Genomic DNA, 144,179 nt, shown 5'->3' with positions numbered 1-144,179 from the left:
TGTATGCCACAACTGTTTTACTGTACAACAATGAAAAACTACAACTACAGAGGAAATTCTCTCTACAATTACGCGCTAGCAATAAACAAAGGCTACAATAACTACGCAAACTACAAGAAAAAAATCAGAAGATTCCAGTGAAGTATCCTCGGCTAAGGGTCGACATATGAAACGTCCCCTTAGAAAAATTATACAAGACTGTGCTTAAACTGACACACAATATTTTTAGCGCAACGCAATCTGACTTTCAATAATCCCTACAAAAGAATGGTCCTGACTAACATTAACCTATACCTTTCACAAATCACTTACCTCACCAAAAATCTTCGTTACTCGAACTACTGCAATACAGCGAGCGCCACTATTGCCAGCTAAATAAAAGATTCAAACTACGGAAGTCACTAACTACTGATAGGCACAGTTAGCAAATGAAAGATTTCAATAGAGAACAAACAATGTATTTACCTTAATAGTCATAATATATATATCAGTTCATGACATCCATTCTTGAAACAAATTTCAAAACTCCGCCATCTCTCTCCCCACGTCCACCACTGCTGGCGGCTCACCTCCAACTGCGCAACGCTACGCGCTGTTAACACCCATCTGCCCAACACTAAAATGGCGAGTATTACAACAATGCCAACCAGCCACTGACGGCACACAGCACAGCCAGTGATTTTTCATACAGAGCGCTATGTGGCGTTACCAATAAAAAAACCTAAACAGCTTACTTACAAAATCACTGAAGTTGTCGAGGCTAGAAATCGAACGCCGTTGAAGTATGGGCGTTGTGTTTGTAAATACATAAAGGTCACAATATCCTGATGGATAGAAATCGTTACAAAAATTAACCATAATACAAAATCTTCGCATCTTGGCGTAGAATAGCTCGTTGGAAAATTAGGTTCGATCTGTTGACCCACCCTTAAAGTGCGAAGTGTCGGAGAAAGTCGCACTTGAAAATGAAGCCAATAGTTGGACACAATAGTTTTATTGATTAGCTTTTGAACCTTGACGAAAAATAAACAATATGCTCAAACGACGTACGGGAATGCAGTCTGGTGAGTTTCCGACAATTGCCGATATTTTGACAGGTGAACACCAAGACACTTTGAAGGCACAACAGCAACGAGGGTAAGTTATGCATCCAGTATGATGTTTTGTCTGAACTGTATGGTGACGCTTTTAGGATATAATGTAATGACACGTCGACACCACACACAAGTTCAAATACGGAAGCAGGGTAGTCCGTAAAGTACAATACTTACAACTGAACACACGTTTGTTACTGACACCAGCGTACAGCCAGAAGAGAACTGATCTCCTAGATGGAGAGAGCAGCGACTTATATAAACATCGAATATTCCGGAATGCTAATTTTATAGACACATCGAAAATTCCAAAATACACAACCGTTTCAGTCATAAGATATTTCAGCATCCTTCAGGAAATTACTAGAACCTAGTCATACATAATTCCTGTTGGTTGGGTTCTAATTGACAATCAGCAAGACGCCCACCGGAGACGATAAACACTAAGCCACACTACCGGCACCATTGCTCGTCACAATATTACGCATATCGCGCGATGTCTCTTCAGGTGCTGTGATTTTAAATTCCCTGCTCGGCATTATGTTATAACTTAAAGGAAATACATTTTAAATTCCTTGGCGCAAAAGCTTCTTTCTGGTAGCAGCTTAAATCAGCATCATTTCAAGTCAAAGAAGGAATAAATGGAGACTTCATCAACTCACAAATTCTCTTGATGCATTTCATTGGTTTCAGGTTCAGATGAAGGGAGTGGAACATTAGCAGTTTGAGAATTCTGAAACGCTTAATGTATGAGAGTCTAATATTCTTCGCTGTGATCTTATAGATTTGCTGAACAGGAACAATTTATTGTCCAAAGAAGCATGTATCTGAAATGATTTAACTGCCATCTGCCTACAGCACTCTACAATATAAGTGCTGAGAGGACGGAGTCACCGTCTTTGTTGATGATGAAGTGATAAATAAATTAATTAGGTCACTCGACGTTATAGCCTGCAGTGCTCACAATAAAACACACACAGTGGAACTCATTTTGAAACTGATAAGACGTAAAAGTTATCCACTGATAAATCTTTAAGTAGGATCTCTTTAAGCAAAGCAATAAAACTTGCACAGTTTCAATTGTTGAAGATTACATAAAAAAAGAACACAAGTAAATAGGGACATACAAGTGGCTGGCTGGTCGGTAATCAAAATAATTAGTAGACTGTCTATCACGAACCGCACAAACATCGCAGTCTCGAGCCCAGAGAAAATACACAAAATTTGTAAAATACGTGTCACGCTCCTCTCTTCGTAAGTTGAAACAGAGGACATGTACCCACTTAGCATTTCATATTGCCGTCTTGTCGGAATATAAAACACTTTCCGTTTCATGTGAAGTACAATATTACTTAAATTATCTCCTGATATTTCTGCTTGTAAGTTTACAACGACTGCAATGCTGAGATTGGAATGTAGTAGCCACGACGATTCGGGTGCCATATCAGGCATTGCGCGGTCCCTCCTGCCGGACGTTCGAATCCTCCCTCGGGCATGTGTGTGTGTGTGTGTGTGTGTGTGTGTGTGTGTGTGTGTGTGTGTGCGTGTGTGTTGTTCTTAGCATAAGTTAGTTTAAGTAGTGTGTAAGTCTAGGGACCGATGACCTCAGCAGTTTGGTCCCTTAGGAGTTCCCACACTTCTGAACATTTTGAAGAACTACATGTTTTGAAAAAGTCCCAGTTTACATTGCTTCAGCTTTCAATCTTGCATTGTATAAAACGAGACTGCTATTACTCTGTTGAGTGTGTCTTCATGGAACGTAAATATCGTAAGCAATATTTTTTGCGATTGGGGAGTGGGATTTAAAGGTTTTGCTGGTGACGAGACAAGTGACGCACCACAGAAGCCGAATAATGCAAATAAGTATATTCATTGCATGGAAAAACTAAGTTCGTAGAGAATAAATTATTTGCATTCTGTGGTTTTTTTGTTTCGCGTAAAGGAGGGAACTTAAGGAGATATGACCTGGATAAACTGAAAGAACCAGAGGTTGTACAGGGTTTCAGGGAGAGCGTAAGGGAATAATTGACAGGAATGGGGGAAACAAATACAGTAGAAGAAGAATGGGTAGCTTTGAGGGATGAAGTAGTGAAGGCAGCAGATAATCAAGTAGGTAAAAAGACGAGGGCTAGTAGAAATCCTTGGGAAACAGAAGAAATATTGAATTTAATTGATGAAAGGAGAAAATATAAAAATGCAGTAAATGAAGCAGGCAAAAAGGAATACAAACGTCTCAAAAAAGAGATCGACAGAAAGTGCAAAATGGCTAAGCAGGGATGGCTAGAGGACAAATGTAAAGATGTACAGGCTTATCTCACTAGGGGTAAGATAGATACTGCCTACAGGAAAATTAAAGAGACCTTTGGAGAAAAGAGAACCACTTGTATGAACATCAAGAGCTCAGATGGAAAACCAGTTCTAAGCAAAGAAGGGAAAGCAGAAAGGTGGAAGGAGTATATAGAGGGTCTATACAAGGGCGATGTACTTGAGGACAATATTATGGAAATGGAAGAGGATGTGGATGAATATGAAATGGGAGATACGATACTGCGTGAAGAGTTTGACAGAGCACTGAAAGACCTGAGCCGAAACAAGGCCCCCGGAGTAGACAACATTCCATTGGAACTACTGACGGCCTTGGGAGAGCCAGTCCTGACAAAACTCTACCATCTGGTGAACAAGATGTATGAAACAGGCGAAATACCCGCAAACTTCAAGAAGAATATAATAATTCCAATCCCAAAGAAAACAGGTGTTGACAGATGTGAAAATTACCGAACTATCAGTTTAATAAGCCACAGCTGCAAAATACTAACACGAATTCTTTACAGACGAATGGAAAAACTAGTAGAAGCCGACCTCGGGGAAGATCAGTTTAGATTCCGTAGAAATGTTGGAACACGTGAGGCAATACTGACCTTACGACTTATCTTAGAAGAAAGATTAAGGAAAGGCAAACCTACGTTTCTAGCACTCGTAGACTTAGAGAAAGCTTTTGACAATGTTGACTGGAATACTCTCTTCCAAATTCTAAAGGTAGCAGGGGTAAAATACAGGGAGCGAAAGGCTATTTACAATTTGTACAGAAACCAGATGGCATTTATAAGAGTCGAGGGACATGAAAGGGAAGCAGTTGTTGGGAAGGGAGTAAGACAGGGTTGTAGCCTCTCCCCGATGTTATTCGATCTGTATATAGAGCAAGCAGTAAAGGAAACAAAAGAAAAATTCGGGGTAGGTATTAAAATCCATGGAGAAGAAATAAAAACTTTGAGGCTCGCCGATGACATCGTAATTCTGTCAGAGACAGCAAAGGACTTGGAAGAGCAGTTGAATGGAATGGCTAGTGTCTTGAAAGGAGGATATAAGATGAACATCAACAAAAGCAAAACGAGGATAATGGAATGTAGTCGAATTAAGTCGGGTGATGCTGAGGGAATTAGATTAGGAAATGAGACACTTAAAGTAGTAAAGGAGTTTTGCTATTTGGGGAGCAAAATAACTGATGATGGTCGAAGTAGAGAGGATATAAAACGTAGACTGGCAATGGCAAGGAAAGCGTTTCTGAAGAAGAGAAATTTGTTAACATCGAGTATAGATTTAAGTGTCAGGAAGTCATTTCTGAAAGTATTTATATGTAGTGTAGCCATATATGGAAGTGAAACATGGACGATAAATAGTTTGGACAAGAAGAGAATAGAAGCTTTCGAAATGTGGCGCTACAGAAGAATGCTGAAGATTGGATGGTTAGATCACATAACTAATGAGGAAGTATTGAATAGGATTGAATAGGATTGGGGAGAAGAGAAGTTTGTGGCACAACTTGACCAGAAGAAGGGATTGGTTGGTAGGACATGTTCTGAGGCATCAAGGCATCACCAATTTAGTATTGGAGGGCAGTGTGGAGGGTACAAATCGTAGAGGGAGACCAAGAGATGAATACACTAAGCAGATTCAGAAGGATGTAGGTTGCACTAGGTACTGGGAGATGAAGAAGCTTGCACAGGATAGAGTAGCATGGAGAGCTGCATCAACCAGTCTCAGGACTGAAGACCACAACAACAACAATCGTTGGATTACATAACTGGGTGAAAATAAGTAACTTTTTTTGTAAAAGTTGGAACAATTCTCCTACAATATTTTGGTACTTACCTTGTTTCTAAATTTCCAAATTTCTCGCCTGCTAAAGTGCAAACGTTCAACTTTCTAAGCAAACATTAAGAAGGCTGATATATCCACAGTGTATTGCAGGACTTAAATTTCAGCTAACAGAGTTACATATCTCTTTACGCATTGTTTTGTCTTGAAAAATATGGATTCTGTTAAGCAAAAAAACATTTCTTGCTGTGTAACTAAAGCAAATTACATTATGTTAGAAAAATAAATTACGTATACGACACACAAAATTATTACAATCATGTGATGTGGACTGGAACTACACGGCCCACTCACATTAATGTCATCTTGCAATAGCCACTCACAGAAGGCATGTGGCAGCATTAGCTGTGGAGTGAATATAAAGCGTGTCATAGGGACGCGGAAAATTGTCCAGTCGCTGTCGTAATATGGAAACGGAGCGATTTAACTGACGTCCAAAAGGGTATATTCATCGGTTTTCCGATCAAGGGTGGAAGCATTTCTGAAACGGCAAAGTTCTTAAATTGCTCGGGTGCCGCTGTGGTTAAAGAACACTGTTGTTATTGTGGTCTTCAGTCCTGAGACTGGTTTGATGAAGCTCTCCATGCTACTCTATCTTGTGCAAGCTTCTTCATCTCCCAGTACCTACTACAACCTACATCCCTCTGAATCTGCTTAGTGTATTCATCTCTTGGCCTCCCTCTATGATTTTTACCCTCCACGCTGCCCTCCAGTACTGAATTGGTGATCCCTTGATGCCTCAGAACATGTCCTACCAACCGATCCCTTCTTCTGCTCAAGTTGTGCCACAAACTTCTCTTCTCCCCAATCCTACTCAATACTTCCTCATTAGTTATGTGATCTACCCATCTGATCTTCAGCATTCTTATGTAGCACCACATTTCGAAAGCTTCTATTGTCTTCTTGTCCAAACTATTTATCGTCCATGTTTCACTTCCATACGTGGCTACACTCCATACAAATCTACACTGTGCATGGCAAAATGGCCTTATCCAAAACCAGCGCCGAGGTAACTGTAGTGCACCACGGGCTATATAGGGGTGAATGATGGCTGCGGAGGTGTGTACGGCTGAATAGAAGTGTAAGTGCTGAGCAAGTGACCGCCCATATGAACCAGAGGGTTACCAAGAGCTTCTCCTCAACGACTGTTCAGTGAATGCTACCGCGTATTGACCTCCGCAACAGGCGCCTGCTTCAGGCACCATTGCTGACTGCTGTTCATCTACGATGAAGGCTGGAATTTGTACGCCAATAACGCAACTAGACGTCCACTGAGCGGCGATGCCGAGCGAGGTGGCGCAGTGGTTAGCACACTGGACTCGCATTCCGGAGGACGACGGTTGCAGGCCTGCGTCTGGCCATCCTGATTTAGGTTTTCCGTGATTGCCCTAAATAGCTTCAGACAAATGCAGGGATGGTTCCTCCGAAAGGGCACGGCCGATTTCCTTCCCCATCCTCCCCTAATCTGAGCTTGTGCTCCGTCTCTAATGACCTCGTTGTCGACGGGACGTTAAACTCTAATCTCCTCCTCTTGAGCGGCGACCGCGGGCCTTTTAAGCTAAATCACGTTTTATGCCCCATGAGACAGATGGCCGTTGGCGTGTGCGGTCCTGCATCAAACTTCAGAAGGGTCTAGGACGGAGGAGACAGCATTATGGTCTGGGGAATGTTTTCGTGGCATTTCCTGGGTGATATTGTCATTCCGAAATGCACAATAGGTCAGCGCAAGTATGCATGTATTCTTGGGGACTATGTCCACACTTACATAAAGTTTAATCTTCCTCGACACGATGTCATCTATCAACAGGACAATACTTCATGTCTACGGTTCGCAGAGTACTTGCCTCGTTCGAAGAGCACCAGAATGAGTTTACCACATTCTCCTCGCCACCAAATACCCCGCATTAAAACCCAATCGAGAATGTATGGGACCACCTCGATCGGGATGTTCACGCCATGGATTCTCAGCCGAGTAAGCTAGGGCAGCTGGCAACGAGACTGGAGTCAGCATCGGTCCACATCCCTGTCGGTACCTTCCACAACGTCACTGATCCTCTTCCTGCATGTCCGCGCTACAAAAGCTGGTTATTCAGACTTTTGACATGTGGTCACATTAATGTGAACGGAGCGTGTAAAATACTGACTGATGTGCAAAAAGGTGGTTGTTGGTAGCAAATTGTGAATACCTTTTCTTTTGTTGGTAGATTTCGTTTGCTTTCAAACAGGTGACTGATAACACCTGATTATTCATGTACATAAATCTGCGGAGCTACCACGATTTTCAGGCGTAGGATATCAAGTGATGTATCCGATCACCGAAAGTAAAATCTGGCGTAATCTGGGTTCAAATGGCTCTGAGCACTATGGGACTTAACTTCTGAGGTCATCAGTTCCCTAGAACTTAGAACTACTTAAACCTAAGGACATCACACACATCCATGCCCGAGGCAGGATTCGAACCTGCGACCGTAGCGGTCGCGCGGTTCCAGACTGTAGCGCCTAGAACCGCTCGGCCACACCGGCCGGCGTTGTCTGGGTATGTGATCTTATATGCCCTTAGATATTTGATTTATCCGTTTTCTTACATTTTTTAAGTTATCTGTTCTGGTTTTCGTGGTGTAAAAGTCGATGTTTTTGACATATTTTCTGAATTTGTTAACAATTTTTGTTACTAAAGAAATATCGTAACAGTTTGTACTTTTATAAGCGTATTTTCCGTATGAGGTCTCTCTTGGTTACGCTACAAGTATCACATAACGTTGGATCCTCTTGCCAGAGACGAAAGTAAAACATGAGTGGCCTTATACACTCAGGACCAATATCTGTGATCGATAGGAAGAAGAATTCGACAAAATCGTTACTTTACAATCTGCTGGTTGTTGTCTCACACCTTCGTCCATTATTCTTTTAATATTGGTGCCTCACCTAGTTAAACCACGTAATGAGCGACTTAGTCACCACTGAAGGCCCCTTTGGCTGCTGTATCGCCTTACCCGTTTTCTCTTATTACTATACACCACGGAACCATACATAGTACAACTTCTTTCGTTTTTAATAGGATAAGGAAATCCTTTATGTTTAGGACCATTCTACCAAGTGGGTATATTTGCTGGAAAGCCTGAGGAAGACTAGGGGAATCGGATCAAATGAGAAACTTTTTCCCTCATTGTCACCTCGTGTTGTCTAGTGTATACATGATCATGTACATTTTTATTGTTTACACTGTGAATGTGATTGGTCGGTGGATCCCGAAGACATGACAAGCGAAAATCACTGAGCATCACAGAAAATTTCCTCGTTTTGACCTACTATTATATATGTTAGCAAAATCGTTGTGCTCATCTAAAAGTTCAAAATACGGGTATGTAGTTACTTTATTTGGAGTGTATTCAGTGCTAAAATTTACAGCTACATAACAAATCAAGGCCCTATAAAAGGAGAAGGTGGGTGTTTTGTGCAAAATATTGATATTCGTCGCACCCATTTCTAGAATATAGCACTTTGTTCGAATCCCGAAGGACTACGTTCCTTTGATTATTGGAAACTCGCGCCAAATTTGAAAGAGAAACGGTATGATATTCAGTTGCCGTATGTACTGAATATTTTTTATGAGGAGTTGTGACCACAAGTGATATGGCGGCTCGTCAGCGTCAGTGTACAGAAACGAACTCTGTGTGTTTCCCATGCGCAAACTATATTAAATTATTGACCGCTGTAGGGATATTCCGGATGTGGCAACTACGTAAGTTTCTCATCAAAAATGAAGCGCAGATACCTCATCGAGTACTTACAACGTAAAAATATATTCTCCATTAATAGTTTGGGAAGAATAAAAACACGATGATGACGGTGGACAAGAACACACACGCATATTTCTGCCGAAAAACTGAAAACGGTTTTTCGCGTCCACAAATATACTATCTTAATCGTTGAGCCTAATCGACGAATGTTTACTGCACTTCTAGAAAACAAACTTAAAATTGATAGTTCGCCTACATGTAAAGAGATTTTAATAGATCTTAATAGTATATTTTATTCTGGAAGTGGTAATAACTATAGCAACAGTTAACACTGTCACACTTAACGCTCTATCTTTAGTGAAATCGTTATCTAGTCCTAAACGATTAGGCAGAGTATTACGGAATCGACATCTATAGTTAGGTTGCGAAAGAAGGGATCGTAGAATGACAGGAAGACCTACCAGGAAGCCAACGTGTGAATCTTACCGGTTACGCGCTGCGCCATCCTGAAGTTAACTTTGTCGTGACCAGTTTAAGTGTCACGTACCGCAGGATATACTGAATCCAACTTCCTCGTAGAACAGGGTAGCTGGAAACTTTATTATCGACTGCCCGTAATCCCAGTCACACCTCACGTAAAGCGCTCCGTAGTGCGTACGCCTGGATACTGGCTGACAGTTGCAGTGACTTGTTATGGTCTGGGAAATATCTTCTCAGATAATCATTTGACAGCCACTGCGCATTGCAGAATCTGAATGGTACCATAAAAGACTCCTGTAATCATTCTGATGGCCTGTGACTATTACGGTGATTTAGTGGAATAGTGTATGGTATTCAACAAGCATTTCCCTGATGACTTCTTACTATTCCTGGTATTTCTGCTACATTTTGCACTCGTCATTGCAAGGTTTACCGGGTTCTCTGCAGCTGATTGAGGTCTTAACCCGCGCAGAGTTGTGAACCAGTTCCTGATTATAGAGCGACACACTCATTAAACTAAAGCTTAGGCTCTGCTGTAGATAAAGGAGCGGTGAGGCGAATAATGCCTTTTACACGATCCTCACATTTGTGTGCTTGTCTCTAGATTCGAAATAATCACTCTACTGTACAGTATTTATTTCATTTTGGTTAGCACCCGTTCTGATGAATTACTTCCAGACATTCTACTAGGTGTATCAAGATACGATATTAGTCCAGAATGAAATTTTCACCCTGTAGCGAAGTGTGTGCGCTGGTATGAAGCTTCCTGGGAAATTGGAACAGTGTGCCGGACCGAGACTCGAACTCTGGACCTTTGCTTATCATTGGCAGGTGCTCTACCGACTGAACTGCCTAAGCACAACTTTAATTCTGCCATTATCTCGTCTCCTACCTTCCAAACTTCACAGAAACTCTATTGCGAACCTTGCAGAACTAGCACTCCTGGAAGAAAGGAGATTGTGGAGACACAGCTTAGCCACAGCCTGGGTCAGTTTTAAGCTGCCAGGAAGTTTCACGTTTCAGGATATTAGTCAATAAAGTGTAAATTATCTACCACTTCTAATTTAGTAGCAGCTTTGAAGTGAAATATAACAACTAATTAATGGTGTAGAAAGACACAGTAGCATTGCTTCAGTGCGTTGGATGCATTATCTTCAGAACAAGTTGATCATGTGAACATGAAGCTACCGACCGCCGACCTCGAAGCCTGATGGTAGCTGGATCCTACGTGGTATGGCGTACTCTTAACTTCTCCATAGACGAGTAATAGGAGGGGATGATATGTGAAAATATCATGGTGAGACTTATTACCTGGTGGTCCGTTGGTTGTTGGGTGGTGGGGCTGCGAAGTGGGGGGGGGGGGGGGGGGGATGGGCACCTCATTTGGCATTTTGCACATGGTGCATCAACTGCTTGAAAGTCCGTAGCCGAAGTGTGCCATGCATCCGATGGTCAAGTGGCACGCATCCGATGCTGAAGTAGTTTTCGATCTTCTTGTTTGTTGCTGGAAGTATAGTCTCGACGTTTCTTCTTTTGCAGCGATGTAGGTGCTGTCTGTGTGCCACTTTCTGTCCTTTTCGGTGATTTGGCTGGTGATGTTTTTGTGCTACCTGTGCTTTGTTGTAGGTCTTTGAGGAAATGCAACCAAGTAAGTGCATCTGTAAGTTCTTGCTGGCGTTACTTTCTCTGTTTCAATGGGAATTTTAACTTTTTAAATTGGCTTTTTTGCAGCTAATATGAAAGACGTAGGTAGAAACATCGCGGTGAAGTTGATCAGTACAAAATGTATGTGAGCATTACAGGCTCATGCATGCTTTGATACTGGAAGCTTTATAGTTTTTTTCTATTTTTTTCGAACGATAATATGCTACCCACTAATCTGGAAAATCCTAAACTGACTTGATGAGCCCGAGCATGAAATTATTGACTCCTAGGAAGATTTAAGTTTTTTGGATGTCAGATAAGTCCCACATCTTTATATGTTTGTTCAGATCATTCTATTCATTTCCTATAGCTACTCTGTTACCTCGGTAATAAAAAAGAAAAGTTATTACCGAAACTTCCTGACAGATTATAATTGTGATCTGGAGTGGAGCTAGAACCCGAATTGTGGCCTACGCGATCGAAACTCTAACCGACTGAGCTGTCCAGATATTATTCACAAACTTACTAATAGCCTCATTTCTGCTCTCTCACTTCAAAAAAAATCACAGAAGCTCTTCTGCACACCTTGCTCGACTAGCTCTAGTCAAAGATATGACACTGCGGCGAAACGATTTAGTCACGATCTAGTGGATGATTATAGAATATATCTTCTACTCTTCTGCAGGAAATACAGTGTTGTGAAATTTGCAAAACAAATTAAAACTGAGCTTCGTATTAGGCGTAAGAAAATAAAAGTCCGGATTGTAGTCCCAGTTTGAAACAGCTTGAATCTGCCAGGGATGTTCACAGTAGAAAACAGGCCGCTGCAGAATGAAAGATACTTTCTAGTCTATTAGAGCCTATTACTTGTCGGACGCCTTTTTACACTATTTTGTCTTTTTTACGGAACTCACATAACTGTAGGACATCAAATATTACGTCTCAGGCTATGTAGTGGAATTACACATTTACCATTAACGTCCCAGGAGCGGCCTCACAGACAGCTGGCGTTTGTTGTTACTCTATTGGTAATGCATAGGGGTCGGATAGGAGATTACAGTGATATTTAGTTGTTCTTTTCCGAAGCTGCAGTGATTTCCTTTGTCAGTAGCCACTTAAATGTGACGTGAACCTAGACCTATTAGTACTTCTTTCGTGCTAGCGGTCTGTTAGACTGCACTTGGGAATTTGCGTTATGGATTCAGTAGCCAAATCTTCGTCTGCTGTTCATGTTACAGACCCTGATATTAAGAGACTGCTTTAAAACGGTCTGAGCACAATTTAGGACATGTCCGAAATAACAGACACCGTATCCATATAAGTATATAGTTCTGGCGATACCGGCCATGACCATCTTCTGTGCGGATGCACACATATTCCCCGAACTCTTACGGGACTTGGAAGAATGTCTTCCACGAGTAATGAGTGTGTTGGGATGGAACACTACGAATGTAGTGTGTGGACATACAAGGCGAGAATGTGAGTCTCGCGGGAGGCGTGCGCGGGATAGTCCCTGCAGTCGCACTATCATCTGTGCCGTCAGTGGCACAGCCAGCACGGTAGCTCAGCGCGTTCGGTCAGAGAGCCGGTTGGCCTCTAATAAAAAACTGAGTGGAAGGATCAACAAACGAACTTGAAAGAATGTAATGTGACGTCCGCAACGACCAAACACAATGATCAACAACGAACAAAATACAAAAAAAAGGATAGAGCGTCTGCCAGGTAAGCAGGAGAAACCTGGGTTTGAGTCCCGGTCGGGGCACACATTTTCACCTTTCCCCGTTGATCTATATCAACGCCCGTGCGCAGCTGACGGTATTAACATAATTCTAGTTTCGTTCTAGACGGCTGCAGGTCATGTCCGAAAGAACAGGCACCATATCCATATATTTCTGTAAGTCTTTCTTGCACTCACAGCTCCAGATTTGAACCTGCTGGCCAAAACTGGAATTAAATTTTTCCAGCATAAATAGATTCCGCATTAATGCATTAGGATATCCACCAAGTTTCGGAGCCATACGATAATTACTGCTCAAACTGGACCTCTGTTAGTAGCTACACTTTCATTATAACCAACCGGTACTAACTGTGTGAATATTTTCATGCCTGCGCTTGGTCTATTTGCAGACATAGCGAATAAGGCTCCCACCATTCCTCTCCCGGCATAAGGGACATTACAGTGCCAACAGGGGCAACGACTACAAGTGAACAAGGACTAGCGCCAGCAAAAGAGAAGCAGAAAACTACCGTTTTGGTGCGGTCAGTTTTATACCCGAGGAATTGTTAGAATGAGGGTAATGAAGTGCCCTTTGTGTTAGTGGAAAACTGCAACAGAAACGCGAAAGGGCGCAGACAAAGGAGTTGGCCGGCACCGCAGCCGACTGAGCACCGCTGGCGCTGAATTGCGGCTCCTTTCAGGGGCGGCACCGGCCGCCGCAGCGCAGTTACGTCCGCCGGAAAGCGCGCCCAGGGAGGCAGCGGGGTAATTGCTATCTGCCGTTCTCCGGCCAAAACGCGCCGCCCGAGTGCATGTCTCAAGTGCAACCGCGTGCAATTAATCTGAGAACAGTACCTGTTCAAAAGGCATCTTTTTCCTTTCGAAACGCTGGAAGGACCTAAAGCGTCCTTCTCTAATGAACGACGGCTCCGTGGGAGTAAATGCTGCTAATTGCCATATAAAATGCTAATAGAACTGTGACTGTGGTTAAGTGAAAAACACATATGACAAATTTTTCCACTTATTTTTTATTCCATTTGCTTCAGTTTCTCATTACATTACTGCATTTTCCTCATTTCCCAACGATTTGTTGCACTCTACCTAATTTTTTTCCACTGAACTCTCTATGTCAGAATGTCAGAAATAGTCTTTGCACACTCACAAGTATAGTTTCTACATACAAATATCTACATCTACATCTACATGATTACTCTGCAATTCACATTTAAGTGCTTGGCAGAGGGTTCATCGAACCACTATCATACTATCTCTCTACTATTACACTTCCGAACAGCGCGCGGGAAAAACGAACATTTAAACCTTTCTGTTCGAGCTCTGATTTTATTTTGATGATCATTCCTACCTATGTAGGTTGGGCTCAACAAAATATTTTCGCATTCGGAAGAGAAAGTTGGTGACTGAAATTTCGTAAATAGGTATCGCCGCGACGAAAAACGCTATTATTGTGAGTATTATTCAAAAATTATCAGTAGAAGCATTAGAAGTAGTAATGCTAGTATTAACTTCATTAGTTCTTACGCATTGCTATTTATTCACATTCTCTCTATATACAATCAAACCATTTTTAATAATATTGATTCTATGTTGTTACAATGTGCTCTATTAATATCATCGATATCTCTTAGGTAACTATGATGTAGAAAAAGAGCAGTGTACGTGTGAAACCATGACTTGATGTAGGAGGGAGTCTGAAGACCTTAATCTGATCAGGTTCAATAACTAAATAAATGAATAAAAATTTAACTTCAGACTCTCACTCTTAGGCTGTGTGTGGCATCAGATACACTTGAAGTTGCTTTTACAGATTCGAGTGACTTGCTGAGAGTTATACGCGGTGCCGAAGATGGATAATGTAGACGCAGAAGTTTTCTTTACTGTCATACTCACGGTTATTAGAGAACAAAGTCAACCAATCGGGATGGTGCTGTCTTAAATACATTGGAAAAGAATCTAGGCAAAAAAAAAAATTTAATGAGATTTCTCTTGTGTAGTGCGAGTAGACAGACGCCTGTTTGGCAGACAGTATAACATCCTGACACATAATTCATGACGGATCCATTATTGTTTACGTCATGAGGTGTATCAGTGACTTAGTGGGTAGTATAATTTCCAATCTCAGACTTCCCAAAGAATTAGCGGTTACCTTTGAGAGTGTAATCCAACAAAAATTGAATTAGACTCATGTTCCGTCAGACCTGAACAAATGACGATCTAGTGATTAGACTGGCAACTAGCTCTTAATAAAGGGAAACGTTCTAATGTACACCTCCCAAAATGTAAGACTATAGTAGCTTTTCCCCTATACATTAAATTAATTACAACTTCGCAGAATTATGTCATACTTTGGAGTAACAGGCATTTTGACTGATGGTAGAGTCTAAAAAAATACTAGAATATCTGCTTTCAAATAGTTGACGAAATCTGTCTGACGCATCGCGAAAATGTGGCTTCAGTAAATCAAGAAAAGTTCTGAAAATAAATTCAGGCTCTCAGCGGCTGGTACTACGCTATTCTTACACTGCTTTGTCAAGGTATGCATTGGTTAGAAATTTTAACATACTGTATAGTTAAGCGTTGTCTCTACCAGGCGCTTTGTAGTGATATGTAAAATTTAAGTGAAGGTATGGGATGTAGATGGAGGTGTAGATGAAGACATTAAAGGGAAAACTATTTAAAACGGAAAAAAAATCGGATTCATTGATGACAGTTGAGTAGAGTTCCGATACCATAGGAATAGTATCTCTACCAGCTACTTCTATAAGGCATTAGTCTCGTACAACTTCAAAAGTAGGTAGGGCACCTCTTGAGACACTGAGTAACAGTAAATGTCCTCACAAATATTTTAAGTTACTGAAATGTGAACATGAAATACATTGAACCTCAATAGTTCCTGTAGCTTCTCTTAGTTCGGAATCGGTTTGGACATCCGTACTTGTGTCTGGCGCGCCGCATTAATTTTAATGTCGCAGTTGGTTTCTGTGAAGAAACTGCCGGGAACAGAACTTCGCAAAAGTGTAATGCCACAAATATTCCTTGGTGCCTCTGGATATTTACGGCAGAGCCGTGTCTTAAACTTGCAGAGCTCCTACCCAGCGGTACTGTACTACATCTTTTATGAATAGGAATAAGGTGCGAATAGACGAGAAACATACAGCTGGTAGTACTTCAAGTGACGCAGAGAGCGAAATATGGCGTAGATACTCTCTCGTTTTTAGCGTACTGGAATTAAGACGTCAAACTTCCTGCGTCTACCGTTCGGATTTAATTCATCTTTACGTTTAAATACCTTCTCAGTCACAGTCTCCAACAACTAAATGTGTTTATTAGCCTCAAAAAAATGGTTCAAATGGCTCTGAGCACTATGGGACTCAACTGCTGTGGTCATCAGTCCCCTAGAACTTAGAACTACTTAAAGCTAACTAATCTAAGGACATCACACACATCCATGCCCGAGGCAGGATTCGAACCTGCGACCGTAGCGGTCACGCACTTACAGACTGTAGCGCCGAGAACCTCTCGGCCCGACCGTAGCGGTCGCGCAGTTCCAGACTGTAGCGCCGAGAACCTCTCGGCCACCCCAGCCAGCTGTTAGCCTCAGCTGATGATTGTTAAGGGTAAAGAAAGTGACGGGAAGGATTCGAACCTGCGAGCGTAGCGGTCGCGCAGTTCCAGACTGTAACGCCGAGAACCTCTCGGCCCGACCGTAGCGGTCGCGCAGTTCCAGACTGTAGCGCCGAGAACCTCTCGGCCACCCCAGCCGGCTGTTAGCCTCAGCTGATGATTGTTAAGGGTAAAGAAAATGACGGGAAATTAGTTTCGACGACGACGTTGGCTGTAGAATGCACATACGTTAAACATGCATAATAATTAGATAGTTACAGACCGGTTACGCTACAAAAACTTCCGAAAGTGCATTCAAATGAACAATCTAGCTCTTATCCACAATTAATTAATGATATATCACATTTTTTCATATTAGGTGCAAACCCATTAGGTTTAATTGTTTCCTTCACCTCAGTTTGCAAGTTTCATCATTAAAACTACTTTTTCCGTAACTGTGAAAGCATTTTCAAACCTTTTTTAACGGGGCCGAACTTAACGGTTTTATTCACCGACGTCACATCTCGTGATACATTTACGTAACATATTTTTCCAAGAACAGTAAGTTATGCAGAGATTTAATGCGGCGCTTGAATTAAACTACATATTACCGTGATACTCAAACGCAAACTCCATCCACAAGCCTTGATGGACACACTGGTACAGACCGACCGCCATGTCATGGTCCGCCAAAGGAGTCATTTTGGATGCATTATGAAGGGCTGGGTAGGCGGGGCCGGGGGGGGGGGGGGGGGGGGAGTCATGGGGGTCAGCACACCTCGTTTTCGGCCGATGTCAATCTTCATTACCTGAAGCCACTACTCCGGCAAGCAGGTCCTCTATTGGCGGCACGAGGCCGGGTGCACCCCATTCCAGACGTCCCACAACGAAAATTTCTTGGCAGTACCGGGAGTCGAACCTGGGTCCTCAGCATGACAATCATCCGTGCTGACCACTCACGTAAGTATGAATACGACAATCAGTAGTTAGGGGACTTTATCTGCTCAAACACTCAAATCTGTACGACGCCTGCTTTGGTTGCTTCTGGCAGCCAGTCACAGCACAGGAGACAAGGTATTTCTGGCAGTACTACTGATCAGTTACAATCTTTATTTGAATAATTACTTATTATTGTTTGGGCTATTTTGTGAAATGAAGTCTGTGGTGACAGCCTGATGAGTAGCGTATCTCTAGCGGCTGACAGAAGCAAACCGAGCAGGAGCGACTGATTTAGGTGTTTGTAGAGCTAAGGTATGCTATTTGATTGTTTTCGTGCTTATACTTGCGTACTGCGAAAATATGTAGTTTATTTATTGCACTTCATTAAAAAAGTTACCAAATCATGTAGTTTTCCAAAAAATTTCCGTGCAAAAGAGAATAGAAATACGATTTCAGCAGATAAAAATGTCACGGGCTTAGGTCACATCAAGGTATTATTCTTTACCCGACAACTGAATGGTTATGTAGATGTAGATGTATTTTAAGATCTTACGTACTCCTCTACCCTGAGTAAAACGTCAAAATCCTATTTCGACGATAAATAATTATTAGTTAACAATGTTAGTATCTACTGCCTTCAGATTTACCAAGTTTTCAAATGGAAATGGGAAAAATGTCAAATTTAAAATATACATATTGTAAAAATAGCCATTTTTGCGTTATTTGTCGCGTTACCATTTACGAGAATTTGTCCCTGTCCTTAATTATTAACAAAAATATTTCTTTTTCTTTCGAAATAAAGAGTCATGCCATCTACTTAACTATATGTATTATTAACATAAACATCATTAGCAAGCCGGCCGCTGTGAACGAGCGGTTCTAGGCGCTTCAGTCTGGGACTCCGCGACCGCTACGTTCGCAGGTTGGAATCCTGCCTCGTGCATGGATGTGTGTGATGTTCTTAGGTTGGTTACGTTTAAGTAGTTCTAAGTAATAGGGGACTGATGACCTCAGATGTTAAGTTCCATAGTGCTCAGAGCCATTTGAACAATTTTTTAAACATTATTAACAGTTGGTACACAGCTATTTTTGAGAATGAATTGATTGTACATGTTTCAAGCTCAGTGTACAAAGCGCAATGAATGCATAAATATTGAAAATTATTTATTCATACCTCGCCCCCTGCTAGAGACGTCCGAAAATAACACAGCGCACCAAGTTAAACTGTTCAATTCCCACAGATCGTGGCAGAATATAATGTAAGGAAAGAAGAGGATTTGAGCACGGCAAAAAATAATATCATAACGGAAACAGCATTTTTTCTTCTACATTTTTATAAATACGTCATATACAAGGAAAGAAATTGTATACCGATTCAATTATATGGTCCCGCACTATAGCATACATTAAAGCGATGATTACATGCAATATAAAGTTGTAGCAGGATGGAGGTTTCGAAACTGATGCAATGCTCCTACGAAAGATGGTTGGGTGTACTTACAGACCACCTCCTTCAAACTTAATGATATTTATAAAGTCATCTACTTCAGCAGAGGAGTACAACACAGAATGTAACAAGCTATATGTACGAGGTTGAATGAAAAGTAATGCCTTCATCTTCGTTAATTGTTTAGGATGGGAATATTTTAGTAAATCAAACGCAGAAATAATCCTTAGAATGTGAACTTTAATTACCAATAATCACTTTTCCACACGAACACCAGCCAATTGGATACATTTCTGCCAACGATGAACAAGTTTTCTGAAGCCGTCACGGAAAAAGTCGACACTGTTTCCTCAACAACAGTCTCACAGTTATCTCAACGTCTTTATCAGAAGCATAATGATGTCCCATGATTGAATGGAGAAAGGTGTCACCCTTATTCACGTAACGCGAAAGGAGTTCCTGGCAAATTTCAAGTCTGTGCGTCAGCATCCGGAGTACCCATCGTGCACAGATTTTCCGATAGCCAAGCAAAGCAATAATGTGACCCACACGTTCTCGTAAAATGCCGATTGTTCTTGCAGTTTATCTCTGAGTGATACGACGACCGTCCTCAAGCAGTCTGGCAACATTTATCTTGTGAAACTCGGTGGTTGCTATCACAGGACGTCCAACCCTTTGTTTGTCACGCAGGTCAGATGTTCCCGCCTCAAAAATCTTTAAACTCACTCGCCCAACGACGCACAGTACTCACATCAATACAATCATCATAAACTGCTTTCATTCTCTGATAAATCTCCTTTGGGGTGACACCTTCTGCTGTCAAGAATTCAATGACTGCACGTTGCTTAAATCGCAATGACCGACTGTCTGCGCAGGGTTCCATACTTCACACTGTAACCACACAACAGTTCAATGCTAAGGCTTTCCGCCAATTGGATCTGTAGAAAAGAGGCAACGGAACAAGTCAGTACTTGCCCCATACCAATGCTGCCAACTGTTGAAGAGTTATGAAGGTGGAGGCAGTACTTGTCAGTCAACCCTCATATAATGTGAGTTTAATTGTTTGCGAGCACTTTACTTCTTCGATTTTACATCAATGTCTCAGAGGATAAGGATACGCTTCTTGTCTGTTGCAAGCCGGCCGCTGTGGCCGAGTGGTTCTAGTTCCTCGGGCATGGATGTGCGTGATGTCCTTAGGTTAGTTAAGTTTAAGTAGTTGTAAGTTTTATGGGACTGATGACCTCATATGTTAAGTCCCATAGTGCTCAGAGCCATTTGAATTATTTGCACTTGCTTCACAGAAGGCATCCTTTATTCCTTAGATTCTCTTCAAAGCAAGACATTTTACTAACTACACAAATAATCTGCTGCAAATTTGATTTTCCATGGGTCTCTCTGCAGAGTAATGAATACTTTGCTTTTTAATTGAAGCTACACGTACACAGTGTTCTTTTCCATCATATTAGCCGACAAGCTATATTCTAATAACCAAGTCGATTAAGGTGAATTTTGAGGAAGTTTCCTTGAAAAGTATACGGCCGATTTCCTTCCCTCCTCTTGTTTTATCAGAGCTAGTGATCCGCCTCTAACAAATCCGTGAACTATGGTACGTTCAACACAACCACACCCACACACCCATCCATACACACACACACACACACACACACACACACACACACACACACACACACACACACACACACACACACACTCAGATTGAAGGAGGTCGACTGATGAAGAATGTTCGGAACGAAACGGGGATGTAGTACTGCTCTATGAGCTCTCCGTGTTTAGATATTTACGGAAACAATAAAATTGATTACATGATGTCACTGATATGGATCTAACATAGTCCTTATGCATCTTACATGTGTTCGTAATCTACAGTTTCCGACAACGTAAAAACAAATTTCTTGATAATTCCAGTCTCTCGAGAAAGCAGGACCGCGGGCAATGAAACATATTAAAGTGCCCCAGTTTCTCACTCAGACGATACTTGAATGAGAAGTTAAATTTAATCGCAAGAAAGTGTTTCATTTATGTTAGAAACTGTGAGCTTCTCCTCGTTATGAGAAAATTAAGTAAACACCATGTCATGCAGGTCCAGATAAAATCTAAAATATCACAGGCGCCATTCTGGGAATTTTGCCAACTTGCCTCTTGCTACCAGTTTCACAGCAGCAGTCCATGACCACTACAATACTTCATCTATTACAGTCTTCTGCGGACGACTCTGCAGAGAGAAAAGAGAAATATGAAAGAGTTCTTCATCTATTGTGTGTGCAAACATGGATCGTAATGGAAAATTATTGTACGATACTATGGACGTTGAAAAGCTTTAGCAATACTTTTAGTAATTCTCGCTGAGGCTAATCATAGAACGGAGCTCAGTTGAATTTTCGTCCGGTGATTGCTAACACAAATCCTGCAGTAGATATATATACATACGAGTATAAAGTGTGAGTGTGTGTGTGTGTGTGTGTGCGTGTGCGTGTGCGTGTGCGTGTGCGTGTGCGTGTGTGTGTGTGTGTGTGTGTGTGCGTGCGTGAGCGCTTGCGCCCTGGTTTGCAAGTGTGTGTGTGTGTGTGTGTGTTCTCGAGTCCTGACACCTGTGTTTAATTTAGAACTAATAGCTGCCGTGTTGTGTGGGGTTTTACTGGCACCAGCTGCTGCTGATGGCGTCCTTCCACGGTGCCTGCCTGCAGCAAGTCTGTCCGCTTTACTATCCTCTTACTCACGGGAATCGCCAGTTCGTTTCGGTGTATTATACGAGGAAGTACTCATTACAAAATCCGAAACAAGTACTGTCTCAATCAGCCCGAAATAAACCTAAACAGCAGTAAAGCACGGAAACGTTGTCCTTCCCCCCTTCTTTATGGCAATAATTGGAATATGTCTCGTTTGACGAGGGAGACATTTATGATTTATAAACCGTAACCTGAAAAGTAGAGACGAATTACTGAAACAGAATAATTTATTTATCATATATATTTAGCACAAAACTGTGGTATAAGTCTGTAAGTATTGACAAACACCAGAATGGGTCTGTATTTCAGATAATTCTACAAAATTGTCGATGAGATGGAAATGCGTGTAACGCTAAACATAATGTGAGTTGAAACGTCCTGGCAGATTAAAACTGTGTGCCGGACCGAGACTCGAGCTCGGGACCTTTGCCTTTCCCGGGCAAGTGCTCTACCGTCTGAAGTACCCAAGCACTACTCACGCCCCCTCCTCACAGCTTTACATCCGCCAGTACTTCGTCTCCTACTTTCCAAACTTCACAGAAGCTCTCCTGCGAACCTTGCAGAACTAGCACTCCTGGAAGAAAGGATATTGCGGAGACATGGCTTAGCCATAGCCTGGGGGATCTTTCTGGAATGAGATTTTCACTCTACATCGGAGTGTGCGTTAATATAGAACTTCCTGGCATATTAAAACTGTGTGCGGGACCGAGACTCGAACTCGGGACCTTTTGAGTGAAAATGTCATTCTGGAAACATCCTACAAGCTCTGGCTAAGCCATGTCTCCGCAATATCCTTTCTTCCAGGAGTGGTAGTTCTGCAAGGTTCGCAGAAGAGCTTCTGTGAAGTTTGGAAAGTAGGAGAGAAGGTACTGGCGGATGTAAAGCTGTGAGGATGGGGCGTGAGTCGTGCTTGGGTAGCTCAGACGGTAGAGCACTTGCCCGCGAAAGGCAAAAATCCCGAGTTCGAGTCTCGGTCCGGCACACAGTTTTAATATGCCAGGAAGTTTCATATCAGCTCACACTCCGATGCAGAGTGAAAATCTCATACTGTGAGTTGCATACCATCGCAAGGCAGACTTCTGTTCGAGAGTACGGTGACGAATAGAAACAAGACTGAAGCACGAATTCGTGCAGCTCATAACATTTCCACGACAGTAATGAATACCAGAGTAAACAGAGAAAAAATGAAGTATTTTAAAAGCTGGATTATTTAAGAATATACTAATGTGCAGAACATAAGGACGAAAGTAACTTTCGTATGATGTGTCACTGCTAAGTGCCACAGCTTTATGAAACTTGGACCATACGCAAAACGAAATGTTACAGTGAAGTAGAGAAGGTAGCTGAAAAATACGCAATGAGACGAACAGAAATGATAACTCTATTGTTCTTAACAGCGTATGTGATCACCGCGGACAGCAATGCATGCAATGCCACAAGGGTGGTAAGGAGTTCTTGTGGTAGAGCGATCCATTCCACCAAATATGCAGTCTGTATTATGTCTCCTCAGCGCATATCGTACACGCTCGTTGGGATTTAAGTCGGGGGAACGGTCAAGCCACTCCCGTCGCTGAATATCCTCTCGTTCCAACAGATTTCGCACCTGCGCTGTTCAATACACTCGTGCATTGTCATCCATAAAAATGAAGTAACGTCGGAATGCACCCCTGAAAAGACGCACGAGGTGGAGGAGTACAGTGTCAGAATAACATAACCGATGAGTGTACCGTGCTCAAACATTTGGAGGTCATTACGCCCAAGAAACTTTATGCCTCCCCACACCACAACACCTGGACAACGAAAGCGATTGTGTTCGATAAGATTCCTAATTGCATTACGCGTTCCTCCCTCTCGTCAAATGAGGGTACGTCCAGAATCAATACACTAAATCTTCTCTCAGCTGAGAAGAACATGCGACCCTACTCCTTGCTGGTCCAGTCCCTACGTTCTTGGCACCATCAAAAACGGTGCCGCCGATGTGCGAACGAGAACAGATCGGGAGGTACTCTTCGTAGGACAAAGGGACCTCCTCCATACAGTCGCCGTGCCAATCCGCAGCGTGAGGTTGCAGTCTTGTTAAACTTGGTTGCAATTGTACCCTCTGCTTGATTACTGTAACTGATCGAGGTCAACCACCTCCTCTACTTCGGGCAGCAGTGTCTATAGTTCGGAATGCTCCCCATGCACGTGAAAGAACACTGAGACCAATACCAAACTCCCTGGCTACACACGTCACATTTTGCCCTTTTTCCAGTTCCGCATGTGCGCGGTGACTGGTTTCTGATTTACACATACTGTCTTTTCCGGTTCCTTCAACCGTTACGTGTTGCGGGTCTAGTCCTATTTGCTGCTATAGTAGCGCTGATCTCACATCCTGTGACGTCCAAGGGAGACCTCTGGCAACATGCCTCCACACTTTCATTCCTTTCCACCGAGTAGTTAATATGCTATGATACTTTATCTAACTCGCCCTTAAGTTTAACAGAGCAGTATAGATGAAAACGTGAAAAAAGTAAGTAGAGTCCAACTCCACAGCTAAGTAATAAGGATCCTGGTTCCCTTTCCGTCACTACCAGTGATTTTTCTATTGTGGGAACGCTGGAACGCTTCGTGAGGCCAATAATGAGCTGCGTTAAGAGAAATAGCGACTCCAGATCTTGTAAACCTGAAAACGGCTACGAGAGCGTTGTGTTGAAAACACGATCCTCCACACTGCATCCATATTACGATATTAGAAGAGTATGAAACAACTGCTTATCGGGAACACATGGTCTTCAGGGCAAGATCAATAGTTTCTTTTGCTGCAAGTAGAGGAATGCAGTTTCCACAAAGATACACAGGAAGATAGATCTCTTATAATACTGGATCAAAAATCGCCTGAACTGTTACACGCTTTACAACCTATACGTATAGCTTAATGTGAAGCACGTGAGCTTTTATGAGACAGGAAGGTGAGCCAAACCCGAAGAGAATCCGCATGGCGAATTAATGAGCGTTGGCCTTGTACACAGGCTAGACAGAATGCGGTTTTTAGGCGAGTTTGCACGCTCGTTTTAGGCTAATGCTGCACTGGTCTCCAATCTCCATCTCACAAAGTACGAAACACAAACTCTTGAATTACAACAGAACACAGAAGAAATTTTAGCAGATCCACAGACAAATAGCACGACACGAAGGGAATGTGGCCAGAAAGTTAAAATAACAGATTTGCCAAATAATGAAAACAGCGGACCCTGTAACATAGGTTAAAGCCCGGATAAAAGAGAGTTGTACCTTTTAGCAACAGGAACCTCTAAGGTAAGAATGACGTCCGTCATTAATCACTAGAGTTAATGGTACAATTGGACAATAACGTGGTCTTGCTGTTAAACGTTCCACAATCAGATATGCTTTTCATTTAATTTATGTACAAATTCAGATTAATGTTAATCGCATTTTGCCTCAATATAACCCACTCACTGAATTGAGGGCACTCTTTTAGTAACGTACAGGATCCGTCAAAAAAGTTCCGACATGGACCTTATTCCTGGGGTATAAGTGACGCCAGTGGGGTCACTACGGTGGCAGCTTGAACTAACAACTACAAATAACTGGTGTGCATTCGCTCATTCAATTTTGAGCAGGCAGTGTTAAGTAGTGGACGTGTGGCCCTCGGGTGTTAACGGTGTTGTATCAAAAATTACAGTATGGCAACATCTCTAAATCAAGTGTTCAAGACATTGTGCAGAATGTTTTGAGGAAGAAGAAATCTACAAAGTGCAGAAATTCACATGAAGGGTCATTGTTTTCACAACGCAACCGACATGCAAGCCAATGTGACGCGCGAGTTTAACAACATCCCAAAGAAGAACTCTGCTAACAGTTTTCCATGGCAGTATGAACGTTGTGAGCGCTGTACTCAAGTAGAGGAAAATATGTAGAGCACATGAAGCATTAAAAGTACCGTATTTACTTTTCTTTATTTTTTATTGATACAGTCTGGAAAATTTTTCGACCGATGGGGTTGTTGTAAAAATATATTTCTTTAATAAGCACATCGCTTTAGTGGCAACCATCTTTGAATGATTCATGTTTCATTTTGCATCCTACTTTTGGATCATATTGTGTTCTCGGAGCGCAGCCGATTGAGTTAGCGAAGTTGCGAAAACACGGCACGCGCGGTTGGGTGGTGCTGAATGCAAATACTGTCCCGCAACGTAGATTAAGGTTTTGTGTTACTTACGGAAAATGCAGGGGAGGTTCTATTGAATAAACGACGGTGGGTTTGTTTCCCCGTAATTTCCGGCTCAACTGTTGGTTTCTCTCTGGTGACAGAGACTAAACATTAACAAATTTGACCTTACTTGTTGTTGTCTTTCTTTGACACCGAAAACTCATTATGCATTGTTCTTTGGTATCTTCTGAAAGATTACGATAAAATTTCCTGAGATCTTCATTAGCAGCGGGATTAGCCGAGCGGTCTGGGGCGCTGCAGTCATGGAATGTGCGGCTGGTCCGGGTGGAGGTTCGAGTCCTCCATCGCGAATGGATGTGTGTGTTTGTCCTTCAGGCTAAGTGGTGTGTAAGCTTAGGGACTGATGACCTTAGCAGTCAAGCCCCATATGATTTCACACACATTGGAACATCATTAGCTGCTCGAGGAATTATGAGGAAACATAAATCATTCGCCTGTAAATATATGTTTGTGGAATACGAGAAGAGCTGCTGTACATTCAGCAAACGACGAGCACAAACGGGACTACAGGCAGCCCAGGACGGCAGGCAAAACCTTTATTATTTTTGGGTTTCTATTTTGCTATAAGATTTTCAGTTATTGAGAGGCGCCCGTTTCCTGTAGGTTAGTTAGTCCACCACACTGAATTCTTATTCAAGAAAAGCAATTTGTATTTAATTTGACACTTGACACCTCTCTGAATTAAAGTATTCAATCGATTTAAAGAGTACAGATTCAATATCTCTAATCACCTCCATCATTAACAAAGTGGACCACGGGGTTGGATTATTTGTTACACTCTGAAAGCAGAAATGAATACTCACGGCAGGCTGTATGATATAAGAGAAGCATCAGTGTTCACGATATATGATATTTTGTACTCGACAACAATGCAGACAAGAGTCGAGTAAAGAAACAAGACCACACAGCCATTCTTCTTAGAGGAGAATGGCTACTGACAACAAAGACTGAAATAAAACTGCAGAGATACCGAGAGGTAATACCCACTACACAAAAGAGAGAACGACGTTCTGAAAGTAGATGGCATCTGTACGGATGAAAGGAAATAGCGTCATAAAATAACAGAGAAATCTAAATGGACAATAACGAACTCAGACGAAATTAAAGTGCTCTGTAACATAAAAAAGCTATTGACTCAAGCCAAGGAAATGAAGCCAAAAGAATTTCCCGGAAACGAGAATGAAATGAAGCAGCCTATGATGACATTGTGTAAAGAACTGAACCATTTAATTTTCACCGAAATGACAGCAAACTGTCTGTAAAGCCTTAGCTGCCAAATGGTGACAATGAAATGTTATGTACAACCGAAATAACTTACATAAATCTTTACGGTTTGACAGAAGCCACTGAACTGAAAACTCTATTACAGACGTTTATATTGTACAATAGACTGTTCATTATGACAGAATGTTTCTTCTAAAGTTGATTTTTTCTTTATGAAACGACACGATTACCTCTGCAAACTCGCTATCTATATGTGGTCACGCATAGGTGGTTTCTAGTCTACCGGTGAAAGCAGGTGAAAAATGAAGCTGACGACTGCACATCGAAGACCAACGATAGGATCGCACTGGATAACTGTCACCAATGCTACTAGACGAACACAGTAAACAGTAGGAAGACAGATTTCTGGAGAGTAATATTATTGTAATTGATTTGGTTTATTCTGTCATGAACTGGTATATGACAGTTCTAAAGGGGGTAAATGGAAGCTCCATTCTCATCTCATTAGTTTTCAATTACTAATAAACATCTGTTTTTATTTCTACTGGGATAGTTTGGTGGAAATATGTACTAATGTTGGTAGTAATGTACATTACCTCATGCAATGCCATTTAATTCATACAGACATACGTCATGTGATCAAAAGTATTCGGACACCCCCAAAAACATACGTTTTTCATATTAGGTGCATTGTGCTGCCACCTACTGCCAAGTACTACATATCAGTTACCTCAGTAGTCATTAGACATCGTGAGAGAGCAGAATGAGGCGCTCTTCGGAACTCAGGGACTTCGGACGTGGTCAGGTGATTGGGTGTCACTTGTGTCACATGTTTGTACGCGAGATTTCCACACTCCTAAACATCCCTAGGTCCACTGTTTCTGATGTGATAGTGAAGTGGAAACGAGAAGGGACACGTACAGCACAAAAGCGTACAGGCCGGCCTCGTCTGTAGACTGACAGAGACCGCCGCCAGTTTGAGAGCGTCGTAATGTGTAATACGCAGACATCTATACAGACCATCAAACAGGAATTCCGTACTGCATCAGGATCCACTGCAAGTACTATGACAGATAGGCGGGAGGTGAGAAAACTTGGATTTCATGGTCGAGTGGGTGCTCATAAGCAACTCATCACGCCGGTAAATGCCAAACGACACCTCGCTTGGTGTAAGGAGCGTAAACATTGTACGATCGAACAGTGGAAAAACGTTGTGTGGAGTGACGAATCACGGTACACAATGTGGCGATCCGGTGGTAGGGTGTGGGTATGGGGAATGCTCGGTGAACGTGATCTTCCAGAATGTGTAAAGCCAACAGTAAAATTCGGAGGCGGTGGTGTTATGGTGTGTTCGTGTTTTCATGGAGGGGGCTTGACCTCGTTGCTTTGCGTGACAGCATCACAGCACAGGCCTACATTGGTGTTTAAAGCACATTCAAAAATGGCTCTGAGTACTATGGGACTTAAATTGTGAGGTCATCAGTCCCCTAGAACTTAGAACTACTCAAACCTAACTAACCTAGGGATATCACACACATCCATGCCCGAGGCAGGTTTCGAACCTGCGACCGTAGAGGTCGCGCGGTTCCAGACAGTAGCGCCTAGAACCACTCGGCCACACCGGCTCATACATTATCTGATCAGAAGTATCCGGACACCTATTTGTGGAGCTTGATAATGAATGAGTCAACCCTTCGCCTTTACAATAGTCTTCAATGTGCTGGGGACACTCTCAGAGCTGTGTCTGATTGTTTGCGGATGAATGAGAGCCCATTTTTCCTCAAGATCCGAAAGCAGAGAAGTTAAATCGTGCTTGACCTGGGGATAGGTGGGAATCCGATGTTCTAACTTACCCCTAAGGTGTTCCATTGGGTTCAGGTTGGGTCTCTCAGCAGTTCCCCTACTGCACATAGTACACAATACTCTAAAATGCATTCATTTCCTATGGCATTTAGCATTTTTCTTAAGAACGGGAAAGGGACCACACCACAACCACGAAAAATGCTCCCCAAACCGTAGCAGCACCTCCTCCGTACTGCGTTGGCACTAACTTGATGGTAGGTAAAGTTCTCCGGCCATTCGCCAAACCTAAATCCTTCCATCAGATTGCCACAGGCATATCATCATTTATTCTCTAGTTCTTTCTTTCTTTGTTTTATTTTTCTTTACCAGATGCTCCGTTTCTCTAGTACGGTGGCCTTAACTTCGTCCGCCATCTAGTTTTCCATTGCGCCTTCTTCCCTACCCTTATAGCCCTACCAATCACTCGCCTGTAATTGCCTTCTTGGCCTGCCTTCTGTGCCGTTTATCTTGTTTGTTAAAACATAATAAATATTCTGGAAAACGGAAGAATTTAACAAACGTATATATTTCGATTGATGTGGCATATACCCAATTTTTGTTATTTACTTAAATTAAATTTCTTCTTAAATGTGAATTAAATGGTTCAAATGGCTCTGAGCACTATGGGACTTTACATCTATGGTCATCAGTCCCCTAGAACTTCGAACTACTTAAACCTAACTAACCTAAGGAGAACACACAACACCCAGTCACCACGAGGCAGAGAAAGTGAATTAAACAGTAAGAAAAATGTTTCATTTCGAGGAACTGAAAAAGGAAAGTAATAATTCAGTAAAATTCCTTTTGATATTTGTATACTCCTTCATATCCAGTTGACAGTCGGACACTTTACCGTTCTGTAGGTTAGAACTCAATTAAACATCGCTTCCTTACAGTCCCAATGACAGCTAAGGCAGAGAATTCGGAACATAAATAGAGAAGTAAGCTGCAGTTTCCCTTGGAACGAGCTTCCCAGACTCAAAACCAAAAATTTACTACCTCTATGTCGTCCCTTAAGTGAGAGTAATTTAGAATATTTAATGTAAATGACAAGAATATATCGAGTGAATGTACCACTATACTTCTCAACCAAACCAGGAAGTAAATCGACGGACACATATTTGCCAAATGTATTCAACAATGTCGATACACTTTTCTGTAAGTATGATTTGGTTATGCACCAACTGGACAAAATTTGACACGATATCACTCAGGAGGACGTGTAACAGCTGTATCACTCAAAGTCTAGCCGAATAACTGCTTACCTTAGAGCCAGAGATAGATTAACCCATTACTGACATGCTCAGTTTGTGAAGCTCTTTCTCTTGAGTAAATCATCCATTTTTTTATGAAATCGTCATCTTAATCTTGTATTGTATTGTATGTTAACCGAGGACCTAGAAACGACGGACAGGCTCCGTCCCCGCCGCAGCCGCAGTAGTCCACATCTCCACGAAGACTACCGCAGTCCACTTCACCCCTCCACCTCCCCACATCGAACCCAGGGTTATTTTGCGGTTCGGCCCCCGGTGGTCCCCCCAGGGAACGTGTCATACCAGACGAGTGTAACCCCTATGTTTGCGTGGTAGAGTAATGGTGTACACGTACGTGGAGAACTTGTATGCACAGCAATCACCGACATAGTGTAACTGAGGCGGAATAAGGGGAAGCAGCCCGCATTCGCCGTGGCAGATGGGAAACCGCCTAAAAACCATCCACAGACTGGCCGTTTCACCGGACCTCGACACAAATCCGTCGGGCGAATTCGTGCCGGGGACCAGGCGCTCCTTCCCGCCCGGAAAGCCGTGCGTTAGACCGCACGGCCAACCGGGCGGGCAGATGTTAATCTTACTTTAACACTACTAATTACATCATCGTTGTCAGGAAAGGTGCAGGATGTGGTGATTAATTTAGACAGTATATTATTTTCGCATGAACTTGGACCCATAGGGGTATGCTGATATATGTTAATGGTGCCGAATTACTGCATGAATGGTTCAAATGGCTCTGAGCACTATGGGACTCAACTGCTGTGGTCATTAGTCCCCTAGAACTTAGAACTACTTAAACCTAACTAACCTAAGGACATCACACACATCCATGCCCGAGGCAGGATTCGAACCTGCGACCGTAGCAGTCGCACGGTTCCGGACTGCGCGCCTAGAACCGCGAGACCACCACGGCCGGCAATTACTGCATGAAACATTGTTCCATGCGCAAGCGTAGAGTTACATCAGCAATTACCTGAAACTTTATTGTACAAGGAGAGCCGCAATAGTTCACTCCCTGACACGGTGGAAACTTCGTTTGGTAAAAGAAGGGCGAAAATAAATGAGCACTTATTTTGTCCTAGGTGCCAATACCAGATAGTTCCCGAGAAAATGGCAAAGTTTTTATGTTACTCTGTCAGAGTGTACACATGGCCTTATACCAAGCGAGATGGTAGTTTAGTGGCTAGCACCACAAGTTCGAATTTTTGTGATCCGTCTTTTTTCCTTTTGCCATCGTGGATGCATGTGACATCAGTGTCATTAATATGTTTGTGACCTCAAGAAGTATAATGGAATTATTTACAAACACTATTTCTAATATCTTTAAAATTAGATTTTATCACCACAAGACTTGTATAACATTATGTAACTTTTATACTTCGAGAAACCTGTGGATTCTGTAGGATGATATCTATTATAAAGACTTTCAAAGCATAAAAAAACTTAAGTACCGCCAGCAACGTGGAAAGCATATATGCCTCAGTCATATTCTTCAATGTGAATTTCATTAGGAAAGGCAGCTTCATTAACGTTCTAAATACCCTGCGTTCTGGCGATAATTTAGGGTCCAACCAAGTACATCAAAGCATTTTCTGGGAAGGTGGAGTCTATAGAAGATTACGTATCCGCGCACATATTGTATTAGAAATTTTTGTAGGTAACTGTTTACACCTGTCAAGTATTATGAGCCACCAACTGTATGTATAAACCATTATTCTCAAACGGTTTGTATTAGCAACTATCATCACAGAGGAAAAGCTGTACATCAATGGATCAAGAATACATTAAATTCAAATTTGCTCCATAATATTATGCATAAACTCAGTAACTTTTCTAACAGTTTGAACCATAAAAATACAATAGTGTATTGTAGATGACGCTTAGCTGTTAACAACGTGTCACTGAGATGGAGCGCAAACTGTACTACAATCGACAGAATAAAAAATGAAGTAGTCCGACGATGAATGAAAATTGATAGGGATACCTGTGACTACATCAACAAAAACAGCTGATGTCGTTGAAATTAATCAGCAAGTCTTGCAATGCATAGCACTACTACGGTATAATTAGGCTTGTTAAACTAAGATTAAACCATACTGATTGTTTGGAATCTAACATGTTTCGTTTCCTGTGATTTGTGGTCTTTTTTATTCTTTACTTTTCACTATCTTTCTAAAACTTTTTCATTGCTGAGCTGTATTATTAAACTGTAGGATGCTAGTTGGGGATGGCATCGCACTGGGACTGTGATGACTACAGTACCATGTGGTACACATTCCCCACTGTAAATTCGAATTACCAAAGCGTTTAAAACTACTCGAAGTGCTCTTCAATTATGAGTATTTGTCGTATGCTAGCACTGTGGAGCGATGACTTCAAAACGTAAATACTGCCAGAAGAAATGATTTAGGTTTCATCTCAAAACGTCTTAACTTATTTCATCAACCTCATTTGATCTAAATTCTTGCTTTACCAATGCCTGACTTTTACAGTTACTACACACAGTTGTAAGGAGTGAGGTGTTTGGTATCCACGCGTATTTGTTCTTCTCATTTTACGCTTCTTATGTGAATCTCAACATTTTAGCTAAGCAAGAGTCGATGAGCAGTTGTCTCAGGAGACTGACTATCTTGAAACCGTTATTAAGCCTTTCTAATAGTCTGCAAGATGAAATGAAATGAATATTAGCGCTATCCACTCAGTCAGATCCGGTCACAAGTACCATAACATTTAAATTAGCAGTCTGCTTTTATAGTTACACCTCGATAAATCACGCATGATTTTTGTGATAGAATAGAGGGATCTTTAGTGGGAAACAACCGGGAAATTAACTATGACCAAAAGGTGCCAACTGCAAAGAAAGTCCGTCCCACGCTCACCTATGCTCATCTCTTCTTGTTAGTTTAGTTCCTCTCTGCCTCAACCTGCCTGAAAACGTAGAAGCTCATTTTTCTGTTATGAACAAAGCCTCACGAACAGTCACGTAGAAATCATTACGAGTAGAAGATACTTTTCGCCTCTTCGGCTTTTATAGACTTGAATGACAGTTTTTCTTAATAAGGTCATATTTCACATATTACTTTCGGCACTTTTTGTTGACTGTTTCATATTTTTATCACAATTGCTTCTCTTTTAATGTTATCAGAAGTTGGAATTGAACTTACACTATAATGATTCATTTATTTAACTACCTTCACGGCTTTTAATCCAGTTTGTTGTGATTTGAAACTATATGTTATTCTCAGCATATGAAATTTGATTACAAAACGTGAACATCCACAATAAGCGCTATGTTGTCTTTCCATTTGTAATATTAATTACTAGTTGTGGTTTCAGTGCAAGCATTCATCAGGAAAGCATGTTTTCAAGTACATAATACTGAAATAAATGTTATTTACTGATAATGTTAATAGCGTCTGGTGGTGTTGAAAAAGCGAATCGCTTCCAGTGAATGAGTTTTTTAGTTTTGGAATTTGCTTTAGGCATGAAGACAAAAGTACCTACAACACCTACACGAGGAGAACCGCCAAAATAGTTTTCCCTAGTCTTTATTTGCTATGTCCGAGATGCATTCGGTGCATCTGGATATTATTCCTTTACACCGCTGCCCGAGGCGTCTGCCGATACGTCTTCGCCCTGGAATGTCATCGACGACTAGAATTGTCTTCAGTAATGACCCCCGTTCTGAACTGGTCTTACGTTCCAGCAAGATAATGGCTACCCGCACACTGTTTGTCTTCGTACTTGCAAACCCCAACTTCGCCAGCAAGGCCACTGGATCCTCTCCATTTGAGAAAGTTTGGAGCATTATGGGCATGGCTCTCCAACTAGCTCGGGATTTCGACGATCTAAAGTGCCAGTTGGTCATAATTTGGAATGATATCCCCTCAGGAGAGCTCTGCTGTATGGTTAAATGATGACACAATCCTCTTGGGAAAATATTCGAGGGTAAAATAGTTCCCCATTAGCATTGCTGGCGGCACTACTCAGAACGATGTCGTTACCGGGAGAAACAAAACTGGTGTTCTACGGATCGGTGCGTGGAATGTCAAAAAAATGGTTCAAATGGCTCTGGGCACTATGGGACTTGACACCTAAGGTCATCAGTCCCCTAGAACGTAGAACTACTTAAACCTAACTAACCTAAGGACATCACACACATCCATGTCCGAGGCAGGATTCGAACCTGCGACCGTGGAATGTCAGATCCCTTAATAGGAGATGGGACCTGGATAATCTGAAAGAACCAGAGGTAGCAGAAAGTTTCAGAGGGAAAATTATGGAACGACTGGCAAGAACTGGAGGAAAAGTAAACAGTAGAGGAAGAATTGTTAGCTCTGAGAAACGAAATAGTGAAGGTAGCAGAGGATCATGTAGATAAAAAGACGAGGGTAGTATAAATCCTTGGTTAGCAGAAGAGACACTGAATTTAATTGATGAAAGGTGAAAATATAAAAATGTAGTAACTGTCTTACGGGTAGGGATTACAAACGCCTAAAAAATGAGATCGACAGGAAGTGCAAAATCGCTAAGCAGGAGTGGGTAGAGGACAACTATAAAGATGTAGAAGCATATATTACTAAGGGTATGATAGATGCTGCGTACAGGAAAATTAAACAGGCCTTTGGAAAAAAGAGAATCACCTGTGTGAATGTCAAGAGCTCAGATGGATATCCAGTCCAAATAAGAGAAACCTGACAGGTAGAAGGAGTATATAGAGGGACTATACGAGGGAGATGTACTTGAGGGCAGTATTATGGAAATAGAAGAGGACGTAGATGAAGGTATGATGGGAGGTATGATACTGCGTGAAGAATTTGACAAAACACTGAAAGACCCAAGTCGAAACAAGGTCGCGGTAGTAGACACCATTCCATTAGAACTACTGTCAGCATTGGGAGAGCCAACCGTGACAAAACTCTTTCATCGGGTGGGCAAGATGTATGAGACAGGCTAAATACCTTCAGGCTTCAAGAAGAATATAATAATTCCAAAATTACTTACAGAAGAATGGAGAAACTGGTAGAAGATCACCTTGGGGAAGATCAGTTTGGATTCCGGAGAAATGTATGATCATGCGAGGCATTACTGACCCTACGAGTTCTCACAGAAGATGAGTTAAGAAAAGGCAAACCTAGGTTCTCAAAAAGTTGACTGGAATGCTCTCTTTCAAATTCTAAAGGTATCAGGGGTAAAAACAGGGAGCGAAAGTCTACTTACAGCTTGTACAGAAACCAACTGGCAGTTGTTAAGAAGGGAGTGAGAGGGGATGAAACCTGTCCCCGATGTTATTCTATCTGTATACTGGACCAGCAGAATAAAAAAAAAAAAAAAAATTGGAGAAGTGGCAAGAAATAAAAACTCTGATGTTTGTCGATGACACTGTAATTCTGTGAGAGCCAGCAAAAGACTTGAAAGAGCTGTTGTGCGGAATCGACAGTGTCGTGACCGGAGGGTATAAGATGAACATTAACTAAAGAAAAATGAGGATAATGGAATTTAGTGTAATTAAATAAAGTGATACTTGGGAGTTAACGATCATTGCGCTTTCATTTAAATATATGGCCGGAAGAGTTAGCCTACAGAAACTGTGAAACGTACCCTGTCGTCCAGGACCGTGTACCACAAAGTGCGTAGATTCATCACGAGATGGGGAAACTCACAGGCGCCTGTTGTCTATAGAGGCCAAAGCGCTGTAATGTGCGAGTGAGACAGACGAGAACCTATGTCATAGGGAAACCCAGTAGAAGCTGTTTGTGGCTGCGGAGACGTAGCAGTGTTAAATATGGGGGACGTAAGACCAGCCATAAAGTGAAGCATTTATGAAAACTATTTAATTCTGTAGTAATGCAGGGAATGAAGCCACAGTAATTTTAATCTACCATCCTTTATAAATTTTCATGGCGATCCCAATAAAACTTGATTATTGATCATATCTATAATAGTTAGGTATTTACTGTCAAAGAGAAAATTTACAAGTTTTGTAACAAAGACCTGAATGCTAAAAACTGAACGCTTTAGTTTATCTTAACGATCAACATTTCATATAGAAGCGCATCATTAAACTGACAACTGTTCTAAATATCAACTCTGTAATTTTATTTGTTTAAAAGATATAGTAAATTTAAATTATCAGTATTTTTGGTTAAGCGTCAGGTCATCATTTACTCCACACTAAACACAATTATCAGAAAGCACATTGGTGAAAGGATACTGGGCGTGACATTCAAAGTTAAGAAGGAAATTGTATTGGTTTTATGTAAAAGTATTTAACGTTTATTATGTAATGGATAATATTGTTACTTTATTTAGAACGTGAAAGTGGCCAAGCTCTGATTATTTAAATATGTTAAAATGTAAAATAATGTAGAATAACCTGTAGATAGTCTGATGGACAGCTTCAGGAAAGGGAACTGCCCTAGTCAGTTGAGCGAGGATATTCAGCGCAGGAAACGCGGCTGGGGACGGGCAGAGGGACAGTGCTGGTGCCGACGCGAAAGCTGAAAGTTCTGCTCTAGACACCATAGGGTACAGTTCGGATTGAGACGCGAAAGCGGACAGTCGGTCTTTAGGCGGCTAGGAAGTGAAACGACTTGGAAAATTTCGCGTTGTGTGGATCACGGGACTTGGTGTCTGAGCGGCGAGCAGCCGCGCGCCTGGTGTATACTTTAACTTCTCGCGTAGATAACTTGTATTTCGCGATGAGATTGTGACTGATCGAACTGTGTCAATTGGATATGCGCTCGAGTGTAACAATAAATCTAAATACGATCACTTTCGCTATTAGTTTCCTTTCTGAATAAACATTATTCTAACCAAATCGCAACTGTGTGACCTACATCATTTATGGGTCGTTAATTTATTATTATTACTGTTATTATGTGTTGTGTTAACTCTGTATTAGGCAAACTTGCCTTCATCCATACAAATTAACCAAAGGATAACAAATGTCTAATTTAGGGCGTGTAATGCGACACGTTCAGTTCAGCCCCTAGACGACTTTGAGCCAAGACATTTCCACGAAGAGGAACCGCCTGTGAGCCTGAAGATATTTGGGATGTTAGCTCGCATACTGAAGGAATTAGAGGCGCTTAAAGCAGTAGATGAATTTTGCAGTTCGGGCAGCAAAATAACTGATGACGGTCGATTAAGGAAGATGTAAAATATAGACTTGCAATTGAAGGAAAAGTGTTTCTGAAAAATTTGTATAATCGAATAAAGATTTAAGTGTCAGGAAGTCGTTTCTGGAAGTATTTGTATGGAGTGTATCCATTTATGGAAGTGAAATATTGACAATACAGAGTTTACGCAAGAAGAAAATAGAAGCTTTTGAAACGTGGTGCTGCAGAAGAAAGCTGAGGATTAGATGGGTAGATCACTTAACTAATGAGGAGGTATTGAATTGAAATGGGGAGAAGAGAAAATTGTGGCACAACTTGACTAGAAGAAGGGATCGGTTGGTAGGACATTTTCTGAGGCATGAAGGGATCACCAATTTAGTATTGGAGGGCAGATTCAGAAGAAGGTAGGTTCCTATAGCTACTAGATGAAGAGGTTTGCACAGGATAGAGCAGTACGGGAAGCTGCATCAGTCTTTGGACTGAAGACCGCAACAACAACAACACCGTTTAAGGAGGACAACCAAATACGCTGTCGGTCAATGCCAAGACGAATAACTGCTTGCATAAGGACCAGAGTTGGACAAATATGTTACTGATTTACTGAGTTTGTGAAGCTCTTCCTCTTAAATAAATCATCCAATTTTTCTGAAGCTGTAGTCATTTGCTTGTCTGTGCATGTACACCGCATCTACCGCTTTCCAGCTCATTTGGATGATTTTTCCATGACGCTCCATTTTTTTCTCTTTTTTTCCCTTAGAGTGTACTTACAGAAGAAATGCTTTAGGTTTCATCTCGAATTGTTTAGTTTATTTCATCATCCTCATTTTATCTAAGCTTGTTACCTCACCAACGCTTGACTTTTTGACAGGTATTTCATGGTGATGTAAGGAGTGAGATGCCTAGTCGCCATACCTTTTTGTCCCTTGTTTTTACCCTATATATGTGAGTCTCAGCTTTTTAACTAAGCAAGATCCGATAAGCAATTGTCTCAGGTGACAACTTGATGTTTGCAGCGACTATCTTGAAACCATTAGGAATCCCTTCCAGAGTGTGCAAGGTGAAATGAAATTACAATTAGCGTTGTTTACTGAGTCATATGTAACTAACAACCACATACATAATCAGTAAACAAATAATAGGGCAACTTCTTCCCCATACGTTTTGTCGCTACGTTAACTGTATACCCTTATATTAAAGGTAAAAAACTTCGTCAATTGCACACTCCTTCCTGCCTGATTTGTCGGCTTCTATCAATTCTATTGACGTAAATGTGGCACTGAATGATTTGTTAACTGCACTTTGTTATGCATCTACTGCTACATTTGCATATTTTCATGGTACTTCTGGAGCACTTCTTCTGTATGACTGTGGACTGACTGTAGACACAGATGCTTTCGAAGCCGAAAGTGCGTATTTTCTGCTAAATCTTGACAATTTTGGATACTTTCTTTTAAAAAAATGGCTCTGAGCATTATGGGACTTAACATCTGAGGTCATCAGTCCCCTAGAACTTAGAACTACTTAAACCTAAGTAACCTAAGGACATCACACACATCCATGCCCGAGGCAGGATTCGAACCTGGGACCGTGGCAGCCGCGCGGTTCCGGACTCAACGCCTAGAACCGCTAGACCACCGCCGCCAGCTTTGTTTTATTAAAAAAAGCTTTCATCGTAACGTTATCGCCGGCCGTGGTGGTCTAGCGGTTCAGGCGCTCAGTCCGGAACCGCGCTACTACTACGGTCGCAGGTTCGAATCGTGCCTCGGGCATGGATGTGTGTGATGTCCTTAGGTTAGTTAGGTTTAAGTAGTTCTAAGTTCTAGGGGACTGATGACCACAGATGTTAAGTCCCATAGTGCTCAGAGCCATTTTAACGTTATGATGATAATATGTAATACAGTGCATACTAAATAGCCGTTTTCCCTTAGTTTATTGAACACAGCAGATAACCATAACAGCTAAATAAGTCAGCAGCTACATAATCTCTCACTTTATCTAAACCCGTTCATAAAATTCGGCTGGTTTCTCGACTTCGTGCGTATAGAGAATATGTTGGTAACACTTCGTATCCTTGCTTGTTACGCTGTGTCACCAAACAGTGAAGCTGTGCAGTTGCGCAGGGCGATGACGTCGGTGTCTTGGGAATTCTGTCACCGAGTGTACATCGTACTCAAGTCGGTACTCGTTTACATTATAGGATATGTTATATAAATTATATGTACATTATATAATGTATATATTATACAATAATATGTATGCATTATAGGATATGTTACTAAAATATCGTTTGCACAGAATGCCATGATACACAGAGAAACTGAATCAGTTAAACCTGGGGAAGATTAGATCATTACGGAGACGCTGTAATTAGTATCTTATTTATGAAAAACTAAGGGAGAACTGCATCACGAGCTGATAGTAACAAGCATGTGAGTTGACGAAAATCTTGTGTAATGGCAGAGTAAAATCGAATAGAGCAGAACATACTCGAGTGGAAAACCATGAGGCCGTGCCATCTCTACAATTACTAATTACATTATTTATTCGCCTTGTATCCAGCATTACCACCTGCAGCTTAGTCGGTAGAAACATTATTCGCAATAAACAGGGTTCAGTTTTCGAGTCCCAGAGCTGAACACAGTTGCAATTGCCAGGAAGTTCGAAAACAGCACTCAATCCTCTGCGGAGTGGATGATTCGTTCGGAAATTTCGAGGCCATTTGCATCCCACTGCCTGTCTGCAGAAGAATGCATTGCCACCTATTGTCATGGACAAAAGATTATAAATTTATCGTTAGAGGGTCTCGGAGAAGTACAAAGAGTGGTTCTGCATCTAATGGTGCAGGACAAACACGGGAAGAGGGTAGTATTATAATGGTAAATTGTCGTAGCTCTGCTGGGAAAGAACTGGAGTTTCAAGCGCTCATAGAAAGCACTGAAGCACAAATCGTTATACCAAGTATTGATTGAAAACGGAGGTAAGTTCATCCGAAGTTTCTACCAAGGTCCTAATGGTGTTCGGAGATGATAGATTAAATTCAGTTGGTGGTGGCGTGTTTGTTGCTGTTCCAAATAGTATACATTGCAGTGAAACTGAAGCAGGTAGGTGCTGCGAGTTAATATGTGTAGTGGTTATAGTCTGCAACAGGAATTAACTAATAATTCGTTTCATTTACCGCTCCTTCCCCACCCCCCCCTCGCCTCACCCAGCCAATTCAGATGACACAGTTGCAGAAAGATTCCAAAAAGTTTCAGTTCTTTCTAATAAGTACTCGACTTACGTAATTATAATTGATTTCTGACTTCAATCTACCATCGATACGTTGGCGAAAATACATGTTAAAACTAAATGGTAGCGTAAAACATCGTGCGAAGTTGTACTAAATGCTTTCTCCGAAAATTATTTTGGTCAGTTATTTCGGGAGCCCATTCGAAGTGTAGATGGTTGCGATAACACGCTAGAGCTCTTAGCAATAAACGATCCTGAGCAAATAGAGCATTATGATGGATATAGGGATTAGTGATCACAAGGTCGTTGTAGCGAGACTGAACACCATAACGTGCGAATTCTATGCAAATTAACGTAAAATTTATCTATTTTAAAACACAGATAAAAATTCGCTTTGTGTCTTCCAGTCCGTCCAAACTAATTATCGAAGTGTACAGACGAAAGATTTATATCAAATAAAGAGACAGAACGGACAAGCCACTGTAGTAATGTAAAAGCACGCCAGATACAAAAGAACGCAAATTATCCAAGTCAGGTGCTGTTTTACTGAAGCTCGAAACTTAGCGCAGATTTCAGCGTGAGAAGTTTTCAGTAATTTCCACAATGGCAATCATTTCTTGAAATCGGGCAGAAATAAAAAGAAATTCTGGACGTATGAACAGTATACTAGTGGAAGTACACAATAAATGCTTGGGCAGATTACAATAATAGCGTCATCTGCAAACGGAACTAATTCTCTTGTTGTATATGGCTGTAGATCATTTACATATACGATGAAAAACGGTGGACCTAAGATTGAGTCTTGGGGAACCCCATACGTGATATCTCCCCAAACAGCATAATGTTACCGGACTGCATTGATTGAGTTACCAAGCACTACTTTCTGCATTCTGTTGATTAAAAATGACGTTATTCATTGCTTAGCTATGCCTACAGTCCCAAAAAACTTCAGTTTATCTAGGAGAATATTGTGATAGCCACGCGCTGGGTAGCCACATGGTCATGGACGTCCTGTCACGGTTAGTACGGCTTCTCCCGTCGGAGGTTCGAGTCCTCCGTCGGCCATGTGTGTGTGTTAGCGTAAGTTCGTTTAAGTTACACTGAGTAGTGTGTAAGCCTAGGGACCGATGACGTCAGAAGTTTTGTCTCGTAAGATCTTACAACAAATTTCCAGTTTCAAAAATATTATCATTCACAAAACAAAATACCTTAGATGGCTCGCAGAAAATACAAACCGGCGCTGTTTTGTTATTTAAAGCTCAGGACTGCGCCTGGATACATGGTTCCTGGCAGACAGTTCATAGTTCGTAGAAAAAGAAGGGAAGTCATCGGAAGTGGTCTGGGGGCACAATAACGAAGTTTTATACGCCGTTTGCTATTCCTAATGTACATTACTGGCCATTAAAATTGCTACACCAAGAAGAAATTCAGATGATAAACGAGTATTCATTGGACAAATATATTATACTGGAACTGCCATGTGATTACATTTTCACGCGAGTTGGGTGCATAGATCCTGGCCGAATAACTGACTTATTACGCCTGGGAATTGAGTCAAACAGAGCTTGGATGGCTTGTACAGGTACTGCTGCCCATGCAGCTTCAACACGATACCACAGTTCATCAAGAGTAGTGACTGGAGTATTGTGACGAGCCAGTTGCTTGGCCGCTATTGGCTAGACGTTTTCAATTGGTGAGAGATCTGGAGAATGTGCTAGCCAGGGCAGCAGTCGTGCATTATCCTGCTGAAATGTAGGGTTTCGCAGGCATCGATTGAAGGGTAGAGCCACGGGTCGTAACACATCTAAAATGTAACGTCCACTGTTCAAAGTGCCGTCAATGCGAACAAGAGGCGACCGAGACGTGTAACCAATGGCACTCCATACTATCGCGCAGGATGATACGCCAGTATGGTGATGAACAATACACGCTTCCAATGTGCGTTCACCGAAATGTCGCCAAACACAGATGCGACCATCATGATGCTGGAAACAGAACCGGGATTCATTCGAAAAAATGACTTTTTGCCATTCGTGCAGCCAGGTTCGACGTTGAGTAGACCATTGCAAGCGCTCCTGTTTGTGATGCATTGTCAAGGGTAACCGAGCTGATAATCCGTGCTGCTGCAAACGTCGTCGAACTGTTCGTGCAGATGGTTGTTGTCTTGCAAACGTCCCCATCTGTTGACTCAGGGATCGAGACGTGGCTGCACGATCCGTTACAGCCATGCGGATAAGATGTTTGTCATCTCGACTGCTAGTGATACGAGGCGTTCCGTACTACACTCCTGAACTCACCGATACCATATTCTGCTAACAGTCATTGGATCTTGACCAACGCGAGCAGCAATGTCGCGATACGATAAACCGCAGACGCGTTAGGCTACAATCCGACCTTTATCGTAGTCGGAAACGTGATGGTACGCATTTCTCCTCCTTACACGAGGCATCACAACAACGTTTCACCAGGCAATGCTGGTCAACTGCTGTTTGTGTATGAGAAATCGGTTGGAAACGTTCCTCATGTTAGCACGTTTTAGATGTCGCCACCGGTGTCAACCTTGTGTGAATGCTCTGAAAAGCTAATCATTTACATATTACAGCATCTTCTTCCTGTCGGTTACATTTCGCGTCTGTAACAAGTCATCTTCGTGGAGTAGCAATTTTAATGGCCAGTAGTGTACATAAACGATTTAGCAGACAATCAGAGATGCTCTCTTAGACTATTAGTTGGTGATTCTGTAGTTGACTGTCTTTAAAACAATGAAAATGAAATGCATAATGGTTTAGACAATTTATCTGCTAGGCGAAAAAAGTGGCAATTGACCCTAAGCAATAAAAAGTTTGAGGTCCTCCACATGGGTACAAAAAATAATGCATTTAATTACGGTCACACGATAACTCACACAAATCTAAAGGTTGCTAATCAACTAAATACCTACGGATAACTTAATTTTGACGTATCATGTGGAATATGTTGGTTGGAAGGCGAACCAAAGACGGCATTTTATTAGCAAAACACTTAGAACGTGCAACAAATCTAATAAAGCGACTTCTTACGCTGCGCTTGCCCGTCCTCTTCTGGAGTACTGCTGCGCGGTATTGGATCCTTAATGGATAGGATTGGCGGAGGTCGTCGAAAAAATTTAATGAAATGCAGCTCGTTCTGTATTGTCGCGATGTGGGTGTAGAATGTCACGTACGCTCGTATGATAAACGAGTAGGGGTGGCAGTCTTTAAAATTAAGGCGATTTTTTTGGGAGAAGAATTATGTGAAACTGGAGTTCGATAGTGGGAAAACGATAAGAAGTAATAAGGAAAATATAGATTGCGGAAAAATAATGAAAGAGGAAGTCACCTGATATAATTCTGCACATACTAAAAGTTAATAATTGCTAACAACTGGTTTATGAATCATGAAACAAGGTTGTGTACGTGGAAAGGACCTAGCGACTACATAACAATAAAACAGAGAAATAGGAACCAGATATTAAACTGCAGAACATTTCCAGGGGGAGAAATGGATTCGGATCCCTTTTTTTCGTTATTAACTGCAGATTAAAACTGCAGAGAGATAGGAAATTAGGGGTACGGAACCAGGATAAATTGAAGAACCGGTTGATGACAGTTTCAAAGGGAGCATTACAAACAGTTGAGGAAAGGGTGACTTCGAAAGAGGAAATAGTGAAGGCAGCAGAGAAGCAAAAATACATAAACATTAATTCCAATAAAACTTCTTAGATAACACAAGAGATATTAAATTTAACTTACGAATAGAGAAAATATTTTAAAAAAATGAAATGAAACAGACAGAAGAAAATGCAGACGCATATAAAATGATGCAGGTACGAAGTGCAAAATAACAAAACAGGAATTGTTAGAGGGCAAGTGCAAAGCTATAGGTGTATGCAATGAAAGGGAAAATAAAAAGGGCTTTTCTAAGAAAGAGAAGCATTATTATGAACATTAATATCTCAGATTGCAACTCAGTACAAAGCAAAGAAGGAAAGGCTGAATTGTGGGTGGATAAATAGAGGGACTATTCAAGGGAAACGAACTAGAAAACAATATTATAGAAGGAGAAGTAGAAGTAGCTGAGGATGTGAGGGGTAACCTCGTGATCCATACATACAGCGAAACAATGCACGTGAAGTAGACAGAAACACCTATCAGAATTATTGATATCCTTCGGAGAATATACTATGACAAAACTATTCCCCTTGGTATGGATGATATTTCTCTATGAGGCAAGAAAAAGAACTTCAGACTCAAGAAGAATGTGATAACCCCAAATACAAACAACGCAGCTGTTGACAGGTATGACTTGTTTAGTAAGTTACGGTTATAAAATACTAACACGAGCTGTTTGCAGAGGAATGGAAAAATTGGTACAAGCTGGTCTCGGGGCAGATCAGTTTGGCTTCTGGAGAAGTATAGGAACATGCAACACAGGCTGAGGAAAGGCAAATCTACATTTGTAGCTCTTGTAGGTTTACAGAATGCTTTTGACAATGTTGGCTAGAATACGCACTCTGAATTTCTGAACGTAGCAGGAATGAAACGCCGGAATCGAAATGTTGCCTACAAATTGTACAGAAACCACACTGTAGCTATAATAGTCGAATAACATGAAAGGGAAGCAGTTGTTGGAGAAAGGAGCAAATAAGAATTGTAACCTCCCCTCACTGTTATCCAGTTTGCGCCTTGAACAAGCAGTGAACGAAACCAAAGAAATATGTTGAAGGGGAATCAAAATACTTGCTGAAGAAATAAAAACATTTCGATTTGCCGATGACATTGTAAATCTGTCAGAGATGGCAAAGGAGTTAGAACAGCAGTTGAATAAAATCGAAAATGTCTCGAAAGAAGTTACAGCACAAAGATCAAGTAAATTAAAGTAACGTAAATGGATTGCAATCCGGTCTTGTAAACTGTCATACGGCCGGAAGAGCGGTGTGCTGACCACACACCCCTCCATATCCGCATCCAGTGATGCCTGTGGGCTGAGGATGACACGGCGGCCGGTAGGTACCTTTGGTCCTTCCAAGGCCTGATCAGACGGAGTTTAGTTTTAATGGATTGCAAGTGACTATGATCAGGTGATACCGAGCAATTCCATTAAGAAGCGAGAGAGTAAAACTAGACAGTGAGGTTTGCTATTTCGGCAGTCAAATAAATGAAGTTGAATGAAGTAGAAGAAGATAAAATACAGATTGCCAATAGCAAGGAAAGCGTTTTATAAGCAAGAAACATTGGTCAACGTCGAAATTAAATTTAAGTGTTGGGAAATCTTTTCGATAGGTATTTGTGTGGAAGTGAACGGTGGGTTACAAACTGTTCAGACATCAATGGAACATAACTACCTGAAATCCTGTGCAACAGAGAAATGCTGAAGATATGATGGGCAGATAGAATATATAATGAGGAAGTACTGGAGTACTGAAAAGAGAAATTGATGACACATCTTAACTAAAGGAAGAAATAAGTTGATAGGACACATCCTGAGGCAGAAAGGAATAGTCAGTTTGGAAATGGAAGTAACTGGGAAGGGTGGGGTTGGGGGAGAGATTCAGGGTAAGACAAAGGCTTGAGGACAGTAAGCATGTTCAAGTGAACATAACCTTCAATAATTCTGCTGAGATAAAAAAATCAGTCTTGGGACTGAAGACCACAACAACAACAACAACAACAACATGATCTTTAAACAGCTGCCGCACAGTCTCCTCGTCTCCCTTCTGAAGAGCTTACGAATATACATAAAGAAGTTGTGTTCTTCAATAAAAATGTTACAAATGTAACGATGATTCCACCTGGTCGTACTTAAGAAATCGTAACAGACGATTTACAGACACTATCCGAGTAAAACAACTGACACTCAGATGCCTGTATTTGATAGTTCCACAAAAGTCAAGTCTGGTCTTACACGTGAAAGGGGCAGCGAAAATCAGTTTCCGAATTTTTTATTAATTCATTTTATTTATTTATTTATTTAACTTGACTGATTAGGGCGATTAGGCCTTCTCTTGCTTCGGACCAGGGTTGAAGCACACAGTGCGTTCTTTACATCATAGTATCTGAGAAATATCTATTTCAATTTGACAAACAAAATCAAAAGGATTTGAGTATCCACAGTGACAATGTAAGTGAATAATACTGTGAAAAAAGTCAATATTGGCAGTATTTCTGTGGTTCTTCGGTTTTCATGTTTCAAGTTTTTTGTTGCATTTAAACATGGTGATTCTGTTTGATGGAAGGAGTATTTAATCCGACGGTAATTTACTCGTAACGACATACAGATGAAAAGAGTCTCCACTGAATGACTAACGTACGATACGAGAGCAACCAAGAATAGCAATTAGTCCTGTGTGGACTAGTTGTGGCGTGGGCAGCTACTTCTCGAAACTAGCGGCATGACAGGACTAGCAATGCAGACGCTAAGTGCAGTTACGTCTTTAACTAAGGTAACTAGCTGTGGGGTGAGAAACAGAGGTGTAGTTGTGCTCGCACGGCACGATAACGAGAACTGCTGTGAAGGGAAGGGAAGTGCAGCGAGGCGGGGACCGGGCAACGTTCGACCCCGTGGGCCAGGTCGCGGACGCGGGCTGCGCTCTGCGCATGCGCCGCAGCTAACGACCCTCATTGCAGATTCCGCTCATGTGAATGAACCTCCAAGTGGGGTCCTCCGTGAGTATTAACATCCTGCGTGATACTGACCTAACACAAATCTGACGGCTACGCAGCTGTGCCCGCGCCCTATCCCAACGTTGCGCTTCGCTGCGGATGCGGGAACAAATCGAACATATTGTTCGGCGCGCAGTTAGTCGTTACTGATACACCGCTTCCGCACGGCGAACAGATACTCTCTGAAACACAAAAGACCAGTTACTGCAGTTGTAGTTTGAGGGCTGAAGCAGCTATTCAGCACCTTTTGATGAATATTTACTCTTCAGTTGTAAATCTACTCTGTAATTCACGAAACCTTTGCAGTTTTTCATTTGAAATGAACGCTTCTTGCAGCATCCCGTATTGATTTTTTCACTGATTAATTTTTTCATGGCTACATCGGGACGCTTTACTGAAAGTGGAGTTGTCCATATGACTGACAAAACGCATGTACCTCAGTTTAAACTTTCATTTTACATGAGACAAATGCGTAATTCATGTACTGAGATAATATTCTGAGACGTGTTGCTCTGATTTCAGTAGGCTTAGAAAACGACCTAAATGGAACATAGGAAAACGCTGAGTTGTAATAAATATGTAAATGTACATCGCTACGTTAACGTTTTATACACTTTTCCTTGCCTCGTGTATGACGAGCTTAATATCATATTCTATAATTTATAGTCAAATAATTAAAATGAAAGTACGAAATATCATTATCTTTAGCTCAACTCTTTTATTTGTACTTTTTAATAGTCACACACTCTCCATGAAGTAAATGAATTTCATCTCATAATACAGTAATTCTAAAACCCATATACAACTAACACTGGCAAATGTAATTATAAAATGAAAAGCAGCCAGCACTCAAGTTAATAACTTACTTCCTAGAAAATAAAGAATGATATTGTAGAGACAGCTTTAACAGGCAATGTGCCAAACCGACATTTTTTGGTAACAAATGTAATTTCGTAAAATCATGATCACTACTGATGTGACGAGGAAAAATGCTATCTTCCAGCTGAATATTACTGTTTGAATATTCGAAAAGATAAAATTTAATCTTTAATATTTAAATTTTGAAATTAGGTTTGGAGTAAAATAAGTGAACTATGTCGCAGTTTTAATTTTTTTTTCTTCTTAAAGAATTACATACTTAAAACATAGCTCCGCTTCTGAAATCCTCCTTTTAAAAGAAAATGGCATTGACAGTGTTGAATGTTTACTAGAGAGAAAGACTAATTTTTATTTAGCAGGAAGTGGATACAGTTGCAACTTTGAGTTTCTCTCCTTATTTCCCTTGATTTGTACTGTCTACTTAATACAAGTATCTGAGTAATACATGATGTGCCATAAAGCTCCTAAACAGAAATTTTTAACTGTGCCTTTTTAGTTATTTTAATGTTTGCAAGTTTACTTGCTGCATGTGATTTGAAACTCAGTTCTTGCTATAAAAAAAGGTATTAATATCCGATTGCTGTAGTTTCTATACTACCGTCAGGCGTCTGTAGGTAAAAAATATTTCATCGTAATTTTTGTTCGTAATGAGTGAATCTAGGCTTAACAGTGTAGTGCTCCTAAGTTATCCCGTAAATACTAGAGTGTTAAATACGTCTGTTCATTTCCTAACACCTTTCTGCGTGTTACGCTCCTTATAATGTTGTTTCCTGTAGTAATACGCTATTGTGTTGTTGCAGTAATCAGTCCGAAGACTGGTTTGATTCAGCTCTCCAGGATTTCTTCGCTTCAGGAAAATCATCGATAGGAAATGTTTGTTTATTATAAAAAGTTACTAAGAGGTTCGTAAAATAGGGTGCAATAATTATTCAGAAGGGAAAGAAGTAAGAAGAAAATTTGCGGAAAACGGCGTAGGGGCTCTCTTGGTAAATTGGTACTTGGAAATTACGAAATGTAACTCTTTTAGTGTAGAAAAGCTACAGACATAGATTTAAGGCGTTCCCGCATTGATTACTAATTATGATAACCATAAAAATTTGTAGACAAGGAAACCGACGTCGGTTGTGAGAACTGACTCCCGTGCAAAATTCCGCAGCATGTTTCGTTTTAGTGTAGGAGCGTCTTTTATGGTAAGGGAGATAAAAAACTTTGAGAACTCCATTAAGGGCCACGAGCTGGGCCAACTTCATACAAGCAGCGGCCTACGCGGTTACGTACTGTTATCAGCATCATACAGCTCCTCCTCCTCGAGGAACAAATAGATTCTTTGTTGGAAATGCTGTGTTGTCGCTTCCCCCAGAGTGTTGATTTATTTGGTCGTATTTTATTTCAGTTGAGCTATAAATTACTGAACGACAGTAGCAAAATGCCGGAACCACACACAAAGAGCTCTGCTATTTTTCTACGTTACCTTGGCAAAATTTGAATTCTGCTGAAGTAATTTTAGAATTCTTGCTTTTCCCACACTCACGTCTAGGGCCTTGCTTTAGTCAGAACATGAGAGAATTGACCGCAAACTACCCCGGGCGGTTTGGCAACACCTGTGTAAAACAACAAGTGCCTGGCAGAGTTTTTAGATCGGTTACTACTGCTACAATGGCAGGTTAACAAGATATAACTGAGTTGGAACGTGGTGATATGGTCGGCGCACGAGGTAGCTATGAAGTGGTGATTTTTCCGAACGACCATTTCACGAGTGTACCGTGAATATCAGGAATCCGGTAAAACATCAAATCTCCGACATCTCTGCGGCCGGAAAAAGATCCTGCAAGAACTGGACCATAGATGACCGAAGCGAATCGTTCAACGTAACAGAAATGCAACCCTTCCGCAAATTGCTGCAGGTTTAAATGCTGGGCGATCAACAAGTGTCAGCGTGCGAACCATTCAACGAAAGATCATCGATATGGGCTTCCGGAGACGAGGGCCCACTCGTGTACCCTTGATAACTGCACGGCACTAAGCTTTACGCTTAGCTTGGGCTCGTTAACAACACTGGACCGTTGATGATTGGAAACATGTTGCCTGGTCGGACGAGTGTCTTTTCAAATTATATCGAGTGGATGAACGTGTATGGGTATAGATACAACCTCATGAATCCATGTACCCTGCATGTCAGCAGGGGACTGTTCAAGCTGGTGGAGGCTCTGTAAAGGTGTGGGGCGCTTGCAGGTGGAGTGATATGGAACCCCTGACACGTCTAGACACGAGTCTGACAGGCTACACGTACGTAAGCATCCTGTCTGATCACCTGTACCAATTCATATCCATTGTACATTCCGGCAGACTTGGCCAATTCCAGCAGGGCAATGCGATGCCATACACGTCCAGAACTGCTCCCGAGTGAGTCTACGAACTCTCTTCTTAGTTTAAACACCTCCGCTGGCCACCAAACTCCCCAGACATGAACATTATTGATCATGTCTGGGATGCCTTGCAACGTGCTGTTCATAAGAGATCCCCAACCCCTCGTACTATTATGGATTTATGGACAGCCGTGCAGGATATATGGCGTCAGTTCCATGCAGCACTACTTCAGACGTTAGTCGAGTTCATGCCACGTTGTGTTGCGGAACTTCCCCGTGCTAGCTGGGGCCCTACACGATGTTAGGTAGACGTACCAGTTTCTTTGGCTCTTCAATGTACAAAGGAGCTACAACCATTGCAGAAAGCTGAGTACATACCCATTTTTGTGGAATTATCCTTTAGTAATATTATTTTGCTACCTCAAACAGTTTGTTAAGTATTAGCGATTTACACGTATTGTAGTACATGTATGATAAATATATTTTACATCAATTCAAACGAAGCCCACTCGTCTCGTGTTCTGAACTACGTCCAATGTTCACGGAAAAAGTAGCTTTGGTTTTTGTCATAAACAGAATGCGGTTCGATATACAGTTTTACTAGAACATTTTATTCAAGCTAAATTCTGTTTAGAGTGAAACTGAACTGAATTTCTGAGATTGTTCCGGAATATTTTTGAACATGTTAGTATAAGCGACACGTGGTCTCCGGCAGCTCGTTACAGAGTAATGATGCAATTACGCCTTATGGAATTTGTTGTCATAGTTACTTTTCTTCTGTGAAAATCCCTTTACAACAGCGCAAAAGTCAGTAATACGCAGTCATTAAAACGTGCAACACAAAGAAAGTGTATTCAAGGATCCTCAGACGTTACATGTATACTTTCATTTCAGTTTGTTTAATTTCTTCTGTTAGTGTACAGTATAGTTTGTAGTAAATGCTGAACTGTTGGCTTACAGGTACTGCTCAAGTTGCTAATCACCACGATCGCTGCAGTGTGTACAGCGACGCTCCATCACCTGTTTTACACGCTCAAGAAACCCAAGAGTTTGCGGTACTATTTCTGCGGTCGTTGAGATCCTAGCAACCAGGTCCATTTTAGAATGGATCACAGAGTCTTAAATTAAGCTTTTCACATGGCTCCGGAAGAAAAACTACATCTGTGTGATGTTTGATGATGGAGCTGGCCTTGAAAAAGCATCCAACGTCGCTCGAGGTTTACCATACGTTCAGCTTGTTTAAATTATCTAGTAAATGTCACAAATCCAAGTTGACGTTGAATGTCCCCAAAAACGCTCACTAAAGATCACAGACTTCACAACATTAATTTTTTTAGCACAGGTTATTACACTACATACACTCCTGGAAATGGAAAAAAGAACACATTGACACCGGTGTGTCAGACCCACCATACTTGCCCCGGACACTGCGAGAGGGCTGTACAAGCAATGATCACACGCACGGCACAGCGGACACACCAGGAACCGCGGTGTTGGCCGTCGAATGGCGCTAGCTGCGCAGCATTTGTGCACCGCCGCCGTCAGTGTCAGCCAGTTTGCCGTGGCATACGGAGCTCCATCGCAGTCTTTAACACTGGTAGCATGCCGCGACAGCGTGGACGTGAACCGTATGTGCAGTTGACGGACTTTGAGCAAGGGCGTATAGTGGGCATGCAGGAGGCCGGGTGGACGTACCGCCGAATTGCTCAACACGTGGGGCGTGAGGTCTCCACAGTACAGCCAGTGGTCGGCGGAAGGTGCACGTGCCCGTCGACCTGGGACCGGACCGCAGCGACGCACGGATGCACGCCAAGACCGTAGGATCCTACGCAGTGCCGTAGGGGACCGCACCGCCACTTCCCAGCAAATTAGGGACACTGTTGCTCGTGGGGTATCGGCGAGGACCATTCGCAACCGTCTCCATGAAGCTGGGCTACGGTCCCGCACACCGTTAGGCCGTCTTCCGCTCACGCCCCAACATCGTGCAGCTCGCCTCCAGTGTTGTCGCGACAGGCGTGAATGGAGGGACGAATGGAGATGAGAGTCGCTTCTGCCTTGGTGCCAATGATGGTCGTATGCGTGTTTGGCGCTGTGCAGGTGAGCGCCACAATCAGGACTGCATACGACCGAGGCACACAGGGCCAACACCCGGCATCATGGTGTGGGGAGCGATCTCCTACACTGGCCGCACACCTCTGGTGATCGTCGAGGGGACACTGAATAGTGCACGGTACATCCAAACCGTCATCGAACCCATCGTTCTACCATTCCTAGACCGGCAAGGGAACTTGCTGTTCCAACAGGACAATGCACGTCCGCATGTATCCCGTGCCACCCAACGTGCTCTAGAAGGTGTAAGTCAACTACCCTGGCCAGCAATATCTCCGGATCTGTCCCCCATTGAGCATGTTTGGGACTGGATGAAGCGTCGCCTCACGCGGTCTGCAGGGCCAGCACGAACGCTGGTCCAACTGAGGCGCCAGGTGGAAATGGCATGGCAAGCCGTTCCACAGGACTTCATCCAGCGTCTCTAGGATCGTCTCCATGGGAGAATAGCAGCCTGCATTGCTGCGAAAGGTGGATATACACTGTACTAGTGCCGACATTGTGCATGCTCTGTTGCCTGTGTCTATGTGCCTGTGGTTCAGTCAGTGTGATCATGTGATGTATCTGACCCCAGGAACGTGTCAATAAAGTTTCCCCTTCCTGGGACAATGAATTCACGGTGTTCTTATTTCAATTTCCAGGAGTGTATGTGTTAGCATTTGATTCAAGACAAGAGGATAAACCGAATATTCCGTAATAAGCAATACTTCCTGCGATTTACTACAATGGCCACTACGTGAGATGGGTGTGGGTGGAAGTAGTATGCTGCAGGACTCTTCTTGGAAAGTCCCCTTTCGGTATTATAACAAAATCCTTTTCGTGTGCGTATGAAGTTTGATGTGGATCTCCGCAACGCTGTCGTCAGTACTAAAGGAATCCGTAACTAAACGCCTCTTCTTTGGATCTTAGTTATTTCTTCTTATGATTCTCTAGCTAGGGTCCCCGCCTTACAACCAATACTTAGAAATTGAAATATTAGTGGTGATTTATTTCACCACTTCCTTCGTGGCCTTTTGATTCGTCCAATTAATCTCAGCTTGGCATCCACTTCTCCCACAACTATTTGGAAACTGTCGCTCTACTTTAGAATGTTCCAGACGGATATTCGGGGATATTTTACATTTATTACTGGTTTTAGTTGCTTATCGCCAATGGTGTAATCGGAAAGTAATGGATGTTCCCGCAATACACTACGTTTATTTACGTTATAGGGCAACAACCAATCCACACATTGAACTTCTACAAGTCTTCCTGCAATTCGCTACAGTTTTTGGGATTGCGATTTTTCTATAGAGGGTGGTCAGAAGAAGTCTAAATTATCTGAAAGCGTGTTGCGGCGTAAGTTGTTCAAAAATGGCTCTGAGCACTATGAGACTTAACATCTGTGGTCACAGTTCCCTAGAACTTAGAACTACTTAAAGCTAACTAACCTAAGGACATCACTCACATCCATGCCCGAGGCAGGATTCGAACCTGCGGCCTTAGCAGTCGCGCGGTTTCTGGACTGAAGCGCCTAGAACCGCTCAGCCAGAGCGGCCGGTGGATAAGTTGGGATGAGAAATAATTGTTAAGAAAGAAATTTGATACGTTTCCGAGTTATTTAGCACTGAAGTTATCCAAGCAGGTCGTTCTGCACACAGATTCAAGCACGCACTAATATGCGGTAACGTACAGACATCTGTGGGTTCAACTGCTCATTACCAGTAAAATGTGCCTCTTTCGGATTCTTATACATCCAAACTATGTGAGCAGAAGCTACGTTTGTTCGGTATGAAGAAACTAAACGAAGAAGACGTTTGGTGACACTGTTTCTGGCAGACTGCTTGAACTGGCACGGTTGGAGACCTGACTGGCTAATTTCAATGTAAATAACCCGGGAACGTCGCAACGTATCGGATTCGTTCTGTCTAAACAGTTACTTCTCAGCAGAAACTCTCATGCAACACATTTCAAAGCTTCTTAGACTGTTTCTGACCGCCCTGTATGGAACAGCATCGTCTGCGATCAGCCTCGAGAAGATACCTGCGTTATCCACCACCTCATGAAGAGTCACTAAGTAATCTTTTTATAAGTGTAAAACATATTGAAAGTGCATTATGGTACAACTTATTTCCAGTATGCCACAGCACCGGCTTCACGATACTTTTGCAAGTATGTCACTGCCAAGGATCCGTTGATGTTGGCCACTATGAAACGTTCTGTAAGTGCTAATCGCGGCCGCAACCCACAAATTACACAACATATTGCTGCGTAGGTTTACCCAGACACGGAATACACTCCGATACAGAATTAAAGTCTCACTTTTTTGAAACCCCGTAATTATTTACAACTGCGATTGATAAAAAAAAAGGCCAGAGCTTAGAAGTTCACTTGAGCACCACATTTCTGCCCAACACCAACGGAGATGGTTCAAATGGCTCTGAGCACTATGGGACTCAACTTCTGTGGTTATCAGTCCCCTAGAACTTAGAACTACTTAAACCTAACTAACCTAAGGACATCACACACATCCATGCCCGAGGCAGGATTCGAACCTGCGACCGTAGCAATCGCACGGTTCCGGACTGCGCGCCTAGAACCGCGAGACCACCGCGGCCGGCCCCAACGGAGACATGTGACATTATGGGAAGGTTGTCTTAACCCTTGTTATCCACATTTCTAGCTTTCTGTTGGTGTCTCCTCGATGGATGTTAGAATCGCGACTCCCAATGTTGAAATCACGCCATTTCTTATTGGTTGCCGAGAGAATCTTTTCAGGCATGCCGCTGCTCAGAAACGACTCGAGAAGGCCTGAGGGGGTGACATAAAGAACTTCAGTGAAGCCACCTATTACCTTGAGTAGTTGATTCCCACACATTTTGAGGTCGGAAATGACAGTTCAGAGTGCGATGAGCAGCAGGACGACGTTCTTGACCGTCATTGACACTGACCGTCTTTGACACTGCTGACACCTCACGGGCGCTTCAACCCTTTTCTAAAGACATCGTGGTCTGAATCAGTCCAGTAAATATGGGCTCTAAAATGCATACCTTAAGAGCTTGTGAGATATATATATATATATATATATATATATATATATGTGTGTGTGTGTGTGTGTGTGTGTGTGTGTGTGTGTGTGTGTGTGTCTGTGTGTGTGTTTGCATCGCATATCAATTGACATAGACTGTTATCCAATAGTGATACAAACTGTTGTTCAATATGATTGGGTACTTATAATCTATACATACTGAATTAATATCTGGTGTACTCCAGTAGTATCTGGTATACCACAATTATGACATAGCGAATAGTATTGGCTGCAATATCTACAATTTTGCAGATGACTCAGTTCAGCAACGTCCTCAATGTCACCTGCCCACATTTGTTGGGCAAATTAAAAATGTGCCTCTACAGATAAAACCCTTGATGAGAGGTCTTACCTGCAAGTAAGCAACCACTTGACACCCATCTCTTCCGGCTTGCCTACCAGCGGGCGTACAGATTCCTCCCATAGGGTTTGCTCTGTGTAGCTACATTTTTAAAGTGCTCATCATACGTGGACTTGCATCAGAAGAGATGTGCTTCACAAAAATGGTTCAAATGGCTCTAAGCACTACGGGACTTAACATCTGAGGTCATCAGTCCCCTAGACTTCGAACTACTTGAACCTAAGTAACCTAAGGACATCACAAACATCCATGCCCGAGGCCGGATTCGAACGTGCGACAGTAACAGTAGAGCGGTTCCGGACTGAAACGCCTAGAACCGCTCGGCCACAGCGGCCGGAGATGCATAAGTGATCATAGATCTTATGGAACGGTTTTGAGCCGTCTTGGCTGGTAGATGTCCTGTGCTTCCGTCCCAGAGCGAGTGCTATGTACAGTGCACTGTCATAGATACATAAGTCGAAACGTAAAGTTGTTAGTAAAAATCTCGTAAAGTTCATGAACGATTACTTTAAAGTTTTACCCGACACTCTAATAAACGTTCGGACAGACATGATCTACCCATTTTTGGTGTATAAAGTATACATAAACACACTGTATAAACGGAAAACGCTGTTAGCAAAAATCTCAAAAATTTTTGACCAGTTCATTTAAAATTTTTACACGAACCTCTAATAAACGTACACACAGACAAATGCCACTTATTTTTCAACTATATGTGAAGAAAAACTTTGTTACCAAAAAGATCGAAAAATTCTTGACCGATGTTCTTCAAATTTTTACAGGGTGCTCTAATAGACATTCGAACTGATATAGATTAAACATTTTACCGGCTTATAATTAGGAAACTACTACGGAATCTGAATCATCCGAAACTTTGCAATCCTACCCACACTCGGATTAAAGCCATGTGAAATACTCTCACTGAAGTTTCTATCCTCACGGGTTCAGCAAATGAAGAAGTTTCTTACGTACCACGTATACCAATGATTTCAATCGAATGACGGATTCATTTAACTATCTTAGTTTCCAATGAAGGTTATCTTTGTCACACCAATAAACAATTCTAAAAGTCAGAGAGATTTGGGAACAGGAAGTGAAGAGAGAGGGGGAGTGAGAAGATGGACAAAGATAGTTGGAGGAGGAGATTGACAGAGAGAGGGGGGAAACAGCAGAACGACAGAAAGAAGGAGGAGGAGCAGATGGACAGAGAGAGCGGGTAGACGGAAATTAGGACGTACATCCAATTCCCAGACTTATGTAGAAATTGCGAATCAATGTCGGATACGTATGCTCTGGCCAGAACTGAACAGGTTTAAGTAAAATAAATATGCCTGGACTTACTTAAATATAAAGCAAAAGGAAAATACTTGATTAAATTATGACGAAACGGAGAGAAAAGAGATTGAGGGTTTCTTTATTAACCTTGAAGTCTTGAAATCTACTGCTGAGTTCTTCTTTTACATCAGAGACAATGAGTAAATATATGATAGAATTATTGTTACTTTATTTCTGCGGGGAAGACAAGTGCACGAAATGTTCTTTTTCTCAGTTTGTGATTCCTAGATTCGTAATTTTGATTCGATTGCCTTCATTTGATCATACGTAGTACTAATTAAGTGATCTTTCCACTGGGGACGCACGTAATTTCGTTCAAGTGAGTTGTTACACCTATCAGCAAAGTAATATCAAACATCTATTTTGAGCCTTTAACCTCAGCAGCAGGCTTTCCCTTTTCCTTAATAGATGTTTGTATTTTACGTTTGAGACCTAACACACGCTTCACCACGTTTTAACGCCTAAACCACCACATTTTGTTATAATAAATTGTGTCTCCCAACTCTGACTCGACAGTGCGCAAAATTTAAGAAAGTCTCCATGCGTTAACCATGATAATAATGAAATATTACTTTAGTGAAATCTTTAAAGACACTGTCCAAGTTTAAAGACATATCAGAGAAGTTTTCGTAGATAATCAAGTAGTTGTGCTGTATTAGACAACAATTCCCAAACTGGATTCTTACTGTGTAGAGTAATTTAACTAACCCTCCAGTTTTCCTGCAAATGAAGGAGCTCCGTAAGTTGCTACTGCAGACAGATTTTCAGGTTCCGAACCGAGCCTGCATAGGACTCCAGTAACATTCTACATGAAAAACTTGATTTTTGTCGTGCCTTTAAGAGGGACTACAGCATCTAAATCTTCCATAAAAATATTCCGATATCACGCTCTAAAATTGCTGACTGCCCAGTTTCTCTTGCATCATAGCTCTCATGCCACAGAAAAAACTTCAACCACTGCGGCCTGCCGCTTTAATGTGTGCTCAATACTGGTGGCTAATTCGTAAATATCGCAGAGCCAAATACACCGAAGAAGGAAATGACTATTAGTAAACTCTATAAACAGCCCTGCATGAAACTGTATACAAAACTGATGAGAAATTGTACATACGAAACAACTTATTCCATAAAAAGAACTTGGTAATAGCTGAAAAACTAAAAACCACATAACTCCCTCAAGATGCTCACTTTTTATCACCTGAATTGCCAGCCTTTACTCAAGCATATCTATAAAAGAAGCTTTGCAGTAACCCAAAGGAACCTTGTGAAACACAAGAAACTTGCGTACACAAAGCTTGTTGAATTTATAGAAACTTCTCCAGCTAAACCTAAGTTACAACAATTTTACATTTAATGGCAACATTTATAAGCAACCAGATGGCCAAGCAATGGGTACCATAGATCACATATACATAAAACGTCTGGAACAAAAATTCTTAAACAACAAAGAATTTTCGTAGAAGATGTGTAAATAGCACACTGCTAGTAAAAGAAAATCCCAAAGGCACAGTAGACATTCTAAATTGCTCCAATACTATACTCCAGAGAAAACCACCAATAACATAGTACGAAATATCGCAAGACACGACAATACTATCACATTCAAAATTTTTGGGGAAAATACAATGACCAACAACACAATCCCTTTAACTTTATGTCACCCAAGCATTGACAAACAAGTAGCATATAGGTCAGTACTGCAAACGGCAATTAAAGTACCTTTTAACCTAGAAAAAATGCAACAGGAATTAAACATAATGAAACAAACTCCAGTTGCCAATGACTATATCTTCGTTAAGGTTGAAACAGTATTAGTCAAAATAAAGTAACACCCAGATAAAAACCACACCCAACAAGATGCAGACCAAAATAAGTAAATATCTAGCATCGCAGACATTGGCAACATATCAAAAAAGATTGCGAATATTGTCAAAAACGGCAAAGTAAAATTTTGTTTCTCTTCATTTAATAATCTACAATAAAAACAAGCACATAACATAAAGTGTAAGCATGGCCAATATTCAAACTCTTAAATACAAAAAATTACATGTGAGGAATGCCCCACTTTCTACCTCGGAGAACAGGCCAAGAATTCAGCACCAGGTATACTGAGCACATGAAAGCTTACACACACAAGATACACACAACATCAGCAATAGCCACATACCTACACAACGCAGGACACCCATTTGGAAAAGTACAGCAAAAATGCTCAGGTAGTTCACCAACTAAATGAAGGTCATAAAATGGATCTGTTGGAAGACCTTGATATATAGTCACATTACAAGAAAATTTAAGACAAAACGTTAAGTGAGCAGCTGGAAAGTGAATTAGTGAATTTATTCAGATACTTTGTTTGCATACTTAAAAGTAGACACCCATAACTAAGTGCCAAACTAAATATATATGAGCAGACAATTACCCAGATTATCTAGATAAATACCACCTGCATGAAAGCATACATCCTCTGTGGGCGACCTAGAGCTTTACCTCTGTTGACTTCACGTGAAAAAGCGTTTGTAACTGCTTGTTTATGTACGTTTGCTATTGTTACCGTGTACTGTCGACAGAAATGGTGTGTAATGCTTAACAGGTGTGACTGACTGCATAAATGGACCACAAGAAAACTGTAAATTCTTTCCAAATTTCCCATTAACTCTGTATAAAGATGGATCTTTCATCAAAAACTACGAGTGTTTCTTTATATATTACAATAAAAACAACAGAACAATGTAGCACCTGATACATCGCAAACATCATGCATAAACAGCATAGTACACAGATAAAGCTCTTGAAAATTGGAATCATTCCCTGAAATGCATTCTAAAAAATTGAAATAAAAAGAAAGTCGTAACTTGTAGCAAGAAAGTAACTTTACAAATAAACCTTTGTTTTTCCAGTCGCGAGCTCTTTTCGACAGTTTACAATGGATCTAATCCATCAGAAAGCAGTAGTAGAATAAAAGCTGTTTTCTTGTGATATCTAATTTTACAGTTTTGTGTATTTTACGAATGACATTTTCCGGCTGGAATGTTGCTACTAATAACAGTCCAGGCCGAAAGTATTGTGTTTTCTAATTTACTGCATGACTGTGAACGCAAGTACGTTGAAAATAATAATCTTCACACACTTCCTACAGCTGAATGGTCCCCATGTGCAGGTTTTATAGCTTAACATTCCTACTGTGTTCCAAACAGAAACAGACATATTGTGGATGTGCCAGTGAAACCCACCATAAAGAAGTTTTATTCTTAGGTGGTACTTCAAAATATGTTTTGTAGATGTTTTTTATCTAGACAAAACAGACATACCAATTTATCAACATTTATTGAACATAATTATTACAAAATAAACAATTATTTACAAAATTTTTATTGAAAAATAAATTTCTTTACATGGTACTTCAAACTGCTTTTTTGCAGAAAAACACACATTAGACCTTAAATTTCAAAATTTATTGCACACGATAATTATTATAAAATTTAAATTAAATTACAAAATTTGACTCTGATGAACTCTACGGAACTCAATTTTTATGGCTATCGCATTAACTTATGCAATTCCTGTAGTAAATGTTTGCACGCTCTTGGTGGAGGAATATTTGACATCTATTACACATTTTGTTCGGTATTTCCTCGGTCCACACTTTTTGCAGCGGCCTGCATTCGTGCAATATTCTCCAAACTAAGTTTTAACCTGTTAGAAAGATTTTTGGTCATTCTTTCCTCTCGCATTGGTTTTGGTAGTTCATACTCAGTTCTGCACAATTTAATTTGACTGTACTGTGGATTGATTTGTACATACAAGACATAGGTATTTATTGGAGCAATATGTAGCACGTTATAGAACAAAAAGACAGGGCATCGTTTGATACACCTTTTGCAGGAATAAGTACTTTCGAGTTTATCTGTTGTGTCGTCTCCTCCTTTGGTTTTTTTTTTTTTTTTTTAAATTTAGTACTGCTTCAGGCTTCTTGTGCTCTTCTGAAGACAGGCTACAGTCTGGTGTATTGCAGAGAGTAATACAACCCCCCCTTTTTTTCCAAGTGCGAAACCAACGTTACTTCCTCTGGAACCCAAAGAAGAATGAAAGTACTGGTCTGCTATTGTTTGGCTGCCTTTCCTTCGTAATTTCAGCTTTGTTCTTTCTGAGAGTTCCTAGTAATGTTGTACTTCCCTTGAAGAGATCTTTGACCATGGTGTAAAGCACTCCATCATCAGGCCACAAGTGGAGCATCGGGATCATCCGACCGCCGTGTCATCCTCAGATGAGGATGCGGATAGGAGGGTCGTGTGGTCAGCACACCGCTCTCCCGGTCGTTACGATGGTTTTCTTTGACCGGAGTCGCTACTATTCGGTCGAGTAGCTCCTCAATTGGCATCACGAACCTGAGTGCACCCCTGACCAGGGTGTAGTCTGTAAATAAATTATCGGTGGTAACGTTACGCCGAGTTTTCTCAATGCTTTCAACAAGCCTCAAAACAACATTTAATTGCTTTCTCGTGGTCCACTTTCCAACTTTCCTCTATGAATTTCTGCCGCCCAAACATATGCTGTTTTTACTTCATATAACAAACATAATTTTATTCCATATTTCCTTCTGGGTTTTGAGGGTATATACTGCCGGAATGGACACCTTCCTCTGAATGTAACCAATTGCTCAGCAACTGTGACATCTTCGTAAAGAACGAACATTTTAGACAACTGTTCTAGAAACATTTCAAAGAGAGTCCTGAAAGCAACCAGTTTATCACGAAGTCTCCTAGCTGGTTGATCTTCTTTGTTGTCAAGTCTGAGAAATCTGCTGATTGTATGAAAACGCTGAAGTGATATCGTTGCACGAAGAACTGGCCGATCATTCATATTGTCCTACAACTCTTCAAGAGATTCTCCAGCCGATCTGTACATACCAGCTTACATTGTAAGTCCCAAATCAGTCTTCAGTTCCTGACTTGTAATAGGAGTGAAAGTCGCGTCTTTGACTTGTGATACCCGTGTTATTTCTCTGTTGATTTCATTCTAAATCGCTATCAGCATCTCTTCAGTTATAAGCCGCGAAAATAATGATAATTTCGTTTCGTTGAAGATCAAACCATCTAGGTCCTGGAGCAGGACGGAGAATGTGTGCAGCCCTAAAATAAAAATTTGAATTAAAGAAAAATAATCTAAAATACAATTAAATTCAATGCAATAAAATAAATTAAAAAGAGATACAATAAAACCTGTATCTGACAGTAAGTTAAAAGTGAAGATGTACTGCGTAAAAGCCCCAAGGAGTGATGGGTGATAAAGGTTTTCATCTTTCGAGACAATCGGCTGGGTGCGGAGGTAAAGGGATAATCCTAAGAAAGCCTGTCCCAGCACCACGTTCCCCACCAAAACAATTAGCTATGGCTGGACCGAGTTTCGAATCCGGGAAAACAACGGTGACAACCCGCGCACTAGTTGCTAGACTATGACACGGTGCGATAATAATAATAATAATAGTAGACCAATAAAATATACATCTGCAATTACATTAGTATTTCAGCCAACGATACTCCGCCTTCATCTCCTTCAGTCACATCACTCTTCTCACCTCTAGCCTATTCGTTCTCATCATCCTTGGAACCATCTCGAATAATCTTGAAAATCAAGATCATTAAGAGGATCATCTACCATTTCATTATCTGAATCATTCAAAAGCGGCCGGCCGGGTTGGCGGAGCGGTTCTAGGAGCTACATTCTGGAACCGCGCGACATCTACAGTCGCAGGTTCGAATCTTGCCTCGGGCATGGATGTGTGTGACGCCCTTAGGTTAGTTAGATTTAAGTAGTTCTAAGTTCTAGAGGACTGATGACCACAGAAGTTAAGTCCCACAGTGTTCAGAGACACTCATTCAAAAGCCTCTCTATCTGATCATCACTTAGAAAAGGCCGGCCTGTGTGGCCGTGCAGTTCTAGGCGCTTCAGTCTGGAACCGCGTGACCGCTACGGTCGCAGGTTCGAATCCTGCCTCGGGCATGGATGTGTGTGATGTCCTTAGGTTAGTAAGGTTTAAGTAGTTTTAAGTTGTAGGGGACTGATGACCACAGATGTTAAGTCCCATAATGCTCAGAGCCATTTGAACTTAGAATAGGTCGAGCTATTTTGACACACAAGCTCAGGCTAGTAATGTAATTGTTACACTTGTGCCTATTCTCACAACAATGTGAAGTGCCTCTGAGCCATTGTTAGCCCGTACGACAACAATTGCATTTATTTAAAATAAAATTTTGTTATAATTCAAATGACGGTTTCTGGCTGGGGCTAAAACACCCATTCACATTAAGTGTTTCAAAGCTGTGTGTATCCCAAATTATTTTAGATTTTAAGATAAATATTGAGGACAACGTAAAATATTATATATCTGAGGATTACCTAAGGTCCTGTTAGAGCACAAATATTAATCACGGTTTTATATTAAATTTAGTAAATGAGCTGGGTCAGTTGGACCCATTAACAATAGGAAGGTTAAATTCTATCTATTGTCTTGATCCTTTACAGATTAAATCACTTACCCATTGCTAAGATATTTTAGATTATACTTGGTCCGGAAGCAATGCCAGCCCATAACTCAACATACACTCCTGTAAATGGAAAAAAGAACACATTGACACCGGTGTGTCAGACCCACCATACTTGCTCCGGACACTGCGAGAGGGCTGTACAAGCAATGATCACACGCACGGCACAGCGGACACACCAGGAACCGCGGTGTTGGCCGTCGAATGGCGCTAGCTGCGCAGCATTTGTGCACCGCTGCCGTCAGTGTCAGCCAGTTTGCCGTGGCATACGGAGCTCCATCGCAGTCTTTAACACTGGTAGCATGCCGCGAAAGCGTGGACGTGAACCGTATGTGCAGTTGACGGACTTTGAGCGGGGGCGTATAGTGGGCATGCGGGAGGCCGGGTGGACGTACCGCCGAATTGCTCAACACGTGGGGCGTGAGGTCTCCACAGTACATCTATGTTGTCGCCAGTGGTCGGCGGAAGGTGCACGTGCTTTCGACCTGGGACCGGACCGCAGCGACGCACGGATGCACGCCAAGACCGTAGGATCCTACGCAGTGCCGTAGGGGACCGCACCGCCACTTCCCAGCAAATTAGGGACACTGTTGCTCCTGGGATATCGGCGAGGACCATTCGCAACCGTCTCCATGAAGCTGGGCTACGGTCCCGCACACCGTTAGGCCGTCTTCCGCTCACGCCCCAACATCGTGCAGCTCGCCTCCAGTGGTGTCGCGACTGGCGTGAATGGAGGGACGAATGGAGACGTGTCGTCTTCAGCGATGAGAGTCGCTTCTGCCTTGGTGCCAATGATGGTCGTATACGTGTTTGGCGCCGTGCAGGTGAGCGCCACAATCAGGACTGCATAGGACCGAGGCACACAGGGAATCATGGTGTGGGGAGCGATCTCCTACACTGGCCGTACACCGCTGGTGATCGTCGAGGGGACACTGAATAGTGTACGGTACATCCAAACCGTCATCGAACCCATCGTTCTACCATTCCTAGACCGGCAAGGGAACTTGCTGTTCCAACAGGACAATGCACGTCCGCATGTATCCCGTGCCACCCAACGTGCTCTAGAAGGTGTAAGTCAACTACCCTGGCCAGCAAGATCTCCGGATCTGTCCCCCATTGAGCATGTTTGGGTCTGGATGAAGCGTCGTCTCACGCGGTCTGCACGTCCAGCACGAACGCTGGTCCAACTGAGGCGCCAGGTGGAAATGGCATGGCAAGCCGTTCCACAGGACTACATCCAGCATCTCTACGATCGTCTCCATGGGAGAATAGCAGCCTGCATTGCTGCAAAAGGTGGATATACACTGTACTAGTGCCGACATTGTGCATGCTCTGTTGCCTGTGTCTATGTGCCTGTGGTTCTGTCAGTGTGATCATGTGATGTATCTGACCCCAGGAATGTGTCAATAAAGTTTCCCCTTCCTTGGACAATGAATTCACGGTGTTCTTATTTCAATTTCCAGGAGTGTATTTCACTCTCTCGCTTCAACCTCGTATGACGAAGCATTGTAGCAACACGTGTGAGCTACATTATTTAGAAGAAAGGAACATTGGAATTGAACGTCGCACAGTCATCACAGACGGGGCCCAAACTCGGATTACGAAATGATGGGAATCGGAGGTAGCACTTTTTAAAGGAACCCTCCAGACCTTTCTCTGGAGTGATTTGGGGAGGTCGTGAAAATATTGAATCTGGATGGCTAGGCAGGAAATCGAACCTTTATCCTCCCGAAGCGTTATACAGAACTCTAAATGTGTGCACTAAACTTATGAACAGATTAACACTATGAGTGACACTAAACAAGTCGCTAAATCACCGAACATGAGAGGTAACATTCTTTGGCATTAGGGCTCTGCAGCTGCGTGGCGGAATAGCGCAAGTATCTCTCGCTGCCAATCACTTGCTTCCCATGCAATGCCGCTGGCAATTTCCGAACTCGTAATCATGCGGCGCGCGTTCACTGAGCAGCCCTACTACGAGGCTAAGGATCCGTGGACTCTAAACAGCTTCGTCAGAACGTAGCAGCACTTACGGACCTGCCAAGCGTTGGAATGCATTCAGCACTGCAATTCTGTTTAGCAGCTGGTTTTCCATGTTTTCTACGGAGAACATGTATGTTGTGTACGTGAATTAGTTAAATGCTACCACAGGGTCTGAGTATGATTATGTGTAACGAAATTTAAACTGATAATCGAATACTGATGTCACTGAAGGTCATTGACTTAGCTGTGGAATTGTAAATTTGCATGAGTGAATAGCTGATGAGATGATGCTCGCAATCAGTCAGGAACTAAAATCGCACTGATACTGTGACATATTTTCGACAGAACAAATCAAACAGGTCCACATTAGGAGAGTGACAAGTGATAACAATTGTCAATTTTGTTTACAATTAACCGATAACTTCAATCCAGCAGTACTGTAGGCTTTCAGTGAGCAAACCGGGCAAATGAATTAACAGGACTTGTTACAATTGATAATATTATGTGGCCGAGCGGTTCTAGACGCTACCATCCGGAACCGCGAGATCGCTACGGTCGCAGGTTAGAATCCTGTTTCGGGCATGGATGTGTGTGATGTCCTTAGGTTAGTTAGGTTTAAGTAATTCTAAGTTCTAGGGGACTGATGACATGAGAAGTTAAGTCCCATAGTGCTCAGAGCCATTTGAAACATTTTTTGATAATATTATGAGATTGTAATATTAATTGCACTGACTACAAAGACGAAGCAAGCTTAAGGTTTAGTGGTTGTCAGACATAGGTATTATTCGAATAAATTTGTATTTGGATAATTATCTGTGTGTCATTCACACAAATCTATCCGCTAATAAAATATTCACCGGTAATGCATTATACCTCTCGGCGAATACAAATAAATATTTGTTATTTATCATTTGTTACTTAAATAACGAATAAAGTAGCATACCACTGTATTTTCTTTGTTTACTTCTTGTACAGGACACTATAAGTGTTGTGTGTTCCCTTAGCTGAGTGCAGTTTATATTTGATAAATAACATATTAATGGTTTGAACAGAAATGTGCCTCGGTCGTTCAGTTGACATACGAGCATCAAGGAAAGTTGTTGTAATTCGTAAATCTAAAGAAGCTAGCCGACGAAGCCACAAATAGTCAGCACAAGCAGAAGCTAAAAAATTGTTATTCTGAAAACTAATTTAAAAGCAACAAAAAGTACATTTGTTTAAAAAGTGACAAAGAACTGGACCAGCAAACGGCGCTGTGTATTATTCATAATATGTTTTGTTCACACATTACGAATAATTGTTTTTATTCTTGTAAATGAATAACGTTCCAAATAATGTTATCCACAAAAAAATAATAATAACTTCAATCTGTATCTTTAATTTATCACTCGAATAAAATTTGACCTACTCGAGCAGTAAGAGAAGCGCATCGCGCATGCGCAAATTGCAAATTCGTAGGCTGTGTGAGAACGTGTGACGTCCGCGTGCCCACAGTCAAGTGCTCATTCAACTGAGTTACTGCATCGGTCATCTTCGGCAACTTCCGCCAGGGTATACAATGTGTATTCGCTCTCTCTATCACATAATCAGCCGAATACAGGCCTCTTGGGTGGGCTACTCGCTTGCAGGGCTCTAGTTAGCACATGTCTGCCGAACTCTTGAAGACAAGTAGTTCGCGAGTGTGATTGTTGGAACATGACGGGAGCTCTCCATCCACCGGAAATACGGGCAGCTGTGTGACCAAACACCAGAAAAAAAGGATTTGAACGTTTATGCTTACTGCCCACTATGTTTGCAGAAAAATAGGAAAATCTGTAACAAATGTCTGTAACAAATGTCTGTAACAAATGTCTGTAACAAATGTCTGTAACAAATGTCTGTAACAAATGTCTGTAACAAATGTCTGTAACAAATGTCTGTAACAAATGTCTGTAACAAATGTCTGTAACAAATGTCTGTAACAAATGTCTGTAACAAATGTCTGTAACAAATGTCTGTAACAAATGTCTGTAACAAATGTCTGTAACAAATGTCTGTAACAAATGTCTGTAACAAATGTCTGTAACAAATGTCTGTAACAAATGTCTGTAACAAATGTCTGTAACAAATGTCTGTAACAAATGTCTGTAACTAGTATGTGGTATTAATCCTTGATCTTTTACTGAACAATAAACAATGTTAACAGCATAGTCGAAATCGAAGGATAAGATTAAAATTAATAGCAGGAACGACTATTTTTTCAGGTCACAATGCGCGCCCACCGAGGTTACGGCCCTCGGTATGAGAAGCCCAAGTCTATCTTGTTTCTCGTATTTCGTGTCACACCTGCACAGCGGATATAAAATATCTGTACAACGATAAGCCGTTGTGTTTGACTCAGGAGTGCTGCCTGCGCATTAATACACTCCTGGAAATGGAAAAAAGAACACACTGACACCGGTGTGTCAGACCCACCATACTTGCTCCGGACGCTGCGAGAGGGCTGTACAAGCAATGATCACACGCACGGCACAGCGGACACACCAGGAACCGCGGTGTTGGCCGTCGAATGGCGCTAGCTGCGCAGCATTTGTGCACCGCTGCCGTCAGTGTCAGCCAGTTTGCCGTGGCATACGGAGTCCCATCGCAGTCTTTAACACTGGTAGCATGCCGCGACACCGTGGACGTGAACCGTATGTGCAGTTGACGGACTTTGAGCGAGGGCGTATAGTGGGCACGCGGGAGGCCGGGTGGACGTACCGCCGAATTGCTCAACACGTGGGGCGTGAGGTCTCCACAGTACATCTATGTTGTCGCCAGTGGTCGGCGGAAGGTGCACGTGCTTTCGACCTGGGACCGGACCGCAGCGACGCACGGATGCACGCCAAGACCGTAGGATCCTACGCAGTGCCGTAGGGGACCGCACCGCCACTTCCCAGCAAATTAGGGACACTGTTGCTCCTGGGGTATCGGCGAGGACCATTCGCAACCGTCTCCATGAAGCTGGGCTACGGTCCCGCACACCGTTAGGCCGTCTTCCGCTCACGCCCCAACATCGTGCAGCTCGCCTCCAGTGGTGTCGCGACTGGCGTGAATGGAGGGACGAATGGAGACGTGTCGTCTTCAGCGATGAGAGTCGCTTCTGCCTTAGTGCCAATGATGGTCGTATGCGTGTTTGGCGCTGTGCAGGTGAGCGCCACAATCAGGACTGCATAGGACCGAGGCACACAAGGCCACCACCCGGCATCATGGTGTGGGGAGCGGTCTCCTACACTGGCCGTACACCTCTGGTGATCGTCGAGGGGACACTGAACAGTGCACGGTACATCCAAACCGTCATCGAACCCATCGTTCTACCATTCCTAGACCGGCAAGGGAACTTGCTGTTCCAACAGGACAATGCACGTCCGCATGTATCCCGTGCCACCCAACGTGCTCTAGAAGGTGTAAGTCAACTACCCTGGCCAGCAAGATCTCCGGATCTGTCCCCCATTGAGCATGTTTGGGACTGGATGAAGCGTCGTCTCACGCGGTCTGCACGTCCAGCACGAAAGCTGGTCCAACTGAGGCGCCAGGTGGAAATGGCATGGCAAGCCGTTCCACAGGACTACATCCAGCATCTCTACGATCGTCTCCATGGGAGAATAGCAGCCTGCATTGCTGCAAAAGGTGGATATACACTGTACTAGTGCCGACATTGTGCATGCTCTGTTGCCTGTGTCTATGTGCCTGTGGTTCTGTCAATGTGATCATGTGATGTATCTGACCCCAGAAATGTGTCAATAAAGTTTCCCCTTCCTGGGACAATGAATTCACGGTGTTCTTATTTCAATTTCCAGAAGTGTATTTATTCAGCCACAGGGGCACAATGAATGTACCTACAAAACAAGAGCATTTAGTCCGACTGTAAACAATTTTATCAGCACAATACAGCGTTCAAAATCATCGCCTTTAACTCAACGGTAATCACTGGAGTACCTACGGGAACCAATTGTGGCCGGCCGCGGTGGTCTAGCGGTTCTAGGCGCTCAGTCCAGAACCACGCGACTGCTACGGTCGCAGGTTTGAATTCTGCCTCGGGCATGGATGTGAGTGATGTCCTTAGGCTAGTTAGGTTTAAGTAGTACTAAGTTCTAGGGGACTGATGACCACAGATGTTAAGTCCCATAGTGCTCAGAGCCATTTGAACCATTTTTTGAACCAATTGTGAATTCACAATATGTACTCAGAAATGGAAAATTTTCCCTTTCCTGGAGCACTCAAAGTTAATATTTGTGCCAAGTTTAAAACATAACACATAACTCCAGATGCAGAGTGAGAGTATTACTTTCTTATAATCCATGTGTTTATTGATATGATACCAGGCTGTATGTAAGCGACTGTGTGACTGGATGTACCCTACAAGATGGCTCTTGTATAATGCCATACTACTAAACTGTAGACTGTCGTTCAGTACTATGCCAGTTAACGATACCAGTTCAGACCCTTCTAACACACTCGTGCGTTAGCACGCCGCTTCCGCGATTACTGGAGGCGCACAGGCTCCGGCTAGAATCCGCTCGGCGGATCAACGACGAGGACCTCCTTTCCGGCTAGGATTGACGTTTTTTTTTAGGCTGATCCCCACATACGGCTGGGTGAATAGTGGGCTGGCATCCACTTTCTGCTTCAGTTAAGCGATTCGCAAATTTATTCGCATGGGTTGCCACAACACGCAAACAGCAGGGTTACACAAATTCCGTCCTGGTGTAAAAGGGGTGGGCACCTCCGACGACTAACATTCCCAAATCCAGATTATGTTGACCCAAGGAAGATACGTAATGAGGCCAAAGAAATGAAGGAGAACCTTGCCCTTTCAAATGAGTTTTTTGAATAGACGCCAGGGTCAGGGATTTTCTCTGCCTCGTGATCACTGGGTGTTGTGTGCTGTCCTTAGGTTAGTTAGGTTTAAGTAGTTCTAAGTTCTACGGGATTGATGACCATAGCTGTTAAGTCCTATAGTGCTCAGAGCCATTTGAACCATTTGAAGCAATAGACGCCAGGAAATATCAGGACTGAAATCTGAAGAGCTTCATTGCTGGTACACATTCGTCATAGTTTATTCTGAACAGTGGCGAAATACTGGAGTAAAGGAAATTTATCTAATTTTCTAGGAGATTCCTGAGTTCTTCTCCTTGATGTAATGCCCGTCCCGTCATACAGATTTAGGTTTTCCTTGATCTTCGTAAATCAGTTAAGGCAAATGCTGGGATGGCCCTTTGAAAGGGAACTGACGATTACACTTCTGTAATCCGAGCTTGTCCTCCGCTTCTTCAAATGGTTCAAATGTCTCTAAGCACTATGGGACTTAACATCTGAGGTCATCCCCCAGACTTAGAACTATTTCAACCTAACTATCCTAAAGGACACCTGCGCCTCTAATGACCTCGTTGTCGACGAGCCGCCGGCCGCTGGTGGCCGAGCGGTTCTGGCGCTACAGTGTGGAACCGCGTGACCGTTACGGTCGCAGGTTGGAATCCTGCCTCGGGCATGGCTGTGTGTGTTGTCCTTAGGTTAGTTAGGTTTAAGTAGTTCTAAGTTCTAGGGGACTTATGACCTCAGCAGTTGAGTCCCATAGTGCTCAGAGCCATTTGAACCATTTGTCGACGAGATGATAAACACTAACTTGCCTTTATTTACTATTTATTTGCTCCATTGTAGAAAACTTGCAGGGAAGAAAATAGAGCACATCACGAATAACGTCCCGCTTAAAAAGTGCGCCAATACTTTCGGATACCACACCTAATTTTACTTACATAACATCATAGCTTCTGTTCAAAAACAAATGTCGCAAATGCTTTGGTGATTTACAGATGCTAAATCAAGTTAGATGCGAAATACTGCCGGAAGGACCACAAAGTCTCGGCTTCGCCTAATGTAAAAGGTTTTGTGTCAGTTGACAATTTCCGTTCACGGCTTTTACAACATATACCTAAATGGACCGGTGAACAAACCAGCATCCAGAAGGCTGAATGTTAAGACCACTGGCTATCGGGCATTCCAGTGACTAATCCTGCTTTCGGTTGAATGCAAGCGGTCGTGTTCATTGGAGATTAAGGGCATCTGAACAGTTGACGACCACCTGCTCGCTCAGCTACTCGAAGGAAGCTAACTTTACGATTTCTTCATCGTTCTCTAACACGGATTCATGTAGTATGCTGGCTTTGACATTTGTTTTTATTTATCATTCTCCGCGTCCGTGCTTGCTCAGAGTGCTGTTGACGTAATGTGGAAAAGCGTTACCTAAAAGAAACACCAATAAACTGTGAATTACTGCGAGAGAAACACTGCTAAAAACACAAAAGTTTAACTAGCGATAAAAAAAGCACGTCCTCTAAAACATTAGTTTAATCGGAAATTTCTTATAGATTTGTGGTCCAGGCGGATAGACTATCACAATAACAACAAATAAACTGAAAATAGACGTCCACTGAGGAATGTCACGACTGTAACGAAACATGTTTCGGCGAAGACATAAATGTAACTATGTTTTGGTAGTAGGGGGACTCTGTTATTCATCCGTGTTTAATTATCTACTTTATTCTCTCACTCTGCGTGTAACTGAGTGTGCAGAAACTACTTGGTCACTAAATAAGTCGACACATAGCACGAAGTACAGTTAAAATATTTATAAAAAGGGAAACAAATTAACTGTGAACGTATATAATAACAAATTTCAGAGATAGGCTCTAAAATGCTGCGACGCAGTGCTACAAATAATATGGTGTAAGGAAGGCTTTAAAGTTAGATTTGAAAATCTGGGGCTTGTCAGTCACGTTGTTTAGTTCTACTGGAAAGCTGCAGAATGATGAACACACAAAATGTGATGCGACTGAGCATAACAGAGCAAACGTAGGCAATGCAAACAAGTTTTCACCTTTCAGTGTGAGTTTCAGTGAGACTGTTGTGACAATTGGGACTATCATTATAGCAGCACTCCGATTCTCAGTTTGATACCTCCAACGAAGTTTACCTTCTGTCTGTAGAGTTCAGAAGGTATAATGACGGCTTGTACTATTTGGTCATCTTCTATAAGTAAAATTTTGTTTTGCAATCAGCTTTCTGCACTGCTGTTGAAATTTTCTGTAGTATGGAGATTCCGTAAGTTTGCTGACTTTTACAAACAACCCTTCTGATGTCAATGACTCGATCTCCAGCGGTACGTGTCTTGAAGTTTCAAGGCGACATAGACTTACGTGTATGGCTGAAAATTCTTACCTCATATAACTGTGAGCATTGCTTAATTCTTGTTGCTTCACTCAGCAAAAATGGATGGCGTACGTTTCGAGAGCGTAATTTTTGAATGAACACGTTCGGAGTGATGGAACACGTGGAAATATTCATTGAACAAAGACCAGGGAGAAGAATAATAAACGTGAAAAATCCGAAATGTACTCAAATGTGGCATAATGATCAAAGTTCGTAGACAAATTAATATACTTCATGGATAAACACAACTAGACAGGCCATGTACTTTACATCCACACAGGATGTGATCCGGAAAAAGAAAAATACAACATATTGTTATTAATTTCTGAAGCATTGTCTTAGGTGTGGAAGAGCTCTGAGATAAACCACATGAAATCTTGGATGATTAAATTAGAGGTACATACATGTCCCCACGTGCTCTCAAGAAGCTGAAAGCGCGAACAGAGACGTAACCTTTCCCACGTAAATAGGACTGAAAAGTGTATCACGGAAAGACATATAATACTACAGAATCAGAAATGCCACATAATTTACAATCACGAAAATGCAGAGCAAATGTGTGAATCCAGCAACGATCTCACGATAATCCAGGACGAAGTCGGTTGAATGCAGCCATGTCATGGCAGCAGAATCAGACGAAGTATCTTTCTGATGCGGTTACGAGGCTTTCAGAAAGGAAGTACGCGGCCCAACATTCTGATAGTCTGTCAACGTTAGCTCGACTCGTGAAGATACACCATGCAGTTTCTGACCAGAGACACACCACGCTACCAGACAGGTAGTTGACTGCAGATCTTGGAGGGTAACAAGTGACTGTCATAGTGCACACGTATGCTCTATATGAAAGGTGTAAGCTTTTCAAACTTACCATAAATCCTCAGTTCCATAATTATGATGTCTTCCGCTATAGTAACTCTGGAGCAATTATAAGAAAATTACATGTGAACATGAATAGAAATATGTATAATAAACAGGTGTGATGCTTTGGATCGATTAAAAGTCTTTCAGTATTTGTGAACCAAAATTTATTTTTCTACAAGATATTGCAATCTAAGTGATTAAAATCCTGACTTGAATCTGTATGATTTATGTTAGTACCATGCCTCTGGTCACAATGGTGAACTGTGAGTCTCAATTTTGAAAGACAAAATTTAGTGCTGCTTAATGATGGCTCGTCAACAAGCCCTGCACTACAACTAATCTCATTGGTAATTGACAGAGACATAAGAGAGATCACTTGGATTCTGGTGACTTACCAAATGTTTCGATTTTCACAGGTTTAGTGGAAGGACCTTTCAGGACTAACTGAAGGCCCATTTGGTAAGCCAAGAAAGCGGACTAGAACAAGAATGTTGACAGATAAAAAGAGAACCTAAGAAAGTTAAATAAATATGACGATCTAGTCTAGGACTACTAAAAGCTAACTCAATGGCCTACGGAAGCCATCATATAGGCTATTCTCCAACAGAAACAATTCAGCATTAGACATAAATCTAGTCAGGCGTAGTGAGAAGTTGAATGCTTGGATTTCAGCAGCTAACGTAAGAAGTCAAATAGGAAGTATAAGCAGCATAGACCAAGCAACATTACATCTAGTCAGAGAAAATACAAGTATATATAAAGAAGATAAACAGAAAGAAGAAGAGGTATCGATGAGTGAACTTCGAGGAACTGGAGTGTTGTTCTAGCAATACCAAAAGCAGCGAGAATTCCTGCCAGATACACTTCATGTTCCATTAGTGTGTCGTACGCACGGGTTATCACGTGATCCCACAGTCGAAATAGAGTTGCATCGGAACAAGCTACAAACTGACCTGAAATTGGATTTTCTCTTTATACACACTTTTAGTGAAACATCAGGCGCAAGTATTAACTAGCAAGAAATGCAAAGAGAGGAGCCATTCGATCAGGTCGAAACTACAGTTTTGTACCAAAATCTAGTGGGATACCTTTGGAAACGGTGAGGAGTAAAGTTATTGAAAACACATTGTATACAATACAGGAAGCAGGTAGAAAGTTTTACGAGCCTATTCAAGTAAGGGAGGAAGATTAGAGTTTAACGTCCCGTCGTCATCATGGTCATGAGATATGGAGAACAAGCTTGGGATGTTGCAAGGGTAGGGAAGGAAACTGAAAGTGCCTTTTCAAAGGAACCATCCTGGTATTTGCTGGAGCGATGTGGGATCACAGAAAACCTAAATTAGGATTGTCGGACGAGGATTTGAAACGTCGTCCTGCCGAATCAGAGTCCAGTGTGGTAACCACTGCGCCACCTCGCTTAATCTGGCCTACTCAGCAATGACTGATAGTGGACACTGAACCCTACGCTGCAAATCTGCGTTGAAAGCTTTGCACAGATGTAGCGCGGGATTCTCGACAGAGCCTTTAACCCTTTGTGGACGGCAACAGAACCGGTACAGCGGCGGCCACATTGCAGCTCCAGCCTAAGACCGTACGGGTATGTTTTCGCTTTTCTGTCAGGTGTATCTGCCACAATATCGGTACGTGACGGAATGTTACTGCCATCTGTTGTAAACATCTGCATCTACTAACGTTTTCGGGAGGTCATGTACACATTCGATCTATAGGAACTAAATTCGATACTTGCATTTATGTTTTCACGTTTGGTGAGAATGACGCGGTCGAAAGGTTTTTAGTGACTATATAATCAGAGAAATATTGGTCAATGAAGACTCAGCTGTGGAATATGGTAGTGGTTTCGAAGAACACGAAGACTGGTAGGTATTACCAACATATAACGAAGATTCATCAAGTGAGATTGAAATTATACACGAACCGGGCCTTTCACAGGTGAGAAAGAAGCAAAAGGTAGGAAAAAGCGAATACAGACCGCTGACAGACGGCGAGTTTACGCCTCAGAATTACGCTTTTCCTGATGGTAATTTTGGCGTGAATCCTCATTGTGGAATAAGTGAGAAACCTAGTGAAAGTGAAAGTTTTGAGCTTACATTTGACGCGAAGTTGATGGGATACGTTGCCAATGAAACTAACAGCTTTTACAAAGTAGTGAATAAACGATGTCAAGGATCTTCCAGGGGAATACAGTGGACAGATACAAGTGCAGACGAGATGTATCAGTTTTTAGCAACCTCCACCCTGATGGTTCACGTAAAAAGGAATAGAATAATGAAAGACTACTGTTGTAGAGGCCTGCTGACTAAAACACCTCTCTTTTAGAAAGTAAAGCCTAGGGACAGATTTCTGACAGTCCTTCGAATGTTACATTTTAATGATGCAGGCTTTTTGGAAGACGCTGAGAGGCCGAACAGGCTTCACAAAATGAAGTATATTATGAATTTTTTGACCGTGAAATCCAAATAAATTCTAAATCCATTCAGAGAGTTCTGCATTGACGAGTCTCTAATACAGTGAAAGGTAAACTTGTTTTCAGGCAGTATGTACCAAACAATTGGCTCAGATCTGTATTAAAACTGTGGATTTTCACATTTTCGTGGTGCAGTGACTGATCCACAAAATTTCGGGAGCGCAGTCGCATAAATTCTACTTCTTCCTCTAATATTCCAGCTGTATATCGTTCAGCCATCTTCAGAGTGAGGTAACTGACGCAAAGCTCTTGCTCCTTGCCTTTAATCCTACGGACTGCGCTACTACGCACGCGGCCACGGATACACAAGACACGTTGATCGGCAGCAGAGAGATGTAACATATGCATGAAATTAGATCTATGGCTGCACAGTCGACCCACACGGTAACATCAATTTATGACTGCGAGCTGCACTGTCGCGACGAATTTATGAGTTTATCACAGTAAGTGCCTGATTCCATGTTTTTTTTCCAAGCTGAAGCAGGTATCTCTATTAATTAAATTCGTCGCCAATTGAATTTCAGTTGCTTCTTTCACTACTGAATCGCAGAAAGATGAAGTTGACGCTGAAATTTCGATGTTATCGTACGCCATAGAGTGCCCAGTGTCACTGCAGTGCCCTGCCACCGCCGATTAAACACCAGGCTTCTGAAGCACCACATCATCTTTAACGGAACCTAAGAGTGCTGCTGTCTTTGGTCGAGGATGAAAAATCAGTTTCACTTTGTGTTTGCTGAGGATCCGTCCCACTTTTGACGATATGCTTCCATTGTATGGCAGAAAATCCATGGATTTAAAACCTTCCGTATCTTCTTCTGCATTCCTTATGCCCACTCTTGGTTTCATTTGTAGTTCCTTACGTATCTGGTGTGGAGAGTACCCGTTGACTTCAAAACCTCTTCTCAATTGTAGAAGCTCGTCCTCCAGATTGTTCTCGTCAGCAATACCGTGTGCTCTATGTACCAGAGTTCTGAGTACACTCATCGTCAGCGAAGGATGGTGGCAGCTATTTGCACGTAAATATAAATCCATATGGGTCGTTCTTCGACATACTGCATGTCCCAAAATGCCATCATCTTTGCGTAGCACTAAAACATCAAAAAATGGAAGGCATCCATCTTTTTCGATTCGCATCGTCCTTTCGTCACATTCAAAATATCGTGCAAGATGTGAGAAACTGATTAAAGAACGATTTTCACTTTTTCTGTTATCGCCTGACTGTGATACGCTAGTCTACGAGCATTAACGCCTCAACTTCTCTTGATATCCCGATTCTTCACAGAGAGCCTGATAGTTCCTTCTTCGTTATTCAGACTTCTTTGATCACACTGGAAGCGTATGTGCCACATAGCCTCTGTGTCATATGATTGTGATTTATTGCTCCACATTTAGTTCAACAATTATCGCAGGATGCTGCAACTTCATTAATGGACTGCGCCATTTTCTTTTGGCTTCTCTAGCGGCGTACTTCGGTACTGTGGCTCTGGCATTTTAGTGTGGTTCCAGAACTGCAGACAAGAGCCTCCAAATAAACAGAAAAATTAATTAAATCACTTTATTCTTAAGGAAATAATTACAACTTTATGATTGCTTTCGAATACGCACAGTAAGTACAATTTCGATATTCACGGCAAAGTGACGATCTCCCACATAGCACTGAGCGTCCATTGGATCAACACAACATGACGTCTGAAGCATTGTGGAGTTACAGAACTTGTCCCTTATTTAATTAATACAAATGTAGCTGAAGGTCATTATTGCACTGCACGCAGAACTTTGCACGAAACACATTTTACGGGCAGCAGATCCAGAGCAGCTTAAGGCTGCTATCTAGGTGAACAAAAATAGTCTCTTTTCGGACGAAATCGTCCTATGTCGCTGGATTATGGTACTACATACCATACCTCCCTTAATCGCTGGAACAACATTGAACAGAAAACACTTCCTTATGTTCTAAAAATATTTGATAGTGGAACCTAAATAGAAGTCATCAGATGGCGATCACCGAACAAGGGTGACAAAACAAACATAATTTTGCAGAACCTTGGCAGGTGTTTCCTATTTAATACTGTTATAATGTTCTGTTAATCATAGATCGAACGCTTCGGCCCGCATCTCGTGGTCGTGCGGTAGCTTTCTCGCTTCCCATGCCCGGGTTCCCGGGTTCGATTCCCGGCGGGATTAGGGATTTTCTCTGCCTCGTGATGGCTGGGTGTTGTGTGATGTCCTTAGGTTAGTTAGGTTTAAGTAGTTCTAAGTTCTAGGGGACTGATGACCATCGATGTTAAGTCCCATAGTGCTCAGAGCCATTGGAGCCATTGGAACGCTTCGTTAACGTTGTAACAAACTGGGAAACTTGATGTGCGTTGGATTTCTTCTGTGTGGGTACTTGGCCTGGTAAAACCAGTCAACATCCTTACAATTGCCATTTGCTTCTCAGTACACGAAACTCGATACTGCAAATTCTTAAACTGGGTAAACCTATTTTTTTGGGCTTGAGAGACTATAAACATCAACTCGTAAATACATACAACAGTGTTATAACTTTTATGTCAGGTCTGACCATTATAGATAACTCATCAGGCAATCGGCAGTGTTTTATTGGTGTTACTTCTCATCACCCCTCATGATGTAAGCCTAAATGCTGGGTCGGATTACCCATCCGACGAAGGTAGCAATTATTTACATAATAAGTCTTTTTATTGCATCGTACAAATAACGATTGATAAGTTCACGTATTCTCCTGGTAGAACTATCCAACAACGCAAGTTTCTAGACAGTAGTTTCCGAGAAATAATCCCAAGTCCGAAATAACTTTGCCAATCTGTATCATCTTCGGACCTTAATATTACCGTCACGGAAACAGCCCACAGGAGGTTGTATACCTCTCTTAATAATGAATGCTTGTTGGTGTTGTTGTCGTGGCGATCTTCAGTTCGTAGACCGGTTTGATGCAGCTCTCCAAAAATGGTTCAGATGGCTCTGAGCACTATGGGACCTAACATCTGTGGTCATCAGTCGCCAACTTAGAACTACTTAAACCTAACTAACCTAAGGACATCACACACATCCATGCCCGAGGCAGGATTCGAACCTGCGACCGTAGAAGTCACACGGTTCCAGACTGAAGCGCCTAGAACCGCACGGCCACACCGCCCGGTTTGCAACTTTCCATGCTACTCTATTCTGTGCAAGCTTTTTCGTGTCCGAATAACTACTGCAACACACATCCTTTTAAATCTTCTTATTGTATTCATCCCTTGCTCTCTCTCTACGATTGTGACCTCTCACGCTTCCCTGCAATACTTAATCGGTGATCACCTGATGTCTCAGAATGTGTTCTATCAACGGATCCCTTCTGTTACGCAAGTTATGTCACAAAAATATTTTCTCCCCAGTTCTATTGAGTTTTTCCTCATTGGTCATACGATTTAGCCATCTAGTTTTCAGCATTCTTTTATAGCAACATATTTCAAAAGCTTCTATTCACTTCTTGTCTAAACTGTCTATCGTCCGTGTTTCACTTGCATATATGGCTACACTCCAGACAAAGACCTTCAGAAAGGACTTCCTTACACTTAAATCTATATTCTATGTTAAGAAATTTCTCTTCTTCAGAAACGCTTTTCTTGCCATTGCCAGTCTACATTTTATATTCTTCATGCTTCGGCCATTATCCGTTACTTTACTATCCAAATAGCAAAACTCTTCAGCTACGTTTAATGTATCGTTTCGTCGTTTGTATCCCAAGGCATCCCCTCATTTAATTCCACTACATCCCATTCCCCTTGTTTTGCTTTGTTTATGTTTATCTTATATCCTCTCCTCAAGACACCATCCGTTCAATTCAACTGCTTTTCCAAGTCCTTTGCTGTCTCTGGCAGAATCCCAGTGTTATCTGTAAATCTCAAAGTTTTTATTTCTTCTGACTGAACTTTAAATCTTTGTCCAAATTTTTCTTTTGTTTTCTTTACTCCTTGCTCGATGTACGGACTGAATAACATCGGGAATAGGCCACCACCATGTACCACTACCTCCTCAGCCATTGCTTCCCTTTTATACCCCTCGACTCATAAAGACCGTCTGGTTTCTGTATTACAGTCGACATTGTCTTACGTGTTTATATCTTTCACACGCAGGAGGCACTGTTGTGAGTGTACTCACCGCTAACACCATTAAGACTCCTGGAAATGACTTGTGCTCGAACTGTGAGAATTTGTCCGGCAGGTCTGGCCAAGCGGTTCTAGGTGCTACAGTCGGGAACCATGCGACCGCTACGGTCGCAGGTTCGAATCCTGCCTCGGGCATGGATGTGTGTGATGTCCTTAGGTTAGTTAGGTTTAAGTAGTTTTAAGTTCTAGGGGACTGATGACCTTAGAAGTTAAGACCCATAGTGCTCAGAGCCATTTGAACCATTTTTGTGAGAATTTATGTTTGAAAGCTGGTGTTTACCCGGTGAATTACGAATTCAGGAAATATAGAAAGATTCACTCATAAAGACAATGTCGGCTACCAGTGTACGATCAGAAGCAACAGTGGCTAACAGTGAATATCCACGACGGTGTCTAGAGAACGGTGGCAGCTTGTGCAGGCCGGTACCCTTCCAGGAAAGTGAATTATAACTCGCAGACGATTTCGTGAGCGAGGGCATTCTCGCGTGAGTTGGCACCGGCTGTGGGACTGCGAGCAGATATGCATTCATGAATGCGCAACGAAGCAATTAGCGGTCGAACTTGCAAGCCCGGCTTGGTGGTGAGCTTCAAGGCTGTGATGCGCGACCGATGGCTGGGAATTTTCAGCGCCAGGAATCTGGCGACCGTGTCGTGGCCTTAATGAGCTCAGCCGGGCGTTCAGGAAGCTTCCGTACTCACGGCCAGTGCGTGCTAACTGCAGCGGAAAACTTCTCGGAATCGAGATGTCACACCTTAACCGGTTTTCTCATGAAGTCCTGGCAATTACTGGTGTTACTGAGGACCATCAGATGTAAGGGTACGGAAAATTGTAAGTCAAGTGCTTTCAAAGGATTTTCATACTGTCGGAACACTGGTGCTTTCTGATGACGTGATGTTTCACTCGCTAGTATAAACAAAGAGATAAGGTTGTCTTTTAAAGACAATAATTACTTTAACTGAGCAATGTGTATTACCGAACCTGCCAGTAATTCTCTTCACTTAGTTGGCTGGACGGAGTGGCCGAGCGGTTTCAGGCGCTGCAGTCTGGAACCGCACGACCGCTACGGTCGCAGGTTCCAATCCTGCCTCGGGCATGGATGTGTGTGATGTCCTTAGGTTAGTTAGGCTTAAGTCGTTCTAGGTTCTAGGGGACTGATGACCTCAGAAGTTAAGTCCCATAGTGCTCAGAGCCATTTGAACCATTTTTTTCTCTTAATTTTGTTTCTGTTCTCTGTATTGCGGATCTTATTGTATCTACCACTGAGCATCGGAAGCTACTCTTCCAACAGGTTCTGGTCACCCAGTTTAAGTTCCATTAACCTCCTGAACAATGCTATGGAAAGAAGTTTGTTCTCATAACTTCTAACTCCGTGCACGGTCCGAATCAGCCTTCAAAATATTGTGGTGTTTGCGTAGCGCCTTTATTTTATTATTTATTCTGATGCTCCGTTTCCAGGAATATACGTCCATAATAGATTGAAAATGTTTATTCTATTTCTCTTTCACTCATTATAACTATTTTTCTTATCTCTTGTTGAAAGCACTGTGTACAATTACAGAACTACATGAAATGAAATCGTCATAAATTCTAAACGGTTAGCGTCAGGACGTTCAAACTGATGGGAATTAGTATGCGCATGCATGGTTTGATTTAGCGACGAAGCCCACTTTCATTTGGATAGGTTCGACAATAAGAAAATTCGGCTCGTTTTGGGGGCTGAGCATCCGCATTTCGCGATCGAGAATTCTCTTCACACTCAACGGGTGAGTGTATAGTGTGCAATGTCCAGTCACGGAATAATCGGTGCGATATTACTTGATGGCAGGATGACTACCGAAAGATACGTGAAGGTTTTTGAAGATGATTTCATCACCATTATCCAAAGTGACCCTCATTTCGACAAAATGTGATTCATTCAAGACGGAGCTCGACCCCATCGAAGCAGGAAAGCGTTTGATGTGGTGGAGAAGCATTTTCGGATACCCAGAGGCCACTGGCATGACCCTCGATCGGCCGCCATATTCTTCGGATCTCAACACATGTGACTCGTTTTTGAGGGACTGTATTAAAGACATGGTTTACGGCAATAATCCCAAACAAGTGCTGAGCTGAAAATAGCCATTCAGGAGGTTATCTTCAGCCGCTCATACAGAATTTCGCTATTCGTCTGCGCCACATCTTCGCCAGTGATAGCACGCATATCGAACATGTCATGACTTAAATCTGAATGTCTGTAGTGAGCCGGCTGGAGTGGCCGTGCGGTTCTAGGCGCTACAGTCTGGAGCCGAGCGACCGCTACGGTCGCAGGTTCGAATCTTGCCTCGGGCATGGATGTGTGTGATGTCCTTAGGTTAGTTAGGTTTAATTGGTTCTAAGTTCTAGGCGACTGATGACCTCAGCTGTTAAGTCGCATAGTGCTCAGAGCCATTTTGAACCTCGTTGTCTACGGGATGTCAAACACGTATCTCCTCTTCATCTCCTCCTAACGAGGAGAAGTTAACAGATCATAAAATCTTAGCTAAATGCAGAAAGAGCAACAAGTGACTGGCATTTCGTTAAGAACTGGCGGTTGACCCTCAACAGAAACAAAATCAACACACTGCATACAATAGAGTGAACATACTCTCCATTCTTCGGTTAAGTTATTGGTAATAAACAATGCAAACAGTAACAGTTGGAAATTATTTAAAAGTATTCGTCCATAGCGAGCTTAAGTGGTATGATCTTATAAAGCAAGCTGTAGGAAAATCAGATGCCAAACAGTTCATTGGAAGACCCTTAGGAAATGCAAATTAATTATGAAAGTAGAAGATTACAAAATCCTCTTTGTATTGAATCTTAAGTAGTTTGTCAGTGTGCAACTACTCGGAGGTAGAACTAATAGACAAGACTGAGGAGATACAAACAGTTGCGATGCATTACGTCACACGTTCATATGGTAAATGTGATGACAGAAATGCTCACTATACTCGCGAGGCAGAAGTTTTGTACATCACGAAGAGATAACTGCTTGAGGAATATACAGCCTACATCAATCGTTTGGAAGACTTCATTTCCGCTTATGAGTGCATGTATTTTAATATTGCCGTTTTCAAGTGTAAGCTGTTTGCGCTTTTTCGAGGTACAAATCGAGTTCACAGTGTTGGAAGCTATGGTGTATTACGAGCCTCTTTACAAATTTAGGAAAAGTAACTGACAGCCTCACTAACGTAACAGTCGTATTTACTCCTCTGTTAGCCAGTCGGATGCAGGCTGAGTACGAATTTGGTACCTTCTTAATTCAATCTGCATACGAGCGATCAGTAATCTCTATTTCTAATGCAATGTTGGTAACAATCGCTCATTTGTGGTGTATGCTCCGTTTCTAGTGTCGAATTGAGTTTTGTATTTTATTCAATGTTTTCTCTCAGGGTTCAGTAGTTTCTGGCGCATTATTTTGGAAATGAGTAGTGTTTTCTTTCTCTTCTTGTGGCCTTTATAAACGATTTGAAGTTTTTGGTGGTGATCCTCGGTAAGTTGTTCATCCCATCACCATTTACCTCCTTCTGATTTATCATGAACTAGCTGAGAAATCCTGCATTCTCCAGATATTTATTTATTACAGTCGTCTAGTTCATCTCCTTTTCCCTCCTCTCTCCGCCACACACCGTCAGGTGGCTTGCGGAGTATGGATGTAGATGTAGATGTAGATGTAGATCTCCTCTTTCCCCATCTCTCTGTCAATCTCCTCTCTCCCTCTCTCTGTCAGTCTCCTTTAGCCCCTCCAATCTGTCAGTGTCCTCTATCCTCCTCTCTCTGTCAATCTCCTCTATCCCCCTCTCTCTGTCAATCTCTTCTCTCCCCCCATCTCTGTCAATTTCCTCTATCCCCCTCTCTTAGTCAAGCTCCTTTTGCCCCTCTCGCTGTCCATTGCCTCCTTCCCCCACTCTCTATCCACTTCCACCTCCCCCTCTCTCTTTAAACACCTATCCCTTCGTCTCTCTCTACCTATCCCTCTTACCTCTATACTTCACCTCCACCCCTCACTCTCTCTCCACCACCACCTCTCTCTGTTGGCCTCCTCCACTCCCACCCCCACTCCCTATCTATCACGTCCGCCCCCCCCCCCCCCTCTATCTCTGTCTATCTCTTGCTCCTTCTCCTATCTGTGTCTGTCTCCTCCGTCCCCTAGGCTGTCTGACCATCTCCTCCTTCTCTCTCTACATTATCATAAAAAGAAGGCTAGGGGTTCTTATCCACACAGTATTTATTACGAGATTGTAACTATTATGTCTACCAAATTTGATTGAAATCATTCCAGGGATATAGGATGAGCTTTTTACCCATGGCTTTGTCTGCATAAGCACTTGTCAAATATATTTCACACGTGTTTAACGAACGTATTTCACACGTATTTGAACACATTACACAGCCGCACTATCGAATCCATGACGCGTCTTGCTTTATATACCCCTACCAATGGGTAGCCCCAACAGTGGCGAATACCAGAACATACTAAAAGGCTTTCGATGGTCCATAATATTCGAGAACATTCCACAACATTAGAGAGTGTTCTGGAATGCTCCAAGATGACTTTGGATGTTCGGGGATGATTCTAGAATCTTCCCGAGTGTTCCAGACCGTTCCTGAACATCCTGCGTCATTGTGGAACATTTCGGAACATTATGGAATGTTATGTAATGTTGTGGAATGTTCTCGAATACTCTCTAGTATTCTGAAATGTTCTGGAAATTTCTAGAGGACGAAACTTCCGAGCCCTTATACCTTCGAAAGCACGCCCTTCAGGTAAAAACAGGAACCTTCTTCATGGATGGGGGATAGAGGACTACCACACCATATAACTCCTTTGACTATGTCAGGACTCGTTTTTGAGTTTTAGAGCCGAGTACGTTGTGCACTTAATATACACTCCTGGAAATGAAAAAAAAAAAAACACATTGACACCGGTGTGTCAGACACACCATACTTGCTCCGGACACTGCGAGAGGGCTGTACAAGCAATGATCACACGCACGGCACAGCGGACACACCAGGAACCGCGGTGTTGGCCGTCGAATGGCGCTAGCTGCGCAGCATTTGTGCACCGCTGCCGTCAGTGTCAGCCAGTTTGCCGTGGCATACGGAGCTCCATCGCAGTCTTTAACACTGGTAGCATGCCGCGAAAGCGTGGACGTGAACCGTATGTGCAGTTGACGGACTTTGAGCGGGGGCGTATAGTGGGCATGCGGGAGGCCGGGTGGACGTACCGCCGAATTGCTCAACACGTGGGGCGTGAGGTCTCCACAGTACATTGATGTTGTCGCCAGTTGTCGGCGGAAGGTGCACGTGCCCGTCGACCTGGGACCGGACCGCAGCGACGCACGGATGCACGCCAAGACCGTAGGATCCTACACAGTGCCGTAGGGGACCGCACCGCCACTTCCCAGCAAATTAGGGACACCTTTGCTCCTGGGGTATCGGCGAGGACCATTCGCAACCGTCTCCATGAAGCTGGGCAACGGTCCCGCACACCGTTAGGCCGTCTTCCGCTCACGCCCCAACATCGTGCAGCCCGCCTCCAGTGGTGTCGCGACAGGCGTGAATGGAGAGACGAATGGAGACGTGTCGTCTTCAGCGATGAGAGTCGCTTCTGCCTTGGTGCCAATGATGGTCGTATGTGTGCTTGGCGCCGTGCAGGTGAGCGCCACAATCAGGACTGCATACGACCGAGGCACACAGGGCCAACACCCGGCATCATGGTGTGGGGAGCGATCTCCTACACTGGCCGTACACCTCTGGTGATCGTCGAGGGGACACTGAATGGTGCACGGTACATCCAAACCGTCATCGAACCCATCGTTCTACCATTCCTAGACCGGCAAGGGAACTTGCTGTTCCAACAGGACAATGCACGTTCGCATGTATCCCGTGCCACCCAACGTGCTCTAGAAGGTGTAAGTCAACTACCCTGGCCAGCAAGATCTCCGGATCTGTCCCCCATTGAGCATGTTTGGGACTGGATGAAGCGTCGTCTCACGCGGTCTGCACGTCCAGCACGAACGCTGGTCCAACTGAGGCGCCAGGTGGAAATGGCATGGCAAGCCGTTCCACAGGACTACATCCAGCATCTCTACGATCGTCTCCATGGGAGAATAGCAGCCTGCATTGCTGCGAAAGGTGGATATACACTGTACTAGTGCCGACATTGTGCATGCTCTGTTGCCTGTGTCTATGTGCCTGTGGTTCTGTCAGTGTGATCATGTGATGTATCTGACTTCAGGAATGTGTCAATAAAGTTTCTCCTTCCTGGGACAATGAATTCACGGTGTTCTTATTTCAATTTCCAGGAGTGTATATACTGATTACTGAGGTACACAGAGACTACACATGGGTATGACGGACTAGGATTTGACTTTGCAGAACACAAAACTGTGGGTGGTGCTGATACGTTTGCATACTGTCTAACTCAGGGGTGACCAAGATTTCAGCTCCCTCAGCCACACTTCACATTTCTCCCACCGCCTCGTCGCTCTGTCTGAGTGTGAGGAAGGGGAAGAGGGGAAAACAGCGAACGCGCTGCATTTAAATGACACTACAGTCGCACTGCATACGACTTGGTTTTAAGTTTAACATTTCAAAAAAGACATAGATCTTACACAAAACAAATTTTCGGTATTAATTAAATATTTTTGGCTCGCTGAAAACATAATATAGTTTTTATCTGGTGCCAAACTTCACGGTTGGTGCGTGTGGAGAAAGTATGCGTGCCAAAGCCTGCCCTGTCATTCAGCTTTGTTCGGCCCCTTTCGGAAATACCCGGCGATACATTTCATTTAGCACTGCGGTATGGCATTTTAATGTTGGCACAGCTCTCCGAGCTCGGCAGAATCATGGTATCAGCACTGTTTAACCTTCGCCATTTGTTCGTGGTATGAAGGGTGTTTACAGGTCCAGTGGCTGTTTGCACAAAAAAGAGGCAGTATAGTATTTATCGTACATAATTTAAACTTTTAGATGACAATGAAAGAATAAAAACTTACAACGATCGACAGACGGGATTCATTGTTCTGTATAAAAATAGCACTGCCTTGGTCTAAATGATCCCTCCAGTAGCTGACGGAAGAACTAGTCGAGCTAATATATGTTCTGTTGACTGCTACTTTGAATATTTCATATTTGATTGAGGAAGTTCATGGCGAACAAAAAATGATGACTTTGGGTTACTGAGAGTTTATAAACTATAATTATTTCGTTTCGACGGTGTCAAATTAGAAGAGGGAGGACGTCGCATCATGTCTTTGTAGCCCTGTTTCAAACCTGTTGGAGGGGGATAACACGACATCTCGTTCTGTGCTGTATGAAGTCTGAGTTTTACCAGCCCATTCTCCCAGAGGTTGTCATACAGTCTCCGAAAATTTTATGTGGAGAAAAGCCACTGATGATAATAATAGCGCTTACATGATTTAAGAAAGTTCAGCCTCATAGAGGCTGTAGCTTTGCAGTTTTAACAAAGTACGTTAGCCATAGTTATGTAAGACGGAATGGAATCTACAATTTGGACTTCTCGTCACGAAGCGAATCAGTATCACTTTGAGCAGTGCGTCAACAAGACTTCGCACGAGTAAAGCTTGTAAATTAGCCACAACCGTATTTAGATGTTTGATTTACAATTGGGATATCGAAATTAAAGGTGAAAGAAAGTTTCGAATAACAACTCGTCTTTAGAACTTCAAAAGGACTTGAGTAGCGCAAAGGTCCTTTTAACTGATACACTGTTTTCTTGCATTAATTTATGTGAATGCCAAAAACACATACTACAGAACAGCGGATGACGGCGTGAAAAGAGTAGGCAAGGGCTGTGGTGTGAGAGGGTGTAGGAAATGAAAAGCTCTGGAGTGAGTGTGCGGATTACCGTTGATTATTGTTTGTTACGCAGTACCTGATAGATATGCATACTAGTTCTATGATTATTGCTGTCACGTTTACATTATGTATTGATCTTTCTTTCTCTATCTCTGAGGAGTTCTTTTTTTTTTGGGTGGGGGTTGGGGATGTTAACGGCACAAGAGATAATGGATGCATGGTAATGCATGGTACTAGAGCTATCAATGATTTCTGTCTTCCTGACTGTATTTTACAGAGCTTAAATAATGTCATATAGAATTTTAACAATATTTATGCTTTGCATGTTTTACGTCGACTGTGTTGTAACAAGTTTTGGGTCAGTTGATTGTTCCTGTACTTCATCATTATCATTATTTTGTTGCATAAGGAAATGATGATTATTATTGCGAAATTCCGTATTTGTATTCGAATAATGAGAACCGTTTACTATATCACTGTTCGTTTAATCACTGATGTGTGAGTTGTTACCTGTACATCACCACCTTCTTTAGGATGTTGAGTTTCATAACTACGCATTGTTTATGGCCGACTATGAATCTTCTGTCGGTGTTGAACTAATGGATGAAGAAAAATCGTTTACCCGTTTTTAAAACTCTTCATCGTCCTGCCTTTGCTTAATTACGGCAGCGTTAAGCTGTTTAATGTTCAAGAGAGGATAACTGTACTTAGAAGATTCTTACCGTTGATCAGAACTCCTGTCACCCCGAAATAAATGAGGGGATTTTTTAGTCACTTCTGAGGCTCTTGTAAACTTGTTTCATTGTTTTCCAGTAATCAATTTGTACACCGTGGAACCATAAAAACGCATGCTTCCGAGTAAAACCTGTAAATGCGTGTACATTGACTAACATATGATAGGTTCGAACACCGGAGGCATTAATTTCTGTTTTTTGCTAGCCAGTTCCAAGAGCGTTTCATTATGTAGGCCAGCCTTTCTTTTTCTACCTGTAATATCAGTGGAAAGTTAGGTTTACAGGTCATTAAAGTTGATGATAGATGTTAATTCTAGTGCGCGGTTACAGCGCATCCCCGGATAAGCCTAGCTTATTGTGGACCACAGGCGCCGCATCGTAAACAAGACGGAAGTTGCGGTCCTGCTTCGCACGAAAGAAAAATTGACGGCCGTCTTCTCAAATGCAGAAAAGTGCTGAGACACTGGGTCGTAACTCGGAGCTGTAATAACGTTATCCCGGGGGAGAAGAGAGCCATAACGTAGGTATCCCGGAGGCGGCGTTAGCGAGGACACACTTTATCGCTGAACTTGAATAGCGAAAGGAGAGAAGTGGCTCCACCAATAATTTCATAAAAAACAGACAGGACGCAGTTAATCGCAGCCAAGAACGGCGCACCGGGAATAGATGGTCATTACTGCCACAGAATTAGAGGCAAAAAAGACAGGAAAACTATATCTCACCCTTCTTTGACGAGAATTCAGACTTAATAGATCTACTGCGCTTATCGTGGAAGATACTTGTTCTTCCCATGCGCTTTGCCTTTCTGTGTCACGTACTGTACTGAAATACATACAAAAATTGTCAGTACTGCTCATTACGTAACAACATCTACATCTACATCTTACTCCATAAGCCTCCTAATGCCATGTGGGAGAGGGAACTTCCGGTACCACTCACACATCTTCTACCCTACCCTGTTCCACTCGCGAATGGCACGTGGGAAGAGTAAGTGTCGGTAAACCTCTGTATTGGCTCTCAGTTCTTTAATTTTCTCGTCGTGGTCATGACACGAGACGAATCTGGGAGGAGGTAATATACTGTCCGGCTCTTCCCGTGGAGTTATTTCTCGAAATTTCAGCAGTAAATCTCTCCGTGATGCACAACACCTCTCTTGTAACGCCTGCTAATGAAGTATTCTTTGAGTATCTCGGTAACGCTCTAGCGTCAACTATACGATCACATGACTAAACGCGCCGCTCTTCGTTGGATCTCCTCAATCCCTCCTATTAGTGCTACTTGCTACGGGTCCCATCTTGATGAACAGTACTCGATAACAGGTCGAACAAGCGCCTCCTAAGTCACTTCGTCCATGGATGATTTACATTTCCTTCAGATTATATCTATGAAACTCAGACTGGCATCTGTTTTTCCATTTATTTATTTTATGTGGTCATTTTACTTGATGTCGCTCTGTATAGTTACTCCTAGCTATTTGACGGTAGGTACTGTTCCAATCACTTTCTCGTCAATCTTGTAGTTGTACAGTAGCGGCTTTCTCTTTCAGCGTATGCACTATATGTTACATTTATTTATGTTCAGGGCCATCTGCCAGGGCCCACACCATTCATCAATCCTTTGCAAGTCATTCTGCAAATCGATACAGTCTTCTGTCGCTGCTTGTTTTGCATCATTCGCGAACTGTTTTAAAGAGTATCTGACGCTTTCTACTAGATTTTTTATGTACATGGTACAAAGTAAGGATACCATCAAAACTAATTGGGGTACTCAGGAAATTATCTTTACATCCATCGATTCTGTTACATTAAGAACAACATGTGGAGTTCTATATGGAAGAAAGCCTAGAATTCTGTTGAGAAACTGGTCAAATACTTGATAACAAGGGAGATTTTCTAACCGTATACGCATACGTGATACATTTGTTTGAGGGATTCGATATCAAAAGTTTATTTTAGGTGCGAATGTAAACTTATTTACAAAGTAGGATCTTCATAATCAACAACACATGTTAAATAATTTATAGGCGTCTAGGAGTACCATAATTAATTCTTTTGTTTTGTAACCAGGTGTGGCCAAAGACTCGTGTAAATGAGCACGTCAGTACTACATCTCATCAGACTGCCAAAGTGAAAGAGTGACATCTTAAGGCGTAAACTCTGGTAACACTAGCAGTTAATTATTGTTTTACAGATACCCATGGAGTGCTAAGTGGCGGATTTTGTGCTTAAAATCTTATTGTTTCCAAACACACATCAACGGTGAAAGCCTTTTCACCAGGTAGTTTTCGTCGATGTATGCTCATATGCTGTCTCAAAATAACGCTTCGTCTCAACATTGGCTCTGCCCTTTTCCTTCTTTGACTTCCCAGAAACATCTTTGCAGTTCCTTAGCTTCTTCCGCAAAGCAGTAGAGTATACCGGTGATAGTGACATCATTACAATGGTGATACGTAGGCTCCATCAACTTTCACAGTCAAAAAGTACTACAATTGATTCCTCCTATTCCATGAGACGAAAACTTTTTCTTTTTATCATTTATAGACCTGTTGTGAAATGGAAGTCTGTGGTTAGCTATTTTAATAATAGTCATAATGTTGACATGCAGTGCATGACGAGTTCGAAAGTCCGGGGATTCTCATAAGAGTGAGCATTATCTTTAATTCTTGTTGAAAGCTTCCTTGCTCGTTGACATGAAGTGCTCAGTGGCGCAACGTATTACCCGACCACGGTGTTATTGAATTTGGACTCCCGTGCCCGTTATCGGAAACACATAGTGAAGTTACAGGAAACAAGTTTAGTGGTGTCTAAGGAAAACGCACAGCATTTTGAATGATTTGAAGACGGATGGCCCACACTATCAGGCGGTTCAGCGTGTTCTAGTGAAATGTAGTGATAAAAACTCGCAATAAGCCTACCGAAGCGCCCTCAGTCCCATGCGCAATAATATTGCGGTCGAGTAGTATATGTTTGAATCAAATGGCTCTGAGCACTATGGGACTTAACTTCTGAGGTCATCAGTCCCCTAGAACTTAGAACTACTTAAACCTAACTAACCTAAGGACATCACACACATCCATGCCCGAGGCAGGATTCGAAACGGCGATCGTGGCGGTCGCGCGGTTCCAGAATGAAGCACCTGGAACCGCTCGGCCACCCCGGCCGGCTCACTACATGTTTCTATCCGGGTTTATCTTACTAGGGGAATACGGAAGGTGCACATGAGTAGGCGTTGCTTTGACACTATCTACGTTCACGAACGGCACAAGTCTGTTTATTTTATTTTACCCACTAGACGAATGATAAGAAACTCATCTCATGAAGGATGAAGGGTAAAAATTGTAGAGCGAAGCGAACGCTTCACTCCAGCAAGCAGATTCAAAAGAATGTAGGGTGCAGTAGCTATGTAGAGATGAATAGCCGCACAGGGTACACAAGCGTGGAGAGATGCATCAAACCGGTGTTAGGGCTGAAGACCACAACTTTTTCGACATTTCCGATGTGTATGACAGTGTGCATGTTAACGTTCTGACATGGAAGATCCAGTCAGTGGGTGTGCCATACCTTACCCCCTTTACTCTCTCCTACGGCAACGTGTATTCTATGTCGGACAACAGGACACTACTTTCGTGGACTGCGTGTGGTTTACAGAAGACTGCCACAAGGCTCCGTCTTAAGTCCTATTCTTAATGCAGTGTACTCTTCAGATATCAGCACAATTTTAGGTCCTCCAGTAAAAGTTCTAATGTTCGCAGATGACATATTCATGTACACGTTCTCTCTCAGTTTGAGTATGATAATAAGGTGGTTGGATCGAACGGCTTACGTATTATATTCGTGGACGTACAGAACTGAACTTAATCTGAAAGACAACAAATCTTTGGCGGTTGTCTGCGCACGGAAGAGATGTTCGACAGCAATGCTCGAGATTCAATTAGGGCCTTTTACCATTCCAGTAAGGAGCTCAGTCAAATGGCTTGGACTCTTTGTCGACAGCAGACTGGCGTGGGTAAGCCATGTGGAATATTTGATTTCCAAGGTCGGCGAATCGCTCGATATCTCGCGTATGGTGGGGATCTGATGTTACAGTCCTGCTCACTATTCACCGTGTCATAATTCGATCTGTACTGGATTATAGGTGCACGTTATATGGCAATGCTCTGACATTCCTTCTAAGCAAGATCGATACTCTGCACTACCGTGCCATACCCATCTGTCTTGGGGCAGAGAATTCTACTCCTGGAAATGCGCTTTTGGTGGAAGCAAGCGAGGTGCCTCTTCAATTCGGGAGGTCTACCTTAGCTCAGAAATTCATAATTAGTAGAGCAGGGCAAACAGTTCATCCTCTTCTCCAAAATCTTAATTGCTTCATTGAGGACAACTGGTACGCCGATAGGATTCGAATGAGGAGGGTATACCCTTAGTTCAAATTTCAGGCAGCGAAGAAGTATGACACCCCTCGCCCTAAAGGACTCTCTGCCTGCTAGATTTAGTTTGGAATATGACGTACTCAACTACCAGCCAACAATCATTATCAGAACAGATGGCCGGATCGAACTCTCATTGCTTCTACTGGCGTTTCCCATTTCATTGCATCAACGTGGCCCTCATCGGTCAAAATATTCACTGGTGGCTCCAAAACAAGAAGGGCACCAGCTTTGCTTACTTCTGCGAACATCCGCCGTTTTGGCGATATTTAAGCTACTATAGGAAGCCAGTATGTTAACTGCCGAAGTCTTTGCAATTAAATAAGCCCTTTAATACGCGACCAATCGGTTCAACGACATCTTTATTGTCACGTTTTCGAGGAGTGCACTGGAAAATCTGGTAAAGCAGCAAGGAGACTCCAACATTAACTGTCATGTAGTCGATATAGTTAAGTTACTCTATTACTGTGAAAGTCAACATAAACGTATTCAGTTATTATGGATCAACTGACACTCTGGTTTTCATGTAACGAGATGGGAGACCACCTGGCAAAACAAATGGTGGCTGATGGCCAACCTTTTTACACCTGCCTCCCATATGCACAGATTTTGTTGCTGGCCTCTAGAAAACGGTTCCTCAATAATGGTCACATACGTGAGAGATCTGACAACAGTCCAAATGAAGATATTATGTCGCAATACAGCAGAGTATTCTGCGAAAAACCTGGTTCTCCCAGATACAGCTATGTAGATCTCATACCACTACCATAACACGCAACCGGCTGGGTCAAGGCTGTTACTCTTAACATCTTTATAGGAGGAAAGTTCAGAGATCTCCATAGTGCGAAGACTACTAAACTGAAATTGCCCAACTCAAACATGTGATACTAGGACGTTCACGATTTGACACACAACGCCGCAAGTTTCTTAAGGCCTCGATCAGAGCAGGAATTCCTCAGACTACATCGACAGCTGGCCACAATGGACTATGTCAGTAGCAATAAGCGGATATCCAGTTATAAATCAGACTCAAAGGTTCGAGCGTAACAAGTTTTGATCTGTGGACTATGTGGAGTGCGTGAATGTACAGAATGTACCATGAGGTTTACCTGGAATTAATGCAATTTCTAATGTGTATGCTGCATGTGTGACATTGTACAGGAAATCTGCAGTTACTCACTTCTCTGGCTAAATGGCTAATTACAAAGGCCAATAAATTATATACATAAAAAAACTTAGGGAAAGTACACACGTAGGTTACATACAGCTTGTTAATGCTATCACTTCTTTATAATGAGGTTCTGTTGTTACAACAAATGTTTTTTGCTGAAGGAATGAACCAGAAATGAAAAATTGCATTTCTCTTGACACATTTCTCTCTCGCGACGGCAGCTACCAAAAAGTTTTAGGAAGAGAGTAAAATTATGATGGGAATCAAAGCGTAAGAGTTGTAAACAACTTGCGAACCCTTGTGGCATTTCCATTACATAACTTAGTGAATATGATTGATATACGAACATAAATTACCCATTCTTTTCTGTGCGATTAGCAAAGTATATCATTATACGCAGGAAGACGAGAAGCTGAGAATAATTAAACGTCTTTGAGTTCCTTAAATTAGAGCCATCAAGTAAAAGCTTTTTACTATCTCAGACTCATTTCCTTTCATGCAGAATTCACCAGTGTTCGTGGTCGAATCAGATGAAGGATATTTTTTCGAGATAATGGCTTATGGAAGGACCCTGGAGCATATATAATGTACTCGCAGCAAAAATTAATCTACGTTTCTAGCTTGCAGGGATACAAGGATTAGAATAGTTTGACATCAGTGTGCTAGTTGGTTTTGTGAAGTGAGGTCAGAAGATTCAAACGAGGTGACATAATCAATGTTGCTACTGCAGAGTACTAGTGGTTATTTATATTGCAGGTCTCCCGACAGAGTTACTGAATAGACAAATGTAGTGAGATATTGTCTTGTCGTAATTTTAGGTATTATTCATTCTAAAATCAGTTTTGAGGTCCTTTTAATGCTTTTAGTTTTTTTTACAAAATATTTGGATTATGGAAAGCCAGAAAAATATGAAGTACGAGTAAGTACATTTGGTCACGATCTTTTTCTTAACACATTAGTGGAAAGCATAAAAAATGAGCACACTGACGCAATGATCTCAATAGAAAGAAATTTATTTCTGAAGAAAGGAATATGTTACAAATATTATAAGGTATGTCCACAGTATATAAAAATAACCTCCTACTAACGGACTCTCTTTGATACCCATTGCGTAGTTTCGACTGTCCACAACACATACCTGCTATCGTGCATAATGACGTTTATAGATGGGTCGGATGTCATCCTGAGAGGCAGTATTCAGCAGTTCATATAACTATTGGCCTTATCAGAAATGTTATGTTGCCGTTATTGCAAATTGGATCAGACACCGCCTCAGTGCTGACTGTAGGACAGTTCTGATGATAATGTTGGCCAGAGGAGATGACAAAAATTTTCGATAGCGAACATTGTGATGGAAGTAACGTGGGCACCGGAGTTATCATGTAGTGTATGTTCTTCTACATTTATACTCCACAAGCCACATTGTGGTGCTTGACGGAGAGTATTTTGTGTTCCATTGTCACTTAACCCCATTCCCTGTTCCATTCGGGAATGATACGAGAGAAGAACGATTACCCCTAAGTCTCCGTGTTACCTCCAATCTCTATAATTTTACCTCCATGGTCCTTCCTCAAGAAATACGTAAGTGAAAGACATATACTGACTGTTGCTGTTGTTGTGGTCTTCAGTCCTGAGACTGGTTTGATGCAGCTCTCCATGCTACTCTATCCTGTGCAAGCTTCTTCATCTCCCAGAACCCACTGCAACCTACATCCTTCTGAATCTGCTTAGTGTAGTCATCTCTTGGTCTCCCTCTACGATTTTTACCCTCTGCGCTGCCCTCCAATACTAAATTGGTGATCCCTTGATGCCTTAGAACATGTCCTACCAACCGATCCCTTCTTCTGGTCAAGTTGTGCCACAAACTTCTCTTCTCCCCAATCCTATTCAATACCTCCTCATTGGTTATGTGATCTACCCATCTAATCTTCAGCATTCTTCTGTAGCACCACATTTCGAAAGCTTCTATTCTCTTCTTGTCCAAACTATTTATCGTCCATGTTTCACTTCCATACATGGCTACACTCCATACAAATACTTTCAGAAATGACTTCCTGACCCTTAAATCTAGACTCGATGTTAACAAATTTCTCTTCTTCAGAAACGCTTTCCTTGCCATTGCCAGTCTACATTTTATATCCTCTCTACTTCGACCATCATCAGTTATTTTGCTCCCCAAATAGCAAAACTCCATTACTACTTTAAGTGTCTCATTTCCTAATCTAATTCCCTCAGCATCACCCGACTTAATTCGACTACATTCCATTATCCTCGTTTTGCTCTTGTTGATGTTCATCCTATATCCTACTTTCAAGACACTATCCATTCCGTTCAACTGCTCTTCCAAGTCCTTTGCTGTCTCTGACATAATTACAATGTCATCGGCGAACCTCAAAGTTTTTATTTATTCTCCATGGATTTTAATACCGACTATAAACTTTTCTTTTGTTTCCTTTACTGCTTGCTCAATATACAGATTGAATAACATCGGGGAGAGACTACAACCCTGTCTCACTCCCTTCCCAACCACTGCTTCCCTTTCATGCCCCTCGACTCTTATAACTGCCATCTGGTTTCTGTACAAATTGCAAATAGCCTGTCGCTCCCTATATTTTACCCCTGCCACCTTCAGAATTTGAAAGAGAGTATTCCAGTCAACATTGTCAAAAGCCTTCTCTAAGTCTACAAATGCTAGAAACGTAGGTTTGTCCTTCCTTAATCTAGCTTCTAAGATAAGTCGTAGGGTCAGTATTGCCTCACGTGTTCCATCATTTCTACGAAATCCAAACTGATCTTCCCCGAGGTCGGCTTCTACTAGTTTTTCCATTCGTCTGTAAAGAATTCGCGTTAGTATTTTGCAGCTGTGACTTATTAAACTGATAGTTCGGTAATTTTCACATCTGTCAACACCTGCTTTCTTTGGGATTGGAATTATTATATTCTTCTTGAAGTCTGAGGGTATTTCGCCTGTCTCATACATTTTGCTCACCAGATGGTAGAGTTTTGTCAGGACTGGCTCTCCCAAGGCCGTCAGTAGTTCCAATGGAATGTTGTCTACTCCGGGGGCCTTGTTTCCGCTCAGGTCTTTCAGTGCTCTGTCAAACTCTTCACGTAGTATCATATCTCTCATTTCGTCTTCATCTACGTCCTCTTCCATTTCCATAATATTGTCCTCAAGTACATCACCCTTGTATAGACCCTCTATATACTCCTTCCACCTTTCTGCTTTCCCTTCTTTGCTTAGAACTGGGTTTCCATCTGAGCTCTTGATGTTCATACAAGTGGTTCTCCTTTCTCCAAAGGTGTCTTTAATTTTCCTGTAGGCAGTATCTATCTTACCTCAGGTGAGATAAGCCTCTACGTCCTTACATTTGTCCTCTAGCCATCCCTGCTTAGCCATCTTGCACTTCCTGTCGATCTCATTTTTGAGACGTCTGTATTCCTTTCTGCGTGCTTCATTTAATGCATTTTTATATTTTCTTCTTTCATCAATTAAATTCAATATTTCTTCCGTTACCCAAGGATTTCTAGTAGCCCTCGTCTTTTTACCTACTTGATCCTGTGCTGCCTTCACTACTTCATCCCTCAAAGCTACCCATTCTTCTTCTACTGTATTTCTTTTCCCCATTCCTGTCAATTGCTCCCTTATGCTCTCCCTCAAACTCTGTACAACCTCTGGTTCTTTTAGTTTATCCAGGTCCCATCTCCTTAAATTCCCACCTTTTTGCAGTTTCTTCAGTTTTAATCTACAGGTCATAACCAATAGATTGTGGTCAGAGTCCACATCTGCCCCTGGAAATGTCTTACAATTTAAAACCTGGTTCCTAAATCTCTGTCTTACCATTATATAATCAATCTGATACCTTTTAGTATCTCCAGGCTTCTTCCATGTATACACCCTTCTTTTATGGTTCTTGAACCAAGTGTTACCTATGATTAAGTTGTGCTCTGTGCAAAATTCTACCAGGCGGCTTCCTCTTTCATTTCTTTGCCCCAGTCCATAATCACCTATTACGTTTCCTTCTCTCCCTTTTCCTACTACTGAATTTCAGTCACCCATGACTTTTAAATTTTCATCTCCCTTCACTATCTGAATAATTTCTTTTATTTCATCATACATTTCTTCAATTTCCTCGTCATCTGCAGAGCTAGTTGGCATATAAACTTGTACTACTGTAGTAGGTGTGGGCTTCGTATCTATCTTCCTATTTTCCTATTCATTATTAAACCTACTCCTGCATTACCCCTATTTGATTTTGTGTTTATAACCCTGTAGTCACCTGACCAGAAGTCTTGTTCCTCCTGCCACCGAACTTCACTAATTCCCACTATATCTAACTTTAACCTATCCATTTCCCTTTTTAAATTTTCTAACCTACCTGCCCGATTAAGGGATCTGACATTCCACGCTCCGATCCGTAGAACGCCAGTTTTCTTTCTGCTGATAACGACATCCTCTTGAGTAGTCCCCGCCCGGAGATCCGAATGGGGGACTATTTTACCTCCGGAATATTTTACCCAAGAGGACGCCATCATCATTTAATCATACAGTAAAGCTGCATGCCCTCGGGAAAAATTACGGCCGTAGTTTCCCCTTGCTTTCAGCGCTTCGCAGTACCAGCACAGCAAGGCCGTTTTGGTTAGTGTTGCAAGGCCAGATCAGTCAATCATCCAGACTGTTGCTCCTGCAACTACTGAAAAGGCTGCTGCCCCTCTTCAGGAACCACACGTTTGTCTGGCCTCTCAACAGATACCCCTCCGTTGTGGTTGCACCTACGGTACGGCTATCTGTATCGCTGAGGCACGCAAGCCTCCCCACCAACGGCAAGGTCCATGGTTCATAGGGGGACGATACTGACTGATGATCGCAATTTAAACAATAAACCACTCCGTAAAGGAGAGCGTCTCTCTTGCAGCATTTGCCAAGAGGTTGGATGACCATCTGCGTGAAGCTTTCACGCTAACTAAACGAACCTTTACCGAAACGCGTTGCTCCTGTTAGCATCTTCCCTATTCCATCCTGAATATTCCATTGCTCTATTTCTTCAATAATATATTCTATCTAATAGTGATCCCAGAATGACGAGCAGCATTCAAGTACTGGTTTACCGACTGTTATGTAAGTTACCTCCTTCATGGGTTTCTGAGAGTTCTTCCAATGAAGCTCATTCTGGCATCTACTTTCTCTGTCATTAGTTTTATGTGGTCTTCCCACTTTAAATCGCTCCGTGCACATACTCCCAGATGTTTAATGGATTTGAATCCGGGAATTCATTGTTCAGTAATCGTTTACTAATTCAATATCGCGTCTTTTCGTCTGTCTGTGCGCAATCCATTACACTTGTTTATGGTCTGGGTCAGTGTCAATCAATTACACTTGTTTAGGATCTGAGTCAGTGCCAATCCAAGTACCAAGCCTTTGTCTTCTGCAGTCTTGCTTTATTTTGCTACAATTTTCTAGGATTGCGACTCCTCTGTATACAACAGCACAACCCCTAACAGCCTCATGGGACTTCTGAAGTTTTCCACTAGATCATTCACACATATTTAGGACAATAATGGTCGCATAACATTCTCTTGGAGAATGGCAGAAGTTAGTTTTACGTCTAAAAATTTCTCTTGGTTTTAAAGGCCGATCCGTCTTTTATTTGCTGAGAAACCTTCATTCAAATCAAAAATCTCATTTGCTATTCTGAACGTTTGTGTTTGGTGCGTTAGGTGACTATGTGGAACTGTATCGAACAACCTCCAGAAGTCAAGGAAAACAAGATCAATCCGGGCTCCGGTGTCTACTTCCTTCTGCGTATTGTAAATAATCCTTGTTTACGGAATCCCTGTTGGTATCTACAGAAGAGATTCTATGTCTTCACGAAAGACTGTTATAAAGGAACATAATGCTCTTTCTAAAATTTAACAGCAGTCTGACATCAACAACATAACCTCTCAGCCCAAACAGTTTCTAGATTAGAGTAGTAAAATGTAGAAAAAAGTTAATAAGGTGGTTTTAATGCTTAAGGTGTTCTACATAGTTTCTACCCATTTGTGTACAATGCACATAACGTTCCTATAACAGTGTAAATCTGTCTGAAAAGCTATTCTTCTGAATATTAACCAACTCACTTGTCACATTCGCACCTTCTTTGGTCTTGGCGAGCCAGCAGAACCCATTCTACATTTTGCCGTTTTGTGGTAGGTTCGTAGTGATAACATTAAGTCTCCTTAACTGTGAATATTTTTTTCGTGAGAAGAACTGTCTGCGTTTTTTGTTTCCATCAAGCCGCGGCAGGCGTCCACGAGTCGTTCAGTTTGTTCTTGCTTTAAGTTGTGCGGGACAAGCTTAGCACATACTTTTCTTCAGAACATTCTGGAGAATGTATTGGACATTGATTTAGAGGTTTACAGTTCGTTGCTACTTTGGGATTTGTGACACAATAACGCTGCCACGCCATGGTAGCTCGTCCACTACTTAGCACTGCCTTCTCACAATCATCTGGTCGAATGTTCTTATATACTTGGATTAAAACAAGTCCAGAAACTTTTCAGACGGAGTATGTAGTTTACAGTTGTGTGCGTGTGTTCGACGACCCTTCTTGACACGGGGATGGCATGTGCAGTTTTATAATCACCAGAAATGCTTCACCCTTCCAGCGACCTACGAAAGACTGATGCTCAAAAAAGATAAAGTTCCTTCTCTCTCCATAAACTTTCGACGGAAACTAAATGTGCTGGATGGACACTGTACAGTCCAGGCAATAACGTAAGTTTCCACCATGCAGATGGCCATAAAAACAACATTATAATCGTTGTAACTATTCATTAAGGCAATGTAGCTACAAGACGTAACGAGACGAATAAGTGACAAATTAAAGAAGTGAGGTGTGCACGGATGAACGAATTTACCAGTATGAGGCATCTGTATTCGTATTCCTCTGCTGAATAGGGTTTTAACGTCTCAGATGTTCAGTAAACTATGGATTTAAGTGTGATTTAATTAATGAGTGACAACAAGTGTAATATGGATATTATATGGAAATAATACGTATTTTGTTGTTTCTGAGACACATAGTGAGTAATTTACGAGTATGACACTATACTGTGCCCTGTCGGTTGGGTAATCGGAGAGTGAAAAACAACCTGGAAAACTGGAGATTTATTTGTTGTGTCGCAAAACGTATGACATGTATTTTAAAATTAAACAAGAGCCGAGGAATATCAAATCATGTATTCACATGAATCAATAATTGCAATCTGTGATCCTAAACATCTATTTATAAAATATCTAAGCTATTAGAGGGGAAACAAAGTCCTTATAATTTATAAGAAGGTAATGGAGCCAGGATTGCTACGATACATACAGAATGAACAGTATTACTTCTGCAGATAACTATTACTTACTTTTTCAAATAAGAAGATCCATTTATTCTACCAAACCACAAGGAAACACCTACTTCAGGCAAGGGAAATACCAATAAGTAGATGTATTTGAAGAATTTGATACGTAGAAAGAATGTGTAGGGGAGACAGCAGTTTGTCATCATTATTGTTAGTGGAAACAGTAGTGTGTCATCATTACATCGCTGCTACCAACTTTTGATTTGGTACACAAAAATATTGAAAAGTATGTAGTTGAAGGTTTCAGCTACGTATTACTAACTTAAACTCAGTTTCAGGAAAGTAGATATATGGTACCACGAACGTTTTGACGAAGTGTGCCTCAGTGTTTAACCAATAAAGAAAAGAGATTTCTTAATGCGTTAAGTGTCGTCACCACTTAAGCTGGATGTCTTAGTTTGTAGCGTTGTGAACTGAACACATGCACGATAAGACATCCAGTTGCCCTGTAATTGAATGTTTGGAAAAAAGGGTAGATCACACTGTCAGAGCGCTTACTGCAACTTTATGTGATTACTCCAACTTTGCAATAATCACAGTCGGTCTAAATGCAAAATTTGATATTAAAATTAAAGTAAATGTTTTTGTTAGGTGGAAAAATCAGTGCGTAACCACTTTTGAGATTACGTCTGCATCTGGAATCTTAAAATTCAGTGTCACTTCATGATTTTGTATCATCCTCTTGTCTTCTTGATTTTTTTTTCCTTTTTTCCATTTATTTTTTCCAAATCGATAATCTCTTTCCCAAATGTCTGATGACAGAAAATATTTGCATCTAAACACCTGTGCAAAGAGATCCAAGTAAATCTGCGTTATCAGTGCAGTTCGGTAGACAGAGCTCTGTCTCCAACTGTGAATGAGACAATACTCTGTGTACCCTGTGCATCCTGTGCGTTTAAAGCGCAGTTAAAGCAGAGAGTGTGCGCCTGTTGTTACATTACGGCAAGAAGATTTTTCGGCATGGAGGGTTGCGCGTCTCATCGCCACAAATCACAGCGTCTTCATTCGACCAATCTGTGCCGATGACTGTATCTTCTTATCTGATGATGGCGTAACAGCCGAAACCCTGTTTGTAAAATAATAAATATTATAGGATATTATACTAGTGTCGTGCGTGTTTCCGTTCATAATGTATAAAATATTCTACCAAGAACCGACGGAATAGTCAGTCAGTGCAATGGAACATTATATTTTCGATGTTATTATTGAAACTTGATGCCTTCCCTCGTACACAGCGGTTGTTATCTCATTTAAGTCCGTCAAAACTGAGGAAAATAATCTCAAAATTTCTAAACTACAGATTATCTTGTTTAAGAACTGCAGCACATGTTTTTCATCAATTTCGAAAACTGTTTTATGTTTAGTAACTGTGATTCTGATTGATGCAGTTCCGGAAAAGCCTAGTTTGCAAAACAAATCATTTCTGTCGCATACGCTTAACTAGATTAGCCCGTTCCGTTGAACTAATCTCACCATTATCTATGTTATTATGAATAAAAACCATTTGTCACTAAGTAGAGGTAGTCACTTTTGCAATATATGTCAGAAAACTCGCGTATCACGTTACTACGATGAGCGTATAGTTGTGTGCTGTGGAGAATAAACGAGGAAATATATTCTGATTTAATGAAATAACACATTTTCGTTTGGGTTATCTTTCGTATCTCTTGGGTAATTGTATAAAATTTCCAAAAATGTGTTTTAGACAGCATGTCGTGCCATTCATATTAATCCAAATTTCTCAAAGGTTTACGTACAGATGAAATAGAATGAAACTATCGGCTTTCTTCGCGTAAATTTTATGTGTATGCAATGCTCTGCCATCTCACGGTTTATTAGTTACTCACAGAGACTGCGATTCTGATCCCAGAAACTGCGTAAACCTATGAAAACCCAGGGATATGTACTATCCAGTTGGTTTAGTCTAATGGACACGTAACTGGAGGGAGCGAGTGCCAAACTAGCGGATCTGGCGCTGGAGCTACTGTGGCACCTGTTTCCGAACTCAGAGCAGCCCAGCTGTTGCTGTTGCTGTGCAGACAGGCCTCAGTTTTTGGGTACGGGTGCAGTGTTAGTGCCAAACAAGATGGTGCTTCTCGAGCACTTCCCACACAACTTCAGCGCCCGCATAATGTCAAAAGTAGCCACGATACAAAACCTAGAGTTCTCTAGAAACTTGCTTCTGTGTTCACGGACTCGGGGCAAAGTTTGTCACAGTGCATTAGCTACACATTTCCAGCGAGTGAAAATGATGTGGATACATGCAAAATGTCAGTGTGTATATTTCCAGCTACAGAGAATAAGTCATACTGCACAGAAAAATACTTCAAATATTCCGAAAATTAAATGCAGCCGGCCGGGGCGGCCGAGCGGTTCTAGGTACTTCAGTCTGGAACGCGCGACCGCTACGGTCGCCGGTTCCCATCCTGCCTCGGGCATAGATGTGTGTGATGTCCTTAGGTTACTTAGGTTTAAGTAGTTCTAAGTTCTAGGGAACTGATGACCTCAGAAGTTAAGTTCCGTAGTACTCAGAGCCATTTGAACCATATATTTTTAAAATTCACTTTGAAGACTCACATAAAGCTGTAAAATGATCAACTACGTGTTACTCAACCCTTCGTTGAATGTAACTACGTTGCTCACAGTTTATTTACGCTCCAGGGGTTGCTGGATGCTAAATATCTACCACTGAAATAGTTCAAGGAAAATGTTGGATCTTTGTAAACGAATCGAAGGAAAGCCGTCACAGCCGGCCGGGTGGCCGAGCGGTTCTACGCGCTACAGTCGCAGGTTTGAATCCTGATCCTGCCTCGGGCATGAATGTGTGTAATATCCTTAGGTTATTTAGGTTTAAGTAGTTCTATGTTCTAGGGGACTGATGAGACCAGAAGTTAAGTCCCATAGCGCTCAGAGCCATTTGAACCAAAGCAGTCACGGGATTTAGAAGTGAAATGTCTTCGTGCACATTTGCCTACAAAGTCGTCGATGTCCACAGACAGAATTTCAACGAAATCATTAAAAGTACATGCACAGTTATTTAAAAGTAGTAGTAAAAACAAATCGACGTATTTATACTTAGCGCCATTCATACAGATATGTGGTACATTTAAATGACCAAATCTCATCGACATGCACATCGAGTTATTAGTGATTTTCCTATGAAAGTGGAGTGTTGCATCGAAAATGTTTCTTTGTAGCCTTTGGGACGTTCACGAATATAAAAGGTTGATCTCTGATAATGTCTGAGGTGAGCGCCCATAAGCTTCAAAATGTTGAATTGAACATCCGATTAAACTACGCTACTGGCCATTAAAATTGCTCCACCTCGAAGATGACGTGCAACAGATGCGAAATTTAACCGACAGGAAGAAGATGCTGTGATATGCCAACGATTAGAGAGCATTCACACAAGGTTGGCGCCGGTGGCGACACCTACAACGTGCTGACAGGAGGAAAGTTTCCAACCGATTTCTCATACACAAACAGCAGTTGACCGGCGTTGCCTGGTGAAACGTTGTTATGATGCCTCGTGTAAGGAGGAGAAATGCGTATCATCATGTTTTGCGACTTTGATAAAGGTCGGATTGTAGCCTACCGCGATTTCTGTTTATCGTATCGCGACATTGCTGCGCGCGTTAGTCGAAATTCAATGACTGTTAGCAGAGTATGGAATCGGTGGGCTCAGGAGGGTAATACGGAACGACGTGCTGGATCCCAACGGCCTCGTATCACTAGCATCGAGACGACAGGTATCTTATCCGCATGGCTGCAACGGATCGTGCAGCCACGTCTCGATACCTGAGTCAACAGATGGGGACGTTTGCAAGACAACAAACCATCTGCACGAACAGTTCGACGACGTTTGCAGTAGCATGGACTATCAGCTCGGACACCATGGCTGCGGTTACCCTTGAAGCTGGATCACAGACAGGAGCGCCTGCGATGGTGTACTCAACGACGAACCTGGGTGCACGAATGGCAAAACGTCATTTTTTCGGATGAATCCAGTTTCTGTTCTAGGCAATATGTTGGTCGCATCCGTGTTTGGCGTCATCGCGGTGAACCCACATTGGAAGCGTGTATTCGTCATCGCCATACTGACGTATCACCCGGCGTGTTGGTATGTTGTTGTGCCATTGGATACACGTCTCGGTCACCTCTTGTTCGCATTGACGGCACTTTGAACAGTGGACATTACATTTCCCTGCGAAACCCTACATTTCAGTAGGATAATGTACGACCGCATGTTGTAGGTCCTGTACGGACCTTTCTGGATACAGAACATGTTCGACTGCTGCCTTGGGCAACACGTTCTCCAGATCTCCTAGCAATTGAAAACGTCTGTCAACGGTGGCCGAGCAACTGGCTCGTCACAATACGACAGTCACTACTCTGGATTAACTGTGGTATCGTGTTGAAGCTACATCGGTAGCCGAACCTGTACACGCCATCCAAGCTCTGTTTGACTCAATGCAAAGGCGTATCAAGGCCATTATTACGGACAGATGTGGTTGTTCTGGGTACTGATTTCTCAGGATCTATGCACCCAAATTGTTTGAAAATGTAATTAAAAAAAATGGTTCAAATGGCTCTGAGCACTATGCGACTTAACTTCTGAGGTCATCATTCGCCTAGAACAAAGTAAACCTAGCTAACCTAAGGACATCACACACATCCATGCCAGAGGCAGGATTCGAACCTGCGACAGTAGTGGTCGCTCGGCTCCAGACTGTAGCGTCTAGAACCGCAGAGCCACTGCGGCCGGCAAAATGTAATCACATGTCTGTTCTAGTATAATATAGGTATTTGTCCAATGAATACCCGTTTATCATGTGCATTTTTCTTCTTGGTGTCGCAATTTTAATAGGCAGTAGTGTACAAACAATGTCATAGTTATTTTGAGATGTAACATATTACCACACATATTTTAAAGAAAATAACACTTACCAAAAATAGTTAAGACTACAACGAAGAGAAAAAGTAGTATTGTGCTAAAACTTAAGGACGAAAGTGACATTCATATGGTGCATCACTGCCAAGTAACATAGCTCGATGAAACTTGGACTATACCGACAAAGAATTGCTGCAGTATACTACAGAAGGCCAGTGAAAGAAATACGTAACACCGGTTAGTGTACCACGTTCAAAAAATTTGACATTAGTACGTTCATGTTACATTATTCCTCGCAACACTGTTACACTTGAACCACTAAAACTAACAAGTTCGATAATTTTCCTGGTTGCATTACGTGTTCCCAGCTCTCGTCATATGAGGGTACGCCCAGCATTGTCGAACATGTCCGTTCTGGTGGTCCAGATGTCATGGTGAGAAGAGCCATAATGTTGCAAGGGCGTACTGTTCACCAAGTCTTTGAACACCGTAGCCTAATGGGTCAACTTTATTGTGATGTCGCACTCGTTCTCTATGCGCGTCCTTTCATGGTGACATTCGCCCTGACTTCACTTTTATGGATGACAAATTGCGACCGCAACGAACAGCGCTTGTGGAGGAGTTCCTGAAATAAGTGATTTTTTTTGCGAATGAACTGGCCTGTCCGTTCCCCCGTTCCCATCGAGCACGTGTGAGATGAGTTGGGGAGGCGTATATTTGCAGCACGTCAACATGCACCAACGAACACGTAGCACTTGTCAGCTGCGCTGGTGAAGGAACAGAACGCCCTCCTACAAGAATTCCTTACCAGTCTTGTAGCCAGCATGGGAGCACGTTGCAGAGCATGCATTGCTGTATGTGGTGGTTACAAAACCAATTAATAACCATGGTCTGGATTTTGTCCAGGGGGCCATCATATTTCGCGGTGACTTCTATGTAATTATTGTCTGTGACTAATAGTGTCATTTCTGCCTGCCTCATTGCATTTTATTTCAATTACGTTCTGTTGTATACTGCAGCACTTCCTCCTATGTATGGTCCTAGTTTTAGCGAGCTATGTTCCTTGGCAGTGACACGTCCTGTGAAAGTTACTTTTGTCCGTAAGTTCTGCACACCAGTTTCTATAATGACAAATGGCCACGCCTGGCGGCGTTGCGGGAACGTGACGAGCTAAGGAAAATATGTACACACATCAAAAAAAGTTTTCCATCACCTCGGTTCCGAGAGTTCCGGAACCTGTACAGAAAATAGGAACAGGGATCAATATAAAAATCATTTCCGCCCTTTTTATTGCTCATGAAAATCACACAGTGCGTGTTATACTACTATACAGCGAGACTCTCAGTGGTGGTGGTCCAGAACGCTGTAAATACCGGTACTTTAATACCCAGTAACACGTCCTCTTGCACTGATGCAGGCCTGTATTCGTCGTGGCATACTATCCAAAAGTTCATCAAGGCTCTGTTGCTCCAGATTGTCCAACTCCTTAACGGCGATTCTGCGTAGATCCCTCAGAGTGGTTGGTGAGTCACGCCATCCATAAACAGCCCTTTTCAGTCTGCACCAGGCAAGTTCGATAGGGTTCATGTCTGGAGAACTGGATAATATGCTGGACACCCTAATCGAACGATGTCGTTATCCTGACGGAAGTCATTCACAAGACGTACACGATGGGAGTAGGAATTGTCGTCCATCAAGGCGAATACCTCGCCAATACGCTGCCAATATTGTTGCAATATCGGTCGGAGGATGGCATTCACGTATCGTACAGCCAATACGGCGCCTTCCATGACCACCAGCGGTACCACCTATCACCTGCCCAAAACAGCAGGGAACCTCCACCTTGCTGCACTCGCTGGACAGTGTGTCTAAGTCGTTCAGCATGTCTAGGTTGCCTCCAAACACGTCTCCGACGATTGTTTGGTTAAAGGTATATGCTACACTCATCGGTAAACAGAACGTGGTGCCAATCCTCAACGGTCCATTTGGCATGTTGTTGGGTCCATTTGCATCACGCTGCATGGTGTCGTGTTTGCAAAGACGGACCTCGCCGTGGACGTCGGGAGTGAAGTTGGGCATCATGCAGCCTATTGCGCACAGATTGAGTCGTAACACGACGTCCTATGGCTGCACGAAAAGCCTTATTCAACATGTTGGCGTTGCTGTCAGAGTTCCTCCGAGCGATAATCCGTAGATAGCGGTCATCCACTGCAGTAGTAGCCCTTGGGCGGCCTGAGCGAGGCATATCATCGTCAGTTCCTGTCTCCATGTATCTCGTCCATGCCCCAACAAAATCGCTTTGATTCACTGTGAGACGCCAAGACAGTTCCCCTGTTGAGAGCCCATCCCTGGCCGAAAGTAACAATTTGGACGCGATCGAACAGTGGGACTGACCGTCTAGACATGGTTGAACTACAGACAACACGAGCCGTTACCTCCTTCCTAGTGGAATGACTGGACCTGATTGGGATAATCACCCGGGCTTGTATTGGGAGTGAGATGGTAACATATGGAAATCTCTGGTAAGATCTTACGGCACCAAACTGCTGAGGTCATCGGTCCCTAAGCTTACACTTACTTAACCTAACTTAAACTAGCTTACGCTAAGGACAACACACACACACATGCCCGCAGACCACCTGTACTCTTCCATGCTTGGTGTCTTCCCCGCCGTCGATGGCATTTTCCAACAATATAACTGTCGGTCTCACAAGGCCGGAATTCCGATAGGACACATCTGGTACGCGATCGGGGGCCTGGTTCGTGTCCATTACAGATCAGAAATCAGCTTCGTACATTCGCTTTGAACTCTGCAGATAGTCCTGTGACGTTATTTCCGGACTTGCCGCCTCCGTGCGCCCGTAGATTCGACTCGTGAGTCTCCGCCGCACATTGCGCCGGCCGCGGTGGTCGAGCTGTTCTAGGCGTTTCAGTCTGGAACCACGCGACTGCTACGGTCGCAGGCTCGAATCCTGCCTCGGGCATGGATGTGTGTGATGTCCTTCGGTTAGTTAGGTTTAAGTAGTTCTAAGTTCAAGGGTACTGATGACCTCAGATGTTAAGTCCCATAGTCCTCAGAGCCATTTGAACCATTTTTTGTCAAGAAACAGCCTGCCTAAATGACACAAGCTAGTTTTATAATGACTTGCCGGTTAGCACAGGATATTATTCTGTTTATCCATACATTTATATAGGTGAAACGTTTTCAAAGACAGCTGCAAATTTGTATTAATATCCAACATCTAGTCGGGGAATTTCTAACAATTAAGTTGACGTGTACACGTTTTCAAGGCGTTACCGTATCTGTAATGACAGTGCCAGAAAACGAGACATGAAGATGAAATACAACTCTAAATGGTAATTAATTATTAAAACAAAGCGTAGAAATTAATGATACGCTACACAATTCGCTGTTAGCCCATAAGCGCAAGTTGCCGTGACAAACGAATTAAGAAATAGGGCGCTTTTTTGTCGCAGAGACATAAAAGTGATGTTGCTCTGTGCTTAGTTTTCGTTTGACGCAGGACCTATTTTTTCTCATTATGGAGATGGCATGAACACGAATATAAGCATCCGGTTTGCAATGGTCGAAATTTGTATGTTTTTCGTCTAAAGCGTGAACTATAACGTGGATTTAAAATGGAATGACCATATAAAGTTTATCGTCAGTAGAGAAGATGCCACACAGATTCATTGGAAGAAGGAAATGCAGTCCGAAAACAAAGGAAGTAGGTTACAGTGCACTTGTTCGCCCACTGCTTGAATACTGCTCACCGGTGTAGGATCCGTACCTGATAGGGTCGATAGAAGAGATAGAGAAGATCCAACGGAGAGCAGCGCACTTCGTTACAGGATCATTTAGTAATCGCGAAAGCGTTACGGAGATGGAAGACCCTGCAAGAGAGACGCTCAGTAGCTCGGTACGGGCTTCTGTTGAAGTTTCGAGAACATGCCTCCACCGAGGAGTCAAGCAGTATATTGCTCCCTCCGACGTATATCTCGCGAAAAGACCATGAGGATAAAATCAGAGAGATTAGCGCCCACACAGAGGCATACCGACAATCTTTCTTTCCACGAACAGTACGAGACTGTAATAGAAGGGAGAACCGATAGAGGTACTCAAGGTACCCTCCGCCATACACCGTCAGGTGCCTTGAGGAGTACGGATTTAGATGTAGATGTAGAACTTATTCCAGTTAACACTCCTCCCCTAAAGGAACACATCTGCAATTCTGTCCACTGCATCAGGTAATTTTCGTCTTACTCTCTCCACAGTCTCACAAAACGCAGCTTCGTTGAAGGCAATCTGATGCTCACAATCGGTCGTTCCGCTTTGTCAGTGCTACTTCACAGCAGCAAGACCGTGTACTCATCTTCCGTTATAACAGTAAGTCACGACTAACCTTACACTCCTGCATGCTGCACGAAGAGAGAACGAGTCGACGAGTACGGAGAGGTCGCAGCGCCACACTTCTCGGAATCGCCACACTGGCGGAACTACAGCGGGAGTGAAGGAAGACCGTTAACACTGTAGTAACGGCGGCGCCTTGAGTTTCGAAGTATGCAACCCGCAGTTTATGGTATTTTCTTAACCTGTGCGCAGACATCGGGCTTGCCAAATCCATGTCACACAGTATTGCTGCTGTAGTGCGTTCATTGGGTTAACGAACATGCTATTAAGCAGGTTGTTATAATTTGACTCGTCAGTGTAACTGGAGCAGTGAAAAGATATAATAAAGGTGACAAAATTATTCACATGTGCATTCCCGACTATTCGTAGCCAAAGCACAAACAATTTTTGTCGGTCGAGCTTGGCACCATTATTACCTGATCGAGAGTGTGGGCCCATCATCATATGTGGTCTGCGTAAGACGCTGGACTTTGTTACATTCCGAGTTGTGTCACTGATATAGACCTAGCGAGAGCTACTGGAGTACGTCTTTCCACGTTCGCAATGGGCAGCAGCCACTGAGAGAAACTTATTTTCGCGTAGAGAGTTTGATACTCTCAGAAGTTTTTAACTGGATTGTATTAAGTTAATTAATGTCCCAATTTACCTGCAGTTTTGAATTTGAAACTTCCTAAGCAGAGAAGGAGGAAATAATTTCAATATATCTTGCTGGATTCTCTATTTTCCCATTTTGGTGAGTATTAATTTCCTGAAACAAACATGGGATTCGTTTCCAGTCCTGGATGAGTATGCTACCATTTCAGGAGCTAATAAGTTACGTACATTTTTTAAAGATTTGGATTACGATATGTATGCATTTTGAACAAAATGTAATTCGAAATTACGTGCAGCTTCTGTTCCCAGTTGAGAAGATTTGGTGTTAGATACAGATTCTGAATAACTGTCGTACAGCCTTCATGAGGAAACTTTTGTTAGAATGTAGAAAGGACTGGAACCTAAAATATGAATTGTTATTTTGATTTCTTTCATCCGTTATATATTCGAGAACCTATGTGTAATAACGAAGTGAGACGCTGAAGAAAACGTTATCGAACCGCTGGTAGTGATTTAAGCAGACAAACACAATCAATGATAATTGGCCCCTCCCCCCTCCTCATCCTAAACACGCACTTCATTTCTGTATGTGATACTATTTTTCCTCATGTCGATTATGTATTATAGCGTTATCCTACTCTGTAAACAACAATTACCCAGTCCTTTTTACAACTAGCGATTGTCACATTACTGAAGAAAGATAATGTTTTCCGTAATGTACCAGCGATCTGGATATTGGCTGGTCTGTTAATGGGCGATAGTAAGCAGGTGGTTGGAATAAATAAATACCTACTTCTTAGACAATTTAATTGTTAATCTCAAGCCTCGAATAAGCATTGAAATACAAACACAAGATGAACTTGAATATACGAATTTTATGAGTCTTCTAAACGTGTGGTGATAATACAAAGTGTACTCAGTATTGGAACTACAGCTGTCACTCTGCAGTGAGTTCATTGGCGTGTAATTGATAGGCATTTGTTTCGCATTAAACAGACAGTAAATTTCCTAGTACACTAACTGAAACCTCTGTAGTAGTTACGGCGTTTTATATGTTTGTCCTATAGTGAAGCGAGATATATCAGACGGGTGGTTGCGTATAGCGTTACAGAAGTTACTGCCTCACTGTGCAGTCGTGTCTACAACGGAGGCTGGTCGACCGTAACCTCTCGCTGTTGTATCGATGGCCGTGGCAGCGGTGTGGTGTCTGCCATGCCGTGTTAAAGCACCACTGAATAGTGCTATGATGAGTCCTTCAGGTACCGACAACTTTCCATATATAAGGTAATTCCGTGATCGTGTTACATACATTCAGGGATGAGAGAAGACGGTATATGTATGAATTTGAAGGAGGGTTGCTGGTTCAGAAACGACCCAGTGAAAAGTTACAAGCGAAATACCTTCTGACACCTCCGACAGTGGACCACTTCTGCTGCAAGTTCATTGCTTTCCATTTTTTTGGGAGGAGGTAGTAAGAACCAAAATAAGAAAAAACTGTCCGGGAATAATAGGGTCTAAAGTGCACATGTTAAGAGGTATGAGGGCATCGTCATGTTTTCTAATGTGAAACATCTCTTCATGAACAAGTGCTCATAAGCTTTAAGCTCGTGTTTTAGAGCTCATGTTTACTAGACAACTTTCTTTTTTTGGTCCATATTACCTCTTCAAAAATATAGAAAGTTAAGAACTTACAATAGAAGAGGTCCACTGTGAGATGTATCTGAACGATTTTCGCTTATAATTAGCGACTCGATAGTTTCCGGACCAGAGTCTCTTACCTCAAATTGATACTTTTACCTTCCTCCATAATCGCTAAAAGTTCGTAACTGTATCACGGAATTACCCTGTACAGCCATTCAGATGGAAGGCCAAATTCCTCTCCGATGATGGGAAACGTAACTTATATCAATGCGCTTCCTCAGGTACTGAGAAGACATAACGGTCTTACTGCGAACGCAGTGATTCCGTTTTAATGTGTGGGTTATGGAGAATTAACACGAATTTCGTGACGAGTGGGAAAGGAGATAGCTAGGCCACTGTCTGTCAGCCTTATTGTTGTGAATGACAAATTACTGACGCAATTTTAATCATTTACCAAATCAGCATCCTTTTCTTAGAGGTGTAGAGGCATCTTACCTCTCGATCAGGAGAGGGCTCTGCAAGTGTGACATATTAGGATTATTTTTTTTTTTTTACGTTTCAGCATCTGAAAGGAGTGGTAAGAAGTTGTGGGTTGGAGCTATCTCCTTATGCAAGTAGAGAAAAACTCTATCTACATCTCGATGTCTGCACAACAAGTGAGTCGTAAGGAGTAGGGGGTTTAGTGTCTCAGAGGAACGAGAGTGCCTTAAACTGGCGGTGATATTCAAAAGTAATAGACATGGGGAGTTTAAGCACACACATGTATAGCTCGTAATGTACGATGTAGGCTCCATAAGCGTTACTAATACTTCCGTCTACCAGTAGGGCTTTATAAAAACAGTATTTTCTGCCTAGGAATAAAACTGCACAGCAAATTGGCCAATGAGATTAAATACGTTACTAAAACGAACACATTTAAAAATGCAGTTAAAAAGTATCTGATAAGTAAGAAATTCTATACAAAGAACGATTACTTACAAGGAACCCCTTAAGAGCGAGGTCACAAGTTTAATCTTTAGTAAGGTTCATTTGAACATGTTACGTTAACAATAATGTCAGAAAAAATATTAGCTGCTAATGACTCACCATGTGCTACAGGAGGAATACAGAAAATGAGTGTCTAGCAGGCACAGAGATCAATCTTCTGTGTGGTGTATGTATTACATTTCACAAAAGGAACTTCGTTGACACTCAAGAATGTTCAAAATAAACCATTAAATTTCACCATGAACACCGAATGAAAAATGGCAAGCCACAGTGATCAGAAAGGTTAGCACCATCAAGGTCGAAGACGAATTTCCTCGATGTTACAAACGGTGCAAGACGTTCAGCTAATAATCCTCTCTTAAAGAATGCATATAGAATCATATTGGTGTAACGGGGTAATGAGAACTGATGGAATTTAATGGCATGCAACCGAAAGCGAAACAGTCTGTCGTGGAGCTTATCGTGAAATTGGTTATACCCTAAGGCGTGGCTGCAGACAGCGCGAAAAAGTGTTCTATAGGCACGGAAAAAAACTAACATCCAGAGGCTCAGTTTGTCTAGAGGTTGCAAGTGGTATGAACTGCAATGGCCGCAATTTTCAAGAGGGACAATTTGCTCTGAAGGATTATGATTTTCATACGCAGACCAGGAACCAAGAACAAGCAAGTTATTTTGATCATCTACTGGCCAAAAGCAATGCTCTTACCATAGTTTTAGTTCTCTTACGCCACTTTCCCCACTCTTTCTTACTGTGATGTAAATGTTCCCTACTGTCATTGAAAAGATCACGCACACGAGATATAATCGCAGGGGCAGAGCACCTCCAAATTTTTGCACCACAATAAACAAGTTTACAGCCAGTTTACCATCCATATTAACAGTCGACATAATTGTATACTTAGCGTTAAGGAGTTGATGTTAGCTGATCTTGATACAAATCTCTTGTTATCTCTAATTTCCAGGGTTCCTTTGATACGCATTTCCTCTTCAAATCCCGAGTGACCGGAGTTGAAAACAACTCATCTCCAATTTTTCTGGCCGATTCCAATGTTTGCTGTGCATCGTCAACCTGACTCTTCGTTTGAAATTTCGTTATCTTACGTCTACCAATTCTGTAGCACTGTCTGAAGCTATGCAACCATCCACTGCTTCCCTTGAAAGCACTATAAGCTATGTAACGTCAGTTTGCTGTGCATAACGTAGTGGGCCACATCCTATAATTTTTATCGAGCAAGCTTGAAATGCGCGAACACCAGTTTCTCTAACAAGTGCGCCTTGTCCGCCCTTGAATATCCGTAGTTTTACTTACGCAGCTCAAGGTCGTATTGCTGAGGACTTATTAGAAGTCTGCTCGCAATTTTTTGTTTTTTGTTTTACTATGCTGCGGATGATCTTCCATGTACGTAATTATGTTTAGTTCCCGCTCCTTAGACGACGATTGTCCTTTACAACGTTTCACTGGAGACGGAATTTGTGGCTACCTTTCTGACAAGGACGATGAACTACATGGCACGACACTTGTTTCACAGTCACTTTCACATATTAACCACGTATCGTCATCGGTGTACTCCTGATGGACATCGTGCACACAGTCGAACTTATACGACACAACACATTCCAGTTACTCATCTTGCAGAGACGCTAATATTTCGTGTACCAATTCTGTTCGGGCGTAACGACAAGCGCCGGTACGATGATCCAGAACGGAAGAGCAGAGAGAGCTGTGACACGTCGCTGATGAACCCCTGTGTAAGACGACATGAGCAGCCTCTACACGAAAAGAATGGAAGCGCCGCGCCTCGTAGCCGCAATGGGCATGGAAGAAGAGTCGTGATACAAAGGCTGTAGCAGTCACATATGAACTGCATTGCTTTGCTTGCAATGATATTGTATATATCGAAGGACATTGATTATTTGCATGTCGCCATTTGCTCGCGACAAGCCTTTGTGAATGCGCAAAGTTAAATATTGTCAGTTTAACTTATTTTAATAAACTCCATTAATACTATTTGCTTGTATTGTTGTCTACCGATCCGAGAAAACAGCTTCTTAATTACCGGCAGGAGTGGCCGAGCGGTTCTAGGCGCTTCAGTCTGGAACCGCGCGACTGCTACGGCCGCAGGTTCGAATCCTGCCTCGGGCCTGGATGTGTGTGATGTCCTTAGGTTAGTTAGGTTTAAGTAGTTCTAAGTTCTAGGGGACTGATGACCTCAGATGTTAAGTCCCATAGTGCTCAGAGCCATTTGAACCATTTCAACCAAAACAGCTTTCTTGGCACCCTTTATAAGAGGAGTGGGCAGAATACAATAAATTCTTTCTCACTCTGCGAAAATCCCTGGGTTCCTTTCTGCCGAAATTTCAACTTCGGCAACTGCTGCTGTAGGTATAATGTGCTGTTTGCTTTGTTTATTCTTGTCATTGACCTGCTTTATATCAACACCACTAGTAGTGTAGCACTGTTGCGAGCTACTCGGCAACTCCTCCAGTGACACCCGCTGTAGCTATTACCAGCCTATATTGTGGCTATATGGTAGAAAATGTGTGGGTCTTCAAATGGTGCAAACATCATTGGCCTTTTGCGATCTTGCACTCAAGGGATTCCTTGTTAAACAACACATATAGATAATAACGTTTGTAATAAAGCGTTTGTCATCTCACATAACACTTTCACACAATGCTTTCCTTCCTTTTTTAATTTCCTGCAAAACCTTAGTCCCAGGGCAGTGCAATGTATAATATGAACATCTTATCCTCTTCCTGAGTTCAACATCTCGTTCATTATCGAGAGATGTTGACAGTTTCTGAGACAAGCAGATCTGAAGTTTCGGTATACAAAATGGAAACCAAACATCGTTGCTATGAACCTGATGTCAGCTGACACTGTGTGTTTTATGAAATAATGTTTGTAGAGCGTCTGAAATATGTGCAGTGACAGAGAGTGAGCAATTATTGAACGGTGTAGCACTAGCTTTTTGTTAATAAACAACTTATTTGTAATACAATTCGGATAAATCGAATTAGGTAGCACTGTTTTAAACAGATTGGCGTTGTATTCGGGAGGGTGGAGGCTCCAGTCTTCATCTGGTTATGCTGATTTATGTTATCTGTGACTTCCCTAACTTACTTCAGACAAATACTGGGATGGTTCCTACTACAATGCCACGGTCGACTACCTATCCAGTCCTTGTCAGACTAAACCTTCAAGTGTGTATGTGCTTATATATACGAATTATGTTATTTTTGTTGTTCTTAAATTGTAATATCATTATCCTTTCAACGTCCTTGAAAATGTGATCCATGGATGAATAAAATTACTGTAACTCGTAATTATATATAGATAGGCAATTAACCTAAAAAATGAAGACAGAGAAGACAATTCGAGCACAAAACTTTTATTAAAACATAAAAAAGTGTCATTTACATATCAAGCAATAGTAGCAGTTACCCGAGCATTGCCTTGATAGAAACGATTTCACTGCTCCGTGAGTTGTTGCCAGCTGCTCCTCATATGAGAATGACCTCTAATTACAATCTCGTTGTCGTGCCAGGCGGGTTGAACTACTACAAAGATACCTAATTTACAACCGAGTGACGCTGTCGAAATGGCGCAACGTTTTGATGAGTGTCATTCGCAAGTTACGGTGAACTAAAGTCGTCGTGAAAAGATGATGTGCGTCCACACCCAGTGGGTGTCAGAGGGGAATGGGGAGAGGTGCTCAGTCAAGATCCACTGCCCGTGCCTTCCGAATGACTATCATCAACGAGTGCTCGCAGCGCACTGTTGTTACTATCGCAGGTAGAGTCCAGATGCCAGGTGCTTCCCTTATTATGCTGTCCAAAAATCAATTCGTCCTCCACAGTACTCTAGTCCGGTGAGAACCGAACTGACAGTTCTCTTTCAAGGTGTGCTTAGCGACAAAGTATCACATGCTTCATGCTGCTATTCAAATGGCTCTGAGCACTATGGGACTAAACTTCTGTGGTCATCAGTCCCATAGACCTTAGAACTACACTCCTGGAAATTGCAATAAGAACACCGTGAATTCATTGTCCCAGGAAGGGGAAACTTTATTGACACATTCCTGGGGTCAGATACATCACATGATCACACTGACAGAACCACAGGCACATAGACACAGGCAACAGAGCATGCACAATGTCGGCACTAGTACAGTGTATATCCACCTTTCGCAGCAATGCAGGCTGCTATTCTCCCATGGAGACGATCGTAGAGATGCTGGATGTAGTCCTGTGGAACGGCTTGCCATGCCATTTCCACCTGGCGCCTCAGTTGGACCAGCGTTCGTGCTGGACGTGCAGACAGCGTGAGATGACGTTTCATCCAGTCCCAAACATGCTCAATGGGGGGCAGATCCGGAGATCTTGCTGGCCAGGGTAGTTGACTTACACCTTCTAGAGCACGTTGGGTGGCACGGGATACATGCGGACGTGCATTGTCCTGTTGGAACAGCAAGTTCCCTTGCCGGTCTAGGAATGGTAGAACGATGGGTTCGATGACGGTTTGGATGTACCGTACACTATTCAGTGTCCCCTCGACGATCACCAGAGGTGTACGGCCAGTGTAGGAGATCGCTCCCCACACCATGATGCCGGGTGTTGGCCCTGTGTACCTCGGTCGTATGCAGTCCTGATTGTGGCGCTCACCTGCACGGCGCCAAACACGCATACGACCATCATTGGCACCAAGGCAGAAGCGACTCTCATCGCTGAAGACGATAAGTCTCCATTCGTCCCTCCATTCACGCCTGTCGCGACACCACTGGAGGCGGGCTGCACGATGTTGGGGCGTTAGCGGAAGACGGTGTGCGGGACCGCAGCCCAGCTTCATGGAGACGGTTGCGAATGGTCCTCGCAACAGTGTCCCTAATTTGCTGGCAAGTGGCGGTGCGGTCCCCTACGGCACTGCGTAGGATCCTACGGTCTTGGCGTGCATCCGTGCGTCGCTGCGGTCCGGTCCCAGGTCGACGGGCACGTGCACCTTCCGCCGACCACTGGCGACAACATCGATGTACTGTGGAGACCTCACGCCCCACGTGTTGAGCAATTCGGCGGTACGTCCACCCGGCCTCCCGCATGCCCACTGTACGCCCTCGCTCAAAGTCCGTCAACTGCACATACGGTTCACGTCCACGCTGTCGCGGCATGCTACCAGTGTTAAAGACTGCGATGGAGCTCCGTATGTCACGGCAAACTGGCTGACACTGACGGCGGCGGTGCACAAATGCTGCGCAGCTAGCGCCATTCGACGGCCAACACCGCGGATCCTGGTGTGTCCGCTGTGCCGTGCGTGTGATCATTGCTTGTACAGCCCTCTCGCAGTGTCCGGAGCAAGTATGGAGGGTTTGACACATCGGTGTCAATGTGTTCTTTTTTCTATTTCCAGGAGTGTACTTACACCTAACTAACCTAAGGACATCACACACATCCATGCCCGAGGCAGGATTCGAACGCGCGATCGTAGTGGTCGCGCGGTTCCAGACTGAAGCGTCTAGAAACGCTTGGCCACACTGGCCGGCCACACTACTGTTAATGAATATGTTGTACTCAGAGGTTTCGAAATAAAAGCTTTTCTTCTTCAGTGGGCCTTTTCCCCTCATCCTCATTAAACCGCCTAATAGTACTATTTACTTGTTTTTTTCTCGTAGTCATATTTTTCGTCGACACCAATATGATTCTATATGCATTCTTTAAGAGAGGATTATTAGCTGAACGTCCTGCACCGTTTGTAACATGGAAGAAATTCGTCTTCGACCTTGATGGTGCTAACCTTTCTGATCACTGTCGCTTGCCATTTTTCATTAGGTGTAACGGGGTGATGAGAACTGATGGAATTTAATGGCATGCAACCGACATTTCGACATTGAAAATGCAACCGAATGCAGAATGAATGTTAGTATTGAGCGGGTAAGTATAAACTTCAAAGGTTTATCAGTCACGGAAAATCTGTACTCCAGATGAAAAATATCGCGAGCTGTAATTAACAGGTATTGAAGGTTAGTGACTAGTTATAAAACGTTTACTTACTATACACGGTAGAACCTATGAAAACATATTTTGATACGTATATTAGGTTCTTCTTTGCAATGGATGTTCGTTGTCTTTTTATTTTTCCCCTTTATAGCAACCGATAAGTCATCATCTGAATATCATATGAAATACAAGCAATCACCACAATGGATGCATCTGAAGTATCAAATTCCCATGAAGTGCTCAGTGACTTCATGTTGCTTTAGTGCAACGTTGTCATTTGTACTTTCTGTCCCATCGCACTACTATTACTAATCCTTGAGTAGCAAAGTGGTTATAGTTATCAAAATTAATACAGTAACCTTCAGTATTTGATTCATTACCTTTGGTTACAACAACAAAATAATACACATCCCCCCTCCCCCTACGCATGGATGCTCATTTCGAAGAGATTGTTGAATGTCCTATCAGGATTAATATTATTGATGAATAGATTCTCCAAATTATTTGTATCCAGTCTCAAACGAAAACTTTCATCAGTTTCATTGTTAAGTAATTATTTAGGAATGCTGCTGTATGTTTGGCATAAATAAAATTTATCTACAATAACGTGATAACACATAACCTACTTCTCACAGGCAACGTAACGATAAATAAAAACTAAAAACAGAACCACTTAATCAGACGATTTTAATTATTTCTAATAAACAATTGAAATATAATTGTATCATCTGAAGTTAAGCTTTAGATAACCTAATCCACAATTTTATACGTACACTGCAGATTTATATATGGCAGTGTTGATATATACACACTTCTAGACTTTGGAACTGCAACATCATGATGGCGGCGTGCGACGAACGTCAAATTGTCATGAAGTATTCTGCATAACTGGATTTAAAAATGATAAGAACTACAGTGAACTACACAAGATTAATACGAACAACGATATCTACTCCTTGTATATATGGGAAAATTACAAATTGGGTTCCTCATTTTGAAATAGCATTTGAATGATTTCGTTCGTCAGAAAATCGTGTTATACTTCGCGCAAGAAGGAGAAACATCTACCAAAAAGTGTGGTTTTTGGTCTCTCGACATTGTGATTCATCATTAAGCGATATTGCTAGTCGCATTGGTCTAGGTATCATTACTGACATGCGAGTATGTACTCGATGTGGTCAGGACAGTCATAATCAACGTTATGCAGCATGTCAACAGCTCCACGCAACTAGCGCCCAAGAGACAGACGTATTCTTCGCTCGGCCGTGCAAGATCGTCACGAATTATGAGTCACGAAATTGGCTTTTTTGCAACAAGGCAAGTATCCCAGTGGACAGTGTGACAACGTCTGGAGCATCATGGACTGTCGGTAGGCCGACCCATATTCCAGCTCCGCATGACGCTGTAGCAGAGAGAGGCGTGCCGGCGATTGTGTGCCCAATGGTAACATCTTGCACAGGAGTTGCACCACGTTGTCTTTTCACAAGAAGCTCTGTTTTGCGATTAGCATTGCGATTAACGTATAAGTGTGTGCAGGCTGAGGACAACAAACTCTTCAGGATTACATTCATCATCGTCTTACCGACCCAGAAGCTGAAGTGATTGTTTAGGGTGCCACTAGGCACACAATACTACCACCTCTGATTCTCACAGTCGGTAATTTGAACAGAAGGTGGTATATATCTGACGTTTTAATTCAGAAGCCTGTGCCCTGTCTTCGAGGTCCACATGATGTTATCTTTAATCAAGATAACACAAGAATGCGTAACCCGTTCTGTCCTGATCTGTCTCGATAAAGAGAGTGTGAAACTATATCCCTGGCCAGCATCCTCTGCAGATCTCTCAACCACTGAAAACATCTGGTCACGGGTTGCGAGAAAGTGACACGCCACCACGCACCAGCCTCTACGATTAATTATCTCTGACACAGAACTGAAGAAGCATGAAATGACGTGATAGTATTTATCATCGAAGCTCAGTCTGGCTGGATGCCCAGCCGACTTGGGCCACTGTGGCTGCCACTGGTAAGAATTCTCTGTGCCAAATTTCGCACACTCTATACACGCAAATCACCTACATATTTAAGCGTAAATTCTTCTTACCATACATAATAAACAAAATGTCATTATTTACGATCTTTTCTGATTTCAGTGGCAAGCAGCGTTTAGCTTTATATTTAAAATCACTTTTACGACGTAGAATGTTTATAATAACATTTTTTTTTTCAGCCGTAGGATGTGCTAGACGTAATGCACATAGCTGTAACTGGGACGATACATACATAATACGGTATTGTGCTTTTCCAGCCTATGAATATCGTGAATATTAGGACTAAACGAGAGTTGAAGAGCATGCTTCGAGAGTCGTATATTTCTCCGCCTTGCAGGAGGTAATGTAAGTGCCAGTTCTAAACCGCAAAACATCAGCTGCTAATAAGAAATCGAGAAATGAAGGAAGAATAAGAATAAAAAGAAGGGTTACTAGAGGAAGTAGAAGCAGGGATAAAACATTTCTCAGTAACATCATTAATAAACTGATTCTCTAACAGAAATGGGATGTTACAGGCAGTGACTATGGAGTTATCTATGAAAGGTCCTGGTTAAGTGATGGCTTGGTCAGCTCCTAATAAATTTTCCAACAGATGTTAACGAATGGAGTGTGGCACACTACTCGTGCACCATCACCATTACAATCCACAGTTAATCATTTAGGGTGGTTTAGGAACACACCATCATCACTTTTCAAACTTCCGCCTCTAGCCAATCCTATAATTGAAGTTTAATATATTTTATTATACCATTTTTAAATAATGCCATTCACTTTTCATGTGCTGCAGTCTTTTTCTGAAATTACAAAAATTACTCCGGAAAATTACAGTTGTTTCTCCAAATATGAAAACATGTTCTAAGGTACGAGCAAAATGTCATACAGATAAAAACCAATATTGGACTGAAATTTATAAGTGTTGCAATGGAGAGAATTTTGTGAACGCTACGTTTAATAGTCTACTTGTTACATTATTAGTGTACTACACACCAATAACCAATAAGTAAAATAAAATTAAACAGAAGCACTATGAAAAACCAGTTCAAATTTAAATATATTTTGAATTATAAGCTATTGGAAAACAACACAGATTTTCATTTTATAGCGGATAAAATTGTTAAGAAACTCCATTAATTTGCAAGTGTCATATGTTCTATGGTAAAATACCTACTTTTGTTTCAAGGATCAAGATGCCTCACGACCGAAGAATTATGGCTTAAATTCCACATGTTATACAAATCGTTCTAACAATGTATTATAGCATTTTAGTCACCATAAGATAGTCTACATGAAGAATTAACAATATAATCCAATTCGATTTGACGTATTATGGAGGACTTAAATGTTAGAAAGTGAAATATCTACAAATGCTGTGGAAAATGCAATCTCATGTCTAACGACAACAAAAACTGTAGAAAATGGCGGAAGTGCTTGTGGTAGTCTCTAGTGCGCATTCGTTTAGGTGATGCTAAAATCAGTCGCTACACTGAAGTACCACTAAGAGATATCGTGTGTTCCCTGGTACACTATCATCAAGGTATAACACTCTCCCTATTTTATTTGACCATTGTCGAGAACGTAGAGTACATGCTGCAGCTATTGTGCGCCTTCCATGCTCAATTTCCAAGAAGATGAGTGTGATGCGAAAGTTTATTGGGCAGTTCTGACGAAAATATATGTCCAGTTACTGTTCTGCGAATACTGGTGTGTTTACGATTTCACTGCTACTCTATATACATTAATTGACTGAATTGACCATATTGTTTGACTGATAGTCTCTTATTAATTGATTGTACCACTATTTAATAAAATTTGAACTTGCTAAGTCCAACGTGAAATTAATTATATAGTATTATTTCTCTTAGGGCAACCTTAATTACTTCCTTTCGAGCTGTATAAACTCATGCTAAAGTGGTAGTTTATAAAAAGCATATTTGATTGTTGCTTCCTCATTCGGACATGTACTTACTTTACATAATCATAATCCCTCTCATCATCCTTAAGATACAGTTAGCTATCTTAGATTAGCTCCATCGCTCAGTACGCAGAAAGAATGAGATATTCCTCACCGCAAAAGAACTAAGTGATATCTAGTAAGCAGTTTTTGTTGATGCTACTGCGTTATCTGGGTGTAATACTCTACATAAATACATAATAACAGAAATTGCCATTCACTCTGAATATGTATGGTTTGTTGCTCTGAAGACTTAAGTCGATACTGAAGTTACAGATGCGCTTAGAGAAATGTATAGAAAAGCAGGTTAATTCCAACTATTTACCAGAGTAACTTTAAAATATAAATTTACAGCATTCTTTCAAATTTCTAATGCATAACACTAAATTATTCAGTACCCTTTTTTAGAGTGTTTAAAGCTTCAGTTATTTAACTCTTCGAACGTCCTTTCAAGTTCATAATATCCAAATAATTTATGAAGCACAAGATGTGATGATTAAGTAAAATTATGCAAAACACAGGTCAATTTAAATGCAACCTCCTGATGTAAAATGATAATAGCTCATTACGTAATGCCTAAAGTTTCAAACTGAGCGGTTCGAGGAAAAAGAAAGATTAGTCATTAAAGTCTCATAGACGCCGAGATTATGGGAAACGGAGCTCAATTGGCATTGGGCAAGGATAGAGAATCAAATCGGCTGAATTCAATTGAAAGGGTCTTTAACGTTATTCACAACAAGGGTTTCGGAAAATCAAAAAAATGGTTCAAATGGCTCTGAGCACTATGGGACTTAACAGCTGTGGTCATCAGTCCCCTAGAACTTAGAACTACTTAAACCTAACTAACCTAACGACATTACACACATCCAGCCCGAGGCAGGATTCGAACCTGCGACCGTAGCAGTCGCGCGGTTCCGAACTGCGCGCCTAGAACGGCGAGACCACCGCGGCCGGCTTCGGAAAATCAGTGGACAACCGAAATGTACGTGGCAGAAGCCTACCTGATCTCAGTTTCTCCCGAAATCCACTCTTGTGTCTTAATGACTGTGCAAAAGCATTTGGTGACTACGGCATGTTCATCTAAATTCCGAATAAGTTATTTCGTTAGAATCAAGGAACAAGTTTTCTGGAAAGGAAAATACCACAGATGTTCAGAATTCATAAAGAACATAAAACTATTCTGATATAATATGTTCGAAGATTAAAAGTCTCATCTCAGAGCTAGAGCTTGTTTGAAGGTAATATGGAGGCAAAGCAAAGTCTTTTTTCCTATCACAGAGCATAAATACTATGACACAAGGAACCAGAGTTTTATAAGGCATCTGGGACCCATAACGCAAATCACACATGAATTAAGTTTTTGAGTCTTTGACTTGGTTTGAATCAAGCAATGTGTTATTGCAGTAACTTAACACCACAGTTCATCTGAAAATTCCAAATCATACACTCCAGGAAATGGAAAAAAGAACACATTGACACCGGTGTGTCAGACCCACCATACTTGCTCCGGACACTGCGAGAGGGCTGTACAAGCAATGATCACATGCACGGCACAGCGGACACACCAGGAACCGCGGTGTTGGCCGTCGAATGGCGCTAGCTGCGCAGCATTTGTGCACCGCCGCCGTCAGTGTCAGCCAGTTTGCCGTGGCATACGGAGCTCCATCGCAGTCTTTAATACTGGTAGCATGCCGCGACAGCGTGGACGTGAACCGTATGTGCTGTTGACGGACTTTGAGCGAGGGCGTATAGTGGGCATGTGGGAGGCCGGGTGGACGTACCGCCGAATTGCTCAACACGTGGGGCGTGAGGTCTCCACAGTACATCGATGTTGTCGCCAGTGGTCGGCGGAAGGTGCACGTGCCCGTCGACCTGGGACCGGACCGCAGCGACGCACGGATGCACGCCAAGACCGTAGGATCCTACGCAGTGCCGTAGGGGACCGCACCGCCACTTGCCAGCAAATTAGGGACACTGTTGCTCCTGGGGTATCGGCGAGGACCATTCGCAACCGTCTCCATGAAGCTGGGCTACGGTCCCGCACACCGTTAGGCCGTCTTCCGCTCACGCTCCAACATCGTGCAGCCCGCCTCCAGTGGTGTCGCGACAGGCGTGAATGGAGGGACGAATGGAGACGTATCGTCTTCAGCGATGAGAGCCGCTTCTGCCTTGGTGCCAATGATGGTCGTATGCGTGTTTGGCGCCGTACAGGTGAGCGCCACAATCAGGACTGCATACGACCGAGGCACACAGGGCCAACACAAGGCATCATGGTGTGGGGAGCGATCTCCTACACTGGCCGTACACCTCTGGTGATCGTCGAGGGGACACTGAATAGTGCACGGTACATCCAAACCGTCATCGAACCCATCGTTCTACCATTCCTAGACCGGCAAGGGAACTTGCTGTTCCAACAGGTCAATGGACGTCCGCATGTATCCCGTGCCACCCAACGTGCTCTAGAAGGTGTAAGTCAACTACCCTGGCCAGCAAGATCTCCGGATCTGTCCCCCATTGAGCATGTTTGGGACTGGATGAAACGTCATCTCACGCGGTCTGCACGTCCAGCACGAACGCTGGTCCAACTGAGGCGCCAGGTGGAAATGGCATGGCAAGCCGTTCCACAGGACTACATCCAGCATCTCTACGATCGTCTCCATGGGAGAATAGCAGCCTGCATTGCTGCGAAAGGTGGATATACACTGTACTAGTGCCGACATTGTGCATGCTCTGTTGCTTGTGTCTATGTGCCTGTAGTTCTGTCAGTGTGATCATGTGATGTATCTGACCCCAGGAATGTGTCAATAAAGTTTCCCCTTCCTTGGACAATGAATTCACGGTATTCTTATTTCAATTTCCAGGAGTGTATATGTTGTTGAAGAATTTACATGAACTATAATGTTTCCAATTCAGGTACACTCATCGCATTGCCTGAAACGTATTTCCTGCCTAAAGAAGGCAAAACTAGCAAGTTGAACCCAAACTGCCATAACAGTTCGACTGGTATAAATTACACACAGTGTTCATCATAATATGGTCCACACTACGCCGACGGCTTGAACTGTGCTGGATATACTTTTAATAAGATATCTGAATGTCTGTGGGGGAACGGCCGCCCATTCTTCCTCGAGGTCCGAAATCAGAGAAAATAATGATGTCTGACATTGGGATCTGGAGCGAAGTGGATGTTCTAACTCATCTCAAAGATGTTCCTTTGGATACGGGTTGGGACTCTTGGCCACCCAGTCCATTTCAACGATTGTCTCACATTTGTTGCTTTCTTATAGGGTGCATTGTCATTCTAATAGCATCATCATCTCCGAATTGTTTCTCTTCTGCCATAGGAAGTCAAGACATTCGGACACACACACACACACACACACACACACACACACACACACACACACACACACACACACACACACACACACAACAACAACAACAACAACAACAACAACAAAAATAAACGTGAACATGGATTAGCTGCAATTATATTGCTTAGTTTTCCAAGTAGAAATAGTTGCGTCACACATACACACTAACTAATGGGATTTGTCAGGACACCCCTTTATAATGTGGGATTGACCATTAGATATCTCAATAGGCGTATCCGCCAGCATAAAAGGAGGTGGGGCGTATTCTGTTGTCGGTACAGCAGAGTGGATCGGTCAGGAGAGGTTTTTATATATTTTTTTATTTGAACACAGTTGCTGTAAATTCTGACCATTGCTTTCTCACAATATAATTTTACGATTCTCAAAATTTCATTCTGATGAAGACACCCTTAACAGGTGTATCAGTTATTTTCGACCAGTTGACTGTATAATTCCTATGTTTGATCATTGAGCTCTCCTGACCAATGCATTCTCCTGTTACTTCTCTTCTACCGACAGCACAGTATGTCCCACCTCCTTTTATGCTGGTGGGTACACCTATTGCCTAGTGCTCAAGTCCGCATTACAAAGGTGTCCAGACACGTTCCATCAATTGGTGTGCAAGTTTTCTTCCCCGCGCCCAATCCACCTCTCTTTTTACATTCAATACCATGCAGCACAGGCGATGATTCCGAAACAGAGAATTGGAGAGATGTATTCCATACCTTGTTGCATTTATACTAGTGTCTTACTCAAATTATATAAAAAGTTATTCGCATTTCATTTTTTTCTATTTTGCAAGCTACATATTAATTCCAGTTCATAGTATAAGTGACTACGTCGCACAATAATCACTCACACAAAAGTCCTTATTGGGTGCACTTAAACTCGTAATCGATTTTGTAGTTGAAGAATCGTGTGGTGAGTTAAAAGAGGTTTTCTTATAATTTTAAAATTAGTGAACACATATAGACCAGTATAGTTTTAACCATCTATCTATATTTTTCCTTTTATGGAGGGGAAGAGGAGAGGATAGACCATTATAGGTTATATGGAAGACAACGAGAGTACCAGGTCATCGGAAACGGAGGAAAAATTCCGACCGGGCAAGGATGTGAAAGTAAATCAGCAGTGGCCTTGTTTAAGGAACCATCCCAGCATTTTCATGAAGTAATATAGAACTTAAATCTGTTCCACTCGACAGAGTTTCGAATGTTGCTCCTTCTGAGTACAAAGTTGTGTCGTAACCACCGCATCTTGACAGTTATCACTGTAGATCAACTACACTGTAGACTGTAGACGGTAAAACCAGAAAGTTACAGAGCGGGTCACAAAATTTTGAAACCACAGAATAGTTGTAACATCAGAAAAACGCATAGACAAAGCTTTCTGACAGGACACGTGTCAACCATCAGGGAATTTTGGAAGTATTTCAGCGGTTGTAAGTTCATCCTGTCGCCACAATGTGATGGAGAAAATTGAAAGATCGTCATGTCACTATAAAAGCTCCATTCTTCCCTTATTTGTGTTTTGTTTATATTTTTGGTGGTTATTTAAGGCACACCTGAAGAACAGTCGGGGAATGGCTACATACGATCAAGGAAAACAATCTCGCAGAGGCTCGCAAAAGCACTAGGCGGTCGATCGTTAATCAAGCGAATGGATGCTGTTTGGGCCTACTGGATCTTGATGTCTTGCGCAACCATGTTCAAGACATATGACTGAAATACTTTAACGGGGTTTGACGCCAACTTCATTTAAAACTAATAAAGTGGGACGTGCATCCTTGTTTGGACAGACGAATAAAACGTTCTCCGACACGCCGGTACAATATTGACAGACAGCGTGCCTCCTTGCTTTAGTCTGGTTTGGGTGTAGCTGGGCGAATGACCGGGCCCGTTTATCATCCAGGCTAGACAGCGAGGCTAACGGCAGTATTATACGGCGATCGTAAAAATACGGCGATTTGTGAGGTAAGTGCCCCAGCAGAGATGCTCCGGACGCTGATGTCACCCTGCGTCGCCACGAATACCTAACTACAGTATAATCCTGGCTACTGCAGCACCGTGACATAACACCAGATCGACTTCTCGGAGAATATCACACATTGGTCGGTTGGCTTCTCTTCTCTTGCACTCGTATTTAGGTCTCCGCGCTGATTCCTGCCATGCCATTTTGGAGAAGACTTGTGCGTAACTGGCTGTTTCATCATCCATAGATCGTTCTATAATCACGATGCATTAATCCACCAAAAATATAACTGAAAGTAAACTCGGAATCATAATTAATGTTTAGAAAAATAATAAATGCAGAAATATTAGTATTTTCAGACCTATCCTCATGATAATTCATACTTACGTACAATCCTCTTTTGTTTATACCTACTTGCAAACAAATTAGTTAATAAAGTCAGAACAAATATTAGGTATTTCATTCACATCTCATCACTGAATGCACATGATACAGAATTTGTATACACACACACACACACACACACACACACACACACACACACACACACACATCCGCTACCAACATGTCCATCGTGAAACCCTTTAGCTTCCTAAAATCTGAGCCAACATCCCTCCCTGAGGAAGAATACACTGAGCTCATGAAAATAAAACGAGATTATAGTTGTTAACCACAGAGCTTGGGAATGTGGTTCCCCAGTACCGGTTACATGTATTATACTGTGGAAGTATGTAGCAGTATGACAGAGGTGTTTTATTACTCATTTGTGATACATTTTAATACCCCCACTTTATGAAATCAAAGTAAAGCTTTATTGTATTGAATTGCTTAAGAGGAAATCTTTAAACTGCCGTTTCAAATATGTTGATTTTTGTTATTCCTTTAATATACTCGGACAATTTGTTATACAGTTTGGTAGCCTGGTAGAAAATACAGACCTGAATACTTCCTACTTATTTTCTTGCTAAATACACTCTAAGACAAAAAATAAAAATAAAAAATATGACTCACTGTGAAGAAATTATCCGAATGGGACGGCGATAGGTAGGTGTGATGTACATATATTGACGAACAAATGATACACTTCCACAAAACATGGAAGAAATAGCTTCACGAATTGAGCAAGTCGATAACACTTTGGTCCACCTCTGCCCTTTTTCTAAACAGTCATTCTACTTGGCTCTTGCGAAGCTGTTGGATGTATTCCTGGGTTATAACGTGCCAAATTACGTCCAATTGGCGCGTTAGACTGTCAGACAGCCAAGATGGTTCCTCCAAACGTTCACAATTGGGGAGAGATCCGACGACCTTCCTCGCCAAGGAAAGGGTTTAATAAGCACGAAACCACGCAGTAGAAACTCTCGCAGAAATGTAAGCCGAGGTTGGCTTGCCATGGAATGCAACAAAACGGGGTGTGGAATATTGTCGATGTACAGCAGTGCCGCGAATGACAACCAAAGGGGTTCTGCTATGAAATGACATGCCTCTCTAGACCTTCAATCACGATTTTCGGGACCTATGGTGGAGGACAGTGAGGTTAGTAACCCACCGACATCCGGGGCATCTCCAGGCGCATGTTCCCTGGTCATCGGGGCTCAATTAGAAGCGCGACTCAACACTGAAGAGAAACTTACATCAGTCCTCAATATTCCAGCCACTGCAAACAGGGTTACAGGGGTCAGTTGTAGTCGGCGCAAGGGGCCCCGTGAGCTCAGCCCACTTCCTGTAAGCTAGGTGCTCACTGATGCACCAGCTGCACATCGGGTCGATGATAATGATAAACCAGAGGATCTGAGTGCCTCTTTGGCGATCGCTGCCGGCCGGAGTGGCCGAGCGGTTCTACGCGCTACAGTCTGGAACCGCGCGGCAGCTACGGTCGCAGGTTCGAATCCTGCCTCGGGCATGGATGTGTGTGCTGTCCTTAGGTTAATTATGTTTAAGTAGTTCTACGTTCTAGAGGACTGATGACCTCAGAAGTTAAGTCCCATAGTGCTCAGAGCCATTTGAACCATTTTTTGACGATCGCTCGGTCGTGACGTTCTGTCGTCTCTTTAGGTCGACCGCTTCCTTCCTGACGGTGTGTTTGGCCATGGTTCACTCATACCGGCCAGCATCGTCGAATGGTGATATAGGTCCTATTCAAATGTTGAGCGACTCGCCGATTACTCCAGTCGGCTTCTTCGCACCCAACTACAAGTTCTAACAACCCTACCACAACAAAGGTAAAATTTAATTATGAATGTACTGTTCCTTACGCTGCTAAATATTGCATTTTCGGGCAACAACAAAGTTATATTATGTGGCAAGTGTCATTAGAGCACAGTTAACAAAGACATTTCATGAAATAATGGATAAACTAGGCACTCCCACGCTGGTCTCGTTGTGAACTCATAGCTCAATCGTCGAAAATCTAGGTGGTGTTGATTCCAAGCTCGGATGCAAAGAGGCCTAGGTGTTATTCTGCGATATTCAAAAGTTTTATAGACGTTTTTCATAAACCATTGTTGAAGATTAAACTTTTGCAAGTTAGCACAATGGTGATGTACAAAAAGTAATCAGCACTCCGAATTTAAGTTACACTTCTTTTTTATTACTTTTGTTGCAACATCACTTCGCAATATAAAACGTACTTGAAAATATCTTCTTTTCTGTTAAAGTGCACATTTCATAAACTGACTACAATTTGCGTGTTTTCAACATCACGATCAAGACTTGACTCCCTAATAATCACTTACGCGCCCAAAAATCATAGTTACAAGTACGTCAAAGATCATAGACAGAAGAAAGTATACACATAAGAATAATATCATTGCAGTATAAACATATCGATGTGCCAAAGTACCTCTACATTAATGAAATAAAATCTGAATGTTGTCTCAGAAATATGTTAACTACCTTACAGAAACACAGTAGAATATTGCTGGTATCGAGAGGTTGAGGTGACGTGCCGCAATGGTTACGTAATTCAAGTACCATTACAAGGTTCTCTCTCAAATGCTGATATCGGTATATATTTTCACGCGCCTGTCTACGAGGCATAGCTACTGTACAACGGAGTACACTGAATGAAATTCACATGGACTTTATGCCCTGGTACCGAAGTGTCCACTGTTTACTATCCGCGCCAGCTGCGCAACGAAACTGCGCTGCAGCATAACACATTAACCCATCGGCCGCCTAAGTTTACTATTTCACCTTTTCCGTCGATACCTGTATGAATATCAACTTGTGACCAATTTGCGTAACTCCTTCGTTATTCGTCTTTTTTTTTTTTTTTTTTTTTTTTTTTAGAGTTTATTAAATGGTTCGTATGGCATGACCACGGAGAGCGCTGATATTGCGGTTATTTATAACCTTTTCTTTCATATCTGCAGTTGAATGGTAGGTGTAGTGGAACAGTGCGAGCTCAACATTTTTAAACAGATTTTTGCAAAGAGCGTTTCTGTCGTCAACAATTAGAACAGTAACTATTGACATTAATTGGGCTCATTGTAAAATTTTTGAACACTCACCGATGAAATGTCAAAATGGTTCAAATGGCTCTGAGCACTATGCGACTTAAATTCTGAGGTCATGAGTCACCTAGAACTTATAACTAATTAAACCTAACTAACCTAAGGATATCACACACATCCATGCCCGAGGCAGGATTCGAACCTGCGACCGTAGCCGTCGCTCGGCTCCAGACTGCAGCCCCTAGAACCGCACGGCCACTCCGGCCGGCTGATGAAATGTCATCTACCATAGAAAGAATACGTATTCTAACATCAGTATTCAATTGCGCCGTCGTTTTCAGTACGTCACAAGACACAAGAAGACATGCCTTTTGTCATTTGTTATTACACCTGACGACACTATCATTTGAGGAATACTTGATTATACTTGAGTGGTCTAAGACATTTGCTGCGTAACTTCCTTTGTATTTTAATTCTCCTATCTACCGGTGCTACTTTACCTTTGACGAACGATACATATGCGAATAGCGTTCACTCATACCGTATTTATTCCGTTTTTCTCTGTTACAGTGATCGTCCTGTCACCAGAATATCGTCTTACTGGCTCAGCGGACAACTATGTACTTTAAACTAGTTGGATAAGAAACCCGCCGACAACGTTTGAGAGGTTTTACGTGGATATTGTATGAATAGTTTGATGTTTATTTGGTGGACATAATTGTTACCATGACAGATAATTTTGGTATTTACAGTAAACCGCTGAACGTTTAATCGGTTTACATGCGATAGCATGCGTAGCTAATATGTTCCAAAACGCCGCGCATAAAAACTGTATTTTCCTGCGCTCATAATTCAAGTTTCGTTGGTGATAAAAAGATGGGGTTATATGTTTCGGATGGCCCTTGGGCTAGAGACCATTTCTATGCCGACAGAAGGACCGTCTCAATTTCACTATCCTATATACAGTGTCGAAGTATGAATATTACAAAATTCTTCCTCCATCAGAAAATGGAGCAAATCGGTTGGTTCCTTTATCCGTTTGATGTGGCCAACAGCGGGCTTGATGGGACCTATGGAGACTCCGTTTTTTTTTACTATATTTTCGCCGTCACCAGCAGACCAAAACCCAGACAAGGAGCCCAAGGCGGCTATGCACATTAAATCGCCGAAAGGTTTACGATATATTTCTAAGATAGGGATCTCGAACAACCTTAAAAGCCGCGTGGGATTAGCCGAACGGTCTGAGGCGCTGCAGTCATGGACTGTGCAGCTGGTCCCGGCAGAGGTTCGAGGCCTCCCTCGGGCATGGGTGTGTGTGTTTGTCCTTAGGATAATTTAGGTTAAGTAGTGTGTAAGCTTAGGGACTGATGACCATAGAATTTAAGTCCCATAAGATTTCACATACAAAAACAACCTTAAAAATTTTCGTGGTATCTTCATGCATTCCCAAGATACGGAGGTTCAAAGTTATCCTACTTCTACAAGCAAGATCCGGTATGACGCGAAACATAAATCATAAATAATCACAGAAAATTAGCCAAATTCTCTAGGTGGAAGAGCCATCTTCCTGTGTTAAGAAATATTTATCTGTTATCGAGAAACACTCCAAATCCTTGTAGTGTAAAGTGTCTCAGTAATCATCTGGGAACATGCAATTTTTTGTCACGTTAAATCCAGTGTGACATTCAAAATTAGTTTTGCGTTATTTCAGTTTCACATAAGTAATTATCTAAATTTTACTGATCAATAACTATCTTTCATTTGAGTCACGAGCTCTACTGCAGCAGGGGAGAGAAGGGAACCAGCGGAGAAATGTTCCTATCGGAGCATAAAAAATGCAAATATGTTGCTGTTTATTTAAAAGACCCTGACTGCATAGTGGGGTACCTTTCCCAAAATCTTTGGAATACAAACATGTTCGTGCCTTTTTATACCGAGAGCAAGGAAGACAGTGGAATTGGCAAATAGATGAAAAAGCAATAATACCGGAAGATAGTAGACAGGGATTGTGTTATACAAAGAGCAAAACACACAATGACAGTTGGAGAGAAGGAGAGAGAGACACAATGGCAGTGCAACGTAGTTGACAGTGACAGAACAGTGCTAGGAAAAGTGGGAAGGAGACAGTGTCAGTGGAGGGGCGAGGAATAAGGCGAAGGAAAAAATGGAAGTGGGTGAGAGCCACTGATAATAGAGACAGAGGATATGACAATCAAAATGAGGAAGAGAGAGAGAGAGAGAGAGAGAGAGAGAGAGAGAGAGAGAGAGAGAGAGAGAGAGAGAGAGAGTGACCTGGAAGAGAGACAGCAGCAGTAGGAAAGAAGGAACGAGGTGTTAGCAATAAATGAGAGGAAAAGGGGACAATGATAGTGAGGGGTGACTGGAGGAGTAGGACAGAAAGAAGTGAACTGTGGCTCCTACACGGGAGACAATAACAGAGAGATATAAAGAGATAATGTCAGTGAGTTAGGCTGAATGAGTGATTGAGAAAGCTAGGTTGAGGTGAGTTTATGTTTTTTAAGAAAAAAAGTGCGAAATTCTAGCATGCCAAAAGTTTTGGAAAAAATTTTAAAGGTGCTGAGAAGGTAGAACGAGGCACCTGTACCCCACTTTCCAGTCAGAGTCTGTTCAATATACAGGAACATATTCGCATTTCTTATGCTCCAATTGGAGCATTTTTCCACTGGTTGCTTTATGTCTGTAGAATAATTTATACAGGTGAAATTGATCCGAAACATCAAAATAAATTTTGGGAGTAATGCAACAATCCTAAAGAAAACTAGGTACACTTTTGTTGTAGGACGGTTTAATATTTGTACTACTAGCATAAAAAGTGCTACTTCGTAGTATCTGTTCGGTATATCGACAGCCATTATTGAAAAACACTGTACAAATGGTTCAAATGGCTCTGAGCACTATGGGACTCAACTTCTGTGGTCATCAGTCGCTTAGAACTTAGAACTAATTAAACCTAACTAACCTAAGGACATCACACACATCCATGCCCCAGGCAGGATTCGAACCTGCGACCGTAGCAGTCACGCGGTTCCGGACTGAGCGCCTAGAACCGCGAGACCACCGCAGCCGGCAAACACTGTACAGTAACGTACCATGAAGTATCTTACATTCTCTACATTCCAAAGACGTAGGCTCAGAACAGGAAATCAAATAAATAGAAATGTCCACCGAAGTTATTTAAACCAACCTCTACATGTGACGGCTAAATAAAAAAACTGCTCATCGTGGTAGGTCGTTAGATGGCTTGCAAAGTAGCTATATCGTTGCCCTTTCATGTACCCACTTATGGTTATGCCAAATCAGGATAGGAATGTCTTGATAATACACCATTCTGTAACATATTAGGATGTTAGGAGCTGAAGAACAAACTGAACTTGCTGACAGTCAAAATATCAGCTGATGAACTTTAAGCCAAATATCCTCGAGATAACTAATAAGAGGACAAACATTATAACAACGAGACGCACCACGGCAGAATATCCACCTACACAACCTTTCGAAAACGATGAGGAGCATGAAAAACATTCTGAGACCCTTTCTACCCTTTGGTGGCACAGCAGCACACCCCCTGTGAATATTGAGTTGTATCTCAGGACGCCAGGGACTAGCTATCCAGGCAAAATTGGAAAGTCTAATTTCATTCTGATACCAAGTACAGCAGTTTAGTTTAGTGCTCTATACCACATTGCAGTCTAGAATCATAAAAATTTTCTGCGTGCTGTGGTACAGTAGACCGGCAGCATGTAGATTCTAGGTAACGTACATCTCTGTGGCATAAGGCGAAAGAGTAGTATGCACGTTTTTAAATTTTGTTACATTATTTTTAAACAGATATATTACGTAGATTTTCCTTAAACATCACATGCTTAATTGCATTAACACATTTTCGGTTATGTTAAAATATTATGTGTTATATTCCTATATACCAGTCGATGTGTCGCTAATTTATCGTACCAGATCCTCAGAACATGTGTACTATACGAATATACCGACGGTAACGCGTAAGAAACACTGATATTAAATACCTGAAACTGTCAAGCAGCCTAGCCCACTGGCTTTTGGTTAGAGATTTCGGGCAGTCAGTATGTTAGGTAAGCTAATAACTACTAAATGAGAGAGGTATATCTGATAACGTTTCACTTTTATTCGTGAAAAAGCTAAGAACATCAGAAAACTTCATGAATAGATTGGAATAAAAAGAGCTGTTCTTATAAATCTGTACACTGAAGCGCCACAGAAACTCGTATAGACATGCCTATTCGAACACAGAGATATATAAACAGGCAGAATATTGCGCTGCGGTCGGCAACGCCTATACAAGACAAAAAGTGTCTGGCACAATTGTTAGATCGGTTACTGCTGCTACAATCGAAGGTTAACAAGATTCAAGTGAGTTTGAACGTGGTGTTATAGTCGGCGCTCGAGTGAAGGGACACAGCATCTCTGAGGCAGCGATGAAGTGACTATTTTCCTGTAGGACTGCTTGAGGAATGTCAGGAATCCGGTAAATCATCAAATCTCCGACATCGCTGCGGCCGGAAAAAGTTCCTGCAAGGACGGGACCGACGACGACTGAAGAGAATCATTCAACGTGACTAAAGTGCAACTTTTCCGCAAATTTCTGCAGATTTCAATGATGGGCGATCAACAAGTGTCGGTGTGCGAACCATTCAACGAAACATTATCGATATGGGTTTTCGGAGCCGAAGGCCCACTCTGGTACCCTTGATGACAGCATGGCACAAAGCCTTACGCCTCGCCATGACCCGTCAACACCGACATTGGGCTGTTGATGACTGGAAACATGTTGCTTGGTCGGACGAGTCTCGTTTCAAATTGTATCGAGCGGATGGACGTGTACGGGTATGAATCAATTGGCTCTGCATGTCGGCAGCAGACAGTTCAAGCTGATGGAGGATCTGTAATGGTGTGGGGAGTGTGCAGTTGGGCCCCCTGATACGTCTAGATCCGACTCTGACAGGTGACACTTATGTGAACATCCTGTCTGATCACTTGCATCCATTCATGTCCGTTATGCATTCCGACGGACTTGGACAATTCCAGCATGACAATGCGACGCCCCACACGTGCAGAATTACTACTTAGTGGGTCCAGGAAGACTCTTCTGAGTTTAAACACTTCTGCTGCCCACCAAACTCCCCAGACGTGAACATTATTGGACTTATCTGGGATGCCTTGCAACGTGCTGTTCAGAAGACATTTCCATCCCCTCCTACTCTTACGGCCTTGGGGACAGCGCTGCAAAATTCATGGCGTCAATTCCCCCCCAGCACTGCTTCAGACATTAGTTGAGTCCATGGCACGTCGTGTAGCGCCACTTCTGCGTGCTCGCGAAGGCCCTACACGGTATTATGCTGGTGTACCAGTTTCTTTGGCTCTTCAGTATATAGTGAGTAACGAATTAGAAAGGATCGCTACCAGCGCCACACTAAACAAGTCGACTGAAACGGTGTCCAGAAAACAATTTATGGGCACACAGATAATAATTTCAGTAGTGATAGAAGATGGATCAAAGTAGTATGATATCAACACAGTATACAACCGGAAATGAATTTGGTATTGAATCACTGAAAAGTTATTAGAATAGCCAAGCCGCGAACTTATAGCTCATAACGGCATTAGTTAATCGATTCATCAGTAGTTAGCGACTGAAAATTCCCAAGAAAAGAAATGTTGATTTGTAGAGAAAACATGAATAACTTCACGTAACTCAAGCAGTGCCTCAAGAACACTAACTAAACTGCAAATCAAGGTAAGCCTCTCTTTCTCCACACTGTCACATGACCAGGGAGAGCTCGCATCGTAATCTCAATCTGTAGAGGGTCTCTTCCTCTTTCTATTTCGGTAATCGTTATTTAAAACCACAGCACACATCAGTATATATGTAGTACATGCCAACAGTAAATGGAAGTCCTAGATTTCAGTACGAAATAATATTTCGCTTAGCTTTTTCTACATGTGTAGTCGGCCTCTCTTTATCCCAGAGTTGACCTGAGGTCTACAATATTTTGATAAAGCATGAAATAACATAAATTCTAATTGCAGAATGTGAACAATTTATTCCGCTTCAGTTAAGTTGAACATAACACACATCATTCCGCCCTCTTCTTTATGTCTCTTTTCACAACCATTAAACATCATCTTTACAGACACTCCTCTTCTCTGAGAAACGTGCGTCACATAATTAGCATTGATAAGCTATGACAATGATAATATGTAGAAAATACTGAACTGAATCCAACTGCACTCTCGAGAACTGATGTTACTGCTATTTATAAACTCTTCAGAGATTTTAATATAAACTGACATTATGGAGTCGTCATATAATTAAACTGCTGTTGCGATCTTTATCTGTGCTATTACACTTTAAATCAAATACGTTGTTGTGAATTTATACAGCTGTTAATACTTATTTGAGTATAAAATGTATGTAGGTTACTAAAACGATATTCAGGGTGGATCGCTCTTTCGATTTACTGTATTTGTTTACATTTTCCATAATATCGAATTTAAAGAACATAACTGTCCACGCTTTTTAGTGTTATTGCGAATAAACGACAAAACGGGATACAGTTAACAATAAAACCTTTCTGCAATCGTTTTAGAAGAGAGGTGGGTATTTCGCGATTAAAAGCATATTTCTGCTCGCTTCTATTCTCGAATTTCCACAAATTACATGTTTCGAGAGGGGTGTGAATGTCTTAAACTAAGTAATTAATCATCTAATGAGTGTGAATATCATTTTGAATAATTTTCTGTTTCGACTTGTGCTTCTGCCACACATTACAAAATATACGAAACATTTGTAAACATACCCGGTAATTGTGATTCTTGAGTTTCTCCCGGCGTATTTGATAATCAAAATATCCACGGGTGTACTGCCGGTCTATAGTGTCCAACGGGCACAATATTTCGGCGATCAAACATGTCGCCTGCACACCTGATGATGGCGACATGTTTGATCGCCGAAATATTGTGCCCGTTGGACACTATAGACCGGCAGTACACCCGTGGATATTTTGAATACCAGGTAATTGTTTATAGTCGTATATTTTTTTATTAAATTAAGTTTTAGATCGGGTATCGTATTTTGCTTTAAATTATTCCCTTTGATATACTCTGTGAGAAGTCTTACTGTGGCCACAGTAATCGCAGCCGAAGGCGGTGGCCCTAACCGCTGAGGAGTGTAAGCTGGTGACTGTAGTGGGTTAAATGCGTGAACCCGATCTCATAATCTTGTCGATATCAAGGCAGTTGAATAATCTCCAAGCAGCGAAAAAGTTAAACGCTGGGATGACGCGATAGCGGCCGAAGTCCAAACCATCTCATCACCAGCAGCAGATCCACCCAGCAACCAACTGCGTTCACTAAGGCCTGCAAGACCTCCTGCACACATCGAATCAGCACTGGCAAAAACTCTCAGGGACTAGTTAGTAAAGGAGCCTAAGTGAATCACCAGCCCCAGGTATGCAAATTAGTTCTCTGTCTCCCACTATGTAATTTAACATGGCTCAGGCAGTGAGAACCATAGTTGCAGTAGCCGGCAGGGGCCTGACGAAGGTTGAAACGGCCCCTTCTCCACAATGGGATATTCTGCAATTTTAGGAAAGCTATCAGCGTTATTCTCACAAAAAGTGTGCAGGGAAGGTTTTTGAAGTTCACATGTGGCAATAATACTGTCTTAGCAAGACAGAGTCACGAGAGCAATTGTAGCAGTGGCTTTAACGAGGGCGGGGTCAGGTACATACACTAGACTCTCGCTAATCTGGCCCTCAGTAGTCGGGCCTCTCAGTATTCCGGTGCACATCAAAAAACACGTTCGCAATGAATTATCGTGGGCCACAATGCTTAGTTAGACAATGCTTTATGTACTGTATTTGAAATTGTAGCTTTCTTCACAGTTCGGAACCATGTCTTCTAAAAGGAAACACTTTATGCTAGAGCTCAAGCAGAAACTAGAAATTTCAGATAAGTTAAATTGAGGTCTCTCGCAGAAAGCCATTTCTGATGATTTCAATGTTGGACGAGCAACTATTTATGACACCAAAGGAAAGAAGATGTTATTCGACAATACTCAAGACAAATGGATAGTGAGTTGGGAATAAGGAAGGTTATGCGATAGAGTGAGAATGAAGAACTGGACGTAGCTGTTTAGAGCTGATTCATACAACAACGCAGTAAAGAAAATCCAGTCAGTGGCCGAATTATAAAGAAAATAGGAGCAGCATTTAACAAACAACTTGGCGATAGTAACTTGTTTACACCTAGAGAAGGTTGACTATCGAACTGGAAAAACCGACATGGCATTCGGCAGCTGACAGTCACTGGGGAAAGTCGCTGAGTTAACGATAAGGATGCTGATGATTTTGTAAGCAAGATATGGAGGATAACAGAGGAAGAAGATTTAACTGCTGATGCCTTCTATAATGCTGATGAAACAGGACTCTTTTACAAGATGCTTCCTCCAAAAGCTTTAGCTGCCGAGACCTAGAAGGGAGCTCGTGGTTACAAGCAACAGAAACAGAGCGTAATATTAATGGCGTGTTGTAATGCAAATGTGAGTCATAAATTACCGCATATGGTGACTGGAAAATCCCTACATCGACGTAGATTTCAACACACTGGCATAAATACTCTACCAGTGCAGTATTGCACGCAGAAGAAAGCGTGGATGTACAGACAAATATTCTCTTGGTGGTTTCATGAGAAAAGAGCTAAAGAAGAAAAAGCTTCCACTGAAAGCTATCCTTATAATTGACAATGATCCCAACCATCCTCCAGATGTTTCTCTAAAGACCATTGGTGTACATGTACAAGGACGCTTTCTCCAACCCAATGTGACAGCCCTAATTCAGCCCATGGAGCAGGGAATTTTGGAATCAATTAAACGTCATTATCGACATTCACTTCTCGTCTCCTTGCTGAACGAAAGTAAAAACGACTCTATATAGACTACGCTGAAGGTGTGGAAAGCAATTAACATACGAGATATTGTTTTCCAAGCAGCCGAAGCATTGGATAATGTGGAGAGCGCTACCATAATGAAGGGCAGGAGAAAATTGTCGCCATCCATTGATGCTGAGTTGGATCCAGTAGTGAGTGACAGCGATGAACCATTCAATTCGAAATTATCAATTACTTTGTACACTAACATGTTCCACAACCTTCCAGGGGGAGAAGAAATTGACGACGAAGTTGTTACTAAGTGGCTGAATGAGGAAAACTGTGATACGGACCAAACTTTAACAGATGAAGAAATAATCAAAAGCGTACGAGAAAGTAATGATGATAGCGATGAAGAAGAGGACACAGGAGGAGAGAGCATAATTTCTCCCGCTGCTGGTGCTGAAGCTGCCGAGGTCTTCCTGGAGCTCATTATGCAACAACCAGATACATACAGTAACGATGTATTGCTTGTAAAGCGGTTGTGTGATAAAGCATGCCACAGTCATGTATCATCATTGTGACAGTTAAAAATTAGTTACATGTTTCATAATGAGTGATACGACTGTATAATTATGTACAGTATACACTCAAGGACTAAGTTTTCTTTGAAAATTAATGTATTTATGGATTTACTAAAGTATATCCTCTATGTTTTAAAATTGTATCCTTCGGTTTAATGAAGTACAGTACACTATATCCCCAATGTTTTCAAAATAAAAATAAAACAAAATAAATGAACAAAATAAATATCAGACACTCAACAATCCGGCACTTACGCTAATCCGGCACCCATATGTGCCAGGAACGGACGGATTAGAGAGAGTATAGTGTATTGTTATTATACGCAAAGTTCGCTTTAGTGCCTTTGGATCCGTCTCCCACTGACCGCATGAGACCAGGGGTTAATAAAGGGGGTTCGAAAATTCCCTTATAAACTCATAGGACTTGAATAGCAACCCATGTCCAGAAACGTCATCCAACGACGCTACAGAGCATCAAAGTTAAAGGCGCCGACGCCTGTAAATGTATGCAGATCCAGAGTGATTCCATTATGATGGTACAAACTTTCTATGTCTATGAAGAGGGATAAATTTATCAATTTGAGGTAAGAGTCCCTCTACTGGAAGCGGACGAGTCGTATGTTATAAGAGACAACCAGTTTGATACCTCTGACTGGAATAAATGTACTGGCAAAGTTGTTGCTAAGATTGTAGGGTAGGCAACTTCCAGGCGTGGTAGTATGGACCAAAGCAAGGAAAATATATTCAGTAAAAATGGTCTCTAAAAGGTATAGCTGAAAAGCTATGAGCATTTCTTCATTTTCGCTATTTTGCTACACATCTCCTCCATTGAACAAGTCCTCATATATCTTAGGTATTGTAACTTAGCAAATTATTACGAGTCGTCATGTTGCACTGAAAGCGTAGCTTGCCGTGGAGCCAGGAGGAGAGCAGATTTTGGTTCTCACGCTGGTACATAGCTGACCTTGGCTACTAGGCGGAGCGAGGCGATTACTTGCTTACGCTACGTGCAGTATCCTACACACATTCTCTGTGAATCTGGAGAAGTACTAATAAATATTAATCGATCATTTTCCTACTTAGTATAGCCAATTCTACGGATAACACAACCATACTGTTAAAATTTCAAATCAGTAACTTCAGCATTTTCGGAGATATAAATTTCTACCTAAAACACATAACAGCCAAGCTGCCATTCTGAAAAGGAGTTAGGAACTGTAATGT

The sequence above is a fragment of the Schistocerca gregaria genome, chromosome X, assembly GCF_023897955.1.
Source record: "Schistocerca gregaria isolate iqSchGreg1 chromosome X, iqSchGreg1.2, whole genome shotgun sequence".
NCBI lineage: Eukaryota > Metazoa > Arthropoda > Insecta > Orthoptera > Acrididae > Schistocerca > Schistocerca gregaria.
The sequence above is the reverse complement of the archived record's forward strand: the minus strand, read 5'-3'. Positions refer to the sequence as shown.